We start from the raw sequence: 141,052 nt of genomic DNA, 5'->3' as shown, positions 1-141,052 counted from the left end.
GGCCGACGCTCTAACCGCTGAGCCAAACGGGCCAGGGCATATCAAATTTTTTAAAAAGAGGATGCTTTAGCTTCTTCCTTTTCAATGTTCATACACGTTATTTCATTCTTTTTTTCTAACTGCATTTTTAATTTTGATCTTTATAGATTCAAGCAGGCAGTACAGTAACATACCATTCATGAGATACAAAAGAATTGCATGTTATATGTAATTTTTCACCTCACATTTCACCTGAGCATTTTCCCATTTTATTATTATTATTTTTTTTTATCCTCACCCAAGGACACTTTTCTATTTTTTTGTTCAGATAGAGTGGAAAGGAGAGAGAGAGAGAGAGAGAGAGAAACATCGACGTGAAAGGGGCACATCGAGTGGCTGCCACCCGCACAACCCAGCCAGGGCCGGGGACAAACTGTAACCGAGGTACGTGCCCTTAGCGGGAACCGAACCCAGGTCTCTCTGGACCGCAGGTCGACACTCTAACCACTGAGCCAAACCGGCCAGGGCCATCTTCCCATACTATTCGTGGTTGTTCAGAAGCATCGTGTGTAGTAGCTGCCTAACAATCGCCCTTGCAGGTAAACTACAGTACTCAGCCATTCCAAGTCACGCGTAGCCACTGCCTAGGTTTCCAGCGGCGCTCACAGCCCTGCACACGGCTGCGGGTCTTTCTGGCACAGCCTCCTGGGGGAGCAGGGGGAGATCGGGCTTTATTTAGGCTACAGATTAGCAGTCGGGACGTGGGGCTGGAAGGTGAGAGAGAACGGAGGTCAGGGCTCAAACCAGAGCCAGACAAAGGGTGTATATACATATATATATCTTTATCCTTACCTGAGGACATTTTTCCATTTTTGTTCAATAGAGTGGGAGGGGGAGAGAGAGAGAGAAACATCAACGTGAAAGGGACACATCGAGTGGTTGCCTTCTGCATGACCCAACCGGGCCCAGGGACAAACTGCAACCAAAGTATGTGCCCTTAGTGGGAACTGAACCCGGGTCTCTCTGGACCATGGGCCGACACTCTAACTGCTGAGCCAAACCAGCCAGGGCACTATCTCACCAATATTAATTGAACGCCTACTATGTGCTAGGCACAGTTCTAGAAACTTTAAATGCCAAAGACCCCTGCCGTCATATACTTTTTGGGTGGGGGAGATCGATAATAAGTAATCAATGTCATAAATAAATAAATTGTATAATGTGTTAGGAGAACTATTAAAAAAAGAAAATGTAGAGCAGGATTGGGGGATCAGGAGGAGACAGAGTGGTCAGGAACAATCTTGCTGAGAAGGCCGACTGAGGAGCAAAGCCGAGCCCTGGCCGATTTGGCTCAGCGGTGAGGGCGTCATCCCACAGACCAAAAGTCTCGGCTTCGATTCTGGTCAAGGGCACGTACCTCGGTTGCAGTTTGGTGTCCAGCCCTGACTGGGGTCATGCAGGAAGCAACCAATCGATGTGTCTCTCTCACATCGATGTTTCTCTCTCTCTCCCTCCCACTCTATCTGAAGATAAATGGGAAAATATCCTCAGGTGGGGATTAAAAAAAGAAGAAGAAGCAGCAAAGATGAGCAGGAAGGCCCTGGCCGATTTGGCTCAGCGGTTAGAGTGTCGGCCTGCGGTCCGGAGAGACCCGGGTTCAGTTCCCGCTAAGGGCACATATCTCGGTTGCAGTTTGTCCCCGGCCCTGGTCGGTCGTGCGGGTGGCAGCCACTCGATGTGTCCCTTTCACGTTGATGTTTCTCTCTCTCTCTGTTCCTCTCTCCCCCTCCCATTCTACCTGAACAAAAACTGAAAAAATGTCCTCGGGTGAGGATAAAAAAAAAAAAAGAGAGAGAGAGAGATGAGCAGGAAGGGAGGTGGGTCGAGAGGACATCCGGAGGGAGAACCTTCCAGACAGAACAGCCAATGCAAAGCTCAGGGGCCAAGAGTGCCTGTACCTGCTTCTGAAGAGAAAGAAAGAGGATGATTCCGAAGACTCTGTCACAGGGGTGTTTGGAATCAGCCGCCGGCCGGCTAATAAATGGCTCTTATTTGGGGGAAAAAAATGAAAAGAAAGAAAGAAAATTAATTGTAAGAGCATTTTTTCCATCTCGTTAAAGGTTACAAAACTTTTCTAAACTCTATTAGAACAGGTGAGCCTGATGCTTCTTCCCACCCCACCCCCAGATAATGAGGAATAACTCTCCTTCCCACGCGGCGCTCTGTGCCACGGGCTGCGTGGGGGGCCTGGGGTGGTGACTAGACTGAGGGGAAGGACGTGTCCAAGCTCATCCCAGCACAGGTGGCTGGACACAAAAGGGAGGGGGAGTGAGGTGTTTTTTTTAATCCTCACCTGAGGACATTTTTGCATTTATCTTCAGATAGAGGAGGAGGGAGAGAGGGAGGAAGAGAGAGAGAAACATCCATGTGAGAGAGACACATCGAGTGGGTGCTCTTAATGGGAACCGAACCAGGGTCTTTCTGGTCTGCAGGCCGATGTTCTAACCGCTGAGCCAAACCGGCCAGGGAAGGGAGAGTGAATTTTTTCTTGGCTTTTGGATTTCAAAAAAGACCCTTGAAACTCAGAGAAGAGCCCTGGCCGGTTGGGTTCAGCTGTTAGAGGCATCAGCCCGGGGACCAGAGAGACCTGGGTTCGGTTCCCGCTAAGGGCATGTACCTCGGTTGCACTTTGTCCCTGGCCCCGGTTGGGGTCGTGTGGGTGGCAGCCACTCGATGTGTCTCTCTCACATCGATGTTTCTCTCTCTCTCTATCTCCCTCTTTCCGTCCCACTCTATATCTCAAGATAAAATGCAAAAATGTCCTCAGGAGAGGATTAAAAAAAAAAGTTAAAAAAAAAAAAAAACTCAGAGAAGAGGCAATAAATGCGGGGAAGTCAGGGGAGAGGGAGGGCTTGAGCAGGGGAGGTCGCCGCCCTGAGAAGCACAGTGTTCAGGGCCGTGAGTCCCAAACCCGTAGTCCTAGGACACTTTACGTTCTTAAAATTGTTTTGAGGGTCTCGAAGAACTTTCTAAGGGTTTGATCTATTGATATGTATGTACAATTTTATAAATTAAAACCAAGAAATATTTATTTATTCATTTAAAAATAACAACGAGCCCTGGCCGGTTTGGTTCAGCGGTTGGAGCGTCAGCTTGAGGTCCAGAGAGACCTGGGTTCGGTTCCCGCTAAGGGCACATACCTTGGTTGCAGTTTGTTCCCGGCCCTGGTTGGTTGTGCGGGTGGCAGCCACTCGATGTGTCCCTTTCACGTCGATGTTTCTCTCTCTTCCTCTCTCTCCCTCCCACTCTATCTGAAGTAAAAATGGAAAAGGTGTCCTCAGGTGAGGATAAAAAAATAAAATAAAAATAATTTAAAAAATAAATAAAATAAATAAAAAGAAATATTTTAAAATAAAAATAACAACGATAGTCCGGCAGGCGTGGTTCAGTGGTTGAGTGTCGACCCATGCACCAAGAGGTCACAGGTTTGATTTCCGGTCAGGGCACATGCCCAGGTTGTGGGCCTGATCCCCAGTGGGGGGCACGCAGGAGGCAGCCAATCGATGTTCTCTCTCCTCAGTGTTTCTATCTCTCTCTCCTTCTCACTTCCTCTCTCTAAAATTAATAAAAGAAAAAAAATTAAAAAAAAAAACAACGATAAAACCATTGCTTGCTAATGCAAATAACATGCTACAAAGAATAGCTGCATTTACCCAAACAAAAATTCATGCGAAGAGTGGCATCGTTTTTTTTCCTTACAAACCTCTTTAATGTCTGTCTTCTCGTGTCTGTTCTGCATTCAGTGTATTTCAACACGCTTGTTGGGTGAAGCCCAGAACGAGAATGTGGCCTCACAGTTGTGCAACGGGGAGGAAAAGTGTGTTCTGCTACTTTTCACACAGTTGCGGGCAGTCTTCGTTCGCTCATCAGATCTCCACAAGGGGCAGTGTCCTAAAGGTTAACTGCAGTGTGGGATCTGAGAGGGTATGAATAAACTTTCTTTTTCTTTTTAAAAAATATGCTTTTATTGATTTTAGAGAGAAGAATGGAGAAGGAGAGACAGAAACATCAATGAGAGAGAAACATCTATCAGCTGCTTCCTGTATGCCCCCCACCAGGGATCAAGCGCAAAACCCAGGCATGTGCCCTGGCCAGGAATCCAACCAGCAACCTCCTGGTGCATGGGGCAACACTCAATCAGTTGAGCCACACCAGCAGGGTTGAATAAACTTTTTGAACTTTGGAACATTCAAGTCCAATTGTAGCCTGGCCCGTGTGGCTCAGGGGTTGAGCGTCAACCTGTGCACAGGTCACTGGATCGATTTCTGGACAGGGCACATGCCCAGTGGGGGGCATTCAGGAGGCAGCCAATTGATGTTCTCTTTCATCGATGTTTCTATCTCTCTCTTCCTCTCCCTTCCTCTCTCTCTAAAATCAGTAAAGAAAAAAAATAGAAAAGAAAATGTATTGCTTAGAGACACAAGATTGTAAAAGGTTGCCCTGGCCAGTTTGGCTCAGCGGTTAGAGCGTCGGCCTGCGGTCCAGAGAGACCCGGGTTTGGTTCCCACTAGGGGCACATACCTCCGTTGCAGTTTGTCCCCGGCCCTGGTTGGGTCGTGTAGGAGGCAGCCACTCGATGTGTCCCTTTCACGTTGATGTTTCTTTCTCTCTCTCTTCCTCTCTCCCACTCCCACTCTATTTGAACAAAAAATGGAAAAATGTCCTCGGGTGAGGATAAAAAAAAAAAAAAAGATTGTAAAAAGTTGTGAGTGGCAAAGATCCATCGACGCTCAGGTCAGTAACAGAGCAGACCCCATGGAGTGGAAAGGGCTCCGAGGAAGCAAAGAAATAAAATCAAGGTTGAGAATTGAGTAGGAAAGAATTGTGGGTGTGGTTACCTGCACATGCAAACAGCCTGGAAGCAAACAGGTCCAGAAGTCTACTAATTCTTTGAGGAAATGGTATTGCCGAAGAAGTCACAGGGCCAGATTTGAAAACCCTATACTGTTCAAGCATTACAATAAAAGCGGCTTGTGGACCCCCAAATTTGCATGGGCAGGATGAGGCCTCCCAAAGCTGACATCCCCCAAGAGCACAGTTCACGACATGCACTTCAGGTGTGGCCCCAGGGGACAGAAAGCGGGGCCATTGCTTTGCTATTTTTTCAGTAACTACTTCTCCACTCTCCTCTTCTTCTTCTAAAAGTCCCTACTGGGCCTCAAAGTCCCTCCGCCCTCAATTCTCCATCTCCTGTCCATGAAGGCCATCAGCTCTGTAGCTGATGCTGAGACACCAAGTGAGGGACCCTCCTTAGAGTTGCTCAGAACTTCCCAGTGGAGCCATGAGCCTGGGGGTATCTGTATTTGCTCCCTGGGGCCCCCTAGTTTGCCTTCAGACCTTTTTCTGTTCTGCCACCCTCCACAAAGCCCTGGACACGGTGGCCCTGTGGGGCCAACCAAGGGCTGAAAGTAAGCAGAAGCACACTGGTTGAAACTCCAGCGTTATCTGCAAGTTTGATAAACACATTCTTAATCCTTCCCCCCAGGACATGCAATCAGGCTATCAACCTGTGCTGCCTGCTCACATCACCTGCCCTGATTAAATCATACAAAAGGCCGACTGTGGATCTTTCAGAGGCAAACTGAGGAAGTACCAGCTGGCCTGTACCCCTCTAAGCGAATCTGTCCTCTAAGCAAATTTGTTATTTTTTAGAACTTAGAAAACAGAGTGACTAGCAGGACAGCCCTGACTATAGATGTGTGCTGACGCAGCTCCCTCCCACCTCCGTTCCCTCCCACTTATGGACTTGTTTGCTTGCTCTCCCCCAAGGCCAGTTAGAAATGCCAGGTGCAGAAATTTGTAAAAAGCCCCCTATAAAATTAAAATGTAGCTGAAAGTCGGGGCTGATCGCTGAGAACTCGGGATCAATCGCCAGCCAGCTTTGCTCTCTATTTGGCTTTAATTTGGCTCTGGTGGTCTCTGGGTTCTCTCGCCCCACAACATTTGGAGGTCTCAGCGAGATCCTTTCCTTATGGGGAAGGCCCAAGCTGGACCACTAGACCAGCTATTGAAGCTTCAAGTGGGGGCTAGTCTAGGGGAAGGCCTTGGAGGGATGTTCCTCTGCCTCGGGACTAAGCCTGCCCCCCCCCCCCAATTTCCCTAGCCCGGTTTCAAATCCTCCTCTAAATTGAATTCTGAGAGAGCATCTGAACTCATCTGAATCATCTGGAATCTCACGGGTGAGTACTGTTTTCTGTTCACTCTGGTAGGTGTCTTTCAATGGCAAGGGGGAAGGCTGGACACGGAATTACTTCCCCGGCCAGGTTCCCTAGTGAGATGTTGCAAGGAACTTTGGTTTCAATCAGTTCTGTCTGTGTTTTTGGTTGAACTTCAGTTTCAGTCAGTTGTCAGTTGTGGTTTGTTTGGTTTGTTTTTGTTTCAGTAACTTCAGTTTTTCAGTAACTTCGGTTTCAGCTCTGTATGTATGTTTGTTTATTTGTTTGTTTTTGTTTTTTTGGTTTTTTTATCCTCACCCGAGGACATTTTTCCATTTTTTATTCAGATAGAGCGGGAAGGAGAGAGAGAGAGAGAGAGAGAGAGAGAGAGAGAGAGAGAGAGGTGAAAGGGACACATCGAGTGGTTGCCACCCACACGACCCAACCAGGGCCAGGGACAAACAGCAGCCAAGGTACATGTCCTTAGCAGGAACCGAACCCGGGTCTCTGTGGACCGCAGGCTGATGCTCTAACCGCTGAGCCAAACCGGCCAGGGCTTGTTTGTTTGTTTAATGGCCCTCTTGATTGTCTGTTGTTGTCTGGTTGCACTTCTCTTTGTTGCCATGGGCCAAAGTTAATCTGGTACAAAAACTCCATTGCAATGCCTAGTTGGATAATTTTAAAGATTTGAAAACTCAGGCAAAAAGCTATATTGTGTCAGTAAGCTCTGAGACCTTACGGACCCTATGCAAACTCAAATGGCCAATCTTCAGGGTTAATTGGCCACCCGAAGGTAGTTTCAATTTGCAATTGGCTTTCATGGTCCATCAGAAAATATACAGGAACCCTGGACACCAGGATCAAATGCCATATATTGATATTCAGATTGATATAACTACAGTCAAAATAATGGCAGTTTCCAGAGGTTCAAAATAAAGGAAAAACAGTTTTGTTAACAATGCCTCAGTCTGCCCTGAAGGATGGTAACTCCTCCCAGTCCCCAAGGAAATTATACCCTGTCCTTCAGGACACCCCCCTGAGGATATACTAAAACGTTAGTTAACCTGAGTTTGCCTACTTTGGGTTCTTATTACAGAAAAGCTAGAAGATAGATTTGGATCTGTTAATAATCTGTTGATTTGAAAAATTTCTATTGAAAATATGAATATATTTGCCAATCTGAGGAATGTTAATTACTTGTCACACACAAAAAAAAGAAAATCAAAATCAACATTTCTAAGAGTTAAAAGTTCAGATTAAGTTAGAAAGAAATGGTATTATTTTGATGAAAGAAGGTATAAGATATGGAAATATATACATTTTTTTAAAGAAAGGTGTTCTAAAACTGGTTATTTCTGGATGGATAAAAAGGTTTGTGAAAGTTAAAAGATTTGTTAAGAGAAATCTTAAAAAATCATAAATAAGATAAATAATGAATTTAATAAGATACATGAATCTAAAATAAATTAATATATAATTTACTTGTTTCTTTTTCATTCTGTTAAAAGGGGAAAAGTTTTTTTCCCCAATATCTGCCTGGGAAGCAAAAGTTATCTATATTATTGAAATGGTTCTAGGTTATGTTAATCAGGTACTTGATTCCTTAAAGACCCATTTTCTCAATCATAAGAACTGAAGTTTCACTGACCTATGTTTATGTTTAACATCTGTTGTTGTCACTTTAAAAGAATAAATAATTAAATATTGTTTAATAATACTATATAATCTGTTGGTCAAGTATGTTTGACAACCTTCCCAGGATTTGAATATTAAGAGACTTTTCCTTGACCTGGAATCAGTTTTGAGTCATTCCAATAGGACCTGGTATTCCTCAAGGATTTGTTTTCGCTCCTTATGAAATCAATGCAGATGGCTTAACACATGTCTGTGTCCCCACTGGAGCATGGATAAGGGGACAACAAACACACACAAACTCCAAATGCAAGAGCATACACACTACTGAGAGTGATTATTTGTTCACTTAGCAGATGCACAGAATGCCTCTCATATGTGGGTCTCTGCTAATGCTGTGGGCTATACAAACACAGTCCTCACTCTCAAAAGGCGTATAATATAAGATATTTGGTAAAGTCACGCTTGGGTTATTTAAGAAAGAACGTGATTAAGCCCCAGAGACCGGAAGATCGAGCTCTTTTTGGTTTAACTGAGAAAGTTTTTTCTTTCGTGGTGCTACAATGTACTCACATGTACAAAGGGAAAAATGGATCTGAACTGTGGTTACTGTAGCATAGATAAAATGATACCTCTGATGTACTTTGGATCTCCACCTGAAAAGGGCTTTATGAAAAGGAAATTATAAAAATAATAAGGATTTAAGATTTATGAGTGATAGAAGATGGGAAATTGACATGAAAGAATGAAAAAGATGATGATTCTTTGCCGCTTGCTCCTGCGTTGCCGGCGGGGAGGGCTCCTCTCGGAGCCTCAGCTGTTGCGGCCCCTGTGCATGGGAGGACCCAACGTCTGAACGGATGTGGATGTATTCCGACGCACTGGCTTCTTTGCCTTGAGGGCTCAAGGCCTCTCTGCAAGGCTTATTAACATTCTCATGGGCAAGCTGTTTAACTGTTGATTGCCAGCCCCTGAATCACTAATTACTCTGTCCTCTGTCAGCCTCTTATGATGTATGCCCCCTTCTCCACTAATGACCTGTATGATTGGAAACAGCAAAACCCCTCTTTCTCTGACAAACCCCAAGGGTTAATCTCTCTGTTAGAAACTGTATTTCACACCCCCAGCCCACCTGAGATGATTGTCAGCAGCTTCTGCAGGTCCTTCTCACCTCTGGAGAAAGGGCCAGAATCCACAGAGAAGCAGCCGAAGCTGTTCTCAGGACAGATGGAGAACCCACCTCTGATCCTGACCGTCTCTGTCACGGGCTACCCACATCCCCAAAACAGGGAGGCTCTCGAGCAATATCGCCCGACTCTATTACAGGGCGTCCAGGGAACAACTAGAACAACGACCAACGTGTCTAAGGTGAGCGAAACTGTCCAGAGGTCGCGGGAATCCCCCTCCGCTTTCTTAGGGCGTCTGACGGAAGCTTACTGGCTGTTTACGCCATAGACCGGGAAGCCCCTGTTAAAGGAGAGCTACTAATATGCTTGTGTTACCCAGCCGGCCCCAGGCATTAGGGGGAAATTACAGGAGTTGGAGGGTTTTGAGGGAAAGCTCAGTTATGCACTGAGGATGCCACCTGTCTAGGCTATGAGCCCAGAGGAGGAAAACGGTGCCTCTCCACAGGCCATATTGAGGCCATTCTGAAAATACCCCGACCACAAACACAGAAACAGGTCCGGGAATTTCTAGGAGTAACTGGGTACTGCGGCCTCTGGATACCCCGATTTGCAGAAATCGCAAAGCCCCTGTACACCAGTGCAGGGGGACAGACAGACGATTTAACTAGGACTGAAACTGAGGAAAAGGCTTTCCAAGAACTAAAAGAGACTCATCAGCGCCCCGGCCCTAACCCTACCTGACCTCAATTAGCCTTTCCAGTTATCCGTCCCTGAGAACCGGGGATTGCTAAAGGAGAACTCACACGGGCCCTCGGGCCCTGGAGACGTCCAGTGGCCTACCTGTCTAAGAGACTAGACCCAGTAGCCTCCGGGTGGCCACACTGCTTAAGGGCCAGAGCAGCTACAGCCCTGCTCACTAGGGAAGCCTCTAAGCTGACCCTAGGACAAGATTTACAGATTATAGCACCCATGCTGTTGAAGCCCTGGCCAGGAGTCCCCCTGAACGATGGCTGTCCCATGCCAGAATTGTCCAATATCAAGAGCTCTTGTTAAACCCCCCAAGGATTAAATTCCTAAAGACGACTGCCCTAAACCCTGCCACCTTGCTGCCTGAAGATGACCCAGCAGAGCCTGCTCATAACTGCCTCGAGGTCCTGGACTCCTTGACTAGTCTTTCAGCGGACCTCAGAGACCTCAGAGACACACCCTGGCTGGACCCAGATGCTGATCTCTACATAGCGGGAGCAGCTTCATGTCAAACAGCAGGAGCTGCTGTGGTAACACAAGATAAGGTACTCTGGGCACAGGCATTGGGACATGGGACTTCTGCACAGAGGGCTGAACTTATAGCCTTAATATAAGCCTTACGTTGGGAAAGGAAAAGACTATAAACATTTACATTGACAGTAGATAAGCATTTGCTACTGCTCATGTACTTGGGGCCCTCTAGCAGGAGCAGGGACTCCTCACCTCAGAGGGAAAATAAATTAAAAACAAAGCTGAAACCCTACCCCTGTTAGAGGCCATCTGGCTACCTCAAAAGGTTGCCAACAGTCACTGTAAAGGACATCAGACAACCGATGACCCGATGGCCCAGGGAAATGCTTCTGCAGATTGGACTGCAAGAGAGGCTGCCCAAAAACCAGTGGGGCCTCTCCAGATTTCACCTGTGCTACCTCCACGAAATCTCCCTAAGGTTTCCTCTTATACAGAAGAGGAAAGAGAACTCCGAACTAAGCTAAGAGGGAATGTAAACTCTTCTGGTTGGTACACACTCCCTGGTCGGAGAGTTCTGTTACCTGAGGCACTAGGATGAGATCTTATTTTTAAGACTCACCAGAGTACCCACCTAGGGGGAACTAAACTTATTGAACTTCTTCATCAAGATTATTACATTCCAAGACTTCACCATTACGCCAAGCAAACTGCCGGCCACCTTCCTACTTGTGCTCAAATAAATACAAAACAACAAGGAAATGCTCAATCGGGGATTCGACTGCGTGAGCAGAACCCAAGGGAACATTGGGAAATAGACTTTACTGAAATAATTCCAGGAAAGTTTGGTTACAAATACCTCCTCGTTTTTATTGACACTTTTTCAGGTTGCACAGGAGCCTTCCCGACTAAATCTGAGACAGCTCAGACAGTAGCTAGGAAACTAATATCAGAAAGGGTCCCCCGATTTGGCCTCCCTTTAGCCATGGGGTCCGACAATGGCCCGGCATTCATTGCCCAGATCACACAAGCCTTAGCTATAATTTTTAAAATTACTTGGAAATTACACTGTGCAAACAGGCCTCAGAGTTCAGGACAGGTAGAAAGGATAAATCAAACACTAAAGGAGACTAATACTCAATTAAAATTAGAGACAGGCAAAAATTGGGTCAGCGTCCTTCCTTTTGCCCTATTGCAAGTTCGATGTCCTCCCTATATTAAGGGTCTGTCTCCCTATGAAATAATGTACGGGAGAACACCACCGCTTCTCCCCAGATTGGGAGAAGAAACCCTAGCTGAACTAAATAACCATCATCTTCTTCAGTCCTTACAGGCTCTGCAACTCATCCAGCAGAAAAACCACCAGATGATAAGAGATTCTCTCCCTAAGCCCTTCTCTTCCAAGTGACTCAGATCTCCACAGTGTTCAGCCCAGAGATTGGATCTGGATCAAGAAAACTCAGCCTGCTTTGCTGGAACAAAGATGGACTGGTCCCCTGCCTGTCATCCTCACCACTTCGATGGCCCTTAAGGTTACAGTTCGCCGTTTCTGGATTCATCACTCCCAGATAAAGAAGGCACACCCCGACCAGATACCAGAAATTTGGACAAATCACCTTACCAGAAATTTTATCTACTAACAGTGTTTATGCCAGAGGACCTCCAAGAAGACGAAGGTCCCAGATTACTTGTAGCCCCAGAAGAGACTTGGTCCGCCTGCACTACCGGACTGATTCCCTGTATTAACTCACATGATGATTATTTGGGACTATGTATTCTAACTTCTATAATCCCACAGAATTTACTCCGGTGAAGTCGAGCACGGACATCTTGGAATCTCAGCTGGAAGGGAAAACGGGCGACACCCATATTAGTTCCACTCTCAGCGAGCTTAGGAACAGCAGGCTCTGCAGCCGTCGGTACGACTGCACTAGTCACAGGAGAACAGGATTTTAAGACACTTAATAAGCAAATAGATCAAGACCTCTCAGACCTGGAAAACTCTATCTCCCATTTAGAAAAGTCCCTAAATTCCCTAGCTGAAGTAGCATTACAGAAGAGACAGGGACTTGATCTCCTTAAAACAAGGAGGTCTAGACTCAAGGTGAGCCCTGCTGTTTCTATGCTAACCACTCTGGAATAATAAAAGACAGTTTTACTTTAGTTAGACAGAGAATTAAAGATAGAGAAGAATTAAGAAAATCAGGGAGCAACTAGTTCGAGGGTCTATATAATTGCTCTCCATGGTTGACAACCCTCTTATCAGCAATAGCAGGACCTCTTCTATTGTTACTCTTAGGGTTACTTTTTGGCCCCATAATTATTAACTGTTTAACTAAATATATCAGAGAAAGAATCCAGACAGTTAAACTTATGATCCTAAGCACCCATTACCAAAGAATTCAAAAATCAGTAGAGGAAACAATGATTTGATTCCCCTGAAAACCAGTGGGGAATGTGCTGGCCTTCTTGGATCACCTCGCCCCGATTAAATCATACAAAAGGCCGACTATGGAGCTTTCAGAGGCAAACTAAAGGTACCAGCTGGCCTGTACTCCTCTGAGTGAATTTGTTATTGTTTAGAACTTAGAAAATAGATGTGCGCTGCCCTGACCATAGAGGTGTGCTGACGCAGCTCCCTCCTATCTCAGCTCCCTCCCACCTTCTCTCCCTCCTGCTTATCGACAACTGCCTCTGCTTCTGTACTTGCTTGCTCTCGCCTAAGGCCATCAAGAAATGCCAGTTGCAGCCTTGGTCAGTTTGGCTCAGCAGTTAGAGCATCAGCCCACGGACCAGGGAGTCCCAGGTTCGGTTCCCACTAAGGTTGCAGTTTGTCCTCGACCCCAATAGGGGTTATGCGGGTGGCAAGCAGTCCATGTGTCTCTCTCACATTGATGTTTCTCTCTCTCTCTCTTCCTCCCTCTCTCCTTCCTGCTTTATCTGAAGATAAATGCAAAAATGTCCTCAGGTGAGGGTAAAAAAGAAAAGAAATGCCAGTTGCAGAAATTTGTAACAGGCCCCCTATAAAATAAAAATGTAGCTCAAAGTCTGGGCTGATCTCCAAGAACTCTGGATCAGTTGCTGGCTGGCTTTGCTATTTGCTTTTTATTGTGTGTTTTTTTGGTTATTTTTATCCTCACCCGAGGACATATTTCATTTTTGTTGTTGTTGTTCAGACAGAGTGGGAGGGAGAGAGAGAAAGAATGAGAGAGAAAAACATCGACGTGAAAGGAACACATCGAGTGGCTGCCACCCGCACAATCCAACCAGGGCTGGGGACAAACCGCAACCGAGGTACGTGCCCCCAGCGGGCACTGAACCCGGGTCTCTCTGGACCACAGGCCGACCTCTAACCGCTGAGCCAAACTGGCCAGGGCTCTATTTGGTTTCAATTTGGCTCTTGTGGTCTCTCGGTTCTCTCGCCCCACAACAAGCCTGAATTTTGTCTGGTAAGTCTAAACCAATCCCTCTTCCTTCACCTGCATCCCCTGGTGACCATTGATTTCTGTCTATACTTTTGTCTTTTCATGAATGTCATATAAATGGAATCATACTGTACATCATCTCTTATGTCTGGTCTCTTTCTCTTAGCATAATGCTTTTTGAGATTCTTGAGTATGGGTGAATGTATCAGTATTCTGTGCTTTTTCATGGCTGAGTAGTAGACCATTGTATAGATGTATCACAATTTATATATCCATTCACCCATTGATTATCATTGGGATGTTTCCAGGGTTTGGTAATTATGAAAAAAGTTACCATAGACATTTTCATACAGATCTTTGTGTGGACATGCTTGCATTTTCCTTAGGTAAACATCTAGGAGTGGGATTGCTGGGTATGTTTAACTTGGTGTGTTTTTTTATATAATTTTTTCCCTTTATTTTAGAGAGAGAAGAAGGGAGAGGGAGAGAGAGCTAGAAGCATCAATGAGAGAGAATATCGATTGGCTGCCTTCTGCATGTCCCCTACTGGGGGTTTGGCCCACAACCTGGGCCTGTGCCCTGACCGAGAATCGAACCGGTGACCTCTTGGTGCACGTGTCAACGTTCAACCACTGAGCCACACTAGCCTGGCAATATGTTTAACTTTTAAGAAGTGAAACTTTTTCCAAAGTAGCTGTAATACTTTGCATTCCCACTATAAATGCATGACAGTTCATGTTGCTCTAGATCTTCACAGATACTTGGTATTTTCGTGTGGGGATTAAAAGGGGACAAGGGTGCTGGTTCTGCTCGGCCCTCTGTGAACTACTGGGTACACCTGAGCTGATCCTGCCCCAGGCCTGGCATTCTGGTCGTTGCAGGGAGATGCCCACATCCAAGGAAGCTCACACCTGGCAACGACTGTTATAACCCAGTAATTCTCCATCTGCTAGAAGAAGGAACCTCTCCTGGGTTCCTTGAACCCGAGTTGTTTTTGCAAAAATTCTTGAAGAGGAAGGTATGCATCAGCCATGACCACAAGGGTATTGACCATGAGCTTAACTAATCAGGAGATGCCAGACGGGGCAATGAGACATTCAAGGCTAGGGTCTAATAAATGTTAAGAAATATAAAATAAACAACTTGTACAGCTACTAACTGCTGATATCTGCTTCTGTACACGTAGCTTGCTTGCTCTGCTAAACTCTTGAGTGACCCCTGTCCTATATAAGCAACCCTCCCCCTGAGCTCGGGGCTGCAGTTGTCCTCTGTGTAAATTGGCTGCAGTCCCTGCGCAGGTAATAAAGCTCTTAATATTCAAAATTACTTTGTGTCCGAGTCAGGTTGATTCTCCTGGATTACAACAACGACCACTTCCGCCCCAAACCAGTCCGGAATAGCCACTTCCGGCCGCGTGGGAGACGTAGCTGGACGGCCTCGCGGTGGGTGGGGTCTAGGAAAGCCACGCCCTCTGAACCCGCCCCAGCGATCTGGGCGCCTGCGGAGCTGCCACGCCCCGGCACGCCCCCGGTGACGTCACTTCCTGGCGGCCGGGAGGGGCAGACCTGGGGCGGCTGCCCTGAGCACTCGGGCTCGGGCTTGCTGTGCTCCGCTGCCGGCCACGTCCCCACGCCGGACCGCGGGCGCCTTACAACGTCCGAGGGCCGTCCGGCCGCCGCAGGCCTGCCGCGCCCGGGTAAGGGGCCTGCGCTGCCGCCCGGGGTGCTGTAGTCACGGCGGTCCAAGGGGCTTGGGGCTGGGAGAGGGAGGTGGGGGCAGGAGAATGAATGGGGGGCACGAGAGGCAGGGGAGGCGGAGAGGAGAAAACGTGAATGGGGGCACAGACGATGAGGCTTGGAGGTGTCCGCTTAGAAACGTCCACACCTATAAAGAATTCTGAGAGTTGGAGTCAAACTGATGACAGTGGCTGGGAAGCACAGTCTCAAGAAGTTGAGAAAATGCCCTGGAGAATGGCAGTTTGGCAGCTTACAGGAGGAGATTCAAAGAGGCTTAATGAAATTCATTGGTGATAGGTGAAGGGGGTGGGAGAAAGCAAACAGGGAGAGATCTCTGGGGTTGAATGAAAAGTCAGTCGGACAGACACATGCTTTTACACTGGTGGGCACAGGATAGGGAATTACCATCTACAGCACATAGACCGTACTTGAGGGACAAGGGACAGTGAGGGGTTTTTTCTGGTGCAGTGGGTGTGCCCTGGTGGTCTGGAAGCGGAAATTACTCTGACGTTCTGAAGGTGTGTTATCTTGGATGTAACCGGACAATAGGCTCACTTAAAGTAATTTGTCAAGGAAGCTACAAGCTAGGATACCACTACGGCCATGACCTGCTTTTAGTTCGGAATTTTTGTGTTCAGACCATCCTATGGGGTTACTTTCGGTCTCTGAGTTTGTAAGGCTGCCATGCTGGCCTCCCCTGAGCTTGTTGGGTTTAGTATGTGGCCCCCCTTTCCACCACACTGGCAAGGAATAGGAGGAGGGGAGGAAACAGGAGTCGGTTTGGGGCCCAGACGCCAAAGGAGCATGGGTGGGGGCCGGAGAGGCAGGAGGCAGGGGATCCCAAACCAGAGAAGAGGCCGGGTTGTTCCAGTTTGGGAGCAGAGGACGAGAAGGCTGGGACACTCCCGACTGGGCCGGAACTAAAAGGTCCTACAGGGACAAGGCTGGGCCCCAGGAAGTGTTACCTCACAGAAACTGGTGGCCCGTTAGGTAACCCAGACCTCCCTCAGGCCCTTTCTAGCTGGGAGGGGTGCTTTTCCTTTTTTTTTTTTTTCTTTAAATCCTTTCCTGAGGATATTTTTTCCATTCATCTTCAGATAGAGTGGAAGGGAGGGAGAGGGAGAGAGAGACATCGATGTGAGGAAGACACATCGACTGGCTGCCTCCCACATGACCCCAACCAGGGCCGGGGATGATCCACAACCGAGGTTGTGCCCTTGCCTGGAATCGAACCCACAACTCATTGGTCCAAGGGCCAATACTCTAACTGCTGAGCCAAACTGGTCAGCGTGCGGGGTGCTTTTCCATCTACTTGCCTACCTCCCCCATGTTGAGTCTGGATGGCTGCTTAGCGTGTGCATTTAACTGTTAGGCTAATATGAGGAGTCAACATCACAAAGTTTGCCATGAAACATAAATGTGGTACTTAAAATTCTGCCTATAGTGTTTTGTTTTCCTCCCAAAGGAAGCATCTCTAAAATTTTAATAAAATTGGTGAGGAAGCCCTGGCTGGTTTGACTCAGCAGTTAGAGCATCGGCCCTCGGACCAATGCGTCTCGGGTTCGATTCTGGTCAAGGGCAGGTATCTCTGTTGTGGTTCGTCCCGGCCCTGGTCGGGTCATGTGGGAGGCAGCCATTCGATGTGTCTCTTTCACACGATGTTTCTCTCTGTCTCTCTCCCTCCCTCCCTCCTGCCCTCCCTTCTTGTCTCTCCTTCCCACTTTATCTAAAGATAAATAAAAAAATATCCTAGGATGAGGATTAAAAAAATTTTTTTTAATTAAAAATTGGTGAGGAAAGTATTTAAAATGCAGATTTTTTCGCTTATATGCCAGGCTTGCCTGACAGGCAAAGTAATGTCAAATTTACCCACATTGCCAACAAAAACTAGGCCCTTGATCAGCATTTAACTGTGATACCAAAACTTCCAGAAACCCGGAAGCAAGCAGTGTAATTAAGACAATATCCACCGCTCCAGGTTCCCATCTGCCACAGGCACACATCCTTTGGAACACAGGACAATGTCTACACACACAAACCACAAGCCTGTGTTCCTTGGGTTCTGCTACCAAAGTTCAGCCAGGTGACGTGTCAGGATAGTCTCGTTGGTCTTGACTTTCACAGTTCCTACTTGTGGTATGTATAGTTTCTCCAGCTTAGCATAGGGACTGGGGTCACATTGCTACTTATACATAAGTATCACAGTACCAGAGTGATGGAATGTGGGGTAATGCATGGAGTTCCTTGCCAAGCCCGAGGGTTACTTGTGTTGGATCTTAGGAACCTGTGTAAGCCAGAAAAGGAATTAAGCAGTTTGCAGTCTGATTTCATGTACGTGCACACAGCACCCTGCATGTAACAAATTGCTTCATTCAAGAGTTTAAAATAAAGCCAAAGTTGGGAACACAGGAAATCTGAGACAGGAGGTATTGGGAGGCATCACAAGGTCAAGGGCCAGAACAGGATCAGGAAATTGACACCAAGGGCTGTCTGGGACCACCTTTTTGATGGAGTGTTGCCTGGCCCATGGCGGGTGCTGCCTCTTCTCTGCAGAACTTGTGGGGAGCTGACCCCTAAAAAAGAGGAACTCCTAGCACCAGCCTAATCTGTCTTTCCATCTGCCCTGGTCTCCCACGTAATACTAACTTCATTCTTTCTTGCTTATTTCCATCCTGCCCAGGGGTCTCTTTACTTCCCATTTGTTGTAGTCTGAGATCTTGATCTGTCTAGTCTCCAGATAATAATGAGAATGACTGGCCTGACCCTCTTTTAAGGTTCACTGAAGCCTTTGTAGGGGAAACTGTTATTTAAATCTTGTTATGCCCTAGCAGTTAGAGCATCAGCCCCTGGACCAAAGAGACGTGGGTTCGATTTTGGTCAAGGGCACGTACCTGGATTGTGGTTCAGTCCCTGGCCCTGGTTGGGGTTGTGCAGGAGGCAGCCAATCAATGTGTCTCTCACACATCAGTCTCTCTCTCTCCCCCTTTCACTGTATCTGAAGATAAATGAAAAAATATCTTCAGGTAAGGATTTAAAAAATAAATCTTGTGAGTGAGTTGTCTATTGTGAGTAAACTTACAAGATTAGCACAGGTCCCCACAAGTTAATCTTGACATTTAGACTTTACTGTTGGAAACTGGAGGCAGGACCATACCAGAGAGATGAAGTCACAGCACAACAAGGGCCTGTTCTTGACTCTGCACAGCAGCCCATTCTCGGTTCTGTGGGAGTGATCAGCAGTCTCACTGGCTGAGTGAGTAGCAGTGATGATACCCAGCAGAAGTTAACTGAGAAACGTGTGGAGTTTCCTGATGCAGCCTTATAGAAATGCTCCAAGTGTGCACTCGCCTTTGTGTATGTAACCGTGTGTGATTGCTCGCATACACGCATGGGTGTGACTGCATATGTATACACGGGCAGTGTGCATTGCATGTGTAGCTGTGTGTGCATGGGTATGTGTGCAGCTGTGTACACGCGTGAGTGACTGCATGCTCACATGAGAGGGAGAGAGAAAGAAACATCAATGTGAGAGAGACACATCAACTAGCTGCCTCCTGCACGCCCCCTACCAGGACCGGGGACGAACTGCAACCGAGGTATGTACCCTTGGTCATAATCGAACCCGGGACTCATTGGTCCACGGGCCGACACTCTACCGCTGAGCCAAACAGCCTGGGCTGATTAACATCTTTGTATCACTGCTGTACTCCTGATTCCTCTAACATTTAGGTTGGCTCCTAGAAAAATGCATCTCCTGTCATGTAAACCAGTAAGTTTCTCTAAATTATTAATATCTGTGAGTGAAACTGTCAGGTGGGCCTCCCCTGCCTAGTAGCTCAAAGTACTTAAAGAAAATCAGACATTGTTTTCTTTCACCTTCAGAAGTGTTTTCCAAAAGTGATACATTGCTTGTTTTTGTAAGGAAAAAGATCTAAAGTAGAAAATGACAGTCTCCTGTAAATCTATTCCCCAAGGATAACCATTATTAACATTCTGGTATAAATCTTTGCAGACCCCTTGACATAGGCCTGTTTAAACAAAACAGGATTGTGGTGTGTATACCATGTGTGGCCTGCTTTTTCTTTTTTTTTTTTTTATCCTTACCCGAGGACACCTTTCCATATTTTTCAGATATAGTGGGAGGGAGAGAGAGAAACATCGACGTGAAAGGGACACATCGAGTGGCTTCCTCCCGCACAGTCCCAGGCGGGGCCAGGGACAAACTGCAACCGGACAACCGAGGTACGTGCCTTTAGTGGGAACCGAACCCGGGTCTCTCTGGACCACAGGCCGACGCTCTAACCGCTGAGCCAAACCGGCCGGGGCAACCTGCTTTTTCACTTCCTGCTTTTTCACTGGGCAGCTTCCCATGTCAATAAATAGAAATTTGTGTATTTTTTTAACACCTGCATTGTATTTTCTATGTAGATGGGACCATGTTTTACGTAATCGTCCCTGTTTTTTACCATGATAAATAACGCAATAATGAACATCTTTGCAGATCTCCATCCTTGGACTCCTGTCCAACTGTTTCCTTAGAAGAAGTTCTGGCAGTAGAAATTGCTACACCAGAAGCTGTGCCCTGGCTGGTTTAGCTCAGCGGTTAGAGCATTGGCCTGTGGTCCAGAAAGATCCAGGTTCGGTTCCCGCTAAGGGCACATACCTCGGTTGCAGTTTGTCCCCGGCCCTGGTTGGGTCGTGCGGGTGGCAGCCACTCGATGTGTCCCTTTCACGTCAATGTTTCTCTCTCTCTCCCTCCCACTCTATCTGAACAAAATATGGAAAAATGTTCTTGGGTGAGGAGTTAAAAAAAGAAGAAGCTGTGATATTGCCCTGGCTGGGTGGCTCGGCTGGTTGGACTATCGTCCCCCACATCGAAAGGTTGTGGGTTCGATTCCCTGTCAGAGCACCTGCTTACATTTTGGGTTCGATCCCTGGGAATAAACGCTGAACAATATTTCTCTCTCTAATTGAAGTCCCCCCCCCCACTTCTAAAATCAATAAGCATGTCCTCGGGTGAGGACTGAAAAAAAGCAGCAGCTATGACGTTGGAAGTTTTGATACATAGTGTCGTCTTCCCAGTATGAGGATCCTTTGAATGCTGCTGGTTCGGTGCCTCCCTCTCCTCCCGTGCTTTCCCTAAGGAGCGTTTCCTCTTTCAAACCCTAGGTGCGACAGCTACCAGAGTGGAGTATCTGCCTGTGTCCCACACGTTCCACAAAGCATGCCGTGCCCTGGGAGTGCCCCTCACAGCTGCCCTCACCTCCTGCCAAGCCAGACCCCACCTGGCCAGCACACAGTGCCCAGCCCACAGCTCTCCGAGGAGGAAGATGGCCTTGCCCGGGAGCATGCCCTGAGCACCTGCCTCTGGTGAGTGTCTGAGGCCCTGACGCCCGGGGCCACCTGCTTGGTGAGGGGACAGGGAGCCCAGAGGGCCCCGAGGGGGCTCTGCAGGCTCCGGGAGCATGGCGGGGGAGGCAGGGCCACCCACAGGACCCAGCCTTCCAGCAACCAGTCTGTGGCTCCTCACATCAGAGCTTCTGTCTCCTGAGGTCCTCCAGGGGGGTGGTCATCTGTGGCCCTCATCCGTTTCCGTGACTCAAATGCTAGTCACCACAGAAGATTCTCGGCCTGTGTCGCATTACCACAGTCCTTGTGGGAGCTCCTCTGTGCCCAGCACCTCATGATGTGGGAAAGGAGGTGCCCCGAGCAGAAGGGGCCCCGGGAGACCTGTCCCAGGACCAGGAAGAAAACGGTCTGAGCCTGTTCCAGGCTGAGGCGGGAAGGAGGACATCTGTGCAGCAATGGGCTCGGATTCTCCCTGCGTCCAAGAACTCCGAAGTTGACCGCTGGAGCAGGGTTGGTCAGCGCCAGCCTGTGGGCGAGCCTGCCTGCACCTGTTTCTGTACTAAGTTTTATGGGGACACAGCCACGCCCATTGTGTACACATCCTCCTCAGCTGCAGGGCCACAAAGTCTAAACCGTTTGCTATCTAGCTCTTTACAGGAAAGATTTGCCAACTCTGCTCTGGAGATGTGTAGTGAGGGGACGTCGGAGGGCCTGAGGTCTGGGGTGCGTGCAGGAAGCCCCGGGTACATCATCCCATCCCAGTAGACCCCAGCTCCAGGCTCTGGTGCAGGGCCATGCATTCAGCAGACGTGACTGGTCAGAGAGCCAGTTAAATACATTCATTTACCAAGAGCCCAGCTGCAGAGCCTCAGCTAATGGGGGGGGGGGGTGAGTTCCCTGTGGCAAAGACCTTCGTTTCGATTCTTCCTCCTCCTGATAATGTCTGATTCTCTTCTCCCCACCCACCCCCACTTGTTTCTGTTGAAACAAAGAATGCCTGTGCTCTCTAGGAGCCAGATGCAAATCTGTGGCTTGTGGGGCTGAGCAACCGTCCGACCCTGCGACAGCGCAGGAGCCCCTCGGGATGAAGGTGAAGCTGAAGTTAGTGACTCTTGGGAAGGGGTCAGAAGCACCAGGGAATGTGCCAGCTTCTGGAAGAGTTTGTGCTCCAGTGGCTTCTCCCCACCACGGGGCCACCCTGCAACAGTCCCCTCTGATCACAGGCGGCAGAAAGCCACCGTGTGGCCACCTCGTAAACCTCCCTTTGTGCTGCGCGGGGGCCGCTTTGTGGGCTTCTGGCCAAGCCAGGCTCTGGGCTGGAAACAACAGGTGTTTCACGTGCCCAGGAGGAGCCGCTGGGGCCGCTTCTGAAGGCCGCTTGGCCATGCTCAGGAGCTTTGGGGTAATCCAGGAATGCAAGGGGTTGGAGCTGTGGAGGCAGGGTCAGTTTTGTGGGTTACCAGGATCTTTCGGGCAGCCGTGGGGTGAGGGTGGAGGCAGGTGGATCAGGCCCAGCATGGGCACGCTTGGCAGTGATTCATTTTGATACTGCGGGCTGACGGGCACAGACCCTGTTCTGACCACCGGGAGCTGGCCTGGCCGCAGGGCCCTGCCGAGCAGCGGCAGCATCCGCACTGGGGGAGGAGCTGGTCGGGACATTCATCCAGTGCCCGCAGGGCTCCCATCCGCGATGCCCTGTGGAACTCAGGACCTGTGTGGTGAGGGCCCCGGGGAGACCAAAGGCCTAGGACACCTTCAGGCAGGACTGATTTGGAGGGGCACTGGGAGCCCCCGTCTTGTCGCCTGCCCTTAGACTCCCCGCGGGCCTGTGTTCGGCTGCCCTGTGCTTGAACTGAGTGGTTGGTCATGGGACTAAACATGACTGGTGTGGCCAGGCTGTTGTCTGGGGAAGGCCTGGGTCTCCAGGTGACTGGGTGGGACTCAGGAGGTTGGCCGGGACAGAGGACAGGATCAGGGCGCACCCAGGACCAGCAGGACGTGAAGTGACAGAACACTTGAGGTCACTTGGCCCCTCGGTTCTATGTTGCACCCCCACAGTGAGGAATTCCAGCCTGCTGACCCTTGGGAGGGACCCAGGGTGAGTGTGGGGACACTCCTGCACCCCAGTCCTCATCCTGGTGAGGCTCGGCCATGGTGGCATCTCTGGAAGTTTCTGCAGTCACACTGTCTCCCTCACAAGCAGCCTGCCCTCAGTCTCGCCCAGAGGCACCCTCTTACTGAATCCCACAGCCTCCTGGGGTCTTGTCCCCTCCTGCCTGCATCTGCCTGTCCTGACCCCTCACCTGGTGGACAGCCTCTCTAGTCTAATCCCGGTGTCACCAAACTGTCCCTGCTGCTGTCGTCTGCTGCTTTCTCCCACTTGCCTCCTAGCAGGTGGTCCCATCCATTCTTGAAACATGGCTCAGGTGTCACTTCCCCAGGAAATCTTCCCCGCCCGAAGCGCTCTGCCCTCCCCCACCCTGGCACCGCCATCCAGAGGACCAGCCTCCAACTTACCCTTCAAGACGGGCGGGTGCCATGTCCTTTGTGCCCCCCACACCGAGTCACCCCTGCTCCACGCCTGCGCCAGCCTGCAGGAGCCCCTCTGTCCCCCTGGCAGAGAGAGGACGGCAGGCTTCCTGGAGGAGGGGACTGCGTGCCTTTCACCTTCGTTCCCAGATGCGCTGCCCGGCCCGTGAACAGGCTCTCAGCAAGCGGACGGTGGACTGGTGGAGAGATGGCTGTGTGGTGGCCGGCTGAGTGGGCCTGGCTGAGGGACAGCTCCCATGTGAGGGTGCGGTCGGCCGGCAGTGTGCACAGGGGCACACTGGGCCTGATCCGTGCCCTGCAGGCCACGGGAGAAATGGAGGGGTAGGCCTCGGCCGGTCTTGGTGATCGGAATGCCCTGGCCCTCTCTCTACTGCTCTCTCAAAGTCCGAACACTGCGGCGGGGTAGTGGGCACTTGTCCGAGTTGAGACTCACCATGGAACTGGGTCAGGAACTGCTTTAAACCCATCAAGTGCAGACACTGGTCAGATCACTAGACCACCACGGCCGAGGCATGCTATGCGTTCCTGGGCGCCAGGCCTGGGTGACACGGCTCGGCTGGCACACCAGACCCTGCCAGGGCCCTGCACAGAGGCTCAGTGCTGCACCTCGTGCCCAGGCCAGGCCGTGCGTTTCTGACCAGACGCCTTGTCTCCTGACCACAGATCCTTCAGCCAAGCAGCTGGGCATCCCTAGCAGCCTGAGGGCAGCCGGCTGGGAGCCTGGGGGACGCCAGCCTGGCCCGGCTCACCCACAAGATGTGGCCAGCCCTTGTGCTTGCCTGCATCTCCTCCTTATCCTTGTCTGCAGGCCGCGTGGCATCGCAGGGCCCAGGTAAGTGAGAACGCGGCCCCAGAACACCCTCATCCCAAGGGGTGTCTGCAAGCCTGGCCAGCGAGTGGGGAGCCCTGGAGCTCTGGGGGGCTGGGCCGGGAAGGGTTGTCAGGCTAAGTCTCCGCAGGCCAAGTATGGGTGGGGAGCCCCCAACAGGACCGGGCCTGTGAGCCCTGAGAGGGTCACTTGCTTGGCCCTGCAAAGTCTCATTTCTAGAATCCTGGTCTTTACTGGGGCCTCGATCTGCTCAGCCCTCAGACACCTGGTCGCGCTCCCGCTCCGACAGGCCCGCACCTCCGGGAATTCCTGCTGCGAGGCCTCTGTAGAGCCAGACTCCGGGGGTACCTGGGCAGCGTTGTCTGCTCTGTGAACCAGGGGGTCTGAGGGCTTTCCTGGGGACCGCACCGCTCGTGGGAGACTTCACTGTCTGCTGTTCTTGGAACTGGATCAGAGCGAAGCCCTCACAACTTCTGTGGGCTTGGTGTTCAGAGAGGACAGAGTGGTTTTAAATCCCAAGGGCTGGGTGCCTCTGCGGGGGGCAGCGGGCCAGATGTGGGCGGCGAGAGGGTGAGGGGGCGCTATGCACCACTCCTGCTCGCCCGGGCCAAGGAGACGGGCACCGCCAAGCTGCTGCCAGCCCCGTGATTGTACCATTTCCTCCCCTTTCTGACTTGAAGGGTCCTTAGGCCTCCACTGGACACAGGCTAACTTAGTCACAGAACGTGCACCCCGGGAAACAACTGAGAGCACCTTCAATCAGACGTCAGGAAGGATGACAACACCCTCTCCTGTCCCACCGGCCAAAGGGACTTTGGGAGCCAACCACAGCCCTCCTACAGCTGGGAGAGCACACAGGACAGATGTGGGTGCTTCGCCAGCTGCAGCAGGTGCCCCCGACCTCACGGTCTCCAGGGTGTCCACGCTGCCCTCCCCGACGTCCACACGGCCAACTCCGTCGTCCACGGTGCCCACGCCGCCCTCCCTGACGTCCACACAGCCAACTCCGTCCTCCACAGTGTCCACGCCGCCCTCCCTGACATCCACACAGCCAACTCCGTCCTCCACGGTGCCCACGCCGCCCTCCCCGACGTCCACACAGCCAACTCCGTCATCCACGGTGCCCACGCCGCCCTCCCCGACGTCCACACAGCCAACTCCGTCCTCCATGGTGCCCACGCCGCCCTCCCCGACGTCCACACGGCCAACTCCATCGTCCACGGTGCCCACGCCGCCCTCCCCGACGTCCACACGGCCAACTCCGTCGTCCACGGTGCCCACGCCGCCCTCCCCGACGTCCACACAGCCAACTCCGTCATCCACGGTGCCCACGCCGCCCTCCCCGACGTCCACACAGCCAACTCCGTCCTCCATGGTGCCCACGCCGCCCTCCCCGACGTCCACACGGCCAACTCCATCCTCCATGGTGCCCACGCCGCCCTCCCCGACGTCCACACAGCCAACTCCGTCGTCCACGGTGCCCACGCCGCCCTCCCTGACGTCCACACGGCCAACTCCGTCCTCCACGGTGCCCACGCCGCCCTCCCCGACGTCCACACAGCCAACTCTGTCTTCCACGGCCGCTCTCAACAAACCCCACGCCCAGGCGCCCAGCGTCAGCGAGTCTGCAAGAGCAGCACCTCTGACAACGCTGGCCACCAGCACTGTGGCTGCTGCCACCGGGGCAGGTACCAGCAGCGCCACGGGCACGCAGGGTCCTGCCGAGCACACAACCGGTCCGCAAGCACTCAGCACACTCACACCAGGCCCCACCACCCAGCCATCGACTGCCCAGCGGGTGGCAGGCACAGTAAGTAGGCCCACCTCACGCCTAGTGAACACAATCCCAGGGTCCATCCTCTCCTCCGTGGCTTCCACGCCCACCACAGCAGCGACAGCCACCAAGGCACAAGCTGAGAGGCCAGCTGCCAGCACAGTGCCAGCTCCGGTGCCTCATGCCAGCCCCACGCCCGGGGTGGAGGCCACGTCCCCCACGACACCGCCAAGCCCTGTTTCTTCTCCACGGGGGGCCACAGGGCCGGGCACGCCCCCCACACCAGAGCAGGTGCAGCCTGAGACCACAGGCAGTGCTGGTGCCACCGGGCCGACACCCGGGGGCTCCGGGGACCCGAAGCTGCCAACCACAGACTCGTGCCAGCTCAGCACCGAAGGCCAGTACCTGGTGATCACCACCAGGCCCCTCCCGCTGTCCCCGGTGGACAGGAGCGCGCTCCTGGCCGTGCTCTTGCTCGGGGTGGCCCTTTTCTTCGCCGTCCTGGTTCTGTTCGCCCTGCAGGCCTATGAGAGCTACAAGAAGAAGGACTACACGCAGGTGGACTACTTAATTAACGGGATGTACGCCGACTCGGAGATGTGAGGCGGCGGGAGGCTGGCCCTCGGCCCCAGCGGACCTCGGAGGGCTGGGCCACCTTCCGTTTTCCCTCTGAGACCAAACCAAGTGCTTCCAATTCTTCGGTGCGAGTCAGGAGATGGCAGACGCTTAGACACATGTGGTCGCTGTCGGATCAGCGCCACAGTCACGGAGGAGCTGCTGCTTTCTCATATTTATTTTTGTAACCCATCATGACGGAGCAGCAGTGATTCGGCCGCGGGTGGGGCGGGTGTGTCAGATGCTGGCGGGCATTAAAGCAGTGACCGCGTCCCACTCACACCGTGTCTCCCCATTTGTGTGGGCCCCGTCCTGCCCACCCTCGCCACGGGGGAGCCTTTGGGAGATACCAGCGGCCCCGGAGGTTGCTGTGTCCGGCGGCTTCCTTGGGCTTCACTCTTGCACCCAGACCTGCCCGCACTCAGCGGGAGCAGCTCCACCCTGAAGGGGTCTCCGGCACCACGTGGAGACGGCACCTTTTCCTCTCACCCCCTCCTTGTGGACCACTAGGTGACAAACCCCTTGGACCTTGATTTGGGCATGAAATCTGCACCCAGCATGTCAGCCACACGTGGGCCACACGGTGTAGCCAGGTCAGCCTGGACCTGCTCAGACCAAACAGGCACCGAGGCTGCACTGGCCTCTGGAGGCCCAAGTTCGTGTCAAGTGTCCTACTAGCACCTTGACCAGTCACCGTGGAGCCTCGGGAGCCAGGCCCCAGTGAGTGCAGGGCCCACTCCCCTCAGCAGGACACTTGCTCTGGGTTCCAGGCTCTTTGTCCCAACAGCCAGTGGCCCTCAGAGCCACACTTGTATCCTTGTGTTTGGCCACTGCCCTGCTTAATGCAGGTAACTCATTGAGTCCCCCTGAACCCCACGAGATCAGCTTCAATCCCCATTTTATTTTATTTTTAGTCTTCACCCGAGGATATTTTTTCCATTTATTTTCAGAGAGTGGAAGGGAGGGAGAGGGGAGAGAGGGACAAACATCGATGTGAGAGACACATTGGTTGGTTGCCTACGATCCCCGTTTTACAGGCAGATCCACTGAGGCACAGAGGAGACAACTCACCACTGAGGGCCAGAGTCGGGGTTAAGCCCCGCTCTCAGACTCCAGTTGACCCTTAACTCTGGGAGGGGCTGAGGGCACCAGCCTGCCCTGCAGTCGAACATCCACACAGAACTGCAGTTGGCCCTGCGCGAGCTCGCCCCGCAGCGGGTTCCCCTGGGGCTGCACTGGTCAGTTGAAATGATCGCGCACGAGGGGCCCTTTCCCTGCCCACCTGCCCAAGCAGAGAGAGTGGACAGGCAGCAGGTGAGGCTGTGACCCAGGCCAGGTGTGCAGCTGCCACTGGGAGCAGCGTGGAATGTCCTGGAGTGTGGCTGCTTCACCTCTGAAATGGGAGACAGAACAGCGCCTGTTGTGGACGTGGGGGTGAGGGAAGGGCAGCCACTTCTGCTTCTCTACCCTGGAGCCTGAGGAAGAGACCAGTTTGTCTGACCCTAGTCCCCGTCACAGAGGTCTCCCGAGCTAGGCCTGGGTGAGGCTCCTCTGATTCAAGTTCTGCCTCCGGAAAAGGGTTTCAAATGGCCCGTAGTAAAGACCAGGATGGTAACTCCCAGGTCCTTTCAGAGCAGGTAGAGCCCAGGATGGAGACAGACCCAGGGCAGGGAGGAGAGGTCAGAGCTTGGATGCCGTCCTCGCCGGTCAGCTCGTCCTTTCTCACGGTGGGCCCACAGGCCGGCGGCCCCTTCCCCTCTCAGGCCTCTGCCTGCCTCGGCCCTGCTGCGCGCACTGGTGGCTGGGCTGCAGCCGCCTGGGCCCTCCTACGCTCCCTAGCCGACACCAGCGCACGCCTGAGCCCACCTGCACAGCTGAGCCCGGGGGCTGGCACTGGCCACGGCTGGGAAGGTGGTTGTTCCAGCCCCCGCCTTGTCACCCCTGGTCCTGAGCTCCAGGCTGGCCTGCAGCATTGTTCCGGGACAGGAATGAAGGGCAGGCACCGCACCCTGGCTGGGGTGGGGGTGGTTTCACCTGGGAACCAGAGCCCTGAACCCACGTGAGCCAGGGCTCAGAGGGCATTCGCACAGACCCGGTGTCCTGTCCCTTTCTGGGCAAGGGGCCACCACAGGCCTGGCTCAGCTTGTGATCAGGGGCCTCTGCCTGGTGCCCTATATCCAAGGAATGGGGACGTGGAATGTCAGGACCTGCCTGTCTCCTGGCCCCGGCCCAGGACTCCACGTGCATCTCTGCACATCAGAGCTAGAAACCTGTGCTTCATCCTTGAGTCCAGCGGACCATCCTAAACATTCCCATGAGCAAGCCATTCTCGCGTGGGGCCCCGCCACCAGCTGCCAACCCGGCCCAAACCCAGCCATCCTCCGCCCTGCAGCCAGGGACCCCTCAAAATGCAAACCTGCACGTTTTCCCCGGCCAATAGCCCTTCCTGGGGTAAAGGCCAAGCTGCTCTGCCCAGCATTCCAGGCCAGGGCAGACCCTTCCAGTAGGTTCTGGACGAGCTGAGCATGAGGACCAGAGCTGGGCTGCAGAGAGCTCACAGGAGCTGGACACCATGGGGAGGCCCTCCACGCAGGCCTGTCCAAATCTCGGGCCAAGGGCCAAGCCCTGGGCTGCCCCCTGCCTTGGAGGCCACCAGACTGCAGTGACCAGGTAGCCATTTCTGGGCTGCAGGGAAGTCCTGCTCAGCATTAGCTCATCGGGCATTTATTGAGCACCCACTGTTTGCCCACCAACTGAGGTTTCAGAGATAAAGCTGCCCGCCCTGCCCCCCAGGAGCACACGGTGTGGTGGGTGAGATGTGAGAAGGACAAGAGAGCCCGGAAGAGGGGGACACAGAGGACGCACCTGGCCCTCTGGGGGAGCTCAGGGAAGGCTGCCCAGCAGAGGGGCTCAGAGCCGCTCTCCGGGGCCGGTTGCCCAGGTGGCAGGAGCCCTGCTGCCTCAGCACCCAGGGCAGCACTGACATGGAGGCGTGGGGCCCCTTCCATGGGTGCAAGTCCACATGGAAGGCCAAGGGGAAGCGAGAGCCAGACTTGGCCCCGAAGGGGGCTCTCTGCCCTTCACAGGAGACTGAGGCAGGGGAAGGCCAGGCCGCTTGCCCACGGGCATCCTCCCAGCAGGTGGCCGCACAGGATGCACTCGGCTCTGGCTCTGTGTGTCAGTCTGCCCACAAAGCTGGCCCTGGAACAGGAGCACAGGCAGCCTGGGGCGTGGACTCCTCTGGGGCCACGCCCATGCCACGCCCATGCCACGCCCCCAGCAGGCCTGGCCAGTTTCCTCTGGGGACTGCCGGCCTCTCCCCTCCCCGCACCTCCACTTCCTCCAGGAAAGTCCAAGGGCTCCACCTGGTGGCTGAGGCTCCCTCCAGCTTCCTTCTCTCAGCAGGGTGCTGCGCCTGGCCAGCGGGTCCTGCTCTCCTGGGGGTGTGCCTACCCCCAACCTTCCCCTGGGGGACTCCCTCCAGCCCAGCTCCCCCGGAACTGGGAAGCCTTCCTGGTTACTCCCACTGGAAGGACTCACCCCTCAGTACACCTGGACCAGGGGTGTCCTGCTGTAAGAATGTTCTGGATGGAATTCTGTCATTTGCGCCTGTGACTCTCTCCAGCCAGAGAGAAGCCAGGAGTTCAAGGAGAATGCAGTGACTGTACACACAGGCACTGGGCTTCTGTCCCAGAGCCGGCCAGCTCGGTCGCTTGGGGCAAGCCATGTCCACACTCGGCCGCAGTTTCGTATCTACTACTTTACTTCAAAATGAGAGGGACTGTCCACCCAGCTCAGGGACTAACAATAGCTGATAGTTCTGAGCACTTACCACGCACCAGACTTTGAGTGCCTTAGAGCTATCTTCTCAATGATCTCAGACCACTGTCTCCCTGCTCCCTAAGACCCCCCACAACTCCCCTCCACACGGCAGCCAGACAAGATTTTAAAGATATAACACAGGTCGCCCAGATAGTGTTGCTCAGTGGTTGAGCGTCGATCCTGCACCAAGAGGTCTCTGGTTCGATTCCCGGTCAGGGCACATGCCCAGGTTGTGGGCCCGATCCCCAGTGGGGGGCATGCAGGAGGCGGCCAATTGAAGTTCTCTCTCATCGATGTTTCTATCTCCCTCTCCCTTCCTCTCTCTGTAAAATCAATAAAGAAAAACAAATATTTTTTTAAAATTATTCCGTTGCCCCGAGGTATTTCGAGATGAAGTGATGTGCTGTCTGGAATCGGCTCTCCAGTCCTCTGGCAGGAGAGGAAAGTGATGGGAAATGCAACAAGACACCGTGTCGCTGCTCCTGCTGGAAGTGGTTGATGGGCTCATGGGCGTCCTGACCCTTCTCTCTCCCCTGCCCCCCGTGCCTGGAAATATCCATGATGAAAAGCTAAGAGGAAGAGGAAGGGGAGGTACAGGGGCGAATTAAATCTCCTAAGTAAATGCCCACTCTGGTCGCCACGCACGGGCCAGTGGAGGCAGTGGCACGAGGGGCCCCTGAGAGGCTGCTCAGATCCCAGGAGGGACCGTGTGGCTTGGACCAGGGCGTGGTCACAGGGACGGAGAGAAGCCAATGAACTTGAGGACATGTTTCGGAAGCTGAGTCAGCAGGACGGGCAGTTTCTTTTCTTGGTTAATCTTCACCTGAGGATATTTTTTTCATTTATTTTTTAGATAGACTGGGAGGGAGGGAGGGAGGGAGGGAGGGAGGGAGGGAGGGAGGGAGAGAAACATTTATTGGCTGCCTCCCACACGACCCCAACCGGGGCCAGGATGTATGCAACCCACGTATGTGTCTTAACTGGGAGTCAAACCCGAGGCCCTAACCGCTGACCAAACCGGCCAGGGTGTACACTGTTTCTTTACACACACCTCACTCGCACGTGGCAGAAGCTGGAATGACCCCTATGTTTTTGGCTTAAGGAACTGGGATGGTGGTGGTTGGTTGGAGAAGGGGAACAGGGAACCCTTGTTCCCAGCACTTTGCACGTTAATTCATTCCGTCCTCACGGTAACCCCCTGCGAGAGCACTCGTCATGGCCCAGCTCACGGAGGGAAGACGCAGCCCGCAGGGTCGGTGCACCTGCCCAGTGTCACCCGGGGACTCCCGCAGCTTCCACGCCGCCGCCGCCGGGCCACCTGCCTCCGATGGGGATGTGGGAGGAGCTGAGGGCAGGTGAGCAGGAAGGGAAAAGCTCCTCTGCAGGTGTGTTAGGTGTCAGGGGGACACAGGATATGAGTGTGAAGTTCAGGAAGGTCCCCACGGGAGAGAGACCAGGAGCCACCAGCTTAGACGTGGTGTCTGAAGCCAGGCGGCCAGACGCCAGGGCGTGAGGAGAGGGGTGGGGGAGAAGCGGGACACCAGCAGAGGGCGCTCCGAGGAGGGGAGAAAAGGCGTCTTCTTCCACAGAGGGGCTCCCTGGAGTGAGAAGAGGCTGTTTCTAGAAGGAGGAGGTGGACAGCCCTGCCGGACGCTGCCGAGGGCCAGGTGAGACAGGGCCCGAGGAGTGGCCGCTCGCTCGGCAAGGCGGACGCCCAGGCAGCCCAGTGGGGACGCTGGGGAAGGAAGACCAGAGGTGGGCGGTGTCGCAGACAATTCCGGGAGGTTTTTCCGGGGGAGGGCGGCAGGTGCAGGCGGGGAGGGGACCAGGAAGGATATTTTGTAAATAGAGGTCCTAGAGCTATTTAATTGTTGAGGAGAATGGGCCAGGAGAGAGGAAGAGACTTGTTGATGATGGGGGAGGGAAACAGTTTCAGGAGCTCAGTCCCCAAAAGGGACAGAGCCGGGGCTCAGCACAGAACAGCACCTCACCAGCTCTGGGGTGGAAATGATCATTATGCCTACTTTAAGGTGGGAAACTGAGGGCGGGGAGGTGAGGGGACTTGCCCAAGGCCATGCACAGGTCAGGGTTAAGCTCGGCTGTAAGGCCAGTCCACGGGCTCCCAAACCCACACTCAGACCGCTGAGTTGACCTAACCCGCCAGATTCACGCATCGGGATTCCCAGTGACCAAGCTCACTGTGCCCATGAGCCTGGCATGCGGCAGGGGCTTGGCTCCGCCTTGCTAACTGTGGAGTGACCCAGTGTGACAGGGCGCCGGCCGCAGGGGGGAAGCAGGCTCAGACACCCAGGTGGGCAGGGAGAGAGCTGAAGGGGTAGGCCCCATGTGTGCGTCAAAGAGGAAGACCCCATCCCCTCTGGCCTTTCTCCTGAATCTGCGGGAGCCCCAGCTCTGCGCCGCTGAGAGCCCAGAGAACAAGTCCACTCTGCTCCGTCACCGTGAGCGGCTCTAGGCCCCAGGCCACCTTTGATCACCAGGAGCAGAAAGCCCTGGCCTTCCCAAAGAAGGGGGCTTGCTGCAGAGACAGGAGGAGCCAGGACTGGGGGTCTGAACGCTCCACTCCTGTCTGCGCATGTGTGCTCCTCCCTGCTGAGCCCTGCCTTCATGAGACGTAGGGTCTGCTTTCTGCTTGGGGCTCCGGCTGGCTTGTAACCTGGCACCACCTGTGGCCCATTTAAAGTGTAATGTCAATACCCAGAGTCCCCAGTGGCCAATCCCAGCCCAGAGGCTGTCCCAAGAGGGTGTTGGGAAAGGGGCGTGGACAGAGAAGAAAGGATTCGCATCTTGATGGGTTTCTGTTCCCAAACCTGCTGAGCTCTGGGGCCCAGAGATAGAAGGGTGTGCTAGGCTGGGGGGAAGTCAGATGATGGACACCAAGGGTTACAGGAGAAATGGGTGCCCCCAGTCCCTGCCTGGGAGCACAGTTGCATGGCTGGGTTTCTGCCCTGCAGAAGCACGCAGGAGGCACATGTCAGAACGGCACTGGCAGCGGTATTTGTAACGGCAGAAACCGCCAACGCTCTCGCCTTCGATAGCATCACAAAGCGTGGACAGCAGTGGGAACGAACGAGCTGGGGCCCGGCCGGTGTGGCTCAGGGGTTGAGCGTCGAGCCAGGCACCAAGAGGTCGCCGGTTTGCTTCCCGGCCAGGGCACATGCCCAGGTTGTGGGCCCGATCCCCAGTGGGGGGCATGCAGGAGGCAGCCAGTCGGTGTTCTCTTTCATCCATGTCCCGTCCTCTCTCTAAAATCAATAAAGAAAAAAAGGAAGGAATGAGCTGGAGGGATCTGTAACAGGATCAGAAGTTTTCCAAAGCATATGACTGACCAACACAGGAAATTTGACTGATACGATACTGCTTGCATTATGAAGTTTACTATTTCTCCATAACAATATCACCATAAATGTAGTCGCTTTAAACAACACACATGGCCCTGGCTGGTTTGACTCAGTGGTTGGGGTGTCGGCACTCGGATGAAAGAGTCGCGGGTTCAATTCTGGTCAGGGGCATGTACCTCGGTCGGGGTCATGTGGGAGCAGCCAATTGATGTATCTCTTTCACGTTGATGTTTCTCTCTCCCCACTACTCTATCAGAAGATAAATGGAAGAATATCCTCGAGTGAGGATTAAAAATAATAATAAATAAAATAAAATAAAACAACACACATTGATGATCGCATTTTCTGTGGGTCAGGAATCGGGACACTGCTTAGCTGGGTCTTCAGCTTCAGGGTCCCTCAGAGCCTTAGTCAAGGTGTGGGCGGGGGCTACCTCCTCACTTGAGGCTCACCTGGGGACAGATCTGCTTCCAAGCTCACCTGCTGGTAGGCAGCATTCAGTTCCTTGCAGGTTGTCAGACTGATGGCCTCAGGACCTTGCTGGCTGGAGGCCGGGGGCCTCCTTCACCTCCTCGCCTCGTGGCTCACTCCAAAGATGATAGCCTGCTTCAAACAGCAAGGGCGCGTGTCTCCAAGCAAGATAAACTCAAAATCTTTTATTTTATACACACACACACACACACACACAATCAAATTTATTATTTAAAAAAAATTTGTGCCCTGGCCAGTTTGGCTCAGCGGTTAGAGCGTCGGCCTGCGGTCCGGAGAGACCCGGGTTCGGTTCCCGCTAAGGGCATGTACTTCGGTTGTAGTTTGTCCCCGGCCCTGCTTGGTCGTGCGGGTGGCAGCCACTCGATGTGTCCCTTCACGTCGATGTTTCTCACTCTCTCTCCCTTCCTCTCTCTCCCTCCCACTCTATCTGTACAAAAAATGGAAAAATATCCTTGGGTGAAGATAAAAAAAAAAAAATTTGTTATTGCTTTTAGAGAGAGAGGAAGGGAGAGGGAGAGAGAGATAAAAACATCGATGAGAGAGAACATGGATTGGCCGCCTCTTGCATGCCCCCCACTGGGGATTGGGTGCACAACCGGGGCATGAGCCCTGACTGGGAATTGAACCTCTTGGTGCATGGGTCGATGCTCAACCACTGAGCCATACCGGCCGGGTTAAAATTTATTATTTTAAAACAATGTAAAAGTATACAAGTTCAGGGGCATCAAGGACATTCACAATGTTGTGTAACTATCACCAGAACTTTTTATCATCCCAAACAGAAACTCCATACTCATCAAGCAGTAACTCTCCAGCTTCCCCTCCCTGGCCCCTTTCAGTTTTGATTTCGTGATTTGAGTCTTTTTTCTTTTTTTTCTCACTCTAGCTAAAGGTTTGGCAATACGGCTGATTTTTTCACAGAACCAACTTTTGGTTTATTGATTTTTCTATATTTTGTTTATCTCCACTCTAATCTTTATTATTTTCTTTCTTCTGCTGGCTTTGGATTTAGTTTCTTCCTTTCCTAGTTCTTTAAGGTATACAGTTGGTTATTGATTTGAGATCTTTCTTCTTTTTTAATATAGGCATTTACAGCTACGAATTTCCCTCTTAGCACTGCTTTCTCTGCATCCTGTAAGTTTTGGCATGTTGTGTTTTGTTCTCATTCATATCAAAGTATCTTCTAATTTCCTTTGTGATTTCTTCTTTGATCCATTGGTTAAGTATGTTGTTTGATTTCCACATGTTTGGGAATTTTCCAGTCTTCCATCTCTTATTGATTTCCAGTTTCATTCCATTGTGATCAGAAAAGGTACTTTGTATTATTTAAATCATTTACATTTATTAAGCCTTATTATGTGGCCTGAATATTATCTATCCTGGAGAATGTTTCATGTCTACTTGAGAACGTGCATTCTGTTGTTTTTAGGTAGAGTGTTCTGTATATGTCTGTTAGGTTTGATTGGTTTAATTCTGTATTTCCTTATTGGTTTTCTATCTGGTTGTTCTATCCTTTTTTTTTTTTTAATCCTCACCTGAGGATATTTTTTCTATTTGTCTTCAGATAGAGCAGGAGAGAGAAAGAGACAAAGAAAGAGAGAGGAAAACATGATGTGAGAGAGACACATCGACTAGTTGCCACCCACACAACCCCAACTGGGGCTGGGAACAAACTGCAACTGAGTACATGCCCTTAGTGGGAACCAAACCCAGGACTCTCTGGTCCACGGGCTGATGCTCCAACCACTGAGCCAAACTGGCCAGGGCGTCCTTCTTGAACTTTCATAATGCATATGTTAATATGCTTGGTGGTGTCCTACAGCTCCCTTGGGCTCTGTTTATCTTTATTTATTCATTTTCTTTCTGCCCCTCAGAAGGGATAGTTTTCACTGTTTTATCTGCAAGGTCACTGATTCTTTCTTCTGCCTACTCAAATCTACTATTGAACACCTCTAGTGGACTTTTTAAATTTCCATTATACTTTTCAGTTCTAAATTTCTGTTTGGTTTCTTTTTATACTTTCTCTTTATTAATACTTATATTTTCTCCAAACATTGTTTTCCTGATTTTACTTAGCTCTTTGTACACAATTCCCTTTAGCTAATTGAGCATATTTAAGATGATTTAACTTTCTTTTTTTTTTTTCCTTAGGTATTTTGAGTCTTCTTTTTTTTTATCCTCACCTGAGGACATTTTTGCATTTATCTTCAGATAGAGCAGGAGGGAGAGAGGGAGAAAGAGAGAGAGAGAAACATTAATGTGAGAGAGATACATCGAGTGGTTGCCACCCACACGACCCCAACTGGGGAAGGGGACAAACTGCAACCGAAGTACGTGCCCTCAGCAGGAACTGAACCCGGGTCTCTCTGGTCCGCGGGCCGATGCTCTAACTGCTGAGCCAAACCGGCCAGGGCTGATTTAACTTTCTTGACTAGCAGTTTCAATATCTAGGCTTCCTCATGTTTTCTGTCAAGTTCTTTTTTAAATTTATATTTGCATGTTTTATCATTTTAGTTGAGAACTGGACATTCTGAATATATACGATAAGGTCGTAGTTCTGTGAGTCTGATTCTCCCACTCGCCAGGGATCGCTGGGTCTGTCTGTGGAGAGCGGGAGCAGTCCGTTTGTGACTCTTCCAAACTATCCTTGCAAAGTAGGTATTTCTTGTTGTGTGTGGTCACAGAAGTTTCTGTTCCATTAAATCTGTGGTCAGCCCTGGCCGGTTTGGCTCAGCGGTTGGTGCGTCGGCCTGCAGGCCAGAGAAACCTGGGTTCGGTTCCCGCTAAGGGCACGTACCTTGGTTGCAGTTTGTCCCCGGCCCTGGTTGGTCGTGCAGGTGGCAGCCACTCAATGTGTCCCTTCACGTCGATGTTTCTCTTTCTCTGTCTCTTCCTCTCTCTCCCTCCCACTCTATCTGAACAAAAAATAGAAAATTGTTCTCAGGTGAGGATAAAAATAATAATAATAGTAATAATAATAATAAATAAATCTGTGATCAGCCTGACAAAGATTTTCTTAAATGTCTGCCTCCCCGCAATGAAATGAAAGTTTTATCTTTTAAATCCCCCCGCAGATCCTGCCAGGGGAAGCTGCTGCAGGAGAGCCGGCCGAAACCAGGCAGGCGTCTGCCTCCGCTCCTCCGAGCAGACAGAATGCACACACTCAGGCATTTGGAGAACAGGAACGTGTTCCCACCCAGCCACACCGGGAGCATGGGCCACGTCCTCCGCAGCTGCGGCAAGAATGGGAAGCAGAAGATGGTCGCTGGATACCGCACCCCCCTCCCTTACCCAGCAGCCTCTCCCTTTATTGAACGTTTCTCTGATTATTACAAGCACTCAGTCAGGTTCCAGAGCCCCAAAGCGGTTGGGTCCCGTCACTGTCTCCAGCTCCTTCATTGCTTCAGTGGAGGGTCCACTCCGAGAGCTTCCTGCTCTGCCGTTTGGTGATGTCACAATTGCACGAGATATAATCACTTACCTGTGATCGACCCACCACCTTGGCTGCATTCTCCTGGTTAGAAGAAAAGCTGCAGGTCCTGCCCACACTCGAGGGGAGGGGTTACATGGGTTATGAGTCCAGGAGTCCGGGACCACAGAGCCACTGTCCACCATGTTACTATGTAATATGGTATTTCTAAATCAACAAACATGTACATGTATATGAAAGAATGGGGAAGTTTGGGAAGAAGATGCATCGAACTTTTTGTTTATTTATTTATTTATTTTGATTGATTTTAAAGAGGGAGAGGGAGAGGGAGAGAGAGACAGAAACATCGATGAGAGAGAACATCAACTGGCCATCCCCTGCATGCCCGCTACTAGGGATCAGGCCCACAACCTGGGCATGTGCCCTGACCGGGAATCGAACCAGCGACCTCTTGGTGCATGGGTCAACGCTTAATCACTGAGCCACACCGGCTGGGCGCACTGAACTCTTAATAATGGAAGGAGGGGGACAGAATTGTTTGCAGGGGATGGGAAGAAGTAAGAAGGTACATTTTTATTTTGAAAGAAAATACATTTAAGTATTAACAACAACAAAAGAAGACGAAGGAATTGTAAGCATCTCCTTCAGAGAGGACATAAATATTCATCTTTGAGCTGGGTCTGGATTTCTTCAGGAAGAAGGAAACATCTATTAGCCCAAGAATTTCCAGTGATTCCCTTTGCCCCAAATATTTTCAGGGCCCAGCTCGGGAGGACAGACAGAAGCCCAGAGAACATGTGGCTAAATACTTAGAAGTTAGAACTCTCTTCCACGTCCCCTTCCCGTGTTGAACAATTTGGCCCAAAACGTATTAGGTAGGGCAGAGACTAGCCGCTGTTCACGCAGGCGGGGGAGGAGCTGGGAGCGCTCACCTTGAGTGAAAATTGTAGGCAGGTGTCAAAAAACTCAGTAATCATGATAAAATTTAATTATCTAAAAACATCAAAATGAATGCAAAACATCTATAATGAGCAAAATATTAAGCTCCGGATCAGCATTACCAAATGTTCTTTCTGTCTCAAGCTCTACTATGAGTCAGCACGACACTGTTGCCCTGCAGTCTGCACGCGTGGGACGGCCTGGCATGGGGACTCAGCCTGGGTGAGACGGTGTCCTCATGGGAGGCAGCTTGGGCAGAGTGTCAAAGCCCCAGCTGGCTGAAGAGGACACCCACATGGGGGTGGCCAGGTGCAGGGGGTTGGACCCCAACAAAGGTGAGGAGGGTGTTCATAAAGGAAGGAGACCCGTGCAGACAACTGGAGCCCAGAAGGGGTGGAGGAGCTTCCAAGTGGCTGTACGCGCCCCGACCTCGGTTGTCGGAGCCTGAGTGTGGTGAAGGGAGCGTGTACGTGGTGCACACGTCAAGTTGTTCGATAGTGTTGTTCAGGTTGTCTACCGATGTTTCATCTGCCCCTTCTATCAGTTATTGATAACGGGGTGTCTGTGGGTTTGCCCGTTCCTTCCCCAGTTCTTCCGCTTCCTGCTTCATGTTCTGAACCTGTTGTTAGAGTCACCGACATCAAGGCTTGCTGTGTCCCCTCAATGCCATGACCGCTCTTTCATTATGAAGTGGCCCTCTTGGTACTTGGTAATGGCCCTTAACCTGCTTGCATATTAACACCCCCCCCCCCCCCCGGACTCCTTGTTACCGGTGGGAGTGTGACGCATTCCTCCATTTGTTCTCTTTTACCGTATTTGTGTCTTTATATTCAAAGGGTCATCTCTCTCTTTTTTTTTTATCCTCACCTAAAGACATTCTTCCATTTTTGTTCAGACAGAGAGGGAGGGAGGGAGGGAGGGAGGGAGGGAGGGAGGGAGAGAGAGAGAGAGAGAGAAACATCGACGTGAAAGGGACACATTAAGTGGCTGCCTCCCACACGACCCCAACCAGGGCTGGGGCCGAATCACAGCCGAGGTACGTGCCCTTGACAGGAATCAAACCCGAGACTCATTGGTCCGCGGGTCAACACTCAAACTGCTGAGCCAAACCAGCCAAGTCTAAAGGATCTTTTTTTTTTTTTTAATCCTCACCCAAGGACATTTTTCTATTTTTTGTTCAGATAGAGTGGGAGGGAGAGAGAGGAAGAGAGAGAGAGAGAAACATTGACGTAAAAGGACACATCAAGTGGCTGCCACCCACACAACCAACCAGGGCCGGGGACAAACTTTAACCAAGGTACGTGCCCTTAGTGGGAACCGAACACGGGTCTCTCTGGACCACAGGCCAATGCTCTAACCGCTGAGCCAAACTGGCCAGGGCTAAAGTATCTTTTTTTAAAATACAATTTAGCCTGGCTGGTGTGGCTCAGTGGACTGAGTGGTGTCCCATGGAGTTCGAGGGCCCAGTTTGATTCCCCGTCAGGACACGTGCCCAGGTTGCGGCTCGATCTCCAGTGTGGGGCATGCAGGAGGCAGCTGATCACATCAATGTTTCTCTCTCTTTCCCTTCCTCTCTCTCTAAAAAAAATCAATAAAAGCATATTTAAAAAAAAATACAATTTAACATCCGGCCGATGTGGCTCAGTGGTTGAGCATCGACCCTGCACCAAGAGACTGCCGGTTCTATTCCCAGTCAGGGCACATGCCCAGGTTGTGGGCCTGATCCCCAGGGGGGTACATGCAGGAGGCGGCCAGTCGATGTTCTCTCCTGTCGATGTTTCTATCCCTCTCTCTGTAAAATCAATAAAGGAATATATATATATATATATATACTATTTCAACCATTTACTTGGGCTCTCTATACGATTAAATTTAATGTGATCATTGATGAGTTTAGGTTTAAATCCCTCATTGTTGCTATTTGTACTCTAGTTGTCCCTTCCATCTTTGTTCCCTTTTCATTGCTTTCCTGCCTTCTTCATACTAATGGAGTATGTTTTAGGGTTCCACTTGGCCTCCTCTGTGGCTTTGTATTTAGTGGCTGCTCTGTAGTACGCAAGTCAACCTCCCGGAGTCTGCGTTCAAGCGCGGGTCACGTGTGAAGCGGGTCCCCACCCAGCCTTTATGCTACAGGTGACACACATTTCACTTCTACATAAACCTCACAACATTAGCCCACCTGAAATAAAAAGTATCCAGATTTAATTAAACCAAAAACAAAACAAAAACCTCACAACAAACTTAAATTATTTTTGTTTAAACAATTACCTTATAGTAAAGGTTAAATAAAAAAAAAATCTTAGCCCTAGACTGTTTGCTCAGTGGTTAGAGCATCGGCGCATGGACCAACGAGTCTTGGGTTCGATTCCAGTCAAGGGCACGTACCTCGGTTGCAGTTCGTCCCCCGCCCTGGTCGGGGTCGTGCGGGAGGCAGCCAGTGGATGTGTCCCTCTCACGTTGATATTTCTCCCCCCCCCCTCGCCCTCCCTCCCACTCTATCTGAACAAAAGTGGAAAAATATCCTCGGGTGAGGATTAAAAAAAAGAAAAATTCTTATGCGCATGTAGCCGCCCCTTCCGGCCTGTGTCTTGGTGTGGCTCGGGCTCCTCTCCCACACCACCGCCCGCCTGCCCGGGGCTCCCTTTCGTCCGCCTCGTGCCACCTGCTGCCGATGCCGCCCCGTGCACCTTTACCTCAGACACTGTCGTTTTCATACTTGCAGTTCAGGTTTGGTATTTAAAATATGTATTTTTCATGTCTCTACTTAATGTTCTTTTTAAAAATATGTTTTTATTGATTTTGTAGAGAGAGAGGAAGGGAGAGAAAGATAGAAACATCGATGTGAGAGATAAACGTCCATCTGCACGCCCCCACTGGGGATGGAGCCTGCACCCCGGGCATGTGCCCTGACTGGGAATCAAACTGGCGACCTTTTGGTGCACAGGATGACACTCAGCGAACTGAGCCACACCAGACAGGGCTCTAGTTAATGTTCTTTTTTTTTTTAATCCTCACTTAAGGATATTTTTTCATTTATCTTCAGATACAGTGGGAGGGAAGGAGGAAGGGAGGAGGGAGAGAGAGAGAGAGAGAGAGAGAGAGAGAGAAACATCAATGTGAGAGAGACACATTGGTTGGTTGCCTCCCGCATGACCCCGACCAGGGCTGGGACCGAACCACAACCGAGGTACGTGCCCTTGACTGGAATTAAACCCACGACTCTTTGGTCTGCGGGCCGACGCTCTAACCGCTGAGCCAAGCCGGCTAGGGCTCAAGCTAATGTTCTTCATTTTTCCTTTTATTACATTAGCATGTGGGATACAGTTATAATAACTATTTTATTCTTTTTGTTTACTGAGTCTACCATTTGTGTTATTTCTGGTTCCATTTCAATTGATTGAGATTTTTCTCATTATGGCTCAGTTTTTTTGCTTTGTTGAATACTTGGAAACTTACTTTGAATGCTACATACCACTTGTGCTAGTTTTTCTTTGTTTCTTCTCTTTTTTTTTTTAAATCCTCACCCGAGGATATTTTTCCATTTATCTTCAGATAGAGTGGGAGGGAGGCAGGGAGGGAGGGAGGGAGGGGGAGAGAGAGAGAGAAAGAAACATCGATGTGAGAGAGTCACATCTACTGGCTGCCTCCCAAAGGACTCTGACCAGGGCCAGGGACTGAACTGCAACCAAGGTATATGCCCTTGGCTGGAATCCAACCTGTGACTCTCTGGTCTGCGGGCCAATGCTCTAACCGCTGAGCAAAACCAGCCAGGGCTGTCCTAGTTAAAAAAAAAATTTTTTTATCCTCACCCGAGGACATGTTTGCATTTATCTTCAGATAGAGCAGGAGGGAGGAAGGGAGGGAGCGAGAGGGAGAAACATCAGTGTGAGGGAGACACATCGACTGGCTGCCATCCACACGACCCAGCCCGGCCAGGAACAAACTGCAACCGAGGTACGTGCCCTTAGCGGGAACCGGACCCGGGACTCTCTGGTCTGCAGGCCGACGCTCAACCGCTGAGCCAAACTGGCCAGGGCTGTCTTTATATTTATATAAGTGTTCTTGAACTTTGTTCTGGGACAAAATGGTTCGGTTCTTTTTTTTTTTTCTTTTTTTTAATTACTTTGTGGGCGCGGGGGGAGAGAAAGAGAAAACTGTCAATTCGTTGTTCCACTTATTTATGCCTTCATTGGTTGCTCTCTGCATGTGCCCTGGCCAGGGATCAAACCCACAACGTTGGTGGATCAGGACGGTGCCCTAACCAACCGAGCTGCCCAGCCAGGACCATCTGGTTCTTTCTAGTCTTGTTTTGTTAGGCAAGACCAGAGCATTATTAAGTCTAGGGCTAATTTTTCCCACTACTGAGTACCTTACTCAAAAATCTATAAGATTTCCACTCTGGCCAGTGGGAGCAGGAAATAGATTCCTGGCCCTGTTTGAGCTATTGTGACTGTTCCCTCTGATCCTTTCGGGTTTCTTTTCTGGCCTCAGCGTTTTCCTCTCATGTACACACTGACTGGTGCGATTAATGACGACTCAGGGCTTGCACTGCGCCAGAGCACAACCTCCCCTCCCCCTCCCTCCCTCCCTCCCTCCCTCCCTCCTTCCCTTCCACTCTCTCTAGAAGTTAATGAAAACGGCCCGGCTGGTGTGGCTCAGTGGTTGAGCATCGACCCATGCACCCAGAGGTCGCCAGTTTCATTCCCGGTCAGGACACATGCCCAGGTTGTGGGTGCGATCCTCAGTGGGGGGTGTGCAGGAGGCGGCCAATCCATGTTCTCTCTCATTGATGTTTCTATCTCTCTCTCCCTCTCCCTTCTTCTCTTCCTAAAATCAATAAAGAAAAATAATAAATAAAAATTAATGAAAACAATATCCTCTGGTGAGGATTAACAAAAACAAATAAAACAAAATACTTTTTGGGGAACAGTTTTAGATTTCCAGAAAAACTGAGCTGACGGTACAGACGTCACACACGTCCCTCACACACGTCCCCCGCCATGGTTTCCCGTTAGTAACATCTTGTATTAGTGTGATACATTTGTTACACTTAACAAACCAATACTGATACATCTTATTGCCTGAATCCATAGCTGACATCAAGTTTCACTCTTTTCGTTGTTCTATGTACCCGCTGTTACCCTGTCACAGGGGTTACGGTGTTATATGAAGCAGTTTCAGGCCCAAGCAGAACCCTGTTTGTTCTTTTGCTTTGCCAGCCCTAAATGACACATGATGTTGGGAAGTGTTCCTTTCTCATAAGAATAAGACCAAAAAACAAAACAAAACAAAACAAAAAAAACCTCAGTTAAATATTGGCAAAAGATTTGAAAAGACACTTTGCCAGAGGAAGCTATACAATAAGCACGTGGAAAATGGTTACCATCATTTCATCATCAGAGAAAGGAAAATTATAACCACAGGGTGACAATATTACACCCCCTGGAATGGCTAAACTTCAAAAGACTGACAGTAGCAAAAGCTGGAGGGGGTGCAGGATGGTGCGGCCACCACGGAACATGTTCGGGGGTTTCTTCTAGTTAACCACTCAGTCACCCTCTAACCCAGCCATTCTGCCCCTAGAGTTACCCAAGAGCATTGGAAATAGTTGCCCACAAAAGGACTTGCCTACATACAAATGTTCATCGTAGCTTTGGTCACAAGAGCCCCGAACTGAAAACAGTCCAACAGTCCATCCCGAGAGAACAGACAAACAAGTCACGGTATTTATCCGCTGTATCCACATAATGGAACCCTCGGTAAGAAAAACGAGTGAGCTCCTGACCCATCCAACCACCTGCATGAATCACAAACATGACGCTTCAAGTCTGTGCAGTTCAAGAACTGGCCTGCGGGGTGGGGGGGCCTCTGTGAGGGCACAGTGGGAAGAGACTGGGGAGAACTTTCTGGGGGTGATGGAAATATTCTGTATTTTTATATTTATTTATTTATCCTCACCCGAGGACATTTTTGCATTTATCTTTAGATAGAGTGGGAGGGAGAGAGGGGAAAGAGAGAGAGAAATATTGATGTGAGAGAGACACATCGAGTGGTTGCCACCCACACGGCCCCACCGGGGCGGGGACAAACTGCAACCGAGGTATGTGCCCTTAGCGGGAACCGAACCCGGGACTCTCCGGTCTGCAGGACGATGCTCTAACCGCTGAGCAACTGGCCAGGACAATATTCCTGATAGGTGGTGAGTTACATGAATATCTCAATTTATCAAGACTAACTGAATTGAACACTTAAGGTTTGAGAATATGAATGTATGTAAATTTTGCCTTAAAGAAAAAAGAGCTGCAACTAAATATTGCAATGCTGTGAGTAGGTTGGCTTTTCACGGTAGGATGGATTTGTCATTTTAAAGCTACCTTCTGTGTATTTTAGACTTGAGCAAACGAGGACCTCCGTTGAGGTTAACGGGAGCCGGGTCTCTCGCTGTTGGGAAGAGGGAGGCATCGGTACGAAGGCACGGCTTTTGATGGACAGATTATATAGAAATATACAGTTACATGCCGAACGTAGGGAATATGTATGAGGTCTGTTCCGTATATGTTCCACCATGCGTGCTGAGGCAGCCTGGACCGGGGACACGCCAGGGGACATGCCAGCCCTGGTGCCGGGGTCTTGCCTTCTAGCCCATTCTCCACGGAAAGGACGCCTTCCAGAGATGCGGCTGGTTCCAGGGCTGGGACAGGAGCCGTACAAGTTGACCCCGGGATCTCTTGTGGCTCTGGAAGGCAAGGAAGTGTTCTCAGAATCACAGGAACGTGTCCAGAGAGACAAGAGCCAGCTTGAAGTGGATTCCACTGGCCAAAATAAGTAATGGCGGTGCTGTAGACGGACTGTTCGTGTCCCCCAGAGTCCAATGCAGAAACTGATCCCCAGTGAGAGGCTTTGGGAGGTGGGGGACTTTGGGAGGTGATTAGGTCATGAGGGAGGAGCCCTCATGGCTGGGATTAGTGCCCTTACACAGAGAGCCCCCAGCCTGGCCGGTGTGGCTCAGTGGACTCAGCATCACCCCATGGACTGAGAGGTCCCGGTTGATTCCCCGACAGGGCACATGCCCGGGTTTTGGGCTCGTTCCCCAGTAGGGGGGCGTGTAGGCGGCAGCTGATCAATGTTTCTCACATTCATGTTTCTATCTCTCTCTCCCTTCCTTTCTCTCTCAAAAACATAGAGAGACAGACCCCAGAGAGTCCCGTGCCCTCCCCGCGGGTGAGGACACAGTGAGAGGTAGTCTATGAACTGGGAAGCAGGTGCTCACTAGACATTCAGTCTGCTGGCAACTTGACCCTGGCCTACAGCCCCCGGAACTGTGAGAAATATGTTTATTTTAAATAAATATTTGTTGCTTAAGACCCCCAGTCTGTGGCATTGCGTTATAGCAGTTGTAACAGATTATAATTGTTGGTGAGGGAATATAGGGAAAGGGAGAAACTAAAATGAACCTGTGATGTTGGACTGGAATTGGACTAAAATCTGTGTTTATACACAGTTAGATATAGAAAGATGGATGTAAATGTATTTATAAATATATACATATATACAAACATGAGTACATTATATATTCACACACACACACACACACACACACACACACACACACTGGCTAGAGCCAGGAGGCAGCACCCACGGTGGCCCTGGGCACACCTCGCACCCAGAGCTTGGCTCTCCTTGGAGAAACAATGCTCTGTGTAGAGCTGATTGATCATGGGCCTGGGGTTCAGAGAACGATGGAGACCTATAAAAGAGAGAAGCCAGTTTAAAGAGGTTCCCACTGGCCCAATCTGGGGCCATTTGGGCAGCAATATAAATAATGATGTAGGGGATTGAATAGTGGCCCCCCAAAAGATGTGTCCATGACCTGATCCCTGGAATCCTTGAAATGTGACCTCATTGGGGGAAAAGATCTCTGCAGATATCATTGTAAGTTAAGGATCTTGAGATGAGGTCATTCTGGATGATCTGGGTGTGCCCTAAATCAATGACAAGTGCCATGAGAGAGGAGAGGGGGTGTGACACGGGGACCAGAGGGAAGGCCCCGTGAAGATGGAGGCAGAGACTGGAGGGATGTGGCCATAAGCCAAGGGAAGCTGGAGCCCCCAGAAGCTGAAGGAGGTGAAGAAGGACCCTCCCTTGAAACCTCCAGAGGGAGCACAGCCCTGGGACACCTTGGTTTCGGACTCTGGCCTCCAGGACATGAGAGGGTACTTCTCTGCTGTTTGAAGCCACAGAAAACTAATACAAAGGAGGAGACAGCCACCTCCCTCTGGGCTGAGCCCTTTCAGGCTTTAGTGACTTCCTTGCTTGGTTCAAGGCCCTTGGTAAAGAAACAGACCCAGTGGGAGCCTGTGCCCGGGGTCAGGCTGGCATGAGATCTGGTACAACCAGTTCTGCCTTCAGAGGCCCAGAGCAGCGCACGCGGCTGCCCTGGGAGTGTGGACGCACCTGCGCCCGGCCTGCGGAGCCACGGCGCGTTCCCCTCCGACACCCGGGTCCCGCCGTCGCCCACTCGCCCTGGGGTCCATCGGTGTCCACCAGCCTTGTTCTCGGAGCCCGCGGTCTCTCCAGCAGGCTCTCCCCCACGCCCCCGCTGCCACGGGCAGTGTGCTGCCCAAGCTGAGCTCCAGTCTGGGCGAGAGTCACCCGCCGAGGCCTGGGCACTGCAGCGTGGGCCTGGGGACCAGGGGGGTGCATTTCGTGCTTGGGGAAAGGAAGAGAGATTCTGATTCTTGGCAGCTCACCCTTTCAGCTGGCTCTCTGGGGCCTGTCACAGTTCTGCTCTGATTAAGGGGCAAGAATGAGCACAGAGAGGTGGCGGGGCCTCTCCTTCCCCCTCGGTGAGCCAGCTCCCTCCCACCTGGAAGGTCTTCTTAACCCACTGGTGGCCCCCATCTCTGGAACCAGGGTCTCCACCCCGAATGCCATGGCCCAGGCCCCGTCAGCTTCTCTGCCCGGCCACCCAGACTGCTCCAGAGAAAATCACCTTGACTTCTGAGTCAGGGCACACCACCTCTGGGAATTTGCCAAGGGAAAAGCCAACAGCCTACAGTGCATCTGTGAGAGGACGAGGGGATTAAAGGTGATGAGAGAGAGCAAAGAGGCAAGTCCACGGGGAGCACACAGATCTGGCCAGAGAAGACCAAGGTCAACTTAAAATTGGCTGGCTGGCTGGCTGGCTGGCTGGCCCGGCCGGTGTGGCTCAGTGGCTGGGCGTCAGCTCATGCACCAAGAGGTCACCAGGTCGATTCTCCCTGGTCAGGTCACATGCCCAGATTGTGGGCCAAATCCCCAGAGGGGCATGCAGGAGGCGGCCAGTGTTCTCTCTCATCGTTGTTTCTATCTCTCTCCCTCTCCCTTCCTCTCATTCTAAAATCAATAAAGAAAAAATATTTTAAATAAATAAATAGAACTGGCTGGAGGCTTCCAGCCAGTGCGGGGGGTAGAAGTGTCCATGGGGTCTGTTAGAAGCAGAAACAGCTTTTCCTCCTCTGAATAAGACTCAGCAGTAGCCAGTGCTGACAGTGCCCAGGTGGAGGAGCAAGAAACTTCAGGTCCCCCACCTGCACCCTGAACCCGGAACCTGCACTTTGACCTGGGTCATTCCCAGAAGCAATGTCTGGGAAACACCCCAGGAAAATCGATTTGGCCGTTTACTCGGCAGGAAGACCAGTCGTGGAAACGTGGGAGTTTTCATTGAGCAGTAGCCCAGTTCAATTCCCTTTGTTTTTAAATTTATTTTTAGAGAGAGAGGAAGGGAGAGGGAGAGAGAGAAACATCGATGAGAGAGAACATCGATTGGCTGCCTCCTGCATGCCCCCACTGGAGATCGGCCCACAACCTGGGCACGTGTCCTGACCCAGAATCCAACCAGTGACCTCCTGATGCATGGGTTGACGCTCAACAACTGAGCCACACCGGCCGGGCTCAATTCATTTTTTTCCAGATTCCCCCCCACCACCCTTTTTAGAGTGTCTAATTGAGTGAACAGGACTTATATGTACAGTTTTCGAGTCTGCAGATGGTATGCACCTGGGTAAACCACTTCCTATACAGGTGACAGTTGCACCAAAGGCTTTCTCTTTTTAATTTTTTTTTTTTTTAAATCCTCACCCAAGGATATTTGTCCATTGACTTTCAGATAGAGTGGGACGGAGAGAGAGAGAAACATCGATGTGAGAGAGACACATTGGTTGGTTGCCGCCCGCATGACCCCGACCAGGGCCGGCGACAGAACCACAACCAAGGTACATGCCCTTGACTGGAATCGAACCCATGACTGGTCTGAGGGACGACATTCTAACCACTGAGCCAAATTGGCCAGGGCTAATTTAATTTTTTATTAAAAATTTTTAATGTTGACATTATTGTAGGTGTTCCCCTCCCCCCACCTTGCCCACCTCCACCCACCCTGGCCTCCCCCTCCCCTGGCCTTCCCACACAACTGTGTCCATGAGGTGTTCGTATAAGCTCTTCAGCGAGTCCCTTCCCCTTTATCCAGTCCCCCCTCCTCCCCTCAGGTTTCTCTTGTCCCACTCGGTCAGTCCCACCTGCCCAGAGGCGCACGACGTCAGATCTGGAGCTGGACTTGGTTGTTGTTCTAAGACATCACGTATTTGGGATCAAACAGTTTGTACTCCATGGTTTCCGGTTTCTTCTCCCTCAACGTGATGCGTTTGAAGTGTGTCCGTGGCTTGCCTGTAACGGTAGCTCATTCCTCATTATTTCTGAGTAGGATTTCATTGGGGACAGACCACGATTTATGTAACCTTTCCCTTGTTCATTGGTTTTCAAGTTGCTTCCAGTTTGGGGCTATTCTAAATGAAGCTTCCATAAATATCTTTGAGGAAGGGAGGAAGGAAGGAAGGAAGGAAGGAAGGAAGGAAGGAAGGGAGGGAGGGAGGGAGGGAGGGAGGGAGGGGCAGGGGAAAAGGTAGGGGAGGGGGAGGGGGAGGGGGAAGGGGAGAGACAGGAACAGATCATAACCTATTGAACAAAGGGAACCCATGTCTATATGGTACAAACGTACCAACACATTGGCAGTTTGGTGAGAAACGGGATGTGGACGCCTCTCAAAGCCCTCTCCCCAGAGCACGTACTGACTGCAAAAGGACACGAGCCCTTTCCAGTGCAGGAGCCTGGTGGGCATGCTTTCACCGAGGGACCCAAGGGAATGTGGTCTCCTATGGGGTGAACCTTTGCCGCCTAATTGGGCGAGATGAGAACACAGACTCGCTTCTCTAGCATCCTCCCAAAGATACTTGACCTTAATCTAATCATGAGGAACCTTTAGAAAAACCTCAGTTGAGGGACATACCACAAAATAACTGGCCTGTGGTCTTTGGGAGTCCAAGGTCACACAAGTCAAGGAAAGGGGGGGATGCTCTAGAGTGAAGGGAGTGGAAAAGGCCTGGCAGCCAAGGTAACAGGGTTCTGGACAGGCCCCTGCACAGGACATTGTTAGAGTCAACGGGAAAACTTGGATGAGGTCTGAAGATTCCTGGGCAGTGACCTAGGAATGTTATTTTTTGTTGTTGTTGATTTTATTTAAAATTTTTTTTTATTATTTTGAGAGAGAGAGGAAGGGAGAGGGAGAGATAGAAACATCAATTGGCTGCCTCCTGCATGCCCCACACTGGGAATTTGGCCCACAACCTGGGCATGTGCCCTGACCTGGAATTGAACCGGTGGCCTCTTGGTAAATGGGTTGACGCTCAACCACTGAGCCACACTGGCTGGGCCTTTCTTTGTTGATTTTAGAGAGAGGGGAGGGGAGAGAGAGAAAAAAACACACTGATTTATTGTTCCAATTATTATTTTTGTTAAACCTCACCCAAGGATATTTTTTTCCATTGATTTTTAGAGAGAGTGGAAGGGAGGAGAAAGAGAGAGAGAGAAACATCAATGAGAGAGACACATCGATTCGTTGCCTCCCGCACCCATCCATGCAACCCAGGTACACGCCCTTGACGGGAACTCAAACCTGAGACCCTGCGATGCTCAGGCAGACACTCCAACCCCTGAGCCACACCAGCCAGAGCTGTTGTCCCACTTATTTACACATTCATTGGTTGATTTTTGTACATACCCTGACTGGGGATCGAACCTGAAACCTTGGCATATGGGGAGGACGCTCTCATCTACTGAGCTACCCGCCAGGGCAGGAATGTTCATTTCTCGGCTCCAGTCCTGGGTCCTTGCAGTCTGGCTTCGTGGACAGCAGCCCAGCAGGAAGGAAAGCCACCCTAACGCGTCAGGAGTCATGGCGCATCTGGGCGGTGACACGCAGTGTGGTGACTAAGGCGCAGTCGTTCTCCGTTATACTTGGAACTTTCCTGTAGATTGGAAATTATTAAAAAGCAGTGAGATTAAACTTTCCCTGCCCTTGAGGAAACCAGTTTTTCAGCTGTCGCTGTTTCCTCTGCATGTACTCCCAGCGTGTGCGAGAGGACAGGGGCTAAGGCTTCTATTTGGTGTTGGTGGGAAGATAAAAGAGGGTGAGTGGGGGGAACCCCAAAGACCCCATCCCTCAGGCACTCAGGGCTGGACTGGGCTGTCTGATTGCCCAGCTGGCCATGAACCCCAGGGCACCCGACTTGAAGGCTGGGGAGGGTCTGTGTGCATCGCGGGGTGGCTGGTGGAGAAGCCTCCCCTGTGTTAGAAGCTTGAGCCTGGAGGCGGGGGCAGTTAGAGACCCACCTCCACCTCCTTTGATCTCCACAGCGCCCGGGGGCGGGGCCGGGGGCGGGGGCGTGCAGTGGGCACTGAGCCACTACACTGCCACCCCAGTGCTGTTCTGGATGTGAACTACAGCAGCGAACAAGGCAGACAAAGCCCCTGCCCTCAGGGAGCCCATAGCCTGGAAGAAAGAGAGGGCCGTAGACGATGAATAAATAAAAATTACAGGACGCTAGACAGTGGTATGTTCTAAGGAGAGGAAAAAATGAAGGCAGGTAAGGGAGAATGAAAACTAGGTGTTGGACCGGAGCGGAGGGAAGAATCTCTGAGAGGCGGAAGATTGCGCACGCGTGTGTGTGTGCTCCGTGTTAGTCATGCTGTTTGAGATGCCTTTAGACACCTGCGTGGTGGTGGCAGGGAAGTCAGGCTGGATAGGAGTTTGGGTGCGTACACAGTTTTAGACTATGAATGAGCCTCCTTCAGCAGGTCCACGGGCTGGCACCTTCTCACAGTCGAGAAGACTCTGTGTGCGCAACCTCATCTGCCACGATTACATGGCTGGCAAGTGGCGGAGTTGGGACTTGAACCTCATGCCAAGCCCGTTAGCAGCTGCTGTTGAGTCTTGCTGCTGTCAGGGCTGTGGGCAGGTCACTCGACCTTTCAGAGGCTAGGTTTCCTCATCTGTCCCAGGAGAGGTGGGCAGTGGAAGGCGAGGGTGATGCAGGGGGCCCAGCAGTCCTCAGGCAGGTACCCAGATGGGCCACCAGAATGGTGCTTGGTAAGCCCCTGCCCTTTTCCTACCAGTCTCGGATACTTGCTGTCATCAGAACAGTCCTGTCTTCCAGGAAGGGATGGAGGACTCATGCGCAGAGTCCAAGAGCCAATAAAATCACTGCGGTGAGAAGCCACCCACCACCCCGCCTGGAATTCCCGGGTCAGCGTGACTTGTGGGCCCTCCCTGTGGGCACAGGATCCCAGCAAGCAAACTCCTGTCACCGGGGCGCTGGGCGAACCTGGCATTTGAAGAAGGGAAGTTGGAAAGTGACACGGGGTTGGTGGGACCAGGCTGGGACCAGGAGTGTCCCTGTGCCCTGCTGGGGGACTGGAAGAGGCTCCATGGCCTCAGCCCGGGCCCTGGCAAGGGCATGGCTTCCAGGTCAGCCCTGGGCTGGGCTGGCACTCCTGAGGCTTCCGGGGCTGGCTGAGCCCTTCCGCTGACTAGGTCTTTCTTTAGTTGTTAGTATCTTTCCATCTGTCCAGGCTTGGTGGGGCCCCACTGCCTCTGTGGCTTAGCACTTCCACTTTGGGGCATCCAGAGGCTTCGCAGTGTAAATGCCAATGGCTCCCATCACGTGGGCACTGGGCAGGTGCCTGGCCACACTACTTCCTGTCCCCCATCCCCCACTCCTGCCAGCTGGCAAGAGAAGGCCTCCAGCTGGCCACACTTATTGTGGAAAGTGCAATTTCTAGCCTCCTCTGAGGGCCACTCCCGCTGTGCCCTCTGACCAGCTCAGCCCTGGCCTCCCTGGGCAGGGACCCCCAAAGGCTTCAAGCCTTCAGCATGGCTCCATCAAGGCGCTGAGCCCCAACTCAGCTCTGCCTGCCCTGGGCCTCTGAGCTGAGGCCGAAAGAGCAGCCAGCAATGCAGGGGGCCGGAGGGAGGGACGGACCCACAGCTGGGGAGCCTGGAAGCTCTGCCGGTCCGCTCACTGTCCCCCGCCAGGCTGTGGGCCCAGCCTGCTCCCTTAAGTCACTGCCCAGAACACTTGGCCTGGCACTGGGCAGTGACTAAATGAAAGTGCCAGCATCTTGGGAGTTTGGGTGCCAGCCCAGGGGTCCTGCTGTGCTGGAGTGGGCTTTGGGAAGCATGGTGTTCCAGGCTGTGAAGGGCTGCCCAGGCACAGGGGGACTTGGGGCCTGGGCACCAAGGCCCTGGAGGGTCGACACTGGGCTATGGCTGCCCATTGGAGGCAGGTGTGCACCCCTCCTGTGGGCACCCAGCTGGGGTGGCAAAGGCAGTCTCAGTGGGATGCAATTTGAGTATCTGGAGCAAAGCGCTAGGAGAATATCGGAAAGAAACTTTAGTGATACATCAGAAACTAATAAAACCAAAGCAATCATTTGTTTGGTGTGACTCCCGAAAGGAAAGTGACAAGGTGAATTCTGATGTCACAGATGAGCCTGAGGCTCGTGGAGTGAAAGAGCACGACTCGGCCTGGGTGTGCTTTGGGAGGGAGGGCCAGAGGCTGGCCCCACACCACCCCCAAGTCAGCCCGCGGGGCAGAGCAGGGAAACCGGAGGAGGTGCGGCCGCCGGGAGGGGCTCTGGTTTCGAAGACCAAGACCTGCCTCTGCCTGTTAAGACACATACCCTAGCAAATCACGTGCCTCAGTTTCCCATCTGTGGAGGGGTCATACCACAATGTCTACCACCTAAGGCCAAGGAGGAGGAACCCGGGGTAAGCCCCCCTGTTGCTGTCGGTTGGATCCCAGTCCCGGGGTCATCCTCACTGCACTGACTGGTCCGTTATGGGCGCCTCCTCTGCGCCGGGCCCAGGACGCGGCCCTTCCCGGAGCCCACCTGCCCACCTCGCCGCTCTGCGGGCCACGCTGGCTTCCCCTCGGTCCCGCAGGACGCCATCCGGTTCTCCTCCCAGGGCCTTTGCACTTGTCGGCCCCACATTCCCTAAGCACCCCCTTTCCCTCACCTATTCCAATCCCCTCTGGGTCCCCACTTCCCTGGGGACACTTCCCAGCCTGCCGGCCCGTGGCCACCTCAGCCTCTGTTGGGGGACTGGGTAAGGGCTCCAGCTCCAGCCACCGGGCCTCAGTTTCCCCACGTTACCCTGGGAACCCACGGGCCCCACCTCCTGGGGCTGTCGTGAGGCGTGAACGGCAGGTGTACTGTTCCCCAGCATTACTGGGGTCCCCGCCCTGCCGTCCCCGCGGCTGCCTGGTGCTGGCACTGCCCGCGGGGGAGTGGGCCCCCCAGGGCAGCCCCGCGCGCAGCAGGGGCCCAGGGAACGGCCCTTGCGCACGCCCCCGCGTGGGCTTCGAGCGTGGACCTGCTGCTAACGACGCCCACTCCCACAACAAAGGCTCGCCTCCGTGGGGCCGCCCCCTCGGCGCCGCCGGGAGGCGCGGGGGGCCGGGGCCTGGCGCCCCCCGAGCGCCGGCGGGGGCGGCCCCGGGGTGCAGCGGCCCCGAGGGCCGGCGCGGGGGCGCGCGAGGCGGCGGCGGGCCGAGGCGGCGCCCAGGGGCGTGCGGCGCCGCCGCCTCCAGCGCGATTTAAAGGGCAGCGAGGGCGGAGGGATCCCGGCGCCGGCTCACGGGATCCCTCCGCCGCTGCGCGGCTCGACGCCGCGTTTTGTCCCTCCGCCGCGGGAGCGCCCGGCGGGGACTCCTTTCTTTCTCGGGTTTCTCCGCCTCCCCCCGCGGAGTCCCGTAAAAGCAACAGAGGTGACTGGGGCGCGAGCCGGCGCGGTGTCCTTCCGCCCGGCCGAGGGCACTCCTGCTCGTGTGTCCAGCGTTCCCGGGCGGCGTCCGGGCGGCTCGCCGGGGGCGGCGGCGCGGCGGCGGCGCGGCGGCGAGGCTCCGGGGCTATGAGGTGAGGGTGTCCGGGCACAGCAGGCGGCAGCGCGGCGCCAGGACCCGGGACGCGAGCCCCGAAGCCGGCGGCTGCCTCGGGGACGCCGCGGCCCCGCGCGAGGCGAGGTGAGGCCGGGGGCGCGGGGGGCGCGGGGGCGCGGCGCGAGGCGCGATGGGGGCGGGGGGCTCCGGCCGCGGCTGGGACTCATTTCCCGGCAGCGGAGGGAGCGGGCGGTGCTGCGGCCGCGCCGCCATCTTGGATTTTACTCTCCATTTTTCTCTGGAATTATTTTTTGGTGATTAATTTTTTGGGGGGACGGGAAGTGTCGCCGGGCAGCGCGGGCCCCCCAGCGCAGCAGCTTGGCAAGGAGCCTCGACGCGCCCCGAGCAGCGGGCAGCGCCCGGCGGTGAGCGGGCTGACGGGCGCCGGCGCGGCGGGCGGCGGGCGGCGGGCGGCGGGCGGGGGGCGGGCCGCGGGGGCGCCGGGCCGGGCGGGGGCCCGGGCGGCGGGTGGGGCGCGGCGGCCGGGCCGCGGGGCCTGCAGGGGGCGCCGCCGCCGGAAGGGAGCGGTAGCGGCCGGCGGGCAGCGCGGGGCCGGCCCGCGGCCGCACGAGGGGAGCAGCCCCGCCGCTCGCGATTGGGGGACTCTGTTTTCCCTCTTCTCCAATGGGCAGCCGTGCTCGGGCTCGCCCAATCTGCTCCCTCGGCCGCGCTCGACTCGGGGTTGTTGTTGTTGTTGGGGCTCGAGCCTCCGTTCGGCTCCCCTCGCGGGCCGCCCCCACCCCTGGCCGCCCCGCGGCTGACAGCGGCCCCGGCGCCCGCGCCCCGGTCGCCCCGGTCGCCCCGGGCCCCCGCACTCCAGCCGCTTCCCCTCCCGCCGGCCGGCGCCTCGGCCCCGAGGAAACGCGGGGGTCCCGCGGAGTGACTGTCCTTCCACGTCCCGAAGGACGACGCGTGTCGGCGTCGCTCCACCTAGGCGAGGGGAAGCGTGTGTTCAGATGACAGTTCGACCCGACTTGGCGGACGGTGCGGAGGCGCGTTGGACCCGGAGACCCTGGCTCGCTCTCTGTTCGGGTCCTTGGGCCCGGTGCTGGAGCTCGAACTTCGCCTCCCTGGAGTGGGGAACCTTGCGGATACCGAGGGCGTGAAACTGTGTTCTTCGAAGTTAATTTTTAAGAACTTGCCAAAGGAAAGTCACTCGGGGCGGGGGTGGGGGTGTCTGCAATAGTGGGCAGATGAACTGGGGGGTTGTGCTTGTGATTTTTCATCAGGACCTTTTTAGATTTGAACTACTTCGATATAAAGTACAGTTAAGCATGGCCTTGAGGCGCTGAAGACGGCAGGGGAGGGTCATCAGGGGAAACAGGTGCCAACTGAAACTTTTTTCCTTGCGTCTTTAATACTGAGAACACGCCTGTGATTTCTGATGATTAGTAGTAAGAGCATAAACATTTTGAAAAGAGAAGAGGAAGTCATTTTTGCCTCAAATAACCACAGATAATTGAACACGTTGAAAAGTGTCTTTAAAGTTACTTGTGTCTATAGTAGATACAAGTTTACTTTGTAGACAAAGTTTAGCAACTATAGGTGTGGCCCTGTCATTGTTGAGGCTCCCTATCTATATTCCAAGATTAAAGTCCATGCATGCTTGAATCCCAGTATGTGTGGGAACTCAGGCCCATTTTTCAGTTTTTAATCCCTGAACCTTGTACACTGCTCTCCCTTTCCCAGGCGCTGCTGGTTTCCATGCCTGGTGCCTTTTGGTGGCATCCAGCCCAGCATTCCTGCGTCCTCCCCCCATTCGCACTCATCCTTCAGAACGGCCCTGTGACAATGTTACCTCCTGGTGAAACCTCTTGCATAGGTGCAGGGGCTGGCCCACTCAGGGGAATGCACACTTCCTGTGTTCCCTGAGCAGTGGTTACATTGTGTTAGATTGGGTTGTTTGTTTGCCCCTATCCTTAGCTTTTTTGTGAGCTTATTATTTATCTCCTTCTTTTGGGGGCAAGTAGAGAGGTGTTCAATAGACACTTGAAAGTGTTAAGTTTATTAATCTCTAAGTTATCAAGTTCAGCAGTTTGTTTTTAGTTTGTTTTTAGTTTTTCAGAATGTCCATTCTGATATTATTAAAAACATTGTTATTAGCAAATCAACTTAGTTTGAGAATGAAGTGAATGTTATGGATATTTATTCTTTATAAAGAGAGCAGGGCTGTTTTTGTTACCTGTAAACTTTGAAATTGAACTTTCAGAGTCGTTTCCAAGTGCTCTCTTGCCTGTATTTTCATTTGTCTCTGGTACACACTGAACTGCTTATGCTTTAAGCTCTGCATACTTGAAGCAAATACCAGTGGGGAGTACAGGGGAGGTGGGTTGGGTGGGGAGTACATCCAAATATACATGTGAAGGAAGTGGTAGCAGGTTGTCTGCACATCTTTTTGAGCATAGAGTTTTGTGGGTGGGGGATGTTGATTTGTAATTTTCCCCTGGGTCATATAAATTTGTCATTGAACCCGAGTTTTCTTTATATGAATATCAATTTGTTATAGGACATGAATATGTGGCCCCAGTTGTGCTGTGAAGACATTTATTTGTGTGAGTAGCATCTGAACAGCTCCCTGTTCACAGGAATGCTCTGCCCATGGCTTATGAGAGCTAATCCTATCAGATAAATCACATTATTTATACTTTCATTATTTTAGATGAGCTTTAATTTCCACTCTCTAAAATCCTTCTCCATGGGCAAGAGTTACAGGACTCTGTCAGCCTTCAAATACTCTTAATTGTTGTCTTCCACACAGTATTAAAGACAAGGACCATGTGTCTTTTTCTCACTGTGACACATTGTTGGTCACATAGATACACTAAATAAACTCAGAGAGAGAGAGTAGAACTGGGCAGATGTATCTCAGATGCAGCTTTATGCAGTAGAAATAAGTTTTATGTATAAGATGTAACTTAATTTTTCAGCTTGATTTTGTTACTTTTTTGGGGGGGGTGCTGGATAAAAACATTTTACTGACATGTCTTGGTGTAGGAATTGGTTTTAATTGCTATAAAAACCACAAACTCGCCCTGGCTGGTTTTGCTCAGCGGTTAGAGCATCGGCCTGCGGTCCAGAGAGACCCAGGTTCGATTTCCCGCTAAGGGCACGTACCTCGGTTGCAATTTGTCCCCGGCCCTGGTTGGTCATGCGGGTGGCAGCCACTCGATGTGTCCCTTTCACATCGATGTTTTTTCTCTCTCTCTCTCTTCCTCTCTCTCCTTCTCACTCTGTCTGAACAAAAAATGGAAAAATGTCCTCGGGTGAGGATAAAAAAACAAACAAAAAACACAAACTCAAATTATTACAAGATAAAACTAGCCAGCGTATTTTAAATTGCAAGTACTAGGGAGTTCTAAATATTAGAACACAGTGGTTTGGAAAGTAACTTTTTCTTGGGTAGACTGCCAACTTTGAAATCTTAAAATATATGCTTTCTGTGAGAAGCTCTTAAGTTTGAAATGAGAATTAAACCATGCAGTTTCAATGACTTAGTTCCATTGAAAGATCTATGCAAGGAAAGGATCCCCAAATGAGGAAGTATCCTAGGATTTTGTCTAGAGCAGTGGTTCTCAACCTTCCTAATGCCGCGACCCTTTAATATAGTTCCTCATGTTGTGGTGACCCCCAACCATAAAATTATTTTTGTTGCTACTTCATAACTAATTTTGCTACTGTTAAGTCTTAGGCAACCCCTGTGAAAGGGTCGTTCAACCCCCAAAGGGGTCGCGACCCACAGGTTGAGAACCGCTGAAAGGATTTTTAATGGGGGGGTGCGGGGGGCAACTTTCCTTATATTCTTTGTTTGTTTCTGCCACTCAACAATTGGCATTCTTTTTTATTTATTTATTTATTTTTACTTTATTGATTTTTAGAGAGAGAGGAAGGGAGAGGGAAAGAGAAATATTGATGAGAGAGAACATGATTGCCTGCCTCCTGCATGCCCCCCCCCACTGGGAATTTGGTTCACAACCGGGCATGTGCCCTGACCGGGAATCAAACTGGTGACCTGCTGGTGCATGGATCGACGATCAACCACTGAGCCACACCAGCTGGACTCCTTAAATTCTTTCTACCAATGCTACATCCCCCTCCCAAAAGAAAAATCTCTACAAATCAGCTACTTTAGTTCTCACTATAATTCCCTTTGTACCCAATAATTGAGTGTTCCCTAGAACTGTTGGCTGGGAGGAAAGGTCATACCTGATCAATATTTATTAATGAGATTGGAATTTCTCTTTGTTCTAGTCAAATTAAAGAACACTTTTCACTTAAAACCAACCTTGTTTTATTCAACAGACATGTTCCCAAATTTTAGTCATGCACACTTATTTTAAGTTCATTACAGGATTTTACTGTTTTAAAGGCGTGCTTTAGAGAGAATCCATCTGTACAGGAAAGAATCATCACCTTATTTTTGTAAAGTTAATGTTAGACATTGTCTAACATTAGCTTTTGATCCCAGTATTGCTCAGAGGCAGTAAGTTAGTGTAGCTATAATATCTTTATATAGTTCTTGATGGAACCAGGAATCATTTGCCTTAACTGTAAAATATTCTCACAAAAGGGAAAAAAAATCACTGATTTCCATAATTATTGATGCTCTGAATTATGTTTTGCTTCATAATTTTTCTTTCATTGTGCTGAGGGGTCCCAAGGACCATGACTGGTGTTGTCACTCCCTGTGTCTGGCTCCTGCTCTACCAGCCAGACTGGGGGCTGGCTGGTGTGCGTGTGAGAAAAACTCAACCACCACACAGGCTTCTAGGGTTGTATATAATTATGACTGCTGTATAAACATAGAATTCTGGGACTAGTTGAAGGACCACTGCAGTAAGTATCAATACTTGGTTCAAGTTTACTGTCATTATTATTTCCTTTATTGATTTTAGAGAGAGAGGAAGTGAGAGGGAGAGAGAGAGAAACATTGATGAGAGAGAACAACGATTGGCCGCCTCCTGCATGCTCCTCACTGGGGATCGGGCCCACAACCTGGGCATGTGTCCTGACTGGGAATCAAACTGGCAACCTCTTGGTGCATGGGTCCATGCTCAACCACTGAGCCACACTAGCCAGACTACTCTCTCATTATTTATATAAGACATTGCTAGGGCCAAGTCTCAGTTTCTTCATCTGTAAAATAATTAAATATTAATCTCAGATCGATTCCAATCCTATATTATAATTTATTTTTTACACTTATTTGCCACCCTATTTTCTTCTAAAGGCTATTTTAATCATATTTTGACTAATTGGTTTACATAGTTCATCTGCATATTCCATATAGTTGTACTCCTTTTTTAAAAATCCAGTTGATGGAATAGCTTACAGTCAATGGGTTTTTAAATTATGAGACTCAGGTATATCAGTGGTCCCAAAAGCTTGATTCTTAAGGTCTCTATGGCTCCTACTTGTCACTTACATCTCTGCAAGATGTCTTATTTTCTGTATTATAACAGCACTAAAGACAAAAGTAAATAGACCTGGGAAGCGCTCCTCAGCAAAAAGCCTCATTATTTCTGACCGATGCACATGTCTCCCAGATACCGACCGGAGTGAATCCCCAGGCTGCAGCTTAAACACTAGGGGTCTAGACCCAGCCTTACCACTTAAGAGTGATTTGACTTCAGAAAAGCAACTTCATTTCTGGGCTTTAGCCATCTCATTTGTAGTGATAATACCTGTCTCACCTACATCATAGGGCTGTCAAGCTGGGTCCTATGTGTTAGGGTAAAACAAACGTCTGTGTTCTAATTGTGCATCTTTATAGGAGCACCTGGTCTCTAATGTAGGAACAGCAGATCTCTAATGGCACTGGAATTGCCTCTCAGGTTTTAGGCAAAAGACTCCTTCAATGAAGGGTCAGTCTGTTTCCTATTCTGTAGACTGATTTTCCTGAAAGCTGAAGCTCTTGTGCGCCCTCTAGTGTTCCCTGGATACCACCAATATTCCAGCACCATGAACAGTGCCCACTGGCTCCCTGTAGGTTCTTGATAAATGTTGTATTGAGTGGTTCTAAATCTGCAGAATAATTCATTCTGTCTGTCTGTCTGTCTGATTTGTATGACAAGGTTTGAAGTATCTGATAAAGTTTAATGATCCCTGAGGTTTCTTTTTATTTCAAAGGAAATGCTTATGTGGCACATGTGGAGGGATAATATATTTTTAGCAAGAAAACCAACCTACTCTTAGAAAGGTGGAGCTTCCCAACTGAGGAGTAAAGAGGGGCCTGATCCTTCAGCCAGTGAGCCAGTGGAATCTGGGGCTAGAAAGAAACCTCCCTTTCCCTCCCCCTTAAAAAATAAACAAAAACAGACCTCATTCAGGGTCCAGGAGGATTTAGACAAAGCCAGTTGCCTCAGAAACTATTTGTTCACTGGATATAAATAGATCCCAGGAGTGTTTTGACCCCAAAAAAGGTGATTGTTTCTGTATTTATACTTCTGATTTATTTTTCCTGATCATCCAATCTGTAGTCTGTTCCCACATTATTCTGTCTCCTAACATCCTACGTGTTGTTTCCTCTAGAGCTGTTACCAGAATTTATAGTTTCATGCTTAATAGATTGTTTATCTCTTGTCCCACACTGTACTCTGAGCACCATGAAATCAGGAATCATGTCTGTTTTGTTATAGGGTCTTATTATTCAAATATGATACAAAGTACAGTAAGTCCTCATGTAACACTGTAGATAGGTTCTGTGACTTTAAGGAAAATGACATGTAATGAAACCAATTTTACCATAGGTTAATTGATATAAACAAGAGTTAAGCTCCTATGGCATCTCATCAGGATTATAACAAAATGACATTATTGGAGGATTTGCTATATGTTGAAAATTTTGAGTGAGGATTTTATTGCTTGCTTTCTTCTTTTTTTAATCCTCACCTGAGGATATTTTTCTACTTATCTTCATATAGAATGGGAGGGAGGTAGAGAGAGGGAGAGAGAGAAATATTGACGTGAGAGGGGCACATGGACTGGTTGCCTCCCATATGACCCCGACCAGGGCCAGGGCCTGAACCACAACTGAGGTACATGCCCTTGACTGGAATTGAACCCGAAACTGTCTGGTCTGCGAGCTGTTGCTCTAACCACTGAGCAGACTGGCCAGGGCTGTATTGCTTTCTTATATGGTGTCTAAATCCCAGTCTTTGTTTAATTTTTTCTAATTCTCTAAGACTTGCTCTCATTTGTAAAATAGGGTGATAGTAGTATCTTATGTGTTACTGTATAATTTTTTATTAGGTAAATATATTTAATATATTGTGTATGTTAAAGGGCTGTGATGGAGGCGAATGACATAATACATGTAAAATTATCAGCACAGACCTTGGTTCATAGTTAGAGCAAAAGTGTGAAATTGTACTCAGAAAACTAGTGTTAACGAGGTGTCTCTGTTGTGCCCAGGACTGCCAAATTGTCCCTACAGCATTCAGTTGTTCATTCATTTTAAACAAATTTTTTTTTATCCTCACCTGAGGACATTTTTGCATTTACCTTCAGATAGAGCCAGAGGGAGGAAGAGAGGGAGAGAGAAACATCGATGTGAGAGAGACACATCGACTGGATGCCACCCACACAACCCCAACCGGGCTGGGGACAAACCGCAACCAATGTACGTGCCCTTAGCGGGAACCGAATCCAGGACTCTCTGGTCCGCAGGCCAATGCTCTAACTGCTGAGCCAAACCGGCCAGGGCCACTTTTTTTTTTTTAATATGTTCTTACTGAGTTTTTAGAGAAAGAGGAAGGAGGGGAGAGAGAGAAACATCAGTCGGCTCTCTCCTGCACGCCCCCTACTGGGGATTGAGCATGTGCCATAACAGGGAGTCAAACCCCAGAGCTCTCAGTCCATGTGGTGGCACTCAACTCAGTCCACTGAGCCACACTGGCTGGGCTTCACTCACATCTTGAGCAGACAATTATTTAAATGTGTAGTGGATGCTGTGCTGGGCATTTAACAGTGCGTAACCCCACACCCTGTAAGTGGGGATGCTGCTCTGCAAGACCTGGCTCTCCACAGTGCCAGTGCGTCTCTTGCTCATTTTATTTATTTCTCTTTCCTCCCCTTCTTCCTGTCAGTAAAGCTCAAACAAAAAAAGTTTAGTTTCATGTATTGGTAGCAGCACACTATGTTGTCAGAAGAAGTGAATTGCTTTAGGCAGATAATTCATCTCCCTGAGCCTGTTTCTTTTGCTCTGAAATTCTGTGATTCTCTGAAGTAAAATAATGTCGGAATGCTTAGTACTCTGTGAAGTCCTTTTTGTTAATGTTACTCTCTTCACAGCCCCACTCTGTCCTGACTTCTAACATCTTAGGCCAGCTTCACCTGGGCAGTGCTCCTTTTCTCACGTTTTGCAAATCCACACTTTTTCATCTTTCCTGCAAACGTGTTTTCTCCGTAGTACCAACTCAGTTAATGGCAACCTTGCAGTTGCCCCAACTAAAACTTTTGCCCCAACTAGAGATTTCTGACTCATTTGAAATTCCTTCCTGCCCCTTACCACTGAAATCTAATTTGTTACTGAGTCTTGCCAAGCTTATATTTGAAACACCAGTGCTTTTCTCTCTTCCCACTCACTGCTTCTGTTGCAGTTAATTTTCTAACTGGTCTCTCTGTCTCTGATCACATGGCTTCCCCCAGTGGGATCCTTTCTAGAGTACACTTGGGCAGATTCTCTAACCTTTCATCTGTATAGCAACAACAATTATGAGAATTAAATTATAAAATGAATGTAGGAAGCACTAAATGAGCAGAGGAGCTATGTTTATTGGTGTGTTTTTAAAATGGAGTTACAGTAAGAAAAAATGTTTTACCAGATACACAGCAAGCTAAATTCCACTGTAACAAAATCTATAGTCCCTCTGAATGTTGATTGTTAGGTGTAGCTTGGCATGATTTTTAATTCTACTTTGTTGCCACAGGTCACATCCCTCTCTTTGGGAGCAGTGCAAGAGCATAGCCCATCTCAGCTCTGTAGCATAGATTCGCACCCCTGGTCCTTTTTTTATTCTCTTGAAAACTTGTACTTTTTTAATGGAAGAAGTGATGTGATTTTTTTTTCTTGTGGGAGCTATGGTAGAGTGAGGAGTAGAGGGGAAATGTCTGCTTGATTGTTTAAGGTTTTGTGAATAATGTGCCAACATGCCTGGCCCTTTATTTCTGCCTTAGTTACTCAAAAAGAGAGAGTTCGATATAATTATTTTATTAGCAATTTCTGCTCATTCAACCCTTTTGATAAACCAAGGAGGTAGGCCCTATTTTCATTTTACTAATGAGGCATTAACAAGGTTAAATGACTTGTCTGTGGTCATACTGCTAGAGAGGAATGAGAGGGAGCTAGGGTAGGACCTAGACACTTTGACTCCATCCAGAGCCATGTCCTGAACCACTGTGTCTACTGGAACCTGCAAAGTCTACCACCTGACCAACTCAGTCTTGACCTTTAAGACCCACCCCAAGAATTGCCTTTTGGAAGTTTTTCTTCCCCGTCTGTGCTCAGTAAGAATGGATTACTCTTTGTTCTACTTACCTTAGAGCTCCTGTGGAACTGTGGGCTGTACTTGCAGACTTTTAACACTAGGTGGCATCTGTTTATAGAAAAGTAAAAGCTGTTTGGGTCTCAGAAAACAGTAACAAAGGAAGCATCCTTAATTTTATTCATAGGCCCTACCAGGTAAATAGGTGGATCAGATATGGAAAGATGGGCAAGCAGATTTGTTTGTTCGTTTGTTTGTTTGGAATTACCCTCAAATATATCAGCTAAAACCTTTATTTAAAAAAATACCTACTGAGATAGTTGGAGACACAAATCTTTCTTATGTAAAATCCTTTGTTGTGGTATATATCAGACCTGAGTAAATAAGGAACTATCAAGGAATATTTGAGAGGGTTTATTACACGCCCAGCTGTAGTGTTATAAATGTCTGTTGACTCACCAGTTGTGTATATTTTGCTGTTTAAAATATTCTGCTAAAGCCCTGGCTGGGTATCTCAGTTGGTTAGAGCATCATCCTGATAAGCCAAGGTTGCAAGATCAATCCCCAGTCAGGGCACATACAGGAATTAACCAGTGAATGTGTAAATAAGTGGAACAACAAATCCATGTCTCTCTCTCTCTCTCTCTCTCAAATCAGTTAAAAACTTTTTTTGTAAAGTTCTAAATAAAAAATTCTAGTAGTTTTAGTTTTAAATTTTTTTATTTTTTATCCTCACTTGAGGACATTTTTCCATTTTTTGTTCAGATAGAGTGGGAGGGAGAGAGAGAGAGGGAAATATCGACGTGAAAGAGACACATCGAGTGGCTGCCTCCCACATGACCCAACAAGGGCCGGGGACAAACCACAACCGAGGCACATGCCCTTAGTGGGAACCGAACCCGGGTCTCTCTGGACCACAGGCCGACGCTCTAACCGCTGAGCCAAACCAGCCAGGGCTAGTTTTATTTTTATTGTAAATTTTATACAAACATAAAAATGTTCAATCACAATACTTCCAAGGAAGGTCTTGTTTAACTGGGCTTAATTTAAGCACTATACGTGTGAGTAATTAACATGTATGATTTATCTTCAGACTTCCATATTGCTCTCTCTGTAGCTGTGTTTCATACCTGCAGTTGAAGAAGGGAAATGACTAGTTTTTAAAGTGTGTTTAAAACAACTTTTTAAAGGTATTTAAAATCTTTTTTCCTGTGATACGTTGGAACTTTGTGTGTTTCTAAAGTCTGTTAACTGTAAACATTTTTACTTTGGTTTACTTTTTTGTGGTCTCTGTATTAGTTTCCTGTGGGTAACGTATCAAACGACCACAAATTTGGTGGCTTAAATCAACAAATGTATTTATTCTCTCTCTGTTCTGGAGGGCAGAAGTTCACCACCCAGTTTCACTGGCCAAAATCAAGGTATGGGTAGGGCTCCCTCCAGAGGCTCTAGGAGAGAACTGCTCTTTGTCTCTCCAGCTTCTGGTGACCATGGCATTCCTTTGCTTGTGGCCACGTCACTCTAATCTTTGCCTCTCCTCTTGAGTGTGTTAAATCCCCCTCTGCCCCTCTCTTATAAGGGTACATGTGGTGACATTTAGGGCCCACCCAGCTAATGCCTTCCATCTGAAAATCCATAATTTAATTACATCTTCAAAGACCCTTTTCCTTATAAGCTAACATTTACAGATTTGATATCTTTGGGGATCATTTTCCAGCCTCCTACAGCATTCTTTAGAGCAGTTACTGCACACGAGCATAGTGAGCGATGCTCTCCGGTAGCCCTCCCGAAAGGGTGGAGCATTACTGTGCATCGGTGGGAAAGGGCTCGCAGTCAGGCCGTTCTCTTGCTGGGTCAGTGGGGCCTTGCCCCCTGGCTGCTTGGGAAAGCTGTGGAATTGACTGGAGCAAAATGCATATGAGTTTGACTCTACAACATCTGGCAAGAGAAGGCAGAAGTGATACTTTTAATAATATCATGATGAGTGATTATTGTACAAGTACCTATAAAGACCTATTCTTTGCTCTGGAGTTTGGTGCTAGGTACCCAATCAACATTGAATTTTCACGATACCTCCAGTCATAGCAACAGCTCTGCCTTAGGTGAAGGCTTAATTGTGAATTCAGAAAAACAAAATTCTCCAAGGGTTCTTTTTCACAGCATTAGTTGAACTCCGACAAGGCATCTAAATTCTCAAATGAAGTTTGTTTCTGACAACAGTATTTATAGGAGCAAGTTTTAAGGTTACAAGTGTGATCATGAATTGTGTGATCATGAATTCATGGTAATTTTCTAACAAATTGACAACCGGACAGTTACCCTGTTAAACTGCATTGTAGTCTTATGATGGGGTATTGATCATAGGTGCTCCTGATAGCTTTGCAGGGATTCATTTTGGCCCCATCATGTGAATTATTACTAGAGGATTCCATGGAACCTTGGATATATATTGATTGCAGATGGATTTGGAGTAGCCATTGATAAAGACCAATTTGGAATTCTTTGATATATTGTAGGGTTCTTTTGTGTGTGTGGTTTTGTTGTTGTTGTTGTTGTTTTTGTGATACGTGCCCCTAGTGGGAACCGAACCCAGGACTCTCTGGTCCTCAGGCCAATGCTCAACCACTGAGCCAAACTGGCCATGGCTGTAGGATCCATTTGTAATTTTAGATTTGAAGGAAAGAACTAATAACCACTTGGGCTTATATGTAGCAGTTAGGTTTGAGTCTAGAAAGCAGGGTATGAATGGACCTGTAGTGTTTGGACCTTGTGCTAGGTTCTGGTTGTATAAAAGTGTACCTTAGCTTGTTTATAATGCAGTGGGGAAGACAAGTGCCATCAAGTAATTGCATAAAGGAGTGTATACAGTTGTAATAAGCTCCATGAAGGAGAAATATTAAAGCACGCAACAAGGCAGTCTATGGGGTTGAGGACTGAGCGGTGGGACTGGTGGGCAGGCTGGCAGTATCCCAAGTTTAAAGGCCAGTGCTGGAAAGATGCTCAGCCCCCTAGAGGAATGTAAACCAGACCAGACTGTGTCAGGAGTAGTAGCTGGGCTGGATCTGCAAGCCCTATAGTCGTGGTCAAGGTAAATTCTGTTAATGGTAGTTCTTAACAATTCCAAATGCTTTATGTTTGCTATTGCATGTAATTTTCACATGACATAGGCCAGACATGTAAGGACCCAGAAGGTGAAATCGATTTTCCACTTCACTAGTGGGATGTTGTTGGAAATGAACATAGCCAGAGTGGTCTCACTCCTCATCCAGTGTGGGCACTTTTTTTTGTTCTTTTAGTGTGTGTCTTTTGTTTTATCTTTGAATAGTGCTTTCTCTTGATTTTGTGCTTTTTATTTGTGTTTGTCTTCCTTCTGCTTATTTTATTTTATTTATTAATTTATCCTCACCTGAGGACATTTTCCATTTTTCTGTTCAGATAGAGTGGGAGGGAAGAGAGAGAGAAACATCGACGTGAAAGGGATACATCGAGTGGCTGCCACCCACACGACCAACCAGGGCCGGGGACAAACTGCAACCGAGGTACGCGCCCTTAGCGGGAACTGAACCCGGGTCTCTCTGGACCCCAGGCCGACACTCTAACCGCTGAGCCAAACCAGCCAGGGCCCTTCTACTTATTTTAAATGTAAAGATCCTGAGAGTCTGGGATGATGACACTTGAGTATCACAAAGTCCAGAAGTTAAGGTGTCAAGTCTGCGGAAGTATTTCAGTGACATGTTAGATTTCCCATCAATGTAGAAGTCTAAGTTTTAAATGGCTATATTAAAGTTTTAGAAATGGTTTTAACTTGCATACATATGAATGATGCAGAAGGATTCTTGGGGTCTTTTTTTTCCTTTTTATATATATCTTTAAAATTATTACAAAAATAATAACTCATTTTGAAAAGTTGAACCCTTTGAAGAATATTTCATATAACAGGTAAAAATTGTTTTATACTCTCATTCTTTAGGGATAATAATACTATTAATCATTTGGTGTATTGTTTTGTTAGCAAGTTGTAACTGAATCACTTAAAATGTTTGCTCTGCTTTTTCTCAATAAAGACTTCCAAAAGATTTCTAGCAAGCTAGAGCCTGCTTTTTAACAATGTGTATTACCGTTCCTTTTCAACCACTTGGGGATTGTTTCATTGCCACTGGATAATTTCTCTAAGATAAACTGCAGACAAGTTCAGCATGTAAACTGGTTAGAGAGTTCTTGGTAATGTCACAGGAATTATGTTAAAATTTTTGATAGTCATTCAGAATCAATGTTTTCATTTTTTTCTGACAGATTTTTTAAAAATCCTGCTTGGTGGCCCTGGTCCGTTTGGCTCAGCAGTTAGAGCATCAGCCCGTGGACCAGTGAGTCGCGGGATCCATTCCCATCAGGGGCACGTGCCTCGGTTGCAGTTTGTCTCCAGCCCTGGTTGAGTTCGTACAGGAGGCAACTGGTCGATGTGTCTCTCACATCGATGTTTCTCTCTCAAAGAAAAATACTGGTTTGTGTTTAGAACATTCAGCAAAAAACTGCTGTCCAAAAGCTTTAAGTAAAAGCAGATTGGAACCACACTTCTCAAGTTGGGCATAAGCAGTTAACTCAGAAGTCACTAAACAGTTTCTAGTCCTCTATGTCCATAAAGGGACAATGGGGGTCCATCACTGCTGGGAATAGAGTGCGCACTTTACTGAACTAAGCACTTTTTTTTTTTTTTTTAAGGATATCAACATTTTTATTTTATTTTATTTTATTTACTGATTTTAGAGAGAGGAGGGGAGAGGGAGAGAGAGAGAGAAACATCGATGAGAGAGAACATCGATTGGCCGCCTCCTGCAACAGCCCCCATTGGAGATTGGGCCCACAACCTGGGCATATAGCCTGATTGGGAATCGAACCTGTGACCTCTTGGTGCATGGGGTTACGCTCAACCACTGAGCCACTGCAGCCAGGCTGAACTAAGCACATTTTTAATGAAACAATTCGTGTGCTTTCTTTTGAAGCCTTTTCAAGTATCAGATTATTTTTTCCCAATTATACATAAATAGGTTTACTATAAACATTTTTGGGGAAAATTTTAAAATATTAATCCCATTCCCTCAAAGATAGCCATTCTCTTGTTTGGAATAGGGGGTGGTATGGTGTGTGTATGCTTTTTCCTGTAGTGGTATTGTAGCATGATTAGAAGTTTCCTCTTTAAACACTCCTCTACAGAATTCTGTAAATACTTTCCTCTTTAAAATTTAGCGACTCTTTTTTTTTTTACCCTCACCCGAGGACATTTTTCCATTTTTTGTTCAGATAGAGTGGGAGGGAGGGAAGGAGGGAGAGAGAGAAAAAGAGAGAGAGAGAGCGAGCGCGAGAGAGAAACATCGATGCAAAAGAAACACATCGAGTGGCTGCCACCTACACAACCCAACCAGGGCCGGGGACAAACTGCAACCGAAGTACATGCCCTTAGCGGGAACCAAACCTGGGTCTCTCTGGACCACAGGCTGACACTCTAACCACTGAGCCAAACCAGCCAGGGCTTAGCAATTCTTAATTTAGCACTTTTCCAATATGTTTTATATTACCATAAATAGTCCTCCCTTTTATTTGTGGTTGGTATTAGAATCTGAAGCATGTGCTTCCTTCCCCACCTATTGGTCCAGTGAAATCCATAAGGTGAATCTTCCTTTCCTATTGGTTAGTGTCAGGGGGGGGTAGTCACTGCATATCCTTGGGGCCTGGTTGCATCGTTTTTGTGAACACTCATAAAAATGGAGCAAAGCTTGCACAATACCCTCAGGAATTCCACCCTATTTCCACACTCAGATGATCTTTATTTAGTCCAGAGAATTTACTAATCTCTTTGTTTAAAAACTGTCTTGTTTATTACTTTTAAAATGGGAAAGGGGAGAGAGAGAGAGAGAGAGAGAGATCAGTGTGAGAGAGAAACATTGATCAGTTGCCTCCCAAACGTGCCCTGACTGAGGATCAAGTCCGCAACCTAGGTATGTGCCTTGACCAGGATTCGAACCCACCACCTTTCGGTGTACAGGATGGCGCTCCAACCAGTTAACCAGGGCAATAAAAAAAATAGTTTTTGGCCCTGGCTGGTTTTGCTCAGGGGTTAGAGCGTTGGCCCTAGAGCGCAGACCAGAGAGTCCCAGGTTTGGTTCCTGCTAAGGGCATGTACCTCGATTGCAGTTTGCCCCCAGCCCCGGTTGGGGCCGTGTGGGTGGCAGCCACTCGATGTGTCTCTCTCACATTGATGTTTCTCTCTCTCTCTTCCTCCCGTTCTATCTGAAGATAAATGAAAAACGAAAACAAAAAAACAGTTTTTGTTTAATATGTTTTTATTGATTTTAGAGAGAAGAAGGGAGAGGGAGAGAGAGAGAAACATTGCCTCTCACATGCTCCTTACTGGAGATCAAACCCAAAATGTGAGCCCTGGCCAGTTTGGCTCAGCGGTTGGAGTGTCGGCCTGCGGACCAGAGAGTCCCGGGTTCAGTTCCCATTAGGGGCAAGTACCAAAAAAAAAAAAACCTGACGTGCTCTGACCAGGAATCTAACCAGTGACTTTTTGGTGCATGGGTCAATGCTCAACCACTGAGCCACACTGACCAGGCTAGAACTACTACTTTTTTTTTTTTTAACCCTCACCTGAGGATATTTTTCTATTTATCTTCAGATACAGTGGGAGAGAGTGTGGGAGGGAGAGAGAAACATCAATGTGAGAGAGACACATCGACTGGTTGCCTCCTGCATAACCTCAACGAGGGCTGGGGACAGAACCACAACCAAGATATGTGCCCTTGACTGGAATTGAAGCCACGACTCTGGTCCAATGGCCAACGCTCTAACCACTGAGCAAAACTTGCCAGGGCTAGAACTTTTTTTTTTTTTTAATTTTTTTTTCTTTATTGATTTTAGAGAGAGGGGAAGGGAAAAGGAAAGAGACAAAATCATTGAAGAGAGAGAACATCGATTGGTCGCCTCCTATATGCCCCCCCACTGGGGATTTGGCCCACAAGCTGGGCATGTGCCCTGACTGGGAATTGAACTGGCGACCTCTTGCTGCATGGGTCAACGCTCAACCACTGAACCAGGCTAGAACACTGGCCAGGCTAGAACTTCTTTTTATTTTCTCCTTTACCTCTTGAACATTTTTATTTTATTTCATTTTATTTATTTATTTTTGTTTCAGGTATTTCTCCTTTTTCCCCCCATTGACACCCTCCTCCCAATCCTGCACCCCCCTAGCCCCCAGAACTTCTTCCTTCCTTCCTCACCCAAGGACATTTTTGCATCTATCTTCAGATAGAGTGGGAGGGAGAGAGGGAGGAAGAGAGAGAGAGAAACATCGATGTGAGAGAGACACATCGAGTGGTTGCCACCCACATGACCCCAACGGGGGCTGAGGACAAACTGCCACCGATGTATGTGCCCTTAGCGGGAACTGAACCTGGGTCTCTCTGGATTGTGGGCCAACACTCTAACCTCTGAGCCAACCGCCAAGGGCCAGAACTTCTTTTTTAAAAACATTCATTGTGGGCTCTTCTCCACATAGCAAGTAGCTGATGGGCCTTTAAGACTAACTTGGATCATGTCACTCCTCTGTTTTGTCTCTCACTGAGTCAGTGCCCAAGTCTCAGCAGGCTTTGAGGCCTTCTGTTACATGTTGTTTCTTCTGGCAGCCTCTGACCTTTCTCCTGCCCCTTTCTCTGCCCTTTGCCATGCTAGCTCTGTGCTGGTCCTCATACACTTCCTCAGCTTCATCTGTGCCCTTTGCCTTCTTGCCATTGCTGCCCAGCTTTCCCATCAGGCCTCTCTGCCACATGAAACACTTCCTGCCACTTAGAAACTGCTTCATTTTTGCCATGGCTGGTTTGGCTCAGCAGTTAGAGCGTCAGCCCATGGACCAAAGAGTCACTGGTTCGATTCCGATCAAGGGCACATACCTCGGTTACAGTTCATCCCTGATCCTGGTCGGGTCGTGAGGGAGGCAACCAGTCAATATGTGTCTCTCACATCTATGTTTCTTTCTGTCCCTCTCTCTCTCTTTCCATCTTTCTCCCTTCCTTCCCACTCTCTCTGATAGTAAATGAAAAAATATCCTTGGGTGAAGATTAAAGAAAAAAAATAAAAATGCTTTTTTTTCTCCATGGTGTTAGCATTTATTTGTGAATTTATGTCCCAGAATTTTCTTCATTAGACTAGAAGCACAAACGAGGGCAGAAACCTCATTTTGTTCTTTGCTGTATCCTTAGTGCCTGGAACAGTGTCTGGAATGTAGTAGATGTCTAATAATTTTCCTGACATTTTAATATTGGAAGATCAGAACAGACTAAGATTTGTACCTGTTATGCCATTTAAGGAGTGGTCAGTATTACTTTCTTGAAATCTTTTTTTTCTGCTAATTTTGGGATAATTTTTAGGTAGTTTTTTCTTCTAAATATAGTCAGTGGTCTGTTAGTTTAATACTGTCAACCAAGCCAAGACCATGGTGGCATTCCCATGTGAGCCCGCTGTGTTCTAGGCCTGAGAGATGCGCCTTGCTTACATTGGGAGGGGTCCTCCATGGGAGCCAGGGAGCCCCTAGGTTTGCTCGCCTCCTGATGTCTTCAGCCTGTTTCTCCATAGTCTACCACCATATCAACTGTGTTAGCTTTTGAAATTCCATCTCCACCTTTAATATGTAAGTGTTCTTCCTTCCTACTTGTAATCTTATAGGAAAGATCATGCCAACAAGAACAGATTCCACACTCTGATAATGACTTGATAATTATTAGTTTTTATTGTATAGACTCATCTTGAGTTAAGAAAATATAAATAGCCTCCAAATTCTGATAGTTTTATTAGAACTGCTTTTACAAGGTGTTCATTTGTGAGCCTAAGGAAAATGTTGCCTTAATGAGCTGCCATTACCTGGACGAATGAGGACTATTGGAGCCTTTGCTGGAATATGTCCAGACACGTGCACCATATTCATGCGAGGGAGATTCAGCCACTTTCTGTGATTGAATGAGTGCCGTCTACACTACTGAGATACCTTAAGTTCAAACAAAATGATACCAATGTAAATAAGACCTGAAGTTATGGGTTTGTTCCAGTTTGGATCATTAAACCCACATTTGATTGAAATTATGTATAAGTTAGAGTGGGTCTCAGTCTGTGTTCCATGAACTCGGCTGAAGTATGCTACTAGAATGACGAACTCTTCCTAATTCTCAGGGGAAAAAATTAGACTGATAGGTACAGTTTCCTACTGTTAAAATTTTTTACTCCATAATTTTCCTTGAAATGTCGGCATGTGTCCTTTGCCCTAGCAGCACACCAAGCGAACGGACACGCACCTTAGCATAGTCTCTGCACTGGAGCTCGCATCAGTCACCGGGAGGGCGTGTCGCTGTGCCTCATTTCAGGTCTCTGCTTTCTGTCTCTGAGTGGGGATCTGGGCTGGGACTTAAGGGTTCTCTGTGGAGAGGTGATTGGCTGTTTCTTTCATCTCTTAATTCTTCCTAGCCCTGGCAGGGTGGCTTCGTTGGTTGGAGTGTCGTCCCATTTGTTTTGCACTTTCTTATCCTAGAGCCTTTTTAGTCTGACTTACACAAAAAACAGAATTCCGTAATGAGGTGACATTATGGACATCCTTTTTTTCATCCCATTACCAACAAACATAATCTGTTATACTCTCACTTCCAAAGGTCCTTATAAATTACAGGTATCCCTTACTGTCCAAATCATTCAGTTCCTAAATTCGGGTCTTAACATTCCTTTAGTGAGAGATAAGTCTATGTTAGCGAATATAATCTCTCAGTTTTTGTAGCCATTGTAAAGGAATGGTAAGGAAGACATTTTATGATAGGCAGTACTTTGATGAGATACCCCTAAATACCTTGAATGTTGACTTTAAACTAACAACAAAAAGATGTGACAGAACTTTTGCAGACAAGAGAGACGTCTTTGTAGTTTACTCACAGAGTTAATAGAATGTTACCAAAAGGTGTGATTTGAGCAAATTATTGAGCTATACCTAGATATCAGCATAATAAGGAGCAAAGATCATTCTTAATGGTAACTGAAGGATAGATTTTTATTGACAACTTGCTATTTACTAGTTGCTATTCAGAACACAAGCAGTGAACAAGACAGTGAGTCCCTCCTCGGGGCCTGGGGGCGTTGCGACCTCAGCAAGATAGGGATGGCTGGGAGCCAAGGTGGTCTAAAGAACAGAACCATTAATAATAATTTACTTTTAATACTCTCTCTTTCTCAAGGGTCTGTGTGGCATGATCTTTTATGTACTTACCTCCCTATTTTGTTTTGTTTTTATATTTTGTTTCTGTTAGGAGAGAACATTGAAGTTATTCTCTAAGCTATTTGAAGAGAGTGACTAAATGCACCTGGGTCAGGCTGTCTGTGGGTATGAAGTGGTTGGGAGAATCCAAGAACATGGTGGTGAATGGCAGGAGAAATGGAGGCAAGTTGTCTAATGACCATCAGCAGAATCCATCAAAGTTACAGCACACAGGAAAAGACACCGTGAAGGCTGGCAAAAACGCAGTGGAGAGGAGGTCAAGCAGATGTATGTACATACTCACTGTTGCTCTTTTGATTGTGATATGGGGCAGTAATTCTTTCCAGTTTGTAATGTGTTCTGTTCTCTGTTGTTTTCAAACAATTCTTTATGTTCTCACGGTTAACAGTGTAGTATTTTATTCTTTCCAAGTTATATCAATTTTAATTCTCATCAAACATATACAACTTCAGTTTAATGCTTAATATAATAACTTCAATCATGCTTTCATATCCATGGTTTTAAATTATATTTTGTAGAATTTATACCTAAATGGTTAATCTCGTCTATAAAAAATATTAAAATACTGCTACTGAACTGAATTTCTTAAAAATTCAAACTGTATTTTTTATATTTGATGTAAATATAAATATGTGTGTCTTTGAAAACTTACAATAATATGGATAATAAAGCCAACTCTAATTTGCATGATAAATAGAGTTTAGGGCAGCTTCACAAATTGTCACCATTTCTTCTGTTTATATAGGGTGAACAGTCCTTTATCCTGACAGGGAGACACTGTTGATACTAAGTTACTTTTTTACCTCTATACCTCTTGGTAAGAATGAAACTACTTGTTCAGAGTTCTGAGAAATTGTAGAGTTCATACGTGTTTCATAGTTCTTTTAAGAGTAGTAAATTGGCCCTGGCTGGTTTGGCTCAGAGGTTAGAACATCAGCCTGCGGTACAGTAGACCCGGGTTTGGTTCCGGCTAAGGGCACATACCTTGGTTGCAGTTTGTCCCCGACCCTGGTTGGGTTGTGTGGTTGGCGACCACTCGATGTGTCCCTTTCACGTTGATGTTTCTCTCTCTCTCCCTTCCTCCCACTATCTGAACAACAACAAAAAAGAGTAGTAAATTGTCCTAGGAAAGTATAAACCTAAATAGACAGCTACATGAAATTTCCCCAGAGTATGGCCATGTTAAGGAGTGCAACTTTTCCTGTTTCTTACTTTTCCTAAGGTTAATTTAGCCACTGCTGAACAGCTTTAGTTTGTGTTGGACTTGGCCTACTTCCAGTAGATTGGATTAACCTGGGGCACGCTGCAGTTTTAGATGGATTGCTCCAATTCTGGTTCTTTTCATTCTTACCTTTTAGGGGTTTACCATATCAGATCAGGTCACAGTTTCTATAAAGAAACAGACAAAAGTTCCTGCTTTGGATAAGAGTAGAGGGAGAGTCCAAAGCTGAATGGATTCTCTTCTGCACAGACACCTCCTCACCCCTTAGCAAGGATGGGAACCTGAAGGAATTGAGAAATATAGTGACCATAGCAGTGGTATTGGCTCTGTTCAGTAAATTGGGCGTCTCTTAAATCTTTTTTTTTTTTTTGTAAGCAAATTACTATTGGCTTCCTTTTGTGCATCATAGTGAAAAAAGTCTTAGTTTAATTTTTGGAGGCACATAAAAATTTAGAAAACGACTATTATATGAGCTACATTTTGCCAAGTGTAGACAGACTTAAAGGGATAGGTTGGAAAAACCCAGAGAGCTGAAGATGGACAGCATCACATTGAATATTACTGGTGCAAAAAGAGAGCCAGTGATGAGAAACAAAGCAGTGCTCCATCTTAGATAAACTGCAGTGCTTCACCTAACATCAGAGCCACAAAATACATGGAACAAAAACTGATAAAATTGAGGCTAAAAATAGAGAATTCAACAATAATTTGGAGACTTTAATAACCTACTGTCAATGATATGTAGAACAAGGAATGAAGACAGTTATCGCAACCAGCTCTTACAGACATCTGTAGAACACTCCACCAACAACAGCAGAATGTACATTGTTTTCTTTTTTTTTTTTTTTATCCTCACCCGAGGATATTTTTCCATTTTTTGTACAGATAGAGTGGGAGGGAGAGAGAGGAAGGGAGAGAGAGACAGAAACATCGACGTGAAGGGACACATCGAGTGGCTGCCACCCGCACGACCAACCAGGGCTGGGGACAAACTGCAACCAAAGTATATGCCCTTAGCGGGAACTGAACCCGGGTCTCTCCGGACCGCAGGCCGACGCTCTAACTGCTGAGCCAAACCGGCCAGGGCTGTACATTGTTTTCAAGTACACATGGAACAGTTGTAGGATAGACCATAGGCTAGGCCAATCAGCAAGCCTCAATAAATTCAAAAGGATTAAACTCATACATTATATGTTCTCTGACAACAGTGGTGTAAAATTAGAAATGAATAATAGAAATTTGAGAAATTCACAAATATATGAAAATTAAACAACACACTCCTAAATAACCAATGGGTTAAAGAAGAAATCAAAAGGGAAATGAGAAAATTCTTTTGGATGATTGAAAATGAGGATACAACATACTAAAACTAATGGAGTGCAGCCAGAGCAATGCCTAGAGAGAGATTTGTAGCTTGTGAACACCTATATTTTAAAAAGAAGAAAGATCTCAATCAATAATCTAACTTTTTACTTAAAACACAAGAAAAAGAAAAGCAGAAGGAAGGAAATAATGGAGTGAAATTAACAAAATAGAGAATAGAAAAACGGTAGTGATAATCAAAAAAGCTACAAGTTAGTTCTTTGAAAAGATCAACAAAATTGGCGAACCTTTATTTAACCAAGGCTGACGAAGAAAAAGAGAAGAATCAAGAATGAAAGAGGAGCCTGGTTGGTGTGGCTCAGTGGTTGTGCGTTGACCCATGCACCAAGAGGTCACCAGTTCAATTCCTGGTCAGGGCACATGCCCAGGTTGTGGACCCAATCCCCAGTGAGGGGCATGCAGGAGGCGGCCAGTTGATGTTCTCTCTCATCAATGTTTCCATCTCTCTCTTTCCCTCTCCCTTCCTCTCTCTCTCAAATCTATAAGGGAAAAAAATTTTTTTAAAGAATGAAAGAGGAGACAGCCCTGGCCAGTTTGGCTCAGCGGTTAGAGCATCGGTCTGCGGTCCAGAGAGACCTGGGTTCGGTTCCCGCTAAGGGCGCGTACCTCGGTTGCAGTTTGTCCCTGGCCCTGGTTGGGTCGTGCAGGGGGTCAGCCACTCAATGTGTCCCTTTCACGTCGATGTTTCTCTCTCTTCCCTACCGTTCTATCTGAACGAAAAATGGAAAAGTGTCCTCGGGTGAGGATAAAATAAAAAAAGAAAGAGGAGACATTACTACTATCTCACAGACTTAAAAAGAATTACAACAATATTATGAACAACTGTATACCCACAAATTAGATAACTTAGATTAAGTGAAAAACTTGCTAGAAAGTAACAAACTACCAAAACTGAATCAAGAAGAAATACAAAATCAGAATAAACCTATAGCTAATAAAGAGATTGAATCAGTAACTAAAAAAGGAAAAAACAAAACAACACTACCTACAAGAAAATTCAGGCCCAGATGGCCTCATTTGAATACTGGCAGATGTTTAAAGAATTAATACCAATTCTTCACAAACTGTTCCCCAAAAAAAGAAGAAGGGAAGGGAACACTTACTGGTTCATTCATTGAGGCCAGTATCCTGCTACCAAAATCATCAGCAAATACTAACAAACTATATCCAGCAACAAATTAAAAGAATTCTACAGCATGACCAAGTGGAATTTATCACAGGAATGCAAGGTTGGTTTAACATCTGAAAATTAATTAATGTAATACATTATTATATCAAGAGAATGAAGGACTAGAACTATACAATGATCCCAAATAGATGTAGAAAAAACTTTTGACAAAATCCAACACCCTTTCAGGAAAAAACATTCAGCAAACTAGGAATAGAAGAGAATTATTCAGCCAGATAAAGGATATCTATGAAAAACCCACAACTGCCCAGCCTGTGTGGCTCAGTGGTTGAGCATCAACCCATGCACCAAGAGGTTGCCGATTTGATTCCCAGGTAGGGCACATGCCCAGGTTGTGGGCCCGATCCCCCAGTAGGGGACATGCAGGAGGTGGCCAGTTGATGTTCTGTCTCATTGATGTTTCTCTCTTTCTCTCTCTCCCTTCTTCTCTCTCTAAAAATCAATAAAGAAAAAAATTAGAAAAGAAAAACCCACAACTAATGCCATATTTAGTGGTGAAGTACTAAGTGGTTTTCCCCAAGATCAGGAATAAGACACAAAACCCATTCTCACCACTTTTATTCAGCATTATACTAGAGGGTCTTATCACAGCAACTAGGCAAGAAAATTAACTAAAATCCATACAGATTGGAAAGAAAGAGGTAAAATAATCTCTATTTGCAGGTGATATGATTGCATATATAGAAAATCCTAAGGAATTTACTAAAAAACTATTAGAATTAATCAACTTCAGCAACATTTCAGGATACAAGATCAGTATACAAAAATCAGTTATAGCCTGACCAATGCAGCTCAGTGGTTGAGCATCGACCCATGCACCAAGAGGTCGCTGGTTTGATTCCTGGTCAGGGCACATGCCCAGGTTGTGGGACAAGTCTCCAATGGGGGGCATGCAGGAGGCAGCCGATCAATGTTCTCTCTCATCGATGTTTCTATCTCTCTCTCCCTCTCCCTTCCCCTCTCTTTAAAATCAATAAAGAAAAAAAATTTTTTTTTTAATTGTAGTTCTTTAGACTTTCAGTGAACAATTCAAATTTGAAACAATTTCATTTACAATGGCAACAAAAAGAAAAATAGCAACAAAGTTAATAAAAGTGTAATACTTATACTCTGAAAACCACAGAACATTATTGAAAGAAATTTATTTGTTTTAGCCCTGGCCGGTTTGGCTCAGCGGTTAGAGCATCGTCCCATGGACCAGAGAGTCCTGAGTTCGGTTACCGCTAAGGGCACGTACCTCGGTTGCAATTTGTCCCTGGCCCCGGTTGGGGTCATGTGGGTGGCAACCACTCGCTGTGTCTGTCTCACATCGATTTTCTCTCTCTCTCTCTTTCTTTTTTTTTTTTTATCCTCACCCGAGGATATTTTTCCATTTTTTGTACAGATAGAGTGGGAGGGAGAGAGAGGAAGGGAGAGAGAGAGAGAAACATCGACATGAAGGGACACATCGAGTGGCTGCCACCCGCACGACCAACCAGGGCCGGGGACAAACTGCAACCGAAGTACGTGCCCTTAGCGGGAACTGAACCCTGGTCTCTCCAGACCGCAGGCCGATGCTCTAACCGCTGAGCAAAACTGGCCAGGGCTTCTCTCTCTCTTTCTCCCTCTCTTCTTTCCACTCTATCTGAAGATAAATGCAAAAATGTCTTCAGGTGAGGATAAAAAAAAAGAAAGAAATTTATTTATTTTAATATGTTTTTATTGATTTTTTTTTAGAGGAAGGGAGAGAGAGAGAGAGAAACATTGATGTGAGAGAGAAACATTGATCTGCTGCCTTCTGCACTCCCCCTAGTGGGGATCAATCCTGCAACCTGGGCATGTGCCCTAACCAGGAATCGAACCTGGACCGCTCAGTCCATAGGACGATAATCAACTGAGCCACACTGGCCGGGCTGTTGAAAGAAATTTAAAAAGACCTAAGTATAAATAGAAAGACATCAAATGTTCATTGATTAGAAGACCTAATATTGTTAAGATGGCTGTACTCCCTAAATGATCTACAGATTGAATGCATTTTCTGTCAAAATCTCAACTGGTTGCTTTGCAGAAATTGACATGCTGAAATTCTCGTGGAAATTTGAGGGACCCAGAACAATGAAAGCAATCTTGAAAAAAGGACTCTTAGTCATCAATAAAATGCAAATTAAAACCATAAGATACCACTTCACAACAACCAGGATACCTAGAATCAAAAGGACAAGTAGTAACAAGTGTTAGTGATGATGTGGAGAACTAAGAACTCTCATACATTACTGTTGGAAATGTAAAATGGTCTATCCACTTTGAAAAACAGTCTGTCAGTTCCTCAAAAGGTTAAGCATGGAGTTACCATATGACCTGGCAATTCCACTCCTAGAGATATACTACCAGAATTGAAAACATGTACACACAAAAACTTTTGCTTATATGTTCATAGAATCATTATTCATAACAGCCAAAAAGTAGAAATAGCCCAAATGTCCATCAACTGATGAATAATCAAAATGTGGGATATCTATACCTCTATAGAGTGGAATATTATTTAGCCATGATAAGGAATGAAGTACTAATACATGGTACAACATGGATAAACCTTAAAAACATTGTGCTAATTGAAAGAAGCCAGTCACAAAGACCACATATTGTATGATTCCATCTATATTAAATTTTCAAACTAGATAAATCCATAGAAACAGAAACTAGATTATTGGTTGCCAGCGGCTGGGAGGGAGAAATAGGTAGTGACTTCTAATGGGTGTGGGGGTTTTTTTGGGGAGTGATGAAAAAACGTTTCAAAATTGATTGTGGTGATAGTTACACAATTATGTGAATATATTAAAAGACAATATTATGTGAATATATTAAAAAACAACAACATTGAATTGTACACTTGAAATGAGTGAATTATATGGTATGTGTATTATAATTCAATAAAGCTGTTACAGAAAAATGCAATGATTTGATAGCTTTTCACATACCTATATTCCAATACTTTGATTGCAAATCATATATCTACCCCTTGGTAGGGACTTACATATAAGTGTTTAACTTTATTTTTTGAAAGAGTGAATGAAAGGGTTATACCTCTCACTGTGTGTCTCTTCTCATTCTTTTTTTTAAATCCTTACCTGAAGATATTTTTCTATTTATCTTCAGATAGTCAGTTTGGGGTGAGGGGGGGCATCGAAGAGACACATCAACTGGTTGCTTCCCGCACGACCCCGACCAGGGCTGGGGACTGAACCACAACTGAGGTATGTGCCCTAGACCGGAATCAAACCTGTGATTCTTTGGTCCTTGGGCCAACTCTCTAACCGCTGAGCCAAACCGGCCAGGGCTCTATTCTCATTCTTAATTTTGAGAAGCTTAAAGTTATACTGCTGGTATCTTCATTGACTGCTCTGATAAGACTGTCAGTGACATGTACATCAAACTGAAATCAACACTGATGAAACTTCATACATGCAAATTTGGCCTTCCTTTCCTCTTCCTTTCCTCTCCCTTCCACAACTAAACCCAATTACTTCAGTCACATATATATTTCAGTCACCTTCCCTATTTTTATCCAGTTCAAAATGTTTTCAGACAGGCCAGTAGAAATAGGCCTATTGTTCTCTCTTTCCCACTTCTACCACCTAGCTCTGTAATTATAGACAAGTTTCTTTTTTCTTTTCAACTTCCAGCACCATTATTTATTTTCCCTAGAATTTAGAAACAATTAACTGCAGCAAGACTGTGCGTAGTACTATTTGACCTTCATTTTATGTCCTTTAAACTACACTTCAGGCCCTGGCCAGTTAGGCTCAGCGGTTAGTGCGTCGGCCTATGGTCCGGAGAGACCCGGGTTAGGTTCCCGCTAAGGGCATGTACTTCGGTTGCAGTTTGTCCCCGGCCCTGGTTGGTCGTGCGGGTGGCAGCCACTCGATGTGTCCCTTCACGTCGATGTTTCTCTCTCTCTCTCCCTTCCTCTCTCTTCCTCCCACTCTATCTGTACAAAAAATGGAAAAATATCCTCGGGTGAGGATAAAAATAAATAAATAAATAAACTACACTTCAGTATTTATAAACATGAATGCACAAACCAGTAAAACTGGAAAACTAAAAATTGACATACTAACAAATTTGCTTAATGTTTTTGTAACTACAAAATGTTATATGTAACATGTGGAGTTTGATATAACAGAATTTGGCCTTTATTAACTAGCTTACACATAAACAAAGTGACTCTTTGTTCATCTGTTCTAACCTATTACACCAACAGACCCCATCCCATAGCTTTTATGTGAACACACGATTCCTTCCCTTAAAACAAAGGCAAGGTCCTTTTTTTTTTCCCTCACCCGAGGACATTTTTCCATTTTTTGTTCAGATAGAGTGGGAGGGACAGAGAGAAGAAGAGAGAGAGAGAGAAAAACATCAACGTGAAAGGGACACATTGAGTGGCTGCCACCCACGTGACCAACTAGGGCCGGGGACAAACTGCAACCAAGGTACGCACCCTTAACAGGAGCTGAACCCGGGTCTCTCTGGACCATAGGCCGACGCTCTAACCGCTGAGCCAAACCGGCCAGGGCCAAAGGCAAGTTTCTTAACCTCTGGACCTGTGTACCAGCAAAGCAGAAAATAGTTACTCATCTGACCCAAAACAGGAAGCTGGAGTTAACTTCTCTGGACTCCTTTTGGTACTTAAGATCAAGATCTACCCTTCTGGCACTTACTGCAGAGAGTATCTTGTGTTCTTCCTGTTTCCTCCTCACCCATCCCTGTCTGTAATGGCCCTTTATGCTCTCTTGCCACCTTTTTTTTTTTTTATCCTCACCCTAGGACGTTTTTGCATTTATCTTTAGATAGAGCGGGAGGGGGGAGAGAGCAACATCGATGTGAGAGACACACATCTACTGGTTGCCACCCACATGACCCTGACCAGGGCCCAGGGACAAACTGCAACCAAGGTACATGCCCTAAGCAGGAACCGAATCCAGGACTCTCTGGTCCGAGGGACGACGCTCTAACCGCTGAGCCAAACCAGCCAGGGCTCTCTTGCTACCTTAATGACCATCCACCCTCCCAGTTTCTCAGCTCTTCCTTGGAGAGGCAAGGTGTCTGAGCCAAAGATTCTCACAGACCCTCTTCTTGGGAAACCTGATATTATCTGGTAACAGAAACACTCGCAATAATTGGGTTAGTTCACTGCATTTGGTTTTATGTTTATGCATTTAGTACTCCACTCTCCATTATTAAAATTGATAGAAATAATTTTACTTATTGATTACTAGCTTGAATGGGCAAAGGTTTTTAAGGTAGACTTTAGTCGTTTGCAATTTGAGTTACTTTTCTTTTTTTTTTCACAGGTAACGGTAACTCAGGATTTGAAGGACAGAGTCGATATGTACCATCTTCTGGGATGTCCGCCAAGGAACTCTGTGAAAATGATGACTTAGCAACCAGTTTGGTTCTTGATCCCTATTTAGGTTTTCAAACACACAAAATGAATACTAGGTAATTTTAAGTCTTTCTCCTGAATGACACACATGATGTTGAATTTAAGAAAATAGATGGCTAATTTTACTTTTAGTCAAAAATCGAAATGACATTAAAGGAAAGTACTTGGCTACAGAAGGATTTTCTATATGTGAGCCAAGAAAAGCAACAAAAGCTTCTGAGAATCTTGTCAGTTTACATTCTGTGTTATTTTATCTCCAGATATTTCTTACTAAAATATGAACCTGGGGGAGCTTATTTATATTGTATTTTAAATGTTGATGATAAAGAAAAAGCTGACAAGCATCATGTAAAACCTTAAACATGTATTTTTTTTTTTTTTTTTACTGACAGGTTAGGTTACATTCATTTTTTTAAGGGTTTTATTACAGACTTTTCTTCTTTTAAATAATTGCCATTGTACATAGGGAAATTTGCATCGTGTTTAATCTTTGAGATGCAGCTAAGTAAGATTCAGCTAAGCAAGAGTGAATCTTTTTATTCTTTTTTTTTATCCTTACCAAGGGCACTTTTGCATTTATCCTCAGATAGAGCAGGAGGGAGAGATGGGGGAAAAGAGGGAGAGAAACATCGATATAAGATAGGTACATCAGCTGGTTGCTACCCACACGATGACCCCACCTGGGGCGGGGACAAAACTCAACCAAGGTATGTGCCTGTACCGGAAACTGAACCCAGGACTCTCTGGTCCACGGGCCGATGCTCTAACCTCTGAGCAAAACCAGCCAGGGCAGGAGTGAGTCTTTTGAAAGATGTGCTCACATTCAGTACGCAGATAAGAAAATAGATGGGCAAGGGCTTTGTGGAGTATCCTATGTCATCTGCATAAAATGTCACTGCGTTGGTCTTAAGATTTGTCGCCCTTTAAATTTCTTCTAGTTCCCTAAACACCATCTCTCCTCCAAAAGGTCCTAGATAATTGTGTGATTGACATCCACCATACACTAAGTCAGAGCTTTCCAACTTTTATTTATCTCTTAACTTCCATGGCAAAGGGTTTTAAAGTCTGATGGAAAAGCAGAGGGATTTAGAATGTAGAGCAAGTTCTGGGCCAACATTCACTCTCACCTCTGTCACCCTGCACCACTGTTGAGTTGCTCCAGTGTCACTAACTAGCCCTGGAAGGACTTGATCACCAATAATTAGTTGGGAGGAGATAGGAATTGGTGATTAGAGGAAAATCTTGTGTCTGTTTCCTTTTAATTCTCTCCCTTGCTTGAAGTAAGATACTGTATGATGCATTTATCGATTACATTCTAAATCCAAAAAGAAGTAATTCCAGTAACAATGTGCCTTTGGTATTTTCATGTAATTTCCTGTCATCATGTATCTTTACTTACTAAAATGTCGTGAAAAGCTGGGATGAACTTGAGAGATTCTTTAAATAGTTCCCTGCCTTCAGAGGGGCAAATATCTAAATTTTCTAAATAGCAGACAGATGGCTGTTCTCTGGAAAATCAGCAGAATTACATGCCCTGGTGTCCAAGTATGATCTACTTTGCATTATTTTAAGTCCATTTCTTTTTTTCCACTGAACATAGAGACCAGCGCTCAATCCCTAGAGCAGCGGTTCTCAACCTTCCTAATGCTGCGACCCTTTAAAACAGTTCCTCATGGTGTGGTGACCCCCAACCATGAAATTATTTTCATTGCTTCTTCATAACTAATTTTGCTACTGTTATGTCTTAGGCAACTCCTGTGAAAGGGTCGTTCGACCCCCAAATGGGTCATGACCCACAGGTTTAGAACCGCTGCCCTAGAGGTTCTTTATGGTATTTAAGTCACCCTTTAGCCTTCTATTTTCCCTGAGTTAAGAAATGTGAATCACTGATTCATGTAACAGTCTAGTGACGTTCAGGATATTACTGCAAAGGCCCATAATTATGACCTGGAGTCACCAAAAAAGAGTTTAATTATCTTCATTACACCTTATATAGTGAAATATGGAAGCATATAAACAATTTTCGAAAGCAGTTCATCAAAATTACAAAACATTGTTAGTGGCTAAGGAAAGAAGTTGTGTGTTCAGAATCCCCATGCACTGACTATTCCAGAGGGTGTAGGGTTGCCTGTTACTGGATTCTGCTGTAGGAAATAATTCCTACTTTTCTGTAAAACTTTCCCTTGGTAGTTAGTTTATGGGAGTCACTTGGAGAGTCTTGTTAAGGTGCAGATTCTGACTCAGTAGTGTGAGATGGGGCCTGAGAGCCTCCATTTCTTTGCAACAGCAGCTCCTAAAGCAGCTGGCCGACTGCGCTTCCTCGTGATGTGCTGGTGGGTAAAAAGCTCCTTACCAGTAGTTTCTTAGGACTTACTTAAAAATGTATGTCTTAAAATGTCAAGTTCAGGATTGCTACACAAATATTAAAATTCAAGACCTTATCCAGGCATCCCTAAATTAAAATGTATCCCGTACATAAAGTTTTTTATGAATAGAAATTGAAGGATCTAAAATGAAAACTGGTTAAAGCCAAGTTAAACATGCAGAAGAAAACAAGTACTTACATTTTTCAGTAGTACGACATTTAATTTTTCTCATAGCAGTCCCTAAAATAGCCATTGGTGGTGTAGACAGCCCTGCTGTCCCCCGGGTAGGATGGGTTGGTTTCGCAGCAGCGGGCACCAGAGCCCCTGTGCGTGGGCAGTTGACGTTGCTGTATCAAGGAGTGCTCTCGGTGTTCATTTCCAAGTACTTTAACAGACGCTTGTAAGCGACCTTTGGGAAATACACAGAAATTTTATTAATGAAGCTGTTAATCTTAGTGGACTTACTTGAAAATAAAACTATCTGTTCTAGTTCTTCATCTTTTGAGCAAGAGTGTTGACTTACATCATGTTCAAAGATATTTTATAGACAATAAGGAAATCTATAGTGCTTTATTTGAATAAACCATTTCTTAAATCACTAGCTTGTGGACTTCTCTCTTTTTGGGGTTCAAAGGAAGTAACTGGAAGATAGGTTTGGAGCTTGGATTTTAATACTCCAAGCTGTCTGTTACTTGTGTGGTGGTCACTTTGTTTCACGTTTATACATCTGTAATTGCTTGTTGGTATTTAGTTTCTCTTTTAGACCCCTTTTCCTCCTCTCGTCTTCTTTCAGTGTACTGTGTTCAGAAACAGTAGATGTTTAATGATTTGAGAATTTCCCAAACTAGCTATAGTATGAATGTTCATGTTTCGATCTTAATATATCCCTATATTTACTAACAACTTAGTAATAGCATGAATTCCTAGAATTACTATAAACAAAATAGTAATTTCAATTTATTGGAAAATATTTAGATTTAGTTGATGTGTCAATTATGAAACTTAAATTCTTCCTTTTAGCTGGAGAATAGAGTTGTTAGTAATACCTCTGATTTTTAAAAATCAGTGTGGGGTGGTGGATATTGTAAAGCTGGGGCAGATGCTGTAAGTAATGCCCCTGGTCTAGGCTGTAGAACCCAGAAATTTGACAGTATCCTGAGGGGTGGGGGACTTTGAAGTGAGCTGAGCAGAAAATAACATTATAAAAAAATGAGAAGAGTCATTTCAGGGCACTTTTTCTTTGAAACTTTTCTCGATTTTTCTGATCCAAACTTTAGTCTGTACAGTCCTTATTCGTCCTTCCACTACTCTCACCATCTAATTTCATGCACTTATTTATATGTTTGATTATTCATATCCACTGTTGGATATGAATTTATAAATCACATTAAATGTCACTTGACTAGAAAGCATAAGGAAATTCTTAGACCTTCTAACTCAATACGATGTATTGGAAGGAAAGAATTTCAGCATTCTAGCTTTTATCATGCTGAGACTACCCCAGACTTCATAAAGTTCTTGAATACCAGTGTTTTAAGGATTTCTACAAAAGGTAACATTATAAGTCTGTTTTAGATATTACAGATACAGATTGTACAAATAGTTTTTTATTGTTGTTGTTTGTTTTTGCATTTATATAGCGCCTTTCCTTCGAGGAGCTCAAGGCATTTTTCAAAATCTGACAGTTTCCCTCACAACAACCCTGTGAGGTAGGTAGAGTGCATTACAAACAATAATAAGATGCCCGCTAACCTGTTACAGCCTTTATGATGTTCCTTATGTTAAGTGATGGAGGTGTCAGTGTAAACATGAGTTTCAGAACATGTTGCAAACCTTTTAAAGTAGTTTGGTCTTAGTCATAGCTGTATTTAAAAAAAATAACTTGTACTCCATAACAGGGTAATTTTAAGAGAAATCTTTCATCAAAAGATCAGCAGTCACTCCCTGGGATTAGCTGAGCACTGAGTGCAGGACTCAGCCAGGTATGTTTCTGGTTGTTGTTTATTTCCAGGTGAAGAAGGAACAAAGAGCTGTGGCTCTAGCATGCAACCATCTCCCCCTTCCCCCTCCTCCCCTCCCCCCTCCTCCCCTCCCACTCCTTCCCCTCCTTCTCCCCCTCCCCCACCGCCCCCTCCCACTCCTCCTCCCCTTCTCCTTCCCCTCCTTCTCCCCCTCCCCCACCTCCCCCTCCCACTCCTCCTCCCCTTCTCCTTCCCCTCCTTCTCCCCCTCTTCCCCTCCCCCTCCTTTTCTCCCTCCCACTCCTCCCCCTCCCCCACCTGTCCCTCCCACTCCTCTCCTCCTTCCCTTCCTTCTCCCCCTCTTCCCCTCCCCCTCCTCCTCTCCCACTCCTCCTCCCCTCCTTTCTCTTCCTTTCTCCCTCCCCCTCCTCCCCTCCCCCCTTCTCCCCTCCCACCCCTCCTTCCCTCCCCCTCCCCCTCCTCCATACCTGTAAGCTGTCAGCTTGCAGTTCTTCAAGGGGGAAATGTGTTCACAGTGTTGCCTCATGGTTTCTTATTTAATATATTAAATATTTGAGCATTTTTCTCTCTCTTCCTCTCTCCTTCCCTTGCTCCCTTTTCTCTGCGCCCCTTCTCTTTCCCCGTCTTCCAGTCGGCTCTTGGCTGTGCATGTAATGGCCAGTAGCACAGCTAACCCAAATCGACAGCCCTCCTTCACTGCCAGTGCTCTCTGGGGTTTGGAGACAGAAAAGCCACATAGCAAGGAAACCTGGGAAGTCAGTCTCTGGAAAGTGGGGAACAGGTGTGTGGGAGTGTGAATTCATGTTTTTCCTGCCCCTTTTAATAATAACGATTATAAATGACGTTTTATTTTATTTCTTATAGCAGCCATTGATCAGAAGTGTGGAAGGAGAGAAATGTTTGGTTTATTTAAAGTAGCAAATTTTGTGTTAGGGAAGAGAGGGGCATATTGATTTGGAAAATACCAGATACCTGTTTCTCTTGCCTCCCCTGCCACCCCACTTCACCCCCAAATATAAAAATTAAAAGTATATATTACTTTTCATTGTATTGTTAGAATACCAGCCAGCGCTGCCCCTGAGCTGGGCTCCGGGCTAGTGCTTCGTGGCAGACGCAAGTCAAATCCTGCTCTAATGTGAAACCACACCGGAGGGCCCTCCGAGTCCACGTGAGAGCAGGCTTGCGGGGGGCTCCTCTAATCAGCCCTCGTGGGCCCTGTTTTCCTCATTTATGGAATAAGAGGGCTGTTCCTGATAGTCTGGATTTTCTTCTAGCTTTAAGAACCATGGTGTACGGACAGCTTCGAGTAATGTGTATGGGACATTTAGAGCGATTATGATAAGGGAGAGGGCAGAGGGTATCTTTCTACTCAATAATAGAAAAGTATTTCAGTTTTTTTTCTAAGGTCCTCAGTGCTGTTTGTTCTGGCCCTGATAGTTGTAACAATCTTACGTTATTAAATAACTTTTATTTCCTGGCAGTATTGGTTGTAATGGGATTTGACTTGAACTGTCAGCCAGGTGATTTTAATGTATTTTTGTAGGATTATTGAAAACAGCTGTCTCTTCCCTTTCCTGTCTGCACCCAGAACCATTTTCTTCTTTCTTTGCCTCATTTTCACTTCACACCTATAGCAGCCAACTGTGACAGGAAGTTTTTTTTGTTAATCGTCACCTGAGGATATTTTTCCATTGATTTTTAGATAGAATGAAAGAGAGGGGAGAAACATCCATGTGAGAGAGACACATCAATTGGTTGCCTCTCAAACGACCCCCACCAGGGCCAGGGATTGAACCTGCAACCCACATACATGCCCTTGCCTGGGAATCGAACCCATGACCCTTCCATCCTCAGGCCGTTTTAACCAGTGAGCCATACTGGCCAGGGTTGACAGGAAGTTTTGATGGTAAATTATATTTTAAGTGAAATGGGGGTTCTTGCTAGTGTTAAGTAACAGTTTGGGGGGTTTTGTTTGTGTTTGGTCCAGTAGAAATCGGGAAAGCAGAAACAAGTCAGCACAGGAAATGTGGAAGGCAGAATATGACTAAATCCACAGTTGATTATTTTGTATTGGTTTTAGCATATAAATTGGCATTATGAACAAAGAGTAAACGAAACTACAAGAGCTGATAACTGACAGACGTCTTTAGATAGAAAGAAGCAGGTGTCAGGAAGTGGAGAACACACATCAAGCCCATAGGGATAGCCGGTGTTCGTTCCAGGTCTGTGACGTCTTTTTCCGTCGTGTTCTTTAAAAAAATTTTTTTTTCTTTATTGATTTTAGAGAGAGAGAAAGGGAGAGGGAGAGGAGATAGAAACATCGATGAGAGAGAACATCGATTGGGCATGTGCCCAGACCGGGAATCAAACCAGTGACCTCTTGGTGCATGGGCCGACGTTCAACCATTGAGCCACACCAGCTGGGCTTCTGTAGTGTTCTTAAAGCTTTAGGGGAATTTAGCTCTGACTCTGACTTGCTTGCTAATGTGTTGAGCCATGCAGTTATTTTAAAACAGAGTGTCACCTCGAGTCAGTTCCATGTTGGACATACCAAGATTGCTGGACTCTTTCTGTCATTGGTAGCCCTGCCACTAGCATTATGGATCATGTATTGTATTTGCTCAAAGTGAAGTATTGCTTTTCTGTTCACTGCTCAAAACACGGGCTATCCATTTCCTGCCATTTCATATTTTGTGTTGTATGAAGTGGCATGCCTTAGCTAACAGCTACTTGGTTGTCTTATCTGTCCTTCATATGCAAATATCCCCCCCCCACCCACCCAGTGTAGGCTTGCAGCAAGAAGGATTTAAGAAATCTGATATTGACAAAAATCACTTGTGATATCTACAAGTAGTTTAATATTATAACTATGGAAGTTTAAATACTTTCACAATTCTGCACATCTTTAGATTATTTTAGTGGTGGTTCTCTGACACCATATTCTGACAATCCTAGTTAAAGATATTCTGAATTATTTAAGAACTTCCACTCATCTGTCTGTCAGGGTGGGTATGCTAATTGAAATTGGAAAATAAAATACGGCATTATCCATTTCTTCATATGACATCTCTGGGATGTGTTTGAACTCTTTCAGATGGTTCAGCTTAGTAACTTGTGAGAGCTTACTGAAGCTAGTAAGTTCCTAGAGGTGTCAACATGCATTCATCTATCTAAAGTCCTCTAGAGTCCTATCCAGCCAACAGTGTTTACCTGTTCTGAACCTCATGTCTTCCCTTTTCCTGTTCTAGCACTTCCTTTACTGTTGTCGCCCAGCTGATCCCTCAGCCCCTGTTCATTTCTTTGAATCTAGGCTTATTAAATCCCTCACTTTGCCTGCCCTCCTTTGATACTTTCCTGCCTAAAGTAATACTCTGGAAAGCCGAGTTCACCACTTTCCTCATGAACTCCAGGACTCCTTTCCAAACAAGTCTTCACTGTAGTCATGACTTCCATACCTTAGAGTGCTATAGCAGCGTGGCTTGTACTGTGCTAGCTGCATCTGCGTAGCGATGCCTTGCCTAACGGTTGGGTGCATGTGTGTCTTTTAGTCCTAATTAAATTTTCCATGTAGAGCATTGGCCAGTCTGTCTTGTTTTTCACCATAGCACCTGTGTACACAGCACCTAATAAATAATCCTTGGTGAAGTATTGAGGCTTAAAATCTTACTGGAATGTTATGAATACATTTATGACAGCTTATCTAGAAAAAAATTCTGCTTGAATACTTCCTTTTTCTGCAGTTTGTGCAAGATCTTATCTTAGTTTTAGCATTTTCACATTTATGAGGTATGCAATTTTAATTGTTCCAGTTAAGAGACACATTTCAGATCTTTTTTTCTCCTTGGCCATTAGTACTTTTTTCTTAATCTGTTATTCTATTTGAATAGCAATATGTAATTCCTTTTGGTTGGATTTTTATTTATTTTTTATTTTTTAAATATGTTTATTGATTTTTTTAGCGAGCAAGGAAGGAAGAGAGAGATAGAAACATGGGTGTAACAGAGAAACATTAATCAGTTGCCTCCTGCATGTCCTCTGCTAGGGATGGAGCCCGCAACCCGGGCATATGCCCTGACCAGGAAGTGAACTGGGACCTCTCAGTCCATGGGACAACGCTCAATCCACTGAGCCACACCGGCTGGGCTGGTTGGATTTTTTTAAATCCTCACCGGAGGATATTTTTACATTTATCTTAAGACAGAGTGGCAGGGGGAGAGAGAAAGAAAGAGACAGTGATGTGAGAGAGACACATCGAGTGGTTGCCACCTGCACAACTCCAACTGGGGCCAAGGATGAACTACAACCGAGGTACGTGCCCTTGGCCAGAATCGAACCCGGGACCCTTTTGTCTGTAGGCCGATGCTCTAACCGCTGAGCCAAACCGGCCAGGGCTTGGTTGGATTTAAAAAAAAACAAAAAACTCTATTTGGGAAAATAAGCCAAATGATATTGACATGAGAAGGAAAAAATTTTTTAAATAACCTTTTTAAATTGATTTTTAGAGAGAGAGGAAGGGCAAGGAAGAGAAAGAAACATCAGTTGGAGAGAGAAACATCCATTGGTTGCCTCCCACACACACCCTGATTAGGGGGAAAGAGGGTGTCAAACCCACAACCTGAGCATGTGTCCTGACCAGGAATCGAACCAGTGACCTTTCGTTGCACAGAATGACACTCAGCCTCCTAAGCCATGGGCCAGGGTGAAATTTTAACATTAAGATTCAAGTACCTTTAATTATAGTACATATTTTATTGAGAACACAACTTTAGAATGAGGGACTTGCAAACTTAAGTTTTACTTGGACCATGATTGTACCATGTGTTATTTTATGCCTAGAAATGTAATATTCTGAAGTCCCTATAGCTGATTTTACAACAGAAGCCTTTTATAATTCTACACCAACAGTTTTCCTTTGGTCACTACTAGAGTTGTACTTTTGCACTCTTGTTGTTCTCTGAATGCAGTTGTCAGAGATTAATTTGACAAGGTTTTGGAACATCAAGGTGTGTTTCAGGACCCACTGGGGTACTTGGTTTGGGGTTTTTCTAACTACGTAGAGAATGTTTTGTTAGCAGCATGATTTTGTTTGCTTCGTCATTCTTCTGAAGAAGAAGCTCATTGCCTGGCACTCTTCTGGCTTAATTCTGCATGTTTTTAAAAACTCTTGTCATTCTAACACCCAATCAGATGAGCTTTACTGTAGGTCTTTCATTTTGTACCTTCCAAATTAGATGACCGGTATAAGCCTGAATCAGAGCGTTTGCTTGAATCATCTGGTCACTTCTCAGTTAATGAGATAACACTGAAATAAAAATATTAAAATGCAGTTTGAAGAAAGAGAAGTTATATTTCCTGGTGAGCAATATTACTTGAGTAGTGATTGTCAAGAGTATTGATTGTTCTCTTTGTTAGGTCTGGCGGTTTTTAGGTTACCTCTTTCTCAAGATCTCTTAACAGTGGCCCAAGGATGGCGGCAGAACACTAAAGTCATTGTGTTGATTTCGTTCAGATTTCGGCCTATTAAAGGACGGCAAGAGGAACTGAAGGAAGTAATCGAGCGTTTTAAGAAAGACGAGCACTTGGAGAGAGCCTTCAAATGTCTGACCTCAGGCGAGTGGGCGCGGCACTGCTTCCTCAACAAGGACAAAGTGCAGGAGAAGTTGTTCAAGGAGCATGTATGTTCGCTAATGAGATTCACACTGTTTATCTGCTTGGATAAGAGGAACTGAACTAAAGCCTAAATTTTGCTGAACACTGAAACTGTAAATCATTTTTTTGTAAAATGAATTATATGAAGATCTAATAACGTAAGATTCTTTGTATGACTATCCAAAGAGAAAACTTTGTTATCTAGAGGTGAAATTTGCTGTGAACTTTTAGGGTACATAGTCAAGTCTAATAGTACTCAAATATGTGAAATTTTAAAATACCAACAAAACTTGTTACTTAATCTTAATATTTTTAAATTAATTAATTTATTTTTATTCTCACCCGAGGATATTTTTCCATTTTTTTGTTGTTGTTGTTCAGATAGAGTAGGAGGAAGAGAGAGAGAGAATCATCAATGTGAAAGGGACACATCGAGTGGCTGCCACCCACAACCCAACCAAGGTCAAGGACATACTGCAACTGTGATACGTGCCCTTAGCGGGAACCGAAGCCGGGTCTCTCTGAGCCATAGGCTGATGCTCTAACTGCTGAGCCAAACTGGCCAGGGCTAATCTTAAATTTTTTTATAGTTTGTTTGTGGTTTGTTTTTATAATGCTAAAGTCTAGCAGGATAGACAATTTAATATAAAGTTAACGTCAATTTTTTTTCTTGTTCAGGTGTTCATTTACTTGAGAATGTTTGCAACTGACAGTGGGTTTGAAATACTGCCTTGTAATAGATACTCATCAGAGCAAAACGGAGCCAAGATAGTCGCGACAAAAGAGTGGTAACTATTACACTAGTATAAACCCATAAAGTAATTTTATTTAAAATTCTCTTAAATTGCTGTTCAACTGCTAAGAAAGTCGTGGGAAGGGATGAACTAGAGCTCACCTGGAGGAGACAGTGCAGGGCCAGCATCTTGGACCAGTGACCAGGGTCTGTTGATGGACTTTATTTCCATCTTTGTGGTTTGGAACTAGAAGTCTGAGTTGAACTAGATGCTGTCTCTAAGCCAAAGTGCTTGTGGTTTCCCTTTGATTGAGTCTGGGTGCTGCTCAGTAACCGGACTCCTGAAAGTTAGGGGGGTCATGGTTGGATAGCCTGCTTCCAGAGTCAGTTCTTCACTGGCCTAGAAGGAAGGTGGGATTGAAGCCTTCATGATCCTAGGGAGTGGACAGGGGGAAACTTCTAGCATGTTGCCTGCTTTAGAAGATACCTGTGTGCCAGCTTAAACACAGGTAGTAAAGTTGAGCCCCATTAGGAGGGAAAACAGTCATACAGTAAAGAAAGAATGTGTGACTATGTCTCCTCTCCTCTATGCCTGTTCCCCGCCTTTTCTCCCAAAAGAAACATGTAGCCCCTCTCACAGACTGCCGTAGCATATTTCATGGTGGAGATTTTAGGGTCAGGTGCCTGAAAATGGAGGGGCAAAGGGCAGTACTGCCAGATGTGGATGGGCGTGTGTGTACCATGTTTGTGTTGGGGTGAGAGAGGCCTGCTCGGCAGCTCCCTGTGGTGTCGATGGGTGTGGAAGTTTGAGATCTTGGTTCTCCAGCTGTGCTATCAGTACAGTAGCCACCAGCCACATGTGGCTCTGAGCCCTTGAAATGTGGCTAGTCTGAACTGAGAAGTGCCGTAAATGTGATATACGTGCCAGATCTTATATTACATTAACATTTTCATTAATATTTCTTAAACTGATTATCTGCTGAAATAGTATTTTGGGTATATTGGGTAAAAGTATATTACTAAAAGTTATTTCATGTGTTTTCCCTTTTACTTTCTTAAAGTGGTTCTTAGAAAATTGAAGATTCTGTGCTTGGCTTGCATTACCCTCCAGAGGGTAGCAACCCAGTTCCAGGTCATCATGGCTCTTTCCCTCTGCCTGTCTGTCTCCTTCATCTAGTGTCAGCAAGCTGGCCTTAGTGCAGCAGGGGTCTGAGTCCTTCCTGCTTGCAGAACACTGCGCAGGCGCTGCAGCATATCCAGGCATGGATAGGTAGCCCCGCTCCTGTCCTGGAGGGCTCTCCAGCCTCTGGTAGGCATGAGGCAGCTGCAAAAGTAGCCACGGCTCAGGCTCGGGGCTTCCGGGTGGGGGCCCGAGTGAGTCAGCTGAAGAGTGCGGAGCTAGGCCTTCTCAGGGCTCAGTATTCATTGGACAGGCTTGTTGTATTAAAAGAAGCCTTATTATTTATAATTACTAGTAATTTTTAACATCACATATTTTAAATAGGAAACGAAATGACAAAATAGAATTACTGGTGGGTTGTATTGCCGAACTTTCAGAAATTGAGGAGAACATGCTACTTAGACATGGAGAAAACGACTTCAGTGTCATGTATTCCACAAGGAAAAACTGTGCTCAGCTCTGGCTTGGTCCTGCTGCATTTATAAACCATGGTAAGCGCTGTTTCTCAGGTATTAGCACTAGTGTTGGGCAGTACGGCTCAAAATTAGAATGGCCATGTCAATCTGAGTAAGATCTTTATTTTCCTTTATTTTATTTATTTAAAAAAATTTTTCTTTCATTGATATTAGAAAGAGAAAGAGAGGAAAGGAGAGGGAGAGAGAGATAGAAACGTCAGTGAGAGAGAATATGGATTGGCTGCCTCCTGCAAGCTCCCCTCTGGGGATCAGACCCACAACCTGGGCGTGTGCCCTGATCAGGAATCAAACTGGCTACCTCTTGGTGCATGGGTCGATGCTCAACCACTGAGCCACACTGGCTAGGCAGACCTTAATCTTTCTTTAAAGTAGGGTTAGGAATATGATTTTTTTCCCTCAACAAAGTTGTTAAAATAAATAGTCCTGTAGTTTAACTTAAGATGTAAATTTCTATCAAAAGTTGTAAAATTATATGGAAAGCTTATTTCAGATTTCTGTAATTGTTCGTGTTTCAGATCTTATCTACAGTTAATTGACTTTATCTTTTGGACATTTTTCAGATTGCAGACCTAACTGTAAGGTAAGTATAAAAACCTTTTTATCTCAAGTATTTAGTTTCTGCTTCCGGTAAGAGTTTCTTCATGAGTCCATTTCATTTCAGTTCGTGTCAACTGGCCGCGACACCGCGTGCGTGAAGGCTCTAAGAGACATTGAACCTGGAGAGGAGATTTCTTGTTACTATGGAGATGGGTTTTTTGGAGAAAATAATGAATTCTGCGAGTGTTACACATGTGAAAGGTAAAGTATTAAGTAAGATATTCAGCTTTTTCATTCTTTTAACTCCCTGATGATCATGGACACTAAATCACATTATCTCCTTGTCATTTAAATGCGGGGTTCGTCTTTTACATTCTAGAGCATTGTACCCACTACTGTGTGCATAAACAAAATTAGAGGGCCTAGAGCTTTTAGGGCACTGGCACCTGACCCTTTAAAATCTTATTATTACCAGCTTTTATTTCTATGAATGGATCAGAATTCAAATGTGCTTAAGCAGAGAATGGGAAATACCTTACACACACACACAGCAAGGGTGGGGTTGCCCCAAAAATGGCAGGTGAAATTGATCCGCTGACAGTCTTGTGTATTACCCAGCTGTGTCCTCTGGAATTTTTGTTTTGATGCACATACTCTTCATAATTCCTAAGTTCTTTCACTCCGCAAGGAACCACCTTGTGTGGCCCATCAGATAGACTCTGGAGTCCTTGTGGAAATCCCCCAGACCTGCCTTAGCAGTTAGCAGCACTCTGTCCACACGATCGGGGAGTGACTTCTGTGTGATGCACTCACAGAGGCAGCTCCACAGCTTGTCTGGGAGGTGCTGCCCGCAGGCTCCATCACGACCTCGTGCACACTGTGGGCCACAGTGCGGAGCACACCTGGACTTGTGGAGCCCATTTCACGTACCTTGCACTGTCCTGGACACTACTGACCTTGACTCATTTGGTCCTCACATCCACCCTGTGAGAGAGAAGTAGAAATGTGCCCCTGTTACAAGGGCAGAAACTTAAGTACTGAGCCCAGATCAGCCTAACTCAGAGGCTCATTGTCCATGTCATGTTGTGTTTGCAGATAGGAGCAGTGCTATCTGGTGGAGCTGCATCGCCCACCAGAAGCGGCCTGCCTGCAGCCGGCCTAGACGGGCAAGGGGGTAGATTCCCACAGGCCCCATTTTCTTCTTTCTGGGTAGCCAGACAGTCCCCCCTGTGTGGGGAGTGGGAGCATAAAATTTATCTTTTTCTATATAAGAATGGTATAAACATTGGTTGAATCTTAGACCAGTCCACAGAAAGACCCTTTAATCCATGAAGTAGTTTAATTATAGTTGAATAATGCTTTGAAATTACCTTATAGAGACGACGTAGTGTAGCAGTTGTGTCGGCCTGAGATCTGGGTCAGACTGCCTGAGTTGGAATCCTGTGACTCTGCACTTCATTAGCTATGATTTCTTGCACAACTTAGCTGCTTTCGTACCTTAATTATCCTTCTGTAAAATGGGGATAAGACCAGAAGTTATCTCATAGGATTGCTGTGAGGATTGAATAAGTTATTTCACATAAAGTATGTAGAACAGTACACAGTTAATACTCAGATATTAGCTATAAAACTACATTGTGGTTTCTGGTTATTTTCCCATTAGAATAGATGCTCCAAGAAGGCAGAGATGTTTATCTTTTTATTTACTCCTATATCCCAGCATCCAGAACAATACCTGGCACATAATGCTGTAAAAATGTTTGCTGAATGAATGATTGAATGGAGCAGATGATTTGCTAATAAGGTTTTGAAGGTTGTCCTGAAAATGTAACCACACACTCAGGATTCTAAACCAGCCTGAAACAGCTCTTTTACTGGCTCAGAACTGCATGTATTGTCATATTCCTTGGGTAGGTTCTCAGTTTCTCACTGGTCACATGAGGGTAATCCCACCTACTCCACAGGCTTGGTGTGAGCAATAGATAGACGCGTGCAAGTCCTTCCTAAGTGGAAAGGCCTAATATACAGAGCAGTGGGCATGGCAATGTCAGACTATTTGAGCAGTTTTATTTAAAGGTTGGCTGTGAATATTCTTTAAATTCTCAGGAACACCAATTAGGTAAGAGGGTGAAACTAGTCAGAGGAACTCATTCAACTATGAATTTGATATAACTGATAGACGCTTTATGTTAGGGCTGCATATGCCCTAACAAGGGTACACAAGGCTGGCACAGCGCGGTCTCAAGGTAGTGCGCACACGCTGTGCGAGCCGCTGGAGGGGAGAAGAGGCGGCCCGGGAACTGATGGGCAGAATGTTTAGAAAGGCACTGCGATCACAGCCGAAGTGTCCGGGTGCACGACGCATGTGTCTGGGCTATGACTGTCCTGACAAGAGTGGTTGTAACATGTTCCTAATAAGTACTACAGATTTCACTTTAGAAAATTTGAGGAGTAAAATCTAACCAAGTTATTGTAAAACTTATATGAAAATTTGATGATAGTCAAGAAAAAAATTCTAAAGTATAGTTAGGGGAGATTTGCTTTAACAGATATTAAAAGTTACTATGAAACAATTGTGATTAAAATTTGATGATATTGGCCCAGAAATGGACAAGTAGGTTAAGAGGACATGAAGAAAGTCCTGAAATAGAGACAAGTATGATATCGGTACAGTATTTTTGATCTGTGATTGGGAATCTGCAAATGCAAAGGGCTAAAGTAGTTTTATGTGCATCTTCACCTGCAGGACTGGTTAGCACCCCAGCCCCCGTGTTATTCAGGGCTCAGCTGTAATTCACTGTGTGTCTGGAGGAAAACCAGGCTGAGCCCCATCTGACACTACGTAAAAATAATTCCAGATGAATTAAGGATTTAAATTTTAAGACATAATGCAAAGCTATTAGAAAAAAATTTAGGAGAGTATATATTTAACCTTGGGATAGAATTCTTTAGAAAGAAAAGAAATGGTGAATACAGAATTTTTTTTTTTTTTTTATCCTCACCCGAGGACATCTTTTCATTTTTTGTTCAGGTAGAGTGGGAGGGAGAGAGAGGAACAGAGAGAGAGAGAAATATCGACGTGAAAGGGACACATCGAGTGGTTGCCACCCCCACGACCAACCAGGGCTGGGGACAAACTGCAACCGAGGTACGTGCCCTTAGCGGGATCCGAACCAGGGTCTCTCTGCACCCAGGCTAATGCTCTAACCGCTGAGCCAAACCGGCCAGGGCTGAATACAGAAATTTTCGAATGGCTGAAAGTAAAGTCAAAGACAAATGATAAACTAAAGGTGGGGGAATACACATATGGCAAAGAGTTAATTTCGTAATAACAAAAAGCTGTAGTGTAAGCTCATAAGGGAAAGACAGGCCTCCGGTAGAAAGGAAAGGTAAGGAGGATGCTGCACAGAAAATGATGGCCATAAAGCAAGGGAATTAAAACTATTAAGTAATCATTTTCACTATCAATTGGCAAAATTTAAGGAGCGTACTGTATACTGCTGGTGAAGACACGGAGAAACAGGCACAGTGTTACTAGGGCTGTGAATTTCTGTAACCTTTCAGGAAAGTGATCTGGCAACGTGTGTCCAAAATAAGTGCACCCGTTTTCCTGGCAGTCAGGCCCATATGGAAGAATCTGCCCTATGAAAATATGAGCCCTAGTTGGTAAGGATTGGGTTTCAAGAGCAGTATAGCAGCTGTGTTCATGGTGCAAATATAAACAAAAGAGCCCACAGGTTTCAGTATCACTGATGGGCTAATTGAATAAATTGCAGAATGTTTATTCTATGTAAAAAGTACAACTTTTAAGCATATTTACAATTCCAGTTTATTTGTCACTGATGTGATGATGGTAAAGCTGGGTGCTAGGTGAATGTGCGGCGTTTCCCTGCTGGCTCTGTTGGCCTGGAGAGGCCTGCAGCGAGTCGAGGCGGCAGACAGCTAACGGAGTGGAGCTGCCGTGCTGGCAGGTGGTTGGCCCGGGTGCCTCCGGACCCTGAGCTGCAGGGTTGAGAAGCACTGTCAACTTCTGCTTTATGGGTATTTATATCCTAAGATTGTTTGGCTTGTTGCAGCATAAGCATATATTACTCTAAGTTAGAAAGAAAAAATGAGGGTAATGGAGAAGCAGATGAAGAGTAGACTTTTACTAAAAACTTAATTTCCAGATAAAATAATTCTAGCACAGTGATTTATTTTGTGTTTAAGCATACTTTAAGTGTGGCCCATCTTTCTAGAAACGAACCAGAAATGTTACATGTTATGGTAAAAAGGCATGGAGTATCTGAAAATAATTTATTACTTTCTTCACCCATATGAAATGAAATGGCCTTTCAGATTTATGGATTTACTTTCTGAATATATTTCGGGGTGGAGTGGAGTGTAATTGGTTGCCTGCCTCGGCGAGGATTTCGATTCTTTTTTGAAAAAAAGAATTGAGGCAGTCCCACAGTAAGTTTTTGGTTGTTTTTACAAAAGCATTAATAAAAGGAGAATTCAGATCCATTCTGTGTAGGTGAAGAAAGCAAGAATCCTCACCTTACTTAACAAAAGTAGTTTCTGCGTTAGATTTAGGTCTGTGCTCCTTAGCATTGAGGGATAAGGGGGTGGGGGAGAAAATAAAACTGTTGTTGTCCCTTGGCAAAAAGTGAACACTCTCATTCCTTAGGGAAGAAACTCCTGAAAGAAATCAGTCACACAGACTCTCGTACAGGGCGATACTGATGTTATATGGAGGGTGTTCACAGGTCAGAAGCTGTTATTGTGTGGCTCTTTTTCAACAAGCAAAGACCATTGGAGGGCAAGCCAGTGAAGGCAGTTTTAGCCAAAGACATCTCACTTCTTCAATGCAATAGGTAGTGCCTTTTAAAAACCTTTTAATGTGTGATTTATTTATTCTTTTGAGTAGAGCTGAGAGGAAATTTTCCTTTATACATGGAATAAAGCAAAGATTTGCAGAACTAGATTCATTTAGGTAGTTTAGGCACTCTCTTATTAAGCACCCTCACTTCAGAAGAATTTATATAAATACAAATAGTTAGAACGGGTTAGAAATCATTCTTATCCAGTGGTAAAAGCAAATCTTTTCATGTATTTTATTTAGTAAACTGTTATTAACTTAATTATGGTCATTTATGTTTATTTCAATAACTTTAAAGGAATTGTTTAACAGTTTTCATTATTTAGAAAGTCAGACTTTCACTAATATAGCTTAACCTTCTTACACAGGATTTCAGTTAGAATTGGTTTGTGTCTAATATTCAGTTCTAAGTAATGCCTCAATTTATAAAATTCTGTTTGTTTTTAATTCCTTAATTCTCAATATTCAGTGATGTAGTGTTAAATTGTGCAGGTGTGTTACGTAAGCCACAGTTTATACCTAACTATTATACCAGCCAGTTTTGAAATTGAAGAATTAGTTACCTCTTGATATCTACACAAGAAATTCTACAGTTTCTTATGGGCAATTAATAATTGACAATAGTCATAACAATTTGTTTCATTATTTTAAGGTTAGAGTTGTTTGTTGGTTTTATATATTCAATATCTTTGAGAGGCCTGCTTGGCACATTTCCAGGGCCGATTGAGGCCGCATCAGTTCATCACATCCGCAGACCTGATGTGGCCCAGAGCCCCTGGCAGGCCCTTGTGGCTAGTGAGTGTGCCGTTGGTTGATGTGTGCTCTCTTCTCTTTCAGACGGGGAACCGGTGCTTTCAAATCCAGAGTGGGACTGCCCGCGCCTGCTCCTGTTATCAATAGCAAATATGGACTCAGAGAAACAGATAAACGTTTAAATAGGCTTAAAAAGTTAGGTGACAGCAGCAAAAATTCAGACAGTCAATCTGTCAGCTCTAACACTGATGCAGACACCACTCAGGAAAAAAACAATGCAAGTAAGTAAGGGAGATTGATAAGCATCTTTTTTTAAGAATTTGTTTTCACAGAATTTGTTTTCTAAGGTGTGCTTCAATAGTTTTGATCTTTTAAATATTGAGAGAAAGACTCATGCACTTCGGCAGCATCATTCTAGAAATGATTTGCCCACAAAAGCAAGCTGTCTCCGGCCTCCAGATTCAGTGCGCTGTTCTAGGCTAGATTGTCTGCTTTCGCGAATGCTTGGTAACTGGGTATTAAATTCTTCATCCTGTGTTCTAGGGTCATTATGTTTATGTTTGAGAGAAGCATTTTCAAGGTGTTAGTTTCACTGTAGTTATAATTATGTCACAGTGTCCTCCGAGAAGACAGGACTGGGTGGAACCGTACAGGCACGTACATCTTCCTGGCCTAGCCAGGAAGGATGGACTTGGGGAATCATAGCTTCTGGCTTCAAGGTTGCCACCTTTTTACTACTAACTTGCCATTTTTAAAATGAACCTGACCCAGTTTACTAAACCACCAGTTACCAGACTCAGAATTATGATAAAGGAGCATTTTGAATGTCCCTGTGCTATGAAATATTAGCCGCTACCGCAAGTAGCAAGATGGAAAGGAGAAAGAAGCAAGCTTTAAGATACCAGCCGGGGGTGGGAGGGGCAGGGCGGCGCAAGACCTAATGGAACTGGAAAAAGAGAGAATGAAGAATAAAGAGGAAAGAAAGAAGAAGCCTAAACAAACAGAAGAAAACGAGTCATCTTGGTAGAACTTTGAAGTCCTGGACCCATTCTAGTTGCTACTGCTTTTCGTCTGGGTAACACCAATTTTCTCTAGTTCCTCTGCAGCAGTAGGCTCTTCAGTCTGACTTATCCAGTGGTAAAAGCAAGTCTTCTAAGGTCTTTTATTTACTAAAATTTTATTAACTTAATTATGGTCATTTATGTTTATTTCAATAACTTGAAAGGAATTTAAAGTTTTTATTATTTAGAAAGTCAGACTTTCACTAATATAGCCTAGGCTTCTTATATAGACAGGAATCAAACTAGAAAGTGTTGACTTGGTGATCCCCAGAGGATGCCTGCTTCGGCACTCTAAATGTTCGCAGCTATTTCTTAGTACCCGAGTGCCTCCGAGACCTGGGCCCTTCTCCCTGTCCTCTCGTGTTTCCAGCCCAGCACGGAGCACGCCCCTCCTTTGCAGAACACCTCAAAGACAAGGGAAGGTGTTCCCCATGATGGTGAAGCTCACTGCCGTGAATTCACAAATCTGCCTGCTGCTGGCGGGAGTCAGGGGCCAGGCACGACCCCTGTCGTGTAAAAGTAATCCTGTGTATTGTCCAGTTTATCATGTCCAAAGTGAACAAAAGAAGAGCAGTTAGTCCGTCATTGACTGTGGACTGTTGGTTCTAATAATAAATGCAGCATAATCAATGTTTGTTTTCTGAGTCTGGTTCCTTGGTGAAATGTGAGACTTGTGAGACCTGTACGTGGAGAAGGCCGTGGTGCTGTCCACGTTGAGTGGCTCTGACATTCGTAGGGGTGTTTTGTGTTTTCATGCATTAGCTATATGCCTAATGTGTAGATTCTGAGCTCAGTACTCCACTTAGTTTAATAAACTAAAAACTTATTAAAAGCCTGGTAGGAGTGGAAGAGATACCAAGCTGTAGGAGACTCGGGCCCCTCCCTCAGGGAGCCATAGTCCCAGCACAGGACAGGGGCACAAGTAACGACCCAGAGCCCACACTGTAAGTGGCATTTTGTCAGGTCCAGGGGGAAGAAGTTGTCCCTCTGAGCCGTAGTCTGCAGGACAGAAATGCCACACTTTCCCGTGGCTGCTGATGTGAGGGCACTGACTTCACCCAGCTCCTTTCTGCAGTCAGTGACAGTGCTTTGGGCTGGCGTTCTGGCGGAGGCCGTGTGAAGGCGTGCCCAGCGCCCTACAGCAGCCGCAGGCCCACTCCAGCCCGCACGCAGGGCACATCATGTGCTCACGCAGCCTGGCCTCTGACTCTCCCGTGCATTCTTCTAGGCTGTGTTTCTTCCAGTGTGTGTCTCAGACCCACCCTCACACCTGTGAAAGGAGACTCTGGGACCGCAGCTGGTAGCAGAGCCAGAGCCTCCTGAGCCTTGCCCCCAAGGGAGGTGGCTCGTACTGTGTGGACAGACTTGGAGTGTACTTCCCGTGCGCAGCTGCCCACATTTATCCTGCCGCTTGTCTAGAATTTAGTGGCCCACAGAGGAACTGCTTTCCTCCAGCAGCTCGTATATTCTGAAAGAAACATTGCTGCTTAGTGAGAAGAAACATTATTTCTTCCTTCCACACACATCCTTTTAAAAATGTTTTTTAATCTTCACCCACGGATATGGTTTTTATTGATTTTAGAGAGAGAGGAAGGGGAGGAGAGAGAGAAAAACATTGATGTGAGAGAGAAACATCAGTCAGTTGCCTCCCATACGCACTTTAACCAGGGATAGAACCTGAAACCCAGGTATGTGCCTTGACCAGAGATTGAACCCACAACCTTTTGGTGTACAGGACAATGCTCCAAGCAACTGAGTCAGCCAGTCAGGGCCAGATCCTTTTTTGAGAGGTGTCTGGAGAGCCGCAACCTGATTGTTTGCGTAAGCATTCAGAGAGAGGGGACAAGAAGTCCATTTCCACACGTTCTGCTCGCAAGCCTGAGTCCTACCATTATTGGGAGATTATGTTTTTTCAGGTCTCTTGTTCCTCGACAGCTGGGCCACCCCTGTAGTCAGGGCTGTGATATGGAATGTCTGTCACTGTAAATGCCGCAAGTCGGTGCAGAGCCCAGAAGACTGGGCCAGCGGAATACGTTTACCTTCACTAAGGAGCACCTGTCCTTGAGGCAGGGGCCGCGGCCACAGCTCTCGCTCTGTCACAGACAGCACTCGCTGACCGGGCTGCTGCAGTGTCCTCCCCAAAGCCCGTTCCAGGCAGCCGCTGCCAGTCTGTGCTGGTCACGTCAGGTGGAAGCTGGGTGTGGTCCTTGATTACCTCGGTTCATATTGACAGTGTGGCTGCAGCCCTGGCATGTGGGGAGCTCTGATGTCACTCGGCTGCTCTGGTGTCTGGCTGTGGTTCTTGATTTCCATGCAGGGCTGCCTTATGACTTTGAGGACACCCTGAAATGACTGTGAGGGCCATGCCGTGGCTCCTGTATCCATTAGTCGGGACTGGCGTACCTTAGAGACAGTACTTAAAAACTTGGGATCTTGAACCCTAGACCTCAGTTCAAATCCCATCTCTGCCACTTGCCAGATGGACAGTCTTAGGCACACTAGTCCATGTGAGCTTGGTTTTCACACAGTTAACCACTCTTACTCCAAAAAATGCTGATTAGCATTGAAATCATACCAAGTTGGCCTTTTGCACACACCTACTATATAATAATTTCTAAGGATCTGTATCTCCACCTTAAGTTACTGTTGAGGTGTATGCATTTGGTGTTTGTCCTAGCTAGTGGAGGGGAGTGTGAGTGCTGGCTCCCGGCCACCACAGGTGTACCTGATCTCCGCGGTGGCCGCTGTCCTCCTCCTCCACCCCATTGTCACTGATACGCTCAGTGCCTAAGGATAGTGCGGCCCTTTGGGGACAGTGGGGAGCCCTTGGCACTTGCTACGCTGTCATCTTAGTCACTTTGCTCACACGTCAGCCTAACTTGCTTCTGTCATTTTTGACCTTTGACTGGGTAAGCACACCTTTTAGCTGGACTTTTGATGAGGTCATAGTTTTTAGACAAAATGAGAATACACTCTAACTGCATAAACGTAAGGGAAACGAGGCGTAGCATCAGCTAGTCTGGTCTGTGCTGTGCAGAGAGCGAGAGCAGTGACCCGAGTGGTTCACTAGGCAGCTCAGTGTCCGTGGCAAGGACGGGGACAAGGGGGACAGCCGAGACCCAGAGTCACCATCAGATGAGGTTCATTGAAGGAGTTACGATGTGTCCAAGGAACGGGACTGCCAGGCATCGTGGGATACATAGCACAGTGTCCTATCCTATGTAGAAAGTCATGGCGGGCTCCCTGGGAGAAGTGTTTTCTAAGCTGAATCTTTTTGTTAATCCTCACCCGAGGATGTTTTTCCATTTATCTTCAGATAGAGTGGGAGGGAAGGAAAGAGAGAGAGAGAGCGATGTGAGAGAGACATTGATTGGTTGCCTCCCACACAACCCTGACCAGGGCCAGGGACTGAACCATAACCGAGGTACATGCACTTGACTGGAATCGAACCCGCGACTTGTTGGTCCGTGGGCCCATGCTCTAACCACTGAGCAAAACCATCAGGGCATCCTAAGCTGAATCTTGAAGAGGGTGAGAAGTTGACCAAGGGAAGCATATTCAATGCAGAAGGGAACTTTACTTTTAAAAATACAAGGGGATGAGTGTAGGACTTGGATAAGTACAGTTTATCATGGCTGGAAAAGAAGGTGGGAAGAAGCGACATGAACATAATTTAAAACGTTAGACTTTGTTCCTAGGGCAGTAGGTCATTGAAAGGTGTAGATCCCAGACATGACGTGGGAGCTAGTGCCCCAGTTCAGGCAGGGGATCGTGGCCTTGGCAGCGGGGAGGACGGCCGCACTGACGTGCAGCAGTAAAGCAGGTGTCAAGAATGACCTCCCGGTTTCCGGTACTATTGCCCGAAATGAGGACTTGGAGGAGAAGCAGCCACGAGACTCAATGGGGAGTTCAGTTTAAGGGAGTTCACGGCGGGGCTCTGAGGTAGCCTCGGAGAGATCCAGATGACAGCGGGTATTTGGCGCCACGGTCTGCCCTTCAGGAGAGAATCGCTGGAGGAAGTGGCTCAGGGGCTCCCTGCAGGTCACTGGTAACAGCCACAGGAGTGGGTGTTTATCACCGGAGAGAGTGGTTTTCCAAGGGCGAGGATGCAGTGTCGGGCAGATGGAGGAAGAGTGCCAAGGGGAGAGGGTTTCTAGGAAGATGAATGGTTAGCAATGTCACTCTCTGCAAAGAAAGGTAAGGGCCGAAAGTGTGCACTGGATCTCACGACCTGGAGGGTGTCCGGTGGGCCAAGGCCCTCCTGCGAAGGGCAGGCGGATCCAGATTTCAGGGGGGTCGCTGTCAGGAAGGCGATGTGTACGTGATTGTAGCGCACAGCTGACTGCAGGTGTGCAACGAGCCGGGTGGGAAAATAAGGTGGAGAACCCAACACCAAGCTCGGCCATAGAACAGTCCTTGAAGAGTCCAGCTGAGCAGAGGACCACCTCTGGGAGAGCGGGGCATGGGGCACAGGTGCGCGTTCCCTGCGTCCACCTCGAAGGAAGCCTTGTAAGCAGGATTCCCTGAATCCTTATATTTTACAAGCAATTTATTGCCCAGCCAGTGTGGCTCAGCGGACTGAGCATCCTCCCATGGACTGAGAGGACCCAGTTTGATTCCCGGTCAGGGCACGTGCCCAGGCTGCGGGCTCGATCCCCAGTAGGGGGCGTGCAGGAGGCAGCCAATCGATATTTCGCATCGATGTGTCTCCCTTCCTCTTTAAAAAAATTAATAAAAACATATTAAAACATAATAATTTCTAGCAGTGTTTATATAATTCCAGTTTATATATATCAGTTCTCAAATGGCATCCAAAATTACTACTACTATTAGAAAAATAGTGGCTTCCGTGGTAAGAGCCCACACAGAGGCGCGCGTTCTTGGTTCAGTCAGGGGATCTCGCCCCGGGAGTTCCACTGGTTTGGATGCCTCGGGGCCGTTTATGAGCCAGTCTTGAGTACAGAGCCCTCCGTTCTCGGTGGTGCGATACTGTTGGAAAGCCCGTTCCTCATTCTTGCTCTTCTCAGTAAAAACTGACGGATGGCGACTTACTCGCTTGGCCACGCAGAAGGAGCAGTCGCCCTGGCCACCCTCAGGCTTGTAGTGAGCGACAGTCGTCAGGCAGCGTGCTGGGCTTGCCCACATTCATCGTTTCTTGTTCTCATTCTCTGATGAGAGAGGGTGATTGTTTGGTCGTCTCAGCTTCCCTGCTGAATAATTTGAAAGGAGTATTTTGGAGGGGAAGCGGTCTTCAGGTTGGGAATGTGGGAGACAGAGAAGTTGACTCCTAAAACTGTATACATAGATCCGAATGTAAACGCAGAGAAAAGCAGGAGAAAGGCAGAAAGTCGGTGGCAGCCGCGGGCACTGGCGTCCCATGCAAGCCTCGGTAAAGCCCTCCAGCTGTCGCCTTGGTTCTCAGGTGGCTCCCAGTAGGGCATCCCAGCCTTTCTCTGTCCTTGGCCAGAGGACGGAGGTTCCAGCGGTGTGCTGCCTCCCTCTGGGCGTGGGCTCAGGCAGGCCCAGCAGCGGGGGGCCGCGAGCTCTGCAGCCTGGTGCGGTTCTTCGGGGCGACTGTCTACCGGGGACACAACGTGTGGTTCCTAGGAACAATTGGAACAATTGGAACAGATTTGTCTTTTTGAGCCCATTCACGATATAGCTCTTGACTCAGTGAGTAATTGGCTACTAGAAACCTATTTAAAATGATGATTCTAAGAATTTGTGAAACAGAATAAAAACTGTGATTTTCCCCCCTTAGGTCTGCTTCAAATCTTTTATGTGGAAAAAGACTAAATCAGGAAAAGAAGTACTTATTTTGGACCAGTACCATGATCAGTGAAGGACCAGAATACAGTGAAATCTTGTACTTGGTACTAGGAGCTCTTTCAACACCAAATTTAAATGAGAATAGATGCTCCAAAAATTGGAGGCAGAATTGGAGAGCAGTGCAGGAACGCTTAGTGCAGGCCGAGGCAGGCGGGGCGCTGTCCTCCGCGTCGGCGTCACCCAGCCGTCTGGCCGAGAGGCTGGTTTGGGGCATTGTTCAGTATCACCCAGGCTGCTTCTCATCCTTTTCTCTGTTTGTTTGTTTGTTTAACTTCGCAGCTTCTAGCCGAAAATCTCCAGTTGGTGTGAAGAAGACCAGCAAGAGCAGAACATTGACAAGGCAGTCTGTGTCAGCAATCCCAGCTTCTTCCAACTCTACCTCATCCAAGCTAGCTCATGTAAATAGTTCCAGGGTACCAAAGAAACTGAAGAGGCCCGCAAAGACTCTGCTTTCTAAGGTGAAATTACGAAATCACTGCAGACGGCTGGAGCAGAAGAGCGCTTCGAGAAAGCTCGAGATGGGAAACTTAGTCCTTAAAGAGCCTAAAGTAGTTCTGTATAAAAATTTGCCCATTAAAAAAGATAAGGAGCCGGAGGGACCAGTACAAGCCGCAGTGGCTAGTGGGTGCTTAACCAGACATGCAGCACGAGAGCACAGACAGAACTCTGGGCGCGGGGCCCCTCCGCCCGGGGAGGGCGTTCCGGGCACCTACACGACCCGGCGGTCCGTGAGGACGAGAGTGAATCTGAAGGAGACCTCTGACATCAAGCTTGAACCAAATACGTCCGAAGACTATGAAAGCAGCCTGGCTGAGCCTCGCCCAGACGGCGAGCAGCTGACCCCTGCGACGCAGGGAGAAGAACTGGCCCAGGACTCTGTGCAGGAGGAGGAGGCACGGTGTCCGAAGAGTGACAGCGGCATTGCGAAGAAGAAGTCCCGGCAAGGAAAACTTGGGAGACAGTTGGGGAAAGCAGAGGAACCCACTGCGGTGCATGGTCCCCCTGGGAGAGCCGGGGTGCCCGGTGTGCTGGGGCCCCTCCCGGACCAGGGCGAGCACAGCGGCTCAGAGGGTGTGCCCGGCAGCTACATGGACTGGGCGCCCTCGCCTGTTGATGGCTCGGTGGTGACATCAGACAGCTGCAAAACGAAAGACGGCTTCAGAACTGCAAAAAGTAAAAAGAAGAGGCGGATCACAAGGTATGATGCACAGTTAATCCTGGAGAATAATTCTGGGATTCCCAAATTGACTCTTCGCAGGCGTCACGATAGCAGCAGCAAGACCAACGACCCAGAGAACGATGGAATGAATTCTTCCAAAATAAGCATCAAGTTGAGTAAAGACCATGAGAACGATAACAATCTCTATGTAGCAAAGCTTAATAATGGATTTAACTCAGGATCGGGCAGTAGTGCTACAAAATTAAAAATCCAGCTCAAGCGGGATGAGGAGAGTCGGGGGCCGTGTACAGAGGGGCTTCACGAAAACGGGGTGTGCTGCAGTGACCCTCTCTCTCTCCTGGAGTCGAGAATGGAAGTCGATGACTATAGTCAGTACGAGGAAGAAAGTACAGACGATTCCTCCTCTTCGGAGGGGGACGAAGAGGAGGATGACTATGATGATGACTTTGAAGATGACTTTATTCCCCTTCCCCCAGCCAAGCGATTGAGGCTAATAGTTGGGAAAGACTCTATAGATATTGACATTTCTTCCAGGAGAAGAGAAGATCAGTCCTTGCGGCTTAACGCGTAAGCTCGGGGCCTTGTCTGACCTGGGATAAGCTACTTCAATAAAAATTCCGATGTGTTCCTCAACTGAAACGTTTGAGCGGCGGCACTTCTCTCGTTTCTTCACTTAGCAGCAGAACATGTAGAACGTGAACAGCGTACTGACTCTTCTGAAGTCTGCTTTGTGCACATTTTTATTGTACTTTTTAAATAGCCTTCTTACGTGCAATCCTGAGGTAGGTAAAGCCTGTCGTCAAGTCGAGGCTCGCGCAAGCTGTCCGGGGTTAGCAGCTCTCCGCACGGGACGCTGAACACAGTCACGTGGCTGCACAGGTTCTTTCTGACTTCGAGGGGTCAGCGGGCTCTTCCCTCTGTGACTAAACGTGATCCGAGCCCACCGCAGTAGCAGCGTGTTGAGGTTTTCTAGCACAGCTAACATCACCAGCAGCAGTCTTGGCTTTTCGGTTTCTTCGCTAAATGTTCCCCTGGAGTTTGGTCAGTCCCACAGTGTTTGCTGGCCAGGCGTCCTGTGCGTGGCCTCGGCTACCAGCAGACCATCAGTGGGAAGGCCAGTTGGGTTCTTGAAAAGTACAGTTACCACGCGTGACGGCCAGCTTCTCAGTACATCATATGTACGAGGTTAGCAGTGTGCAGGAGGGGTTTCAGTACAGCGTATTTATTGCTTGTCCTGTAAATTAAAGACCTTGTATTTAACACTTTTCAATACTTTTAGATAAATTGTTCTCTGCAAGAATGGTGCTTATTTTTTCAGAAACTTGCTGTGAGCAGTGTGGAGGCGACAAGCAGTCTGCCCTGGGAACTGCAGCGGTCTTGGTTGGGGGCTTCGAGTTTTCTGTTGCACTTGTAAAATGCTACAAGGAATATTAAAAACTCTATTCACTTTAACTTATAATAGTTTATGAAATAAAAACATGAGTCACAGCTTTTGTTCTGTGGTAACCTATAAAAATGTTTGTCTTTGAAATTCAATGTAAAGAACTGAAAGCAATGTATATGTTGTAAATATTTGTGTGTTGTGAGAAATTTTTGTCATAAGAAATTAAAAGAACTTACCAGGAAGGTTTTTAAGTTTAGAAATATCCATGCCAATAAAATAGGAAATTATAAATACATAGTTTTAAGCACTGCATCAGTGGGAGTTTTTGGCTTATGTTAGTTTATGTATGAAAATATCAAAGAGTTTTTTACTATATTACCAGTTAAACAAAAAGAAGAGTCAGATTTAATTTGTTTTTGAAGCACTTTGAGAAGATAAATTAATTTTAAGTAACTTAATGAGCAAAATTTTACTACTTTATGTTCAGTACCATCCTTTTATGTTTCCGGATTACTTTACAAGTCATCAGACGGCGAGTCGGGGGCATGAGTCTGCACCGGTGCGGGCACCCGCGGGGTCTCTGGGAGGGCCGTGTACCTGGGTGCACGTGGCCCTAAGCAGCGCCGGCGCAGGGGTTCCTGCGGTGTCCTGAAAGGTCGCCCCGGTTTCAGTGTGGAATCCGCAGGTGATCAGAGTCCCGCGGAGACTCTGTCGCCCCTGGATTCCCGCCACTTCCCCGATTCTGGGAGGTGAAGCTCCTTAACACTATTGCCAGTAGGTTCCAAGTAGAAATTAATAATATTCATAAAAGTTTCTTAAATGTAGACGTTTTTTCTCCTTACGTTCTTCAAGGCATTACGTCTATAGTCTTGTGTTGTCTCATTCTCCTGTGTTACGGTGCGGTTAATCCCTCAGGTATTAATGTGGCAGCACGTGGCACCACCCAGCCCCCCCGCTCCGTCTCGAGTCCTCACTGGCCGAGGGGCGGCCCCAGGCCGGCTGTCCCGGCTCTCGGAGCACTTTACAGACCACAGCCAGGCCTCACGTGTCCCTGTGGCGAAGTGTGAGACTCACGAGGAAGGTCAGGCGTAGACCCTGTGTCTGGAAATACCAGGGAGCAGGGGTCACCTCTTCATCCCCACTTAGCTCGGAGTGTTTTGTAGACAGGACCATACCATGAACTGCTTCTTGGAATACCAACAATAGCCGCTTCAGGAATTTCAGACTTACGGAAAAAGTAATAAAATGTATTTCCCACTTCTCTCCATTTTTAAGCTTCATCCTAGTAATTTATGATGTTAGTTTTAACTGTGTCGCGGCCTCGTCCTTTGAGGCTGACCTTCCCGTGGTCTGAACAGTGACACCTGGTCGCAGTCCCTGCCCGGGAGTCGGTGCACACCAGCTCGGCAGCCATGCAGACCCTCCCAGGGAAACCTCCTTTCCGGTGTTGAAGTCGGGGGCCTCCGAGCGGGGCAGCTCCGCCATGTGCTGACCCCGGGAAGAGGTCAATCAGACTTTCCTTCAGTAAGACTCTCAGCTTGAGCTTTTGCAATGAATGGTCAAGACGTTCGCATTGTAAGAATTAGGAAATGATCGTAGAAATATATGTAAAGTATTCAATTTTCAATCATTTTTCAAACTACTGTTTTAAATTGTTTTGCTGAGTTGTAATACTTTTGAGATACAATGTATTCCTTGTACTGAAAGAATGAAAAAAGGACTTTTTCAGCATTTGAGGTAAGTTCTTTAACGTTTCATTAAAAACATTTTTTACAAATATTTTGTACATGCACTTGCAGTATTGAGGTTAATCATTTTAATAAATTCAGAAATTAAAACAGTTTGGCCAGTGTTCGCTGTATCTGAGAAGAAAAGATCAAAGTGATTTTTTCCCACAGGGTTTTCGTTTCAAGTAGAATTTACAAAGTCAGCGTTTCTGACACGTTTTCAGTCACAGTGTTGAGTTCTTGGACCCTGGTCTCCTTTTGTTTCTGGTTTAGAAGAACTTTTTGGCCCTGGCCGGTTTGGCTCAGCGGTTAGAACGTCGGCCTGCGGTCCCAAGAGACCCGGGTTCAGTTCCCGCTAAGGGCACGTACCTCAGTTGCAGTGTGTCCCCGGCCCTGGTTGGTCGTGTGGGTGGCCACTACTCGATGTGTCCCTTTCACGATGTTTCTCTCTCTCTCTCTCCCTCCCACTCTATCTGAACAAAATATCAGAAAAAAAAAAAAAGAAGACCTTTTTGACACTCAGTTTAAAAGAAGGGGTAAGCACTCATTCTCTCTACAGAGGCTACTTTCTTAAAAGGTACTTTTTTTTGCATTTCTTTTTTTTTTTTTAAATCCTCACCCGAGGACATTTATTGTTCAGGTAGAGTGGGAGGGAGAGAGAGGAAGAGAGAGAGAGAGAAACATCAACGTGAAGGGACACATCGAGTGGCTGCCACCCGCACGACCGACCAGGGCCGGGGACAAACTGCAACCGAGGTACATGCCCTTAGCGGGAACCGAACCCGGGTCTCTCCGGACCGCAGGCCGACGCTCTAACCGCTGAGCCAAACCGGCCAGGGCTCTTAAAAGGTACTTTTTTATTGAGTTTTAGAGGGGGAGAGAGAAATCAATCGGCTGCCTCCTGCGTGCCCCCTACCGGGGGATCAAGTCCTCAACCTGGGCATGTTCCCGACCGAAAATCGAACCAGCAACCTTTCCATGTACTGGACAGCACCCAACCAACCAAGCCTTACCAGCCAGGGCAACAGGGAGCATACTTTTAATTTTTGAAAATATGTTTGTAGCCCTGGCCGGTTTGGCTCAGCAGATGGAGCGTCGGTCTGCGGTCCAGAGAGACCCGGGTTTGGTTCGCGCTAAGGGCACGTACCTCGGTTGCAGTTTGTCCCCGGTCCTGGTTGGGTTGTGCGGGTGGCAGCCACTCGATGTGTCCCTTTCACGTCGATGTTTCTCTCTCTCTGTCTCTTACTCTCTCTCCCTCCCACTCTATCTGAACAGAAAAAGAAAATATGTTTGTATTGATTTTAGAGAGGAAGGCAGAGGGAGAGAGAGAGAAACTGATCGGCTGCCTCACCCCCTACTGGGGATTGAGCCCTCAACCCAGGCATGCGCCCCGACCAGGAACTGAACCAGCAACTTCTTGGTTCATGGGACAGTGCTCAATCCACTGAGCCATACCAGCTGGGTGGGAGGCTACTTTTAAAAGACGTACCATCTTAGCCCTGGCCGTTTTTGCTCAGTGGTTAGAGCATCAGCCTGCGGGCCAGAGAGACCTGGGTTCATGTCCCACTAAGGGCACGTATCTTGGTTGCAGTTTGTCCCTGGCCCTGGTTGGGTCAGGGCCGTGCGAGAGGCAGCCACTCGATGTGTCCCTTTCACGTCAATGTTTCGCTCTCGCTCTCTCCCTCTCTCTTCCTTTCCCTCCCTCCCACTCTGTCTGAACAAAAAATGGAAAAATGTCCTCGGTTGAAGATAAAAAAATATATAGAAAACATACCATCACCCAGCTGTTGTGGCTCAGTGGTTGGGCATCAACCCATGCACCAAGAGGTTGCCGGTTCAATTCCTGGTCGGGGCACATGCCCAGGTTATGCGCCAAATTTCCAGTGGGGGACATGCAGGAGGCGGCCAATCGATGTTCTTTCATCGAAGTTTTTTTCTCCCTCTCCCTTCCTCTCTCTCTCTCTAAACTCAATAAAGAAAAAGTATTTAAAAATAAATTTAAAAAGACATACCATCTTAGCCCTTGGGCCCATGAAGGCTTTTGCCACCCAGTTACTGGTGATTCCTGATCACTTAGTTTTTGTCTCGCTGGCGTGGGTCCTTCCTTCTCCCAGTTAAGCAAAACCTACTTGAAACCCGAGTTTGCTCAGCTCAACATCTGAGTGACCCTGGGCAGGCTGCCAACCCCAGACCTCTTTCTAGCACCTGGAAGTCAGCGCGCAGACGCCTGGCGCCGTGGCCAGTTGAGCTTCAGAAGTGAGCCGCGGGCACGCTTGGTGAGGCCGAGGCGAGTGGCGCCGACCTGGCCCTGATCCATTGAAATACCCGCCCAAACGTGGGCTCCAGCGTGAAAAGGGCTAACTGGTGGCGTGCCTGTGGAGTCCTCCTCCTCGGGCCCCTTCGTCTCGGGTTTTCTCCTTCCCAACAACCAGCAGCCGCTCGCTTGTCCTGGGCTGCCCGGAGCTCCTGCGTGGTGTCCGTTTCCCAGTGGCTCTGCACCCAGGCAAGGTGTCCGAGCTGCCAACCTCGCAGCCCCTGCCAAGGCTCTGGGAAGCGGGACCGACAGCGGGGCCGGTACGGCCTCCAGCCTCTGTCCCTGAAGCCCTTCGAGCTGGGCTCTGTGTGTGCTGTGGGCCCCGGGAAGGCGGAAGGGGTCCCCCCCAGCTGCCCTGCCCCTCTTCCTGGTGGCGCAGCACTCCGCCACCCCGGGACACAAAGCTGCTGTTCGGGACAGCTGGAAAGCCCGTCAGGAGGACAGGAGACAGCCTCACAGAGATGGCCTTGGTCATGTTCTTCCAAAAAAAACTCTGTTGCTGGATCCCGCATTGTCAGATTTGTGTTTTCCTGGAAGCTGCAGTAGACAGTAACTGCCCTGGGGAGTAAGCACCTGGTGGGCGCTGTGCCGCGGAGGACAGCAGGCTGGGTCTGCCAGGCTCAGGCCGCAGGAGATGCGCGTCTTTCATACCAGTGAACGCAGTGTGTTGGGGGCGAGAGGAGGGGGCAGGATTTGGGAGCCTTCCTCTTGGGGTGTGGTTAGAACAGTGGCAGGGCCGCCCCGTTATTGCCCTCCTGACCCCGGAGAGGCAGCCTGGGCAGCACTGTGGAGGCGGTGGGGCGGTTGAGAGAGTGGGAAGAGGGGGATTTGGCCGTGAAGCAGAGGATGACGGGGGGAGGGGGCGTGGAGGAGGGGATTGGCTTGATTAATAAAGGACAATGAGATGCAACTGCTGAGACGGAGCTTCCACGGGACGAGTTTCGGGACGGGAAAGGAAGGATTGATTCTGAGTCTCGGGGAGGAGGTGTTACGCAAAGTGCGGAGGTCCCAGAAAACCTCCAAAGAAATAACCTGGAGGACTGGCTGGGAAAGACATGGGTTCATCGGGGTTTACGTGTGCACTGCTGACGCTGGCACACCCAGAGGTGCCCGACACAAAGTTCTACGAGTACAGTAAACGGAGAAAGGCCCGGCCAGTGTGGCTCAGTGAGTTGAGCAGCATCCCATGGACTGAGCCTGGGTTTGGGGCTCAATCCCCAGTAGGGGGCGTGCAGGAGGCAGCTGATTGCTGTCTCCAAAAAAAAAAAAAATCAGTAAAACCACATTAAAAAAAAAAAGAAAACAGAAAAACGGGGCATATAGGGGAAGGGGCACATTTATGAAATCAAACACTAGCTGTTTACAGTCCAGGTTCACATCTAGAAGTTTCTCTTTGGCCTTAGTTGCTGGCCAGGTTCCCCAGGTCTCACGGTGGTCCGCTTACAGATGGCCATCACTCTATTCCCACACGGTGGGAGGGGAGTTGGAGCATGGGAAGGGCCCGCGTCCCATTTACAATACAGGAGGGTGGTCCGAGGAGTCTAGATCCAGCTTCCTTGGTAACAAGAGGGAGCAGATGGGGGTGGGGGAGGCGGTCCCAGCAGGAGGGTTTGTATTCCGCAAAGCAGACCAGGACTTCGAGAGTGAGGAGGAGATGAGGGGCCCTGGAGCTTGAGCATGAAGATTGGAAACAGAAAGGGGAAGGAAGCTGACCAGAAACCCAGGATGATGCATTGCAGAAATCTGCAACAGTCACTGGTTGGTGTCTAGGCACTCACGCACCCACGGGGCCAAGGCTCACGCAGCACTTGGCACAGGGTGAGCTCTGGCTCGGTGGTGGCCACAGCAGACCGCAGGGCTGGGGGTATAGGGCTCAGGTGTGCAGCAGAGGTCTCGAATGAAGAGCCCTGGGGTGCACGCAGGTTAGGGAAGAGAAGAGTCTGCAACCGGAGTGGACCAGGGGAAATGGAGGTGCTTGAGGGCTGGAGGCGCCCTCGTGGTGGGGACAGCCGAGCGGTAGTCAGACAGGAGGGTGAGGCCGGAGGGTGGACTCTCGGAAGTTTGTGAGGACTGCGTCTTCCATGGTGAAGAGGTCCCGGAGAGGTCTGGGGGAGAGAGCGTCCTGGTTTGGAGAGACCAAGACGTGGGACAGGACTGAGGGCACCCACGGAGACAGCAGGCAGCCAGCGTTCCCCGAGTCCTGGGAACCAAGCAACCGCGCCTGCAGGCAGACAGAAACAGGAAGGTGCCCTGCCAGGGTGGTGGGAACACCCCTGAGGCTGCCAGGGGAACTGGGTGAAAGCTCTGAAACTCAGTGAATGAATGAGTCAGCCTAAGGCCACGCGGCTGGTATCCAGTGGCAGGGACAAACGTCAAGCCCATCAACCCCAGATCCTGCTCCAAGGCCCTGCCCACAGGCTCACTCACGAGTCAGGAGTCACGAGGCCTCACCTTCACCAGGTAAATTCTCTTGGGTGACAAAGGCAATCACTGCTCAATCACTGCTGTTTACCCTCAGCCCCAGGCAGTCAGGTGGGGCCAGGAGAACTTGTCCAAAGGTTATTGTGCGGATAACTGGGGTGCCCACCCCCGTTAGTCAAATACACAGGGAACCTGAAAAGTGGGCCAGGTGCCACGTGTTTGCCAGGCCACCGAGGGCTGTGGCCTTGTCTTTATCAGGAGAGGTAAGTCAAGCACGAGGGTGCCCGGAGACAGCAAAGTTCAAGGCTCCCCCAGTCTGGCCGGCTGCTGCTGTTCACAGTGACCTTACACACAGTTTAAGTTCGAAGGAGGAACCACATCTGACTGGGGGGGTTCTAAGGTCCCCCGCCCTGAAGTAGGACTGTGGTCAATGGCAGGGTCTGACCTGGGTCAGATTTTGAAAGGATTATATTTGCAGAAAGTTGATTTACATTTCGGAAGCACACCTGTGAAACCAGTTACGCTTCCCATGTGCACGTGTGTTTAACTCCCCGGGCAGCCTTATTGGGGCTGCGGATGGGCCGTGAGGAGGGACCGCCTGCGGCAGGTGGGCAGAGGCCCTGCCCAGGGTCACCCTCCTCTAAACCAAACAGAACATGTATTTCCTCCTCTTGCCAATCAAATGACATTTTTCCTCTTGGGGTAAGAGGGTGAGTGAAGGACCGAGCCTTGCCAGCCTCCAAGTGGGCCAGAGCCGACCCAGGAAGGGCTCCTTCTGGGGTCCCGGCCCGCAGCGGGCGCCTGGCCTGACTCCCCCCTGCCCAGGCTGCTGACACGGGGTCAGGCAGGGTCTCTGGTCTTTCTGCTCTTCCCCAGCTGTGAGCGCGGACCGAACGCTGCCCCTGTCCGGTCTCAGCCCCTCCCCGCGAGAACCGGCTAATACTGGCCCTTAACTCCGGGATGGCTGAGGGTTCGGCGAGGGTACCCACTGAGCCCCCTTGTGGGGCCTGGCACCCAAGTCGGTGTCACCACCTCCAGGTCTGCCTGGCACCCCGGCCCGCACGGCCCCCGCCCTCGGCCCTCTCAGCGGCCGCGGCTCCAGGGCTGCGATTCCAGCCGCTGCCACCCCAGCTTCAGAACGCGGCTCGGAGCTGTCTCCGCTGTGAACCGGGGCGAGTCCAGCTCTCTCCTCCTCTGGCCGACGCCTCTTGCCAGCTGAGCACAGCGGCCCTGCTCGCTGGAGGTCGCTGCTCCATCCCTGTTCCTCCCGCCACGGGGGTCTTTCTGGAGTCAGCTGCTCCCCCCACAGCTTCTCCTGCCTGAGGACCAGATAGTGCCGGACAGGGGCTACACGATTGCCGCCCAGCCCTCAGAACTGGCAGGCACGGAGCAGGACGGGGGTAATGCTCGGCTGGACGTCGGGGAGAAGCCTCGCCCTCACCCACCGCGCTGGGCAGTGGAGGGAACAGCGATCGGTGCGTGGGCGTCGGCTCACGGTGAGCGGTCAGCCACTGTTAGCTGCTTTGGTTTCCTGGAGTCTGATGGCAAAGGCCGTTTTCTCCGGCCTCACCCAGTGAGACCCAGCACCAGCCGGGCCTCCCCAAACTCCTCCGGCCCCCCTCCTCCACTGTGACCCAGCCAAGCCAGGAGGCCAGAGGAGAGAGGGCCAGGCCTCGCGTCGCATGGAGAGGAAAACTGACCCCAGTGAGGGACAGTGCCTTGCCTGGGATCACAGAGCCAGCAGGGGACAGAGGGGCGGGCTTGAACCCAGGCAGCCTGGCCATGCCTGCCGGCGGTGGCAGGCGGTGCCTCACCAGGGCTGCTCTGTGCTCTGAGTCACCTCCTGGCAGCTGTTGTTGACATGTGATAACATGTGTTTGTTTAACTGCGGCCACTCATCAAAGGGGTTAATGTTCAACTCCCTGGGTCCCTGGAACCACAGGGGGGCCGGGCTGAGTGGTGTGACCCTCTTAGTCCTGAGTCCCGGCAACCTGTCTGCCCTGGACAGTGACCAGTGACATGAGGCCAGGGGTGAAGGGTCTCTCTGGGGTCTTTGGGAACAATGAGGGTCGGCAGACTGGACTCCTCACTGGGAGTCACAGCCCACTGGGCTTCTTCACATTGGGCTGGGCTGCGGTTCTGGGGACCCCTGGGAGGACCCTGGGGACCCCTGGGAGGACCCGATAGGTAGTGGCTTGAAGTACGGGGGTGGGGCTAGTCGGTGCCCTGAGCTCACTTGGGTTCGGGGCTCTTTGCTTGCCTCTCTCTCTGCCTGGACCCTCTCTCTGCCTCACCCACGACGGAGCAGCCCCTGAGATTTCAGGTCTCTCTGCAGACGTCACCCCCACATCCCTTCAGACCCCGACCATCTCTTCCGCTCAGCCCTGACCCTTCCAGCACGTGGAGCCCTTGGGGCTGATGGGGAGGGGCTTCTTTCCTGGGGAAGAAAACCCCCGAGGCACTCGGCCCTCCTCATAGGTCAGCTGGGCAGCGCTCAGGTCGCCCCACAAAGCCAAAGCTTTGGCTGCCTCCAGCCATGGGAGCCCCCGGGCCAGCCTCTCTTCCTCCCTCCCTCCGTCCCTCCCAGTGAAGCCAGGAACGCGGGAGCCCATGCGGGGCAAAGGGCTTGTGCCCAGCCCGTGCCCAGGGACCACATCACCCTGCCCCACAGAGAAGGGCCAGGAGCAGGGCACAGCTGTTTGCCATGTTGGGCCCTGGGGCGCAGTCCGAGGTCTGGGGTGGGGTGGGCAGGGCTGACGGCCAGGGGGGACATGGCGTAGCGGCCTCTCTTCCTTCCACCTGCTGCAGCCATGGCCTTCATGCCAGGGGAGCGCCGGACTGGCAGGAACACGCTGTCATCTGGCCAGGCCTCCAGCCCACCTCCGGGCACAGAAACGGCAGCTTCCTGGGGCTTCCCACGCAGCCCGGAGGGCCCCATGAGCACTGAGCTGCAAACTTGGCCTCGTCCAGCCTTGAGGAAGCTTCCAGATCCACCTCTGTCAGCTAGGAAATCCGGAGAGGAAAGCAGAGGGCAGGGGGTGGGGGGCGGGCAGGCAGGGGCAGAGCAGGCAGGGGAAGGACCCCAGTCTCTCCCCCAGGCTGGGGACAGAAAGGAGGGCGTGTTCTGAAGAGCCAGAAAGTCTGCAGGCGCGAGAGAGAACGGGCACCCTCGGCGCCACCAGAGGAGGAATTAGAGGGGGCGAGGTTGAGGGGTGCCCTGCCCCCACCTGCCAGCCTGCCCGCACAGTGCCCTGTGGACAGAGGGGCAGCGGGCAGCCAGGCTAGCTCCCGGCCCTTGGAGGGAGAGTACACAGACTGCGCTGCCCTGTGGTGAGCTAGGGTGACGGCCCCGGCCCTGGGGCCAGGCGTATTCCGGGCACTGGGTCAGACAGGCTGCAGCCAGGCTGGCAGTGTGTTGTTGCCACATGGCTTCCAAAGGCCTCGGGGCCTGCTGGGTGGAGAATGGCCTTGGAAGAACCGCTGACCTTGGACTCCGGCCAGCAGGAGCTGCAGAGAGGGGGACCCTTTCCCTCCCCAGCTTCGGCCCAGCTCCTGCTCCCGCAGCTCCCTGGGCCTCTGCAGGCCCTCCCTCTGGGCTCCGTGCATTCATTCATTTGTGGGGTGTTCGCTGAGCTCCTGCACTGGGTTTGAGTTCTGGGTCATGATCCACACTGGGCACCAGGGAATCCCCCCCTCCCTGCAGACTCCTTGTCCTCAGCCAGACACACAGACAGACTGTCGCCGGGGCTCTGATGAGGGCAGCCCAGGGACAAGGGACAAAGACGAGGCATCCTGGGAGGGTGGCAGTCAGGGCAGAGAAGGCTCCTCCGAGGACGTGTCCTTTGAGCTGGGTTTTGAGGCAGGAGGAGATGGGCTAAGGAGGTGGCGAGGGGCTGCAGCCCTCCAGCGTCTCTGAAGCAAAGAGGCCACCACCTTGTCACTGTACCCAGTTACTCGTCACCCACTCACTACGGCCTCTTCCCTGGGCCGAGAGCTGCGGCCTCAGACACGGCCCTGACCTGACACCACCGGGTTTTACAACTAGAGCAGCCCTGCTCTTACAGTGTATCGATGGCAATTCAAAAAGAAAGACAGAAGGTGCATGGCGGAGTCCTGGGGCGTAGGTGCTGGCATCTGGCAGACCTGGGCTGGAGCTGGAGCTCAGCCCCTTGATGGCCGTAACATTTGTCTTCTGAGCCTCAGTTTCTTCCTCTGTGAAATGGGTGCTCGTGGTGCTTTGGTAAGGATTAAACGAGGTGACTGCTTTAATGGGCTCAGCATGGTGCCTGGCAATTGGTGAGCTTTTGATAAGCCCCAGACCTGGGCTGTTGGTGGAAGCTCCTGGGACAGTGGCCCCCAAGACAGAGTCTGGCCTGGGCACTCTGTTTGTGTGAGGGGGAGACTGAACAATTCCCTTCCCCAAGAGAACATTCCGTCCTCCAAGCATGTCCCTCCAGCGTGTCCCGGCTGCCATCTCCAAAGTCCAAGGAGGTAAAGAAAGGACAACCACTGTCAGCAGGGCTGGACCAGTGACAGGCTTGGGCCACAGTCCCCTTGTCATAGTTACTCACTGTGTCTGTCTCTTGGGGGTTAGTCTCCTTTGGAAGAGGCTGCTTCTCTGTCCCCAGTCCATGTGGCTCAGGGTGGCCCAGCTTGCCCAGCTGCCCCAGCCTGACTGTAGGCCTGGACAAGCAGAGGCATGCCCCTCTGCGACCTGCCCAGGGATGGACATAGGATCAAGCTGTGCCAATGAAATGCAACTTTCGGGTCCCCGAAGCCAGGGAAACTCTCTCCACTGGGCTTGACATGAGCTGAAGCTGTCGTCCACCTTCTTGCCACTCCAGAGCGAGGCCACCAAGGGTGGAGGTTGGATTAGACCAGCATTTACAACCCTGGGTGCCTCAGCCCACAGTCCAGATACATCCTCCAGGCCTCGGACACCTGCTACTGCTGGGACTGAGAGGCCAGAGGCCAGTCGCTCACCGATTTGCTGTGTGACCCAAATCCAGGCACTGCCCTGCTCCGAGCTGCTGTCTGCAGGCTCTGCCCTGACTCGTGAAGGGCACGGGATGGCACGGCTCTGCTCAGACCACAGGCTCTAGGCCTGGGGCTCGCCGCCCGCTGCTCCACCCGGCAGGAAGTGCCAGGAGAGAATGGAGGCAGCTTGCTGCCATCCTGCCCGCATGCAAGTCACCGTCCGGGGGCCCAGCTCACACCGCTTGCTGAGTGGGGAAGGCCCGAGGCGTAGCTGCAGGGGCCGAGGCGCTGTGTTTGAATCCACGCCCTGCCGCCTCCTGGCTGTGCGATGTGAGGCAAATGAAATCCTCTCCGAGCCTCACTTTCCTCATCTGCCTAAAGGGAGTAACAATAACTAATAGTCATCTGTCGCCCAAGTGCAGGTGCTGCACTTAAATGTTCATGTGTTAGCTTCTTTGTTGTTAATCTTCACCAGAGGATATATTTTATTGCCAATGATTTTTAGCAAGAGTGGGAGGGAGGAGGATACAGAGAAAGAGAGAGAAAGAGAGAGAGGGAGAGAGAGACATCGATGTGAGAAAGACACATCAATTGGTCGCCTCCTGCATGTGCCCTGCTTGGGGCTAGGAATTGAACCTGCAACCCAGGTGTAGGCCCTTGACCAGGAATCAAACCCAAGACCCTTCGGTGCACAGGCTGATGCTGTAACCATTGAGCAACACCATCCAGGACCCATGGGTTATCTTGATTTCTGCACATAGCCCCTTGAGGTAGGCCTCACCTCTGCGTGTTCCAAATGAGGAAACTGAAAGAAAATGACACCCAAAAACCACAGACCCACGGAACTGACAGAGCTGGATTTTAAACCTGGTTTTTCTGTTCTAAAGTCAGCGTCCCCAACTACTTACCAGGTCCTATCTTGGGCAAGGTTCGGCCAGGAAGACAGGAGTTCAAGCAGAGGGGCTGAACCCAGGCATGGAGGGGCTCAGACAACCATTGGAAGAGCCTGGTCAGTGTGGCTCAGTGGTCGAGCATCGGCCCAGGCACCAAGAGGTCGCCGGTTCGATTCCCAGTCAGGGCACATGCCCAGGTTGTGGGCCAGATCCCCAGTGGGGGGCATGCAGGAGGTGGCCAATCGATGTTCTCTCTCATCGATGTCTCCATCTCTCTCCCTCTCCCTTCCTCCCTCTCTAAACTCAATAAAGAAAAACATTAAAAAGGAAAACAAACAAAACATTAGAAGAGTTGGGGGAGAGAAGGGCGGGCCGCCCACCGGGGTTACCATCTGAGGGCACAGGGATCGCAGGGGTTCTGTACTTGCACGCACGTCGGGATTCGGGTGTTTCCCGTGTGGGGCTGTTGTAAACGGTGCTGCTGGGCACTGCTCATGTCGGTGGACGCGACGCTCATTTCCACCAGGGACATACGCAGGAGCCCAACCACAGGCCCTGAGATGCATGTTCACAGTCCCATGGTTTCTCCAGACTTTGGTATGAGAATTTCCAAACCTCCAGAAAACTGGAAAGAGTCATTTGGTGAAACCCATGTATGCACACCTGGATGCCGCATTCTACTCTGACTGCCTCGTGGGCTCTCCATCCACCTGCCCATCCCTCTCCCCATCCATTCATCTATCTAGTCCTTTCTTTGATGCAACAATTTTTTTTTTATCCTCACCCAAAGACATTTTTCCAATTTTTGTTCAGATAGAGTGGGAGGGAGAGAGAGAGAGAGAGAAACATCGACGTGAAAGGGACACATCGAGTGGCTGCCACCTGCACAACCCAACCAGGGCCGGGGACAAACTGCAACCGAGGTACATGCCCTTAGCGGGAACCGAACCCGGGTCTCTCTGGACCGCAGGCCGACACTCTAACCGCTGAGCCAAACCGGCCAGGGCACAACAATATAATTTTAAAGGGGAAATAAGCAAGATACAAAATTATCCAAGGCCACTGACCCAGAGACGTGGGAAGTGCAGCACCAACCCCTTCCCGTGTCCACATGATCTCGGCCCAGTAGGAGTTCTCATTTTTATTTTTAATACTTCCCAACTTTTCTGGCCAACTTCCTTGATGAAGAAAAATAAAATCTGTTTTAAATGTAAAAAGCTCTGTCTTTTACAGGATTGGAATTTCTGTCTCCGGGGAAGGGAGTCGGCGAAGTGCGGAGGGGTCGCACCCCTTCAAGCCAAGGAGCCCAGAGAAGCCGGGGCCCAGGCTCCCAGGGAGGCTGCCGGCGGGGCCACCTCGCTCCGCCAGGGTGAAGACGTGGAAGAGGTTGCCCCACTGACCTGAGCGCCCGCCACAAAACAAGTCAACCGCGGCAAGTGTCTGCATCTATGCAGAGGACTCGAGAACACTCTAAGCTGTTTAACCGGGTGCCAGCACTGTCACGCGGCAGAGTCTGAGCTACCCAAAGCAAGAACAGCCCAGCTGCGAACACCGCTGGCTCTCCGCGTCCGATTCGCTCCTGGCCGAGCAGCGCAAAGACAGGCTGAGCCGGAGGGATGCAGCCGGAGGAGGAGGTGGAGCGTGCGTGGTCTGCACTGAAATCTCCTGTGGGAAGTGGTCACGCAGACAATGAGTGTGTCCGTAGGTGACACTGTAGGTGGATCAGCGTCTGTTTGGAAGGGATCTCGAGCACTGACTGGGAGGTAAAGACCTGGAGAGAAAAAGACTCTTCAGCCCTGGTTGGTTTGGCTCAGCGGTTAGAGCGTCGACCTGCGGTCCGGAGAGACCCGGGTTCGGTTCCCGCTAAGGGCACGTACCTCGGATGCAGTTTGTCCCTGTTGGTCGTGCGGGTGGCAGCCACTCGATGTGTCCCTTTCATGTCAATGTTTCTCTCTCTCTCTTCCTCTCTCTCCCTCCCACTCTATCTGAACAAAAAATGGAAAAATGTTCTCAGGTGAGGATAAAAAAAAAATTAAAAAAAAATAAAAGACTCTTCAAAAGGGGCATCCACGACCTGGTTAGAGTGTCGCCCATGGACCGGAGAGACCCAGGTTCAGTTCCTGTTAAGGGCGCGGAGCGCGGACCTGGGTTGCAGTTTGTCCCCGGCCCCGGGTGGGGTCGTGTGAGTGGCAACCACTCGATGTGTCTCTCTCACATCGATGTTTCTCTCTCTCTCTTCCTCCCTCTCTCCCTCCCGCTCCATCTGAAGATAAATGCAAAAATGTCCCCGGGTGAGGATAAAAAAACGAGGCATCCACTTCTCACCCATCTGGGCAGGACCGGCCTCCAGGGAGACCCTCACTCTCGCTGGAACGAAGTATTTGGGGCTGGTTATCCAAGTCCGGCACCTGTGATGGCGGTGACGTGATCGGCGTGGGAAACTGGGGGCTTTACCAGATCAGGGAATGGCCAAGACGACATCAGAGGCCAAAAGAGCAGCTCAGCTGAAACCGATACAGAATAATATTTAATGTAAACTGTAATTGAAAGGAAAAGAAAGCAGCTCAGCAACAGGAAGATCGGGAACAAAAGAAGGAAATGGATGACGGGCAAACATCCCACCGAGCTCGGGAGTGGGGTGACGCATCGGAGGGGCTCTGGTGACGGAGACGGGTTAGCCTCCCCGCAACCCAGAGGACCACGGAGGGGGCAGGGGACGTACATCTTCCTCCCCGGGCTCCTGCTTCCGCTCTGGACCACGCAGGCAGAGGCGTTCAATCTTGCTTTGTGCTCTGTGCTCCAGAAGGTGTCAAGCGCATATTTGTGCCCTAGATGACGGGCCAGGGACCTTGATCCGGCATTACCCTCCCTATCAGGGTGTATTGATGTCTCGAGTGGGAAGAAAAGAGTACTGAGAAATGGCTGTGTATAATCAATGGCTGCATGAATTCTCCTTAAAAAATAGTAACAGTCCCACCTGGCTGGTGAGGTTCAGGTGGCTGGGCGTTGTTCATGCACCAGGAGGGTGCCGGTTCGATTCCTGGTCAAGGCACATACGTCAGGTGCAGGCTCGATCCCCAGGAGCGAGCAGGCAGGAGGCAGCGATCGATGTACCTCTCACATTGATGCTTCTATCTCTCTCTCCCTCTCTCTTCCTGTCTCTGAAATCATGAAAAACATAAACATTATTAAATAATAATAAAAGTTCCTCTATTATATGAGCCTGCGCAAGAAAGAAAGAACTTACTTGATCCACATGTTTGAGGACATGCCCGAAGCCAGATCTCAATGGATTGAGAAAACACTCCAGAGAATGGCAGTTTCGCAGCTCATTTTACACATTAGAATCAAGTAAAATGTAAGGAGGGTTATAGGAAATCCACTGGCGGTAGGTTGGGGGCTGGGAGAAAGCAAAGCAAGGAAATCCCTAGGCTTGGACAAAGGAAAACACTTCTCTTCCATCGGTGGGTGCAGACAGGTAACATTGAACACCGACAGCGCATGGGTGGTGTGCGGCCACGGGATAACGAGGAGGAGCTCCCTGGCCTGTGCCCAGTGGCCTGTGCCCGGTGGCCTGTGCCCGCTGCCCGCAGGTGTTCCCTGAGGGGACTGGAAAGGAAAATCACTCTGACGAATCAGAGGTGTGTTATCCTAGATGCCTGAGAACAATGGAGAGCTCACTTAGAGTAAAGATGAACCTTTGCTAAGGAAGCTATAGGTCCAGACATGACCACCCGCCATGACCTGCCCAGTTAGGAATCTGTCATCAGACCATCCTGTGTGGTTACTTTCGGTCACTGAACTTGTCAGCCCTGCCAAGTAGCCCCCTGAGCTTGTGGGGTCTCCTGTGTGGCCCCGTTTCGGTCACAGATCTATATATCTGTAAGCATTGCCACATAACTAAAACGTTCAAGTTCCCAGGCTGGTTAAATACAACCGTTTCCCTCACGTTTCAGCCCACACTGATTTTTGTAGCTTGACTGTAGTGACTCCATTTTACTTCTTTTTTAATATTTTTTTGTTTATTGATTTTAGAGAGAGAGGAAGGGAGAGGGAGAGGCAGAAACATCAATGAGAGAGAACATCAACTGGCCATCTCCTGCACGTGCCCCACTGGGGACTAGGTCCACAACCTGGGCGTGTGCCCTGACCGGAATCGAACCAGCGACCTCTTGGTGCAGGGGTCGATGCTCAACCACTGAGCCACACCAGCCAGGCCCCATTTTGTTTCTTCACTCTTTCCTCAAATTGCTTAATAAAGCCAATTAGAGCTACACATTTACTAGGTGAATTCTGTTTTGTTGTTGTTGTTGTTGTTTTTTAATATGTTTTTATTGATTTTTTTTTTTTAGAGGGAGAGAAAGAGAAACAGCAATGAGAGAGAGAAAGCATCAAGACCGATCAGCTGCCTCCTGAAGGCCTCCTGCCAGGGATCAACCCACAACCTGGGCGTGTGCCCTGACTGGGGATCGAACCAGCGACCTCTTGGTGCACAGATCAATGCTCAACCACTGAGCCACACTGGCTGGGCTGGTGTCTGGGTTTTAACGAATCCTTCTAACAACCACCTGAAGGAACAGAGGCACAGAGAGAATAGTCACCTGTCCGGAGCCAACAGCGACAAAGTGGTGGAGCTGGGGTTAGAGCTCAGGCCTCAGGGTGTCATGACCTCGGTCTACTCACTCATTTCATGTGCGGGACCCAAAGGCAGAAGAGAGGCTGAGGGGCAGTGGATGCAGGGCCGGGCAGCAGCGGGGGCTCGCAGCCTTGGGGAGGGCTGCACAGGTCCCCGCTTCCTGCAGCGTCGGCCGGCCCAGCCTGGCCAGCCACGCGTGGCTTCGGCGGTGCCCCTGTGACTATGCACTCTAATTGCAGAGCAGTGTCCTCAAGCCCGTGGAAGGAAAACACAGTAACGCTGTTAGCTGCTCCCAACAGAACACGGTGGCTGTGGCTCCCACTAGGCCCCAAGCGGTGGACGAGACAGACTTGTAGAGTAGAGAGGTCCCACAGTTGATGGTGGCCCAGCCAGGATGCTCCCTGGAGAGAGATCCTGCTGCTGGAGGGAGGTCTGGGGCCCCAGGACCCCTTCTGAGCTGGCCCTGCTCACATCCCCCTGATCTTTTCCTGACTCCCCCTACCTGCTGCTCCCTCCAGCTGGGCCCACTCCAGCGTGTCACAGAGAGGGGAGAGGCCCTGGAATCCTGTCCGGCCAGATTCCTTCTGCCCAGGACAGTGGAGTTGGGGGAGAAAATGGGGTCACCGCCTTTCAGGACATGGTAGATTTCCCAAAGTCGGTTCCCCTCTTCTCTTGCATCCCCCACCCCGCATCCACCCCTCCCCCTCTGCCTTGTTAGATGGCATTCTGAGAGGCTCTGGGGCCGGCTACTGTCACAGAGGGTCACTCATGGGACCCTGCTGACCTGAGTGACTTCTCCAGGCAAGGGTGGAGTAGGGGGCTAACCCTTGCTTCCCTGTTGGCACTAAACGAGCGAAGGGACAGGGCGGGGGCATCAGGCTAGGGATGGAAAGTACCCCTAAGAAGAGTGAGAGGCCCTCCCAAGAGGTAGGAGTCAGACTCTGGCTCTGAAGAATGGGGCCTGGGGAAGGCACAGCGGCAGCCTCACATCCTGGGGAAGCAGAAACACCGGCTCCTGCCTGGGCCTGGGTCTCAGCTTCCCCAGCTGCAGGGGTCCTTGGGGCCTGCTGCTCCTTCTGCCCAGAAGGTCAGCCGGCAGGACTCAGCGCTGCAGAGGAGACAGGAGCTCCGAGGGGTACAGTGCCTGCACCCAGCTTTCCTGACTCCCAGCCCAGAAATCTCAGCCCTAAGGCGTGAGTGCCTTCCCTCACAACTGGGATCTTGCACTGATTGACAGCTCATTGTTTTAATCCTCACCTGAGAGCCAGCGAGCCATCAGTTGGTTACCTGATGTATGTACCCTCCCAGGTATATGCCCTGACTGGGAACGGAACCCAAAACCTTCGGTGTATGAAATGATGCTCCAACCGAGCAACCTGGCCAGGGTGTAACCGGGATCTTTATTTATTTTTATTTTTTAAATTTTAAATCTTTATTGTTGAATGTAAAATGTATTACAGATGTTCCTCATTTTTCCCCCATTGACCCCCTCCTCCCCACTCCCCCCCTCCCACCTTTTCCCCCACTATTCTCTGTGTCCATTGGTTATGCATGTAAGTTCTTTGGTTTATTTCTTCCCACCCCCCAACCCCTTTCCCTTTGAGGTTTCTCAGTCTAGCAATGAATTTGTACTTCTTAATCTAGCAATTAATTTGTACTTCTTAATCCCTTCACCTTTTTCACCCATTCCCCCAACCCCCCTTTCATCTGGCAACCAACAAAATGTTCTCTGTATCTATGAGAATGTTTCTGTTCTGCCTGTTCATTTTGTTTGTAGATTCCATTGTTGATAGATATGTATTCATTGCCATTTTGTTTGTTCATATATTTTATCGTTTTCTTCAAAAAGACCCTTCATCATTTCATATAGTAACGGTTTGGTGGTGATGAACTCCTTTAACTTTTTCTTGTCTAGGAAAGTCTTTATATGGCCATCAATTCTAAATGACAGCTTTGCAGGATAGAGTAATCTTGGTTGTAGGTTCTTCCTTTTCATCACTCTGAATATTTCTTGCCACTCCCTTCTGGCCTGCAAAGTTTCTTTTGAGAAATCAGCTGACAGCCTAATGGGAACTCCCTTGTAGGTAACTAGCTGCCTTTCTCTTGCTGCTTTTAAGATTCTCCCTTTGTCTTGAACCTTTTGCATTTTGATGATGATGTGTCTTGGGGTTCATCTTATTTGGGACTCTCTGTGCTTCCTGGACTTGTATGTCTGTTTCCTTCACCAAGTCAGGGAAGTTTTCTGCCATTATTGTTTCAAACAGGTTTTCCATTTCTTGTTCTCGCTCTTCTCCTTCTGGCACCCCCAAGATGTGAATGTTGGCACGCTTGAAGTTGTCCCAGAGGCTCCTTACACTATCCTCATTTTTTTGGATTCTGTTTTCTTTTTGCTGTTCTGATTGGGCGTTTTTTGCTTCCTTCCTTATATTCCAAATCGATGGTTTGCTTCTTGGATTTACGTACTCTACTATTGAAGCTGTAAATTAGTCTTTATTTCAGTTAATGCCTCCTTCATTTCTGACTGTGCATCCTTCATTTCTGACTGGTCCTTTTTTATGCTCTTGAGGCCCTCGCTAAGTTCACTGAGGTTCTCACTAAGTTCACTGAGCATCCTTATAAGCAGTATTTTGAACTCAGCATCTGTTAGGTTGCTTATCTCCATTTCGCTTAGTTCTTTTCTTGGGGTTTTGTTCTGTTCTTTCATTTGGGACCTGTTTCTTTGTCTCCTCATTATGGCTGCCTCCCTATGTTTGTTTCTGTGTATTACTTGACAAGCTGAGACCAGATGCTGCTTGTTTGAAAGAATTTAGGAAAAACCTGAAGCAGGATCCAAGACAGGCCAATCCTATGGTTAAGCAAGTGGCAACAGCTTGGGTGGGCCTGAAAGTTGGATGGGCGGAGTCTCAGGGAGTCACCAGGGCGGGGCTACCAGTGTGAGCCAGGTGCTGGAGTCCCAGATATGGGGGCTGTCTGCCGCCCCAGGGAAGGGCTCACCAAAGGAACAAAGGCCTCTGACAGCACGTCTGTCCCGGAGAAAGCCCCCTCTCCAGCCCTCGCCCCAGTGCCAAACAGCTCAGTTCTTCCCTGTATGTCTCTGGTGCCCCTTGAGCTGCCTCCCCTCCAAGCTTAGAGGGAGAGAGTCCGATAAGTCCGTGTGCGGGCCCTTTAAGGAGCTGCCTGGGGCTCCAGCCGCCTCAGCCTCCCTGAGCCTCAGTTCCCGCTGGTTTTTCCAGCCAGAAGTGATGGGGATTCTCTTCCTGGCACTGGAACCCTGAGCGGGGCACCTGGTGTGGGACGGGGACCCCTCAGTCCTCAGGGAGGACCTTCCCAGCCGAGGTGTCCTCCTGATTTTTATCCACGACACGTGGGTGTGGGACCAGCTGGTCTTGCCACCGGCCCTCGCGCCTCCGCCCTCCTACCATCTGGATGTGGCTGCTGTAATTCCGTAGCTGTAGGACTTCCATTCAGCTCGATTTCAGGCGGTTCTGAATGGTGGTTGTTCTGTAGTTTAGTTGTAACTGTGCTGTGGTTGTGGGAGGACGCGATACGGCGTTTACCTACCCACCGTCCTGACCGGAAGTCCCATAACCGGGATCTTTAAAAAATATAATAATAATACATTGTATCACAAAGGGAATGCATGTAGGGCAAAAACCAAGGGGCAGGTTTTCAGTAAATTTGGCAAGTGAATTAGGAATGCCTGCTTTATTTTATTTATGTATTATTATTAATTTTTTTAATCCTCACCCGGGGACATTTTTCCTTTTTTTTTTTTGTTCAGATATAGTGGGAGTGAGAGAGAGGGAGTGAGAGAGAGAAACATCGACGTGAAAGGGACACATCAAGTGGCCGCCACCCACACAACCGACCAGGGCCGGGGACAAACTGCAACCGAGGTACGTGCCCTTAGCAGGAACCGAACCCAGGTCTCTCTGGACCGCAGGCCGACGTTCTAACCGCTGAGCCAAACCGGCCAGGGTGGAATGTCTGCTTTAAAATGTAGGCTCTGGCGTCGGCACCAGGACTAATGAGTCTCGGGTTCAATTCCAGTCAAGGGCACATACCTCAGTTGTGGTTCGTACCCGGCCCTGGTTGGGGTCGTGCGGGAGGCAACCAGTCGATGTGGCTCTATCACATCGATCACATCGATGTTTACCTCTTGTCTCTCTCTCTCCCTTTCTCCCACTCTGGTGATAAATAGAAAAATGTCCTTGGGTAAGGATTAAAAAATAATAATAATGATAAATAAATAAAGTGTAGGCTCTGGGGACATACATCATGATAGCAGTCACTTCCAGTAGGATGGCCATTGCCCAGGACCTCATGTGCCCCTAGGGTCTCAGATTTAGGTTTTTGGTGTCATCTCTAAACCAGGATAATCAGACTGTCACAGAGCAAGACGATCAGGCTTGACAGGCATTCTTCATACCATGCCCCTTCCCACGACTAGCTTGTGACCAGGAAAATGGGCTGCCTGGGATCTTCTGCATGGGTGTTAAAAGCATCTGTTTGTTCAGTGTACGTGTTTCAAATGTGCCCCAGTTTGAATGATCCTGTTGAGGTATCTCTCCATTTCTGAAAGTGTCAGGAGCCTGCAAGAACAGAAAAGAACCCAGGCCCTGTTCGGCCCCTGGAGGCCATGCAGTACCTGCCACAGGCTCTGCCCCCCCAGGCACTGGGTGAGTCGCTGCAGTCCACCCTTACTGACCACAGGCGAGGATGCTCTCTTCCCACCTCGGAGAATTCAGCTGCCAATCAGAAGGGCACAGCTACCCTTTGTTGGGCCCTGACGATGCCCAGCACTTGCCCCATGGTTTCAGTGACTCCCCGAGCAACCCTGCAGTGTAGGGACAGAGATCACTATTCAGCGCAGACAGGGGACTTGGCCAGGGTGTTGAGGAGCATAATCGAATCAGGAGGCTTTGCTAAAATTAAAAATGGCCAAGATCTGCCCTGGCCAGTTTTCTCAGTGGTTAGAGCGTTGGCCTGTGGACCAGAGAGTCCCGGGTTTGCTTCCTGCTGAGAGCACATACCTCAGTTGTGGTTTGTCCCTGGCCGCAGTTGGGGTTGTGCGGGTGGCAACCAGTTGATGTGTCTCTCTCACATCGATGTCTCTCTCTCTCTCTCTCTCTTCCTTTCTTTCCCTCCCGTTCTATCTGAAGATAAACGCAAAAATGTCCTCTGGTGAGAATAAAAAAAAAGGCCAAGATCTGCCCGACTGGCATGGCTCAGTGGTTGAGCACTGACCCATGAACCAAGAGGTTACCAGTTCAGTTCCCAGTCAGGGCACATGCCCAGGCTGTGGGCCAAATCCCCGGCTGAGGTGTGCAGGAGGCGGCCAATTGATGTTCTCTGTTTCTGTTTCTCCTCTCTTCTTCTCTGTCTAAAACTCAATACAGGAACAACAACAACAAAAAGGCCAGGATTTATTCCAGGGTCTTAGTATTTGCAAACTGGAAATACAACTAGGAAACACAGAGTATTCTGAGGAAGAAAGAAAAACTGAGTTCTTATAGTAAAAACCAGAACGTCAGTGTAAGAAGTGCTCAAACCTGTAGAGAACTTTTATAAGTTTATTGGAGCCAAACGAATGACAATTACCAGGAAGCAAAATCTCAACTGATTGAGAAAATGCTCTGGCAAATGGCAGTTTTGCCGCTTATTTTAGACATCAGAATCAGAGGGGAAGACGAGCAGTTATACCATTAAAGTCACTGGTGATGGGCGAGGGCGGCGGGAGAGAGTGGGCAAATCTCTGGGTTGGATAAAAAGTAAAAGGAATAGACACAAACTTCTTTCACATGGGATGGTCCAGGACAGTTAACAGTCACCAATTAACACTGTAACAATAAGGGGATTTGCGTCTCTGCTCCGGTGCTGTGTTGCGCCCTGAGGGGTCTGGATATAAAGGAAATGACCCTGACATTCCACAGGTCTGTGATCCTAGTTGTAAAAAGACAATAGACAGGCTCAGTTAAGGTAAAGGTTGACCTTTGTCAGGGAAGAATCCGGCCTAGGACAAGACGCCCCGCCATGAGCTGCTTTTCCTGAGAAACTTTTCATGGCAGACCATCCAGGGCGGTGACTGAGTGTGAAGGCTGCCACGCGGGCCTCCCCTGAGCTTGTCAGGTTTCCTGTGTGGGCCCTTTGGCATCCTCGAGAGACTCAGCCCTGCATTCAGCCTCTGGATTGGTCGGAGATGGCGACCCCCGAGATGACCGGTGGTCTGGACACTGGGTGTCCTGTGGTCTGGACACGTGAACAGTCTTCCTCAAGCTCTTTATAGGGTTATCCCAGGGTTTATCCGTGTCTCCAGGCACCAATGCACAACTGAGAAATTCAAGTTCAGTTTCCCAGGCCAGTTAGAGCAAGAGTGGAACTGTTTCCTCATACCACAGCCTACCTGGTTTAGTACTTTAGTAATATAATGACTTCATGTCAGTTCTTCATTCTTGCCTCAAAGGGCACACAGTGGGTGGAGGCACCAGCTCCAAACATGGGTTTGTTTCTTTGTCTGTTTAAAAATTTTTTTTTATCCTCACCCGATGACATTTTTGCATTTATCTTCAGATAGAGCGGGATGGAAAGAGGGAGGAAGAGAGAGAGAGAGAGAAACATTGATGTGAGAGAGACACATTGACTGGCTGCCACCTGTACAACCCCATCTGGGGCCAGGGACGAACCGAGGTACGTGCCCTTAGCGGGAACTGAACCCAGGACTCTCTGGTCCACGGGCCGACGCTCTAATCGCTGGGCCAAACTGGCCAGAGCTGTTTTTAATTTTTTAAAAATATTTTTCTTTATTGATTTTAGAGAGAGAGGAAGGGAGGGGGAGAGAGATGGAGAAACATCAATGAGAGAGAACATCAATTGGCCACCTCCTGCATGCCCCCCACTGGGGGTTTGGCCCACAACCTGGGCATGTGCCCTGGCGGCTGGGAACTGAACTGGCGACCACTTGGTGCATGAATCGATGCTCAACCAGTGAGCTACACAGGTCGGGCCCAAACACAGGTTTGTTACCCTTAATGCTATGCCCAGGCTCCCTGCAAATGGGGGGTGGGGCAAGGGCCTGTCCCTTCCACCCACCAGACAGAACAGGTGGGCATTCAAGTCACCTGCTTTCAGGCCCTACCTGTGACCCCAAGACACTGAGGCTGGATATATGGTAGAAGACCACCAAATAGGACCACACTTGGACTCAGATATCCAGGAAGCTGAAGGGCCTGCTCAGTCTCTGGCTAGATCCTGGGGTGGGGCCAAACCTGGGCTCTGTGAAGGTGCCCGGTCCAATGTCACCCTGCTGGCAGGCTTCAGCATGTCGGAGTTCAGCCTGTTGGCCTCTCTGCGCTCACATCAATATTTTAAGGCTCAGAACTGAAGTAGGGCACCTGGTCCTGGGTGCAGCCTGGGAGGGGTGGTGAGTATTACCCAGCCAGTGCTTCTTCAGCCCCCTAGTGAGCCCCCACTGAACCCTGACTGGGCCAGCATCTAGCTCTTCCTGGGCCAAAGGTGCTCTTGGTGCGGAAGGACAAGGCTCCCTGCATTCAGGGGGAGGGGCCTGGTGGGTCCTGGGTCCCACCCTTACTAGCTGTCTGCTTGGACGAATGGTTCCGCCTCCTGGTGACTGTTCAGCCTTCTCCCCTGGCAGGGGAAGCACTAATTCCTCTCACCTCACTGCTGGTCATAATGTTCAGATACTGGATACGGGAAAAGGGCTGGGCCCAGGGCCGCCTCCTTCCAAGTGCTTGACAAGCGTCCCTTCATTTGGTAGTTGGCAGACTCACAAAGCCCTTCCTCAGAACAGGCCTTGCAACTGTGGTGGACCCCTCTGTACCCTGGTGGAGGCTCCTGGTCTGCCCAGTGGCCCTGGAGTTGCCCTCCAGCCAGACCAAAGAAACAGGTGTGCAGGATGCCAGGGACTGGACAGGGACTTCCCAACCTCCCCACCCCCTCCTGGGGCCCATCAGCCCCCCTCTGTGTCTGCTGTCAGGACTCAGTATCAATCAAAGAGCTTTCGGAAATTTTTTTCTTATGTCCTAGAAGAAAAGCTGTTATGAAACACTCTCTCCCCAGCACCAGTACCTGCCACAGCAAATTTCTCTCCCAGACATGTCCGCTGCTGCCCAAATGTCGACATTCTGGTGATCAGAATATACGTTCCAGTTTGAATTACTTTCTTACACAACATGGCCTTCCTAGGCTGCGTTGCTACATGTGTGTGCATTATTCATTACCAAATGCCAGTGGGTGGCAGAGAAGCTATGCCGTGCAGCACTCCTGACAGCAATAGGGGTGCTTCCTACTCGCTGCAGACATCGGGTACACCCTTTCACACCCCCTCACCACAACCCTGCGCCCTGGGGATTATAATCCTCATTTTACAGTCGAGGAAACGGAGGCTCAGTCCAAAGTCATCCATTCAGCAAGTATTCTGAGTGTCTACAAATGTCAGGGCCTAGCCCCGGCCAGTTTCGCTCAGTGTTTGGAGCGTTGGCCTGCGGACCAGAGAGTCCTGGGTTCAGTTCCTGCTAGAGCCATATAAAGAAAAAAAAAAAGTCAGGGCTTGCTGGGCACTGTGGTAGAGAATAAGATAAACACAGTCCTCAGTCTCCTGGGATTCCAGTCTGGTGGGGAGGAGACAGACAATACATGATAAACAAATAAAGGAGGATGAGGGGAGAGGGAGAGGGCGGTGGGGTGGGCAGTGTTGATATTCTAGATTGGAGACAGGCCTGGCTGTTTTCCTGAATGTCCAGTTGTGAATGAATGAAGGGAGGGCTGCACAGTACATGTGACAAGCTCAGGGGCTATTTGGCAGGGCTGATAAGTTCAGTGACCGAATGTCACACACAGGATGGTCTGATGACAAATTCCTAACTGGGCAGGTCATGGCGGGTAGTCATGTCCGGACCTATAGCTTCCTTTAGCAAAGGTTAATCTTTACTCTAAGTGAGCTCTCCATTGTTCTCAGGCATCTAGGATAACACACCTCTGATTTGTCAGAGTGATTTTCCTTTCCAGTCCCCTCAGGGAACACCTGCCCGCAGCGGGCACAGGCCACCGGGCACAGGCCAGGGAGCTCCTCCTCGTTATCCCGTGGCCGCACACCACCCATGCGCTGTCGGTGTTCAATGTTACCTGTCTGTACCCACCGATGGAAGAGAAGTGTTTACCTTTGTCCAAGCCTAGGGATTTCCTTGCTTTGCTTTCTCCCAGCCCCAACCTACCGCCAGTGGATTTCCTATAACCCTCCTTACATTTTACTTGATTCTAATGTGTAAAATGAGCTGCGAAACTGCCATTCTCTGGAGTGTTTTCTCAATCCATTGAGATCTGGCTTCGGGCATGTCCTCAAAAATGTGTCTTAAATAAAATTTTTGTTTATTGATTGATTTTTATTAAAAAAATTTTTTTCTTGCCCTGGCCGGTTTGGTTCAGCGGTTAGAGTGTCGGCCTGCGGTCCTGAGAGACCCGGGTTCGGTTCCCGCTAAGGGCACGTACCTCGGTTGCAGTTTGTCCCCGGCCCTGGTTGGTTGTGCGGGTGGCAGCCACTCGATGTGTTCCTTTCACGTCGATGTTTCTCTCTCTCTCTGTTCCTCTCTCTCCCTCCCACTCTACCTGAACAAAAATAAAAATGGAAAAATGTCCTCGGGTGAGGATAAAAAAAAAAAAAAATTAAAATTTTTTTTTCTTTATTGATTTTAGAGAGGAAGGGAGAGATAGATACATTGATGAGAGAGAAAATAGGCTGGCCGCCTCCTGCATGTCCCCCACTGGGAATCTGGCCCACAACCTGGGCAGTGTCCTGACCGGGAAGCGAACTGGCGACCTCTTGGTGCATGGGTCGATGCTGAACCACTGAGCCACACCAGCTGGGCTTGATTGATTTTTAGAGAGAGAGGAAGGGAGAGAGAGAGAGAGAAACATCAATTTTATTATTCCACTTATTTATGCATTCATTGGGTTATTCTTGTATGTGCCCCGACTGGGGATCAAACCAGCAACCTTGGCTTAGTGGGGTGATACTCTAACAAACTGACCTACTTGGCCAGGGCAAATTATTAGTTTTCTGTCGGTTTGGATGTTCTTTCGTGGGCACAGTGCTAGTAAGCCCTATGGATGGCACTCAAGAAATGTGTGGAGCCCTGGCCAGTTTGGTTCAGCGGTTAGAGTGTTGGCCTGCGGTCCAGAGAGACCCGGGTTCAGTTGCTGCTAAGGGCACATACCTAGGTTGCAGTTTGTCCCCAGGCCTTGGCTGGGTCGTGCGGGCGGCAACCACTAGATGTATCCCTTTCAAGTCGATGTTTCTCTCTCTTCCTCTCACTGTATCTGAATAAAAAACAAAAAAAAAATGTCCTTGGGTGAGGATAAAAAAAAAAAAAAGAAATGGGTGGAAAATGAATCTTCCCTACCAAGTTCAACCTGGCCACATTTAACTTCTATCTGATACACCAACATGTGGGCCCAGCATTTAGGTAATTTCCAGCTTTCTCAATTTGAAATAGTGTGGAATGGCAGTTTTCTGCATGGGGCTTTATGCTTCCGATGACTTCTTTTCTTGGGAGATAGTCCTGGGAACGGGGTTGCTAGCTTGAGAGTCCTAAGCATATTTATCGCGGTGTTTCTTCTTTTGGAAAAACAGTGTTTGTCTGGCACTTTTCCTGAGACCTTCTGTGTTCCAGGCCTTGCCCTCATTATACATCCACACGAGGATTCAGAGGAAAACGGCAGGAGGCTCCTGACTGCCCGTAAATGCCTTCTCAGCTTTCAAAGCCCTCCCCAAACACCCCCTGGGGAAGCTCCCCCCACTTCCACAGGCAGAATTAGTCTTTTTTTCATGCAAAACCTATTATTTTAGCATTACTATATGCCAAGCATCCTCAGCCTCAGCCTTGGAGGTTTTGCCCCAGACCTTGGGGCGGGCCCTGTCTCTCTCTGGTTGACGGTAGGGGAGGGAAGTTTTGCATCCCTTTGAAAGCAATGCTCTTCACACTGAGGAACCTGGACACCTGCCTTGCCAGGCCCTTAGCCTAGGATTTTGGCCAAAGCACTCAGCCTCCGAGTCTCCAAACCTATTAAGTGGAATGGAAGCAATAACAGATAAAACTTTCCCAACATCTTTAATGAGGTAACCTCTTACTCCCACAGGGAACTGTAGTCCCATAAAGGCGCCTGTGGGTTCTAACAGCCCAAACCAGCAGACACTAGAACAAGTTATTTCAAAAGAGTGAAGCCCAACCCTAACTTGGAGTGTCTCTTTCCTCCTGCCCAGATTTCTAGCATTCCTGAGATGGTCAGGCTGGTACCAGGGTACAGTGAAAGGGGAAGGCAATGGACAGGCCCCACCCCCCTGAAGGCTGGTATTTTTAGACAAAATCCTTGGCTACCTTATCTAAATGGCCAGACTGGAGACCTTGATTTCTCAGCTTTTCAAACATCCAACGGGGCTCCCACCTCACCTCCCTCCCAAATGCTGGGGCTGTTCCTAGCTTCTCTAAGGCAACATCCAGGTGTCCACCTCCACAGCTATCTAGCCAAAAGCCCCCTCTTCATTATAATCTTTTGTTCCGTGAGACCATTTTGCTTGTACCAAGTTCAGTCAAGTACACGCTATCCAAAAAGAGGTTTTTGCTGGAGCAGACTGGGAAATTCCTATGAAGAAGCCATTTCCTGTGTGCCAGGCGCTGAATTTCCTAGGCAGCCAGGGAAACATCTTGTCCCAGCTCATATCCCGTAAAACAGAATCTGTAATATTTGTATTTCTCTGTACCCCACTTCACTTCCAGAAAGGACTGGGGCGGTGAGGTCGAAGAGGAGGGACACGGGGCGGTGTGTGACAAACGAGGGCAGGGGCCTTCGTTCCCCACCACGGGCAAAGGTGTGTTAGTCAGGGTCACGCGGCTGCCTCCTGCGCAGGGGAGGGCGGGGCGGGGTCCACAAAGCCAGCAGCCCCGTGGCACTCACCTTTGGCCAGTGTTCCAGGCGCGGAGACCGCCCCGCGGTGGGGTGCCGCCCCGCCCGCCCCGAGCATCTAGGCCCCGGCATCCTCAGCACCACGGGTAGGGAAGCAGGCTGCGGGAGGCCTCGGAGGGCTGCGCTGGCCGCGCGGCCTGGAACCAGTCCCCTCTCCCCCCTGTAGGGCCTCGGTTTCCGAGCAGGGGACAATCAGCGCTCCAGTTTGGAAGGGGCGTGGCCACGCCTCGCAAAGCGCTGAGCCGACTCCGGGAAACGTTTTAAAAAATACACCCACGGAGCCGCAGACCGAGGTGCCTGTTCCCAAGGTCACGCG

General features: G+C 48.8%; 2 protein-coding genes across 15 annotated transcripts; both read left to right on the top strand.

Moving 5' to 3' along the window:
• The first annotated feature begins 15,230 nt into the window (after positions 1-15,230).
• CUNH11orf24 (chromosome unknown C11orf24 homolog) lies at positions 15,231-26,817 on the top strand. The gene is made up of 5 exons (XM_036258971.1): positions 15,231-15,289; positions 20,499-20,699; positions 23,892-24,060; positions 24,738-25,061; positions 25,602-26,817. The coding sequence occupies exons 3-5, from the start codon at positions 23,985-23,987 to the stop codon at positions 26,432-26,434; spliced, it is 1,233 nt and encodes a 410-aa protein (XP_036114864.1). The 5' UTR covers positions 15,231-15,289; positions 20,499-20,699; positions 23,892-23,984; the 3' UTR covers positions 26,435-26,817.
• A 27,900-nt stretch (positions 26,818-54,717) lies between these two features.
• Positions 54,718-113,396, top strand: KMT5B (lysine methyltransferase 5B). Of its 14 annotated transcripts, none has more exons than XM_036259792.1 (12): positions 65,371-65,473; positions 73,598-73,690; positions 74,618-74,853; positions 83,711-83,858; positions 87,809-87,877; positions 93,659-93,824; positions 94,477-94,586; positions 96,036-96,202; positions 96,748-96,767; positions 96,849-96,985; positions 102,423-102,619; positions 109,508-111,080. In XM_036259792.1, exons 3-12 carry the CDS (start codon positions 74,694-74,696, stop codon positions 110,977-110,979), a joined length of 2,646 nt encoding a protein of 881 aa, XP_036115685.1. In that variant the 5' UTR covers positions 65,371-65,473; positions 73,598-73,690; positions 74,618-74,693; the 3' UTR covers positions 110,980-111,080. The 14 variants fall into 14 exon arrangements, with proteins under 14 accessions (XP_036115690.1, XP_036115693.1, XP_036115691.1 ...); XM_036259793.1 differs by lacking the exon at positions 65,371-65,473 and adding an exon at positions 72,544-72,647 and having other exon boundaries at positions 109,508-112,150; XM_036259797.1 differs by lacking the exons at positions 65,371-65,473; positions 73,598-73,690 and adding an exon at positions 54,718-54,885.
• Positions 113,397-141,052: the final 27,656 nt, after the last annotated feature.

The sequence above is a fragment of the Molossus molossus genome, unplaced genomic scaffold (assembly GCF_014108415.1).
Source record: "Molossus molossus isolate mMolMol1 unplaced genomic scaffold, mMolMol1.p scaffold_m16_p_13, whole genome shotgun sequence".
NCBI classification, from domain to species: Eukaryota; Metazoa; Chordata; class Mammalia; order Chiroptera; family Molossidae; genus Molossus; species Molossus molossus.
This window is presented reverse-complemented; position numbering and strand designations above follow the sequence as displayed.

Bases quoted from the DNA above. Each gene is read 5' to 3' on its own strand.
- CUNH11orf24 (XM_036258971.1), top strand. From the start codon at position 23,985: ATGTGGCCAGCCCTTGTGCTTGCCTGCATCTCCTCCTTATCCTTGTCT. The intron at 24,061-24,737 runs GTAAGTGAGAAC...TCTGACTTGAAG, and splicing joins CGTGGCATCGCAGGGCCCAG to GGTCCTTAGGCCTCCACTGG. The intron at 25,062-25,601 runs CTCCGTCCTCCA...CCACGCCGCCCT, and splicing joins CCTGACGTCCACACAGCCAA to CCCCGACGTCCACACAGCCA.
- KMT5B (XM_036259793.1), top strand. From the start codon at position 74,694: ATGAAGTGGTTGGGAGAATCCAAGAACATGGTGGTGAATGGCAGGAGA. The intron at 74,854-83,710 runs GTATGTACATAC...TTTTTTTCACAG, and splicing joins GGAGAGGAGGTCAAGCAGAT to GTAACGGTAACTCAGGATTT. The intron at 93,825-94,476 runs GTATGTTCGCTA...TTTCTTGTTCAG, and splicing joins AGAAGTTGTTCAAGGAGCAT to GTGTTCATTTACTTGAGAAT.